The sequence below is a fragment of the Phocoena sinus genome, chromosome 4 (genome assembly GCF_008692025.1).
Source record: "Phocoena sinus isolate mPhoSin1 chromosome 4, mPhoSin1.pri, whole genome shotgun sequence".
NCBI lineage: Eukaryota > Metazoa > Chordata > Mammalia > Artiodactyla > Phocoenidae > Phocoena > Phocoena sinus.
The window spans coordinates 22,237,220-22,381,398 of record NC_045766.1 but is presented as its reverse complement, the minus strand read 5'-3'; the positions used below and the strand labels follow the sequence as shown (position 1 = coordinate 22,381,398).

At 37.6% G+C, this 144,179-nt stretch overlaps 1 protein-coding gene and 1 pseudogene across 1 annotated transcript; one reads left to right on the top strand and one right to left on the bottom strand.

Moving 5' to 3' along the window:
• Window positions 1-23,329: 23,329 nt before the first annotated feature.
• Window positions 23,330-142,544, bottom strand: RASA2 (RAS p21 protein activator 2). The gene is given in 26 exon segments (XM_032629677.1): window positions 23,330-25,531; window positions 27,916-28,105; window positions 28,818-28,921; window positions 29,573-29,781; window positions 30,436-30,518; window positions 46,030-46,136; window positions 46,692-46,765; window positions 50,108-50,180; window positions 50,617-50,702; window positions 55,867-55,973; window positions 58,272-58,395; window positions 58,842-58,916; window positions 59,345-59,459; window positions 60,076-60,224; window positions 60,633-60,789; window positions 70,484-70,505; window positions 70,508-70,546; window positions 70,549-70,583; window positions 72,407-72,483; window positions 75,789-75,861; window positions 77,533-77,616; window positions 94,558-94,634; window positions 104,291-104,385; window positions 113,892-113,995; window positions 118,309-118,426; window positions 142,341-142,544. Coding segments are annotated over 26 exon segments (2,664 nt in total). The 5' UTR covers window positions 142,486-142,544; the 3' UTR covers window positions 23,330-25,389.
• On the top strand, window positions 64,328-64,881 carry LOC116752783 (annotated as a pseudogene).
• Window positions 142,545-144,179: the final 1,635 nt, after the last annotated feature.

The following is a 144,179-nucleotide window of genomic DNA, read 5'->3' as shown; positions in this document are numbered from 1 at the left end:
AGAAAAGAAACTGGTATTGTCCTGAAGTGTCTCCAAGAGAGATATTAAACTAATTATGCTTATTTGGTCTATTATATTACATGGGAAATATTGTCAAGTAAAAGGTAACATTAAGCCTTCTCTTTTTCTTTTTGCAAATTTAAATTTTTTTATTTTTATTTTTTATTGAAGTATAGTTGATTTACAATGTTGTATTAGTTTCAAGAGTATAGTAAAGTGATTCAATTATACGCGCGTGTGTGTGTGTGTCTGTATTGTTTTACATATTTTCCCTTAGTGGTTATTACAAAATATTGAGTATAGTTCCCCGTGCTATACAGTAGGTCCTTGTTTATCTACTTTATATATAGTAGTATATATATGTTAATCCAAACTCTAATTTATCCCTCCCCACCTTTCCCCTTTGGTAACCATAAGTTTGTTTTCTATGTTTGTGGGTCTATTTCTGTTTTGTATACAATTTCATTTGTATCTATTTTTAGATTCCACATATAAGTGATATCATATGATATTTGTTTTTCTCTGTCTGGCTTACTTCACTTAGTATGAGAATCTCTAGGTCCATTCAAGTTGCTGCAAATGGCATTATTTTATTCTTTTTTATGGCTGAGGAATATACCATATCGTCTTTCTTCTTTATCCGTTGACATTTAGGTTGTTTCCATGTCTTGGCTATTGTAAATAGTGCCGCAGTAAATATTGGGGTGCATGTATCTTTTTTTTAAAAAAACATCTTTATTGGAGTATAATTGCTTTACAATGGTGTGTTAGTTTCTGCTGTATAACAAAGTGAATCAGCTATACATATACATACATCCCCATATCTCCTCCCTCTTGCATCTCCCTCCCACCCTCCCTATCCCACTCCTCTAGGTGGACACCAAGCACCGAGCTGATCTCCCTGTGCTATGTGGCTGCTTCCCACAAGCTATCTATTTTACATTTGGGAGTGTATATATATCCATGCCACTCTCTCACTTCATCCCAGCTTACCCTTCCCCCTCCGCATGTCCTCAACTCCATTCTCTATGTCTGCATCTTTATTCCTGTCCTGCCTCTAGGTTCTTCAGAACTTTTTTTTTTTTTTTAGATTCCATATACTTGTGTTAGCATATGGTATTTGTTTTTCTCTTTCGGACTTACTTCACTCTTATGACAGTCTCTAGGTCCATCCACCTCACTACAAATAACTCAATTTCGTTTTTTTTTATGGCTGAGTAATATTCCATTGTATACATGTGCCACATCTTCTTTATCCATTCATCTGTTGATGGACACTTAGGTTGCTTCCACGTCCTGGCTATTGTAAATAGAGCTGCAGTGAACATTGTGGTACATGACTCTTTTTGAATTATGGTTTTCTCAGGGTATATGCCCAGTAGTCGATTGCTGAGTCGTATGGTAGTTCTATTTTTAGTTTTTTTAAGGAACTTCCATACTGTTCTCCATAGTGGTTGTATCAATTTACTTTCCCATCAACAGTGCAAGAGGGTTCCGTTTTCTCCACATGCTCTCCAGCATTTATTGTTTGTAGATTTTTTGATGATGGCCATTCTGACCGGTGTGAAGTGATACCTCACTGTAGTTTTGATTTGCATTTCTCTAATGATTGGTGATGTTGACCATCCTTTCATGTGTTTGTTAGCAATCTGTATACCTTCTTTGGAGAAATGTCTATTCAGATCTGCCCATTTTTGGATTGGGTTTTTGTTTTTTTGATATTGAGCTGTATGAGCTGCCTGTATATTTTGGAGATTTCCTACGGCACGTAGGATCGTCCCGGATCGGGGCACGAACCTGTGTCCCCTGCATCAGCAGGCGGACTCTCAACCACTGCACCACCAGGGAAGCCCCATTTTGAGTTTATTTTTGTATACGGTGTTAGGGAGTGTTCAAATTTCATTCTTTTATGTGTAGCTGTCCAGTTTTCCCAGCACCACTTATTGAAGAGGCTGTCTTTTATCCACTCTATATTCTTGCCTCCTTTATCAAACATAAGGTGACCATATGTGTGTGGGTTTATCTCTGGGCTTTCTATCCTGTTCCATTGACCTATATTTCCATTTTTGTGCCAGTACCATACTGTCTTGATTACTGTAGCTTTGTAGTGTAGTCTGAAGTCAGGGAACCTGATTCCTCCAGCTCCATTTTTCTTTCTCTTCAGGGTCTTTGTGTTTCCATACAAATTGTGAAATTTTTTGCTCTAGTTCTGTGAAAAATGCCAGTGGTAGTTTGATAGGGATTGCATAGAATCTGCAGATTGCTTTGGGTAGTAGAGTCATTTTCACAATGTTGATTCTTCCAGTCCAAGAACATGATATATCTCTCCATCTATTTGTATCATCTTTAATTCCTTTCATCAGTGTCTTATAATTTTCTGCATACAGATCTTTTGTCTCCTTAGGTAGGTTTATTCCTAGATATTTTATTCTTTTTGTTGCAGTGGTAAATGGGAGTGTTTTCTTGATTTCACTTTCAGATTTTTCATCATTAGTGTATAAGAATGCAAGAGATTTCTGTACATTAATTTTGTATCCTGCTACTTTGCCAAATTCATTGATTAGCTCTAGTAGTTTTCTGGTATCATTTTTAGGATTCTCTATGTGACAGCTTTACTTCTTCTTTTCCAATTTGGATTCCTTTTATTTCTTTTTCTTCTTGGATTGCTGTGGCTAAAACTTCCAAAACTATGTTGAATAATAGTGGTGAGAGTGGGCAAACTTGTCTTGTTCCTGACCTTAGTGGTAATGGTTTCAATTTTTCACCATTGAGGGAGATGTTGGCTGTGGGTTTGTCATATATGGCCTTTATTATGTTGAGGAAACTTCCCCCTGTGTCTACTTTCTGAAGGGTTTTTATCATAAATGGGTGTTGAATTTTGTCAAAAGCTTTCTCTGCATCTATTGAGATGATCATATGGTTTTTCTCCTTCAGTTTGTTAATATGGTGTATCAAGTTGATTGATTTGTGTATATTGAAGAATCCTTGCATTCCTGGGATACACCCCGCTTGATCATAGTGTATGATCCTTTTAATGTGCTGTTGGATTCTGTTTGCTAGTATTTTGTTGAGGATTTTTGCATCTATGTTCATCAGTGATATTGGACTGTAGTTTTCTTTCTTTGTGACATCTTTGTCTGGTTTTGGTATCAGGGTGATGGTGGCCTCATAGAATGAGTTTGGGAGTGTTCCTCCTTCTGCTATATTTTGGAAGTTTGAGAAGGATAGGTGTTAGCTCTTCTCTAAATGTTTGATAGAATTCGCCTGTGAAGCCATCTGGTCCTGGGCTTTTGTTTGTTGGAAGATTTTTAATACATTTTCAATTTCAGTGCTTGTGATTGGTCTGTCATATTTTCTATTTCTACCTGTTTCAGTCTCAGAAGGTTGTGCATTTCTAAGAATTTGCCCATTTCTTCCAGGTTGTTCATTTTATTGGCATAGAGTTGCTTGTAGTAATCTCATGATCTTTTGTATTTCTGCAGTGTCAGTTGTTACTTCTCCTTTTTCATTTCTAATTCTATTGAGTTGAGTCTTCTCCATTTTGATCTTGATAAGTCTGGCTAATGGTTTATCCTTTTGTTTATCTTCTCAAAGAACCAACTTTTATTTTTATTGACCTTTGCTATCATTTCCTTCATTTCTTTTTCATTTACTTCTGATTTGATGTTTATGATTTCTTTCCTTCTGCTAACTTTAGGTTTTTTTGTTCTTCTTTCTCTACTTGCTTTAAGTGTAAGGTTAGGTTGTTTATTTGAGATGTGTCTTGTTTATTAAGGTAGGATTGTATTGCTATAAACTTCCCTCTTAGAACTGCTTTTGCTGCATCCCATAGGTTTTGGGTCGTTGTGTTTTCATTGTCAGTTGTTTCTAGGTATTTTTTGATTTCCTCTTTGATTTCTTCAGTGATCTCTTGGTTATTAAGTAGTGTGTTGTTTAGCCTCCATATGTTTGTATTTTTTTACAGATTTTTCCTGTAATTGATATCTAGTCTCATAATGTTGTGGTCAGAAAAGATACTTGATATGATTTCATAGTTCTTAAATTTACCAAGGGTTGATTTGTGACCCAACATATCATCTATCCTGGAGAATGTTCCATGAGCCCTTGAGAAGAATGTGTATTCTGTTGTTTTTGGATGGAATGTCCCATAAATATCAGTTAAGTCCATCTTGTTTAATGTATAATTTAAAGCTTGTGTTTCCTTATTTATTTTCATTTTGGATGATCTGTCCATTGGTGTAACTGGGGTGTTAAAGTCCCCTACTATGATTGTGTTACTGTCAATTTCCCCTTTTATGGCTGTTAGTATTTGCCGTATGTGTTGAGGTGCTGCTATGTTGGGTGCATAAATACTTACAATTGTTATATCTTATTTTTTGGATTGATCCCTTGATCATTATGTAGTTTCCGTCTTTGTCTCTTGTAATAGTCTTTGTTTTAAAGTCTATTTTGTGTGATATGAGAATTGCTGTTTCAGCTTTCTTTTGATTTGCATTTGCATGGAATATCTTTTTCCATCCCCTCACTTTCAGTCTGTATGTGTCCCTAGGTCTGAAGTGGGTCTCTTGTAGACAGCATATATACGGGTCTTATTTTTGTATCCATTCAGCCAGTCTGTGTCTTTTGGTTGGAGCATTTAATCCATTTAAATTTAAGGTAGTTATCAATATGCATGTTCCTATTACCATTGTCTTAATTGTTTTGTGTTTTTTATTGTAGGTCTTTTCTTTCTCTTGTGTTTCCTGCCTAGAGAAGTTCCTTTAGCATTTGTTGTAAAGCTGGATTGGTGGTGCTGAATTCTCTTAGCTTTTTCTCGTCTGTAAAGCTTTTAATTTCTCCATCAAATCTGAATGAGATCCTTGCTGGGTAGAGTAATCTTGGTTGTAGGTTTTACTCTTTCATCACTTTAAATATGTCCTGCCACTCCCTTCTGGCTTGCAGAGTTTCTACTGAAAGATCAGCTGTTAACCTTATGGGGATTCCCTTATGTGTTATTTGTTGTGTTTCCCTTGCTGCTTTTAATATTTGTTCTTTGTATTTAATTTTTGATAGTTTGACTAATATGTGCCTTGGCATGTTTCTCCTTGGATTTATCCTGTATGGGACTCTCTGTGTTTCCTGGACTTGATTAACTATTTCCTTTCCCGTATTAGGGAAATTTTCATCTATTATCTCTTCAAATATTTTCTCAGTCCCTTTCTTTTTCTCTTCTTCTTCTGGGACCCGTGTAATTCGAATGTTGTTGCGTTTAGTGTTGTCCCAGAGGTCTCTGAGACTGTCCTCAATTATTTTCATTCTTTTTTCTTTATTATGCTCTGCAGTAGTTATTTCCACTATTTTATCTTCCAGGTCACGTATGCATTCTTCTGCCTCAGTTACTGTGCTATTGATTCCTTCTAGAGAATTTTAAATTTCATTTATTGCGTTGATCTTCATTGTTTGTTTGCTCTTTAGATCTTCTGGGTGCTTGTTAAATGTTTCTTGTATTTTCTCCATTCTATTTCCAAGATTTTGAATCATCTTTATTATCATTATTCTGAATTCTTTTTCAGGTAGACTGCCTATTTCTTCTTCATTTGTTAAGTCTGGTGGGTTTTTACCTTGCTCCTTCAACTGCTGTGTTTCTCTGTCTTCTCATTTTGCTTCACTTACTGTGTTTGGAGTCTCCTTTTTGCAGGCTGCAGGTTCGTAGCTCTCCTTGTTTTTGGTGTCTGCCCCCAGTGGGTAAGGTTGGTTCAGTGGGTTGTATAGGCTTCCTGGTGGAGGGGACTAGTGCCTGTGTTCTGCTGGATGAGGCTGGATCTTGTCTTTCTGGTGGGCAGGTCCGAGTCCGGTGGTGTGTTTTGGGGTGTCTGTGACCTTATTATGATTTTAGGCAGCCTCTGTGCTAATGGGTGGGGTTGTGTTCCTGTCTTGCTAGTTGTTTGGCATAGGGTGTGCAGCACTGTGGCTTGCTGATCGTTGAGTGGAGCTGGGTCTTAGCATTGCGATTGAGATCTTTGTGAGAGCTTTCGCTGTTTGATATTACATGTGGCTGGGAGGTCTCTGGTGGACCAGTGTCCTAAACTTGGCTCTCCCATCTCAGAGGCTCAGGCCTGACACCCGGCTGGAGCACCAAGACTCTGTCAGCCCCGCAGCTGGTCTTCCTAAAGCCAGGCCACCTGCAGCAGCCTAACCAATGGGATATTCAAGTTGGAAATGTTGCCTTTGCACCAGGTGCTAGCGGAGATCTCCATCACTCAATACCACAAATGAAAAAGGATGGACAACTCCTTATATGTTGTAAAGACTTCTGACAATGGCAAAAAATCAGTTCAATGGGAGGAAGGAAAGTCTTTTCAACAAATACAGTAGAAATAATTGGTTACGCATATGGAGAATCTTGATCTTTACTTCTTATCCATGATGAAAAGTTAAATTCTTTTCCTCCAGGGAAAATTTCAGGGCACTGCCCCTGCCACCACCAGTAATAGAGATGGCTTGGGAAGCATTAGAACCACCTCTAAGCTGGGATTTTTATGAATCTGAAGTGGCTCCTCCACTGTCTCTTTCCCTTTCTGCCAAGTGAAGCAGAAGACTCTGAGGCTTTAGAACAGGGCAGTGCTCCTCAACATTGTCAAGGTCATCAAAAATGAGGAAAGTATGAGAAGTTGTCACAGCCAAGAGGAGCCTTGGCTTCCCGTGGCCGCCCGGGCCCACATCCCCAGCAAGAATTGGCTCCTGGGCCCGACGTTTCCAGGTACCCAGAGGGAGCGCATGTATCTTTTTGAATTATGGTTTTCTCTGGATATATACTCAGGAGTGGGATTGCAGGATCATTCAGTAGCTCTATTTTTTGTTTTTTAAGGAGCCTCCATACTGTTTTCCACAGTGGCTGCACCAATTACATTCCCATCAACAATGTAGGAGCGTTCCTTTTTCTACACACCCATTTACAAATGGTGCGACTGGCAAGGGGTTAATCTCCAAAATATACAAACAGCTCATGCAGCTCAATATCAAAAAAACAAACAACCCAATCAAAAAATGGGCAGAAGATCTCAATAGCCATTTCTCCAAAGAAGACACAGAGTTGCCCAAAGGCGCATGAAAAGATGCTCAACATCACTAAGCATTAGAGAAATGCAAATCAAAACTACAGTGAGGTATCACCTCACACCAGTCAGAATGGCCATCATAAAAAGGTCTACAAAAAAGCTTTCTTTATATTATGTCTAAAGTATGTATTATCAGTGTTCCAGAAGTTATATGAAATTCGTGGAAATTTTATACATCCTGACATAGAATGTTCTCTGTTATCAAAATTGAGGCTCATGCTAAAGGGACTGAACCCTAGTATTAGGGAAATGCCCTTTCATGCAAAGGCAACAACAGAATGTCAAGATTATAGCTCCTGCTGGTAAAGTCCATTCAGTGCCTACAAAAAAATTAACCCTCATTGACAGACTTTTGCCATCCTGATGCCCTTGTAACATGGCAATAGTCTGCTCCTAAATCAGAAATTAAGATGGGTAAGCAGTGTTGTTAATTAAACAGTCAGGGCTGTGGGAAACGCAAAACAGCCTCTTGGTTCTTCCTGGCTCCCTGGAAAACCCCATTATATTTGATGTGTTAAAGCCTTCTCTGGCTGCAAGGCTGATGCACTCATAATGATAAAGAAACTGTTAGAAAATGTGTTTTCCGCTTGGTATACTTTCTACAATCTCCAGTGAACAAGGCGGCACCCACTTCACTGGACAAATCATACAAGCCTTAACAAAAACCTCAACAACTTCTTAACTTTATCCTTAATCATCAGGCAAGGTCAGCAAAACTAATAGAAAAACTGGACTCAAGCAGAACAAAAGTTAATTACATGGGACTGAATGAACTGATAAATGTGATTATCATTTATATGACTTTTTGTCTGAACTATTACTGGCTTTTAAACTCTGTTTTCCAGCTAGAAGAAAACCTTTCCCTTTAAGCTAATTATGACTTATAGCAGTTTGGTAAAACATACGTTTGTAACCAGAATGGAAGCATTGATCTTTTCTCTCTACCTGATTCCCCCTGAATTTAGAATCTCTTCGGTTCCTAGTAGGTTTTCCAAGTGAAAAAGGAAGGCCACTTCCTGGCAGAAATAAGAACCTCAAGATGTTTTGGAACTTGAGAAGGGAGGAATGCACCTAAATCTGTAGGTATTGTAGGTAGAATCTAATGGCATGGCTTTCCTGGCCTTGAGAGGCCTTTTAAAACTTCAATTTGAGATCCCTTATGAAAAGTTCCAATAAAGGCCAATTTAACAGAGCCTATATGATCAATTACACTTATGTAAATAATCAGGCCAAGTGTATAGAAACCAGACTTAGTTTGCAAAAAACAAAAAATCTTAATTGACTATGGTCAAAATGAAGATAATTTAGAGAGAAAAATTGTTTCAGTAATACACCTTTGTGGTTATTGAGGTTTTATATATACTGAGGTGTTGTATTTACTACCTACATCCAAGAAGCCACTTTGTTGTTATGTCACATTATTGTAAAGTTTAATTGAATTATTAAAAGGATATTTGAAGCTCATTTCTGAATCTGATCGTAGTGATCTATCTTTGGATGAAGGTCAGGTGCTCCATGACCTGCACCTAGGAAACTGGAAAAGATATCATTTAAAGGACTGTCTCCAACCTAAAGGGAAGGATTCTTATCAGGTACTCTTAATTAGATCATACACAGTGAAACTGAAGGGAATGAACTCTTGAATTCATATTTCCCTCTTAAAAGGGGCCTCTGCATCAGACTGGTTTACAGAGGGGACTGCTAACATCAAACTCACCTTAAAACAACCATCAGGCCAGGTGGAGAAGCTGACGACAACAGTGGTCGACAGCTGACCCAAGTATCCAGGCTAGGCCTGTGAGACCCATCCTACCGGTCCAATAGAAGTTATTCAAATGTTTGTCTCCCTATCAAAATTGAAAGTTACCCTTTTACTTCTAGCTATACTTTTGCCCCAGTATTCAGGATGGGAAGAAAATTTTTTAGTAAAACTGTCACAAAGTGTATATACTGGGATAGGCCCTTCGTAATACAATATCTATCCCTGACTTTTCAGATGTTCCTCATGTTACCACTCACCCAGACCAACTTCCCTCTGACCTAATCTTTCATGTTTAAATTCTTCAACATATTAGTATGTCCATTCCTTATCTGATACTATCTTCAGTTCTTAGAGACTGAGCGCAACTTACCCTGAACCCCCTCCCTTTCTTCCTTACTTCATTGAAAAATGTTTTAATAGCTGACAAATAGAAGGTTTATGTTTATTAGAACAATATGCTACCCCATTGTCTATACATCAGGAAAGAGATGAACCTCCTTTCTCTCTTCTTTACAGAGTCAAGCAATCTGTGTTAGCAAGATAGCAAGACACCGGTGGCAAAATCTTTGTGGCATCTTGGTTCCTAATGCAGGAGTGTATGTACACAAAGAGATGATCAGAAATTTATCAGCCACCATCGGTCAAATAGCTGAAAAGATTGCACTACAGCACAACAGACATCCCTGAATTCCTTAGTCCAATTAGACTGAGATAATTGGGTTGCCTTAGATTTTCTAGTCCTCACACTTACGGGTTAAATTTTTTTTTATTAGAATGGAGATAATAGTAACCTGTGCAACCTTGTTATTACAATGATAATTCCTGAGATAATGGTCAGTAGAATGATAGTAAAAACAATAGGGTTTCTTAGTACTGAAAGGATACAAACCAACATTCTTGGGGTATGGGCCCAATAGCTTAGTTAGCTGACTTTACTCTAGAATGTAGTACAAACTGATAGCGTGAAGAATTTAAAATTAAGGGTAGGTTCAATTTCTATGATTCTAGAAATAAGAGGATTTAAACCTCTATTATTTACTCTGTCAAAGTAACTCTTTCTTCAGACATAATATGTTTGTGGTAGGATGCCTGATGTGATGACAGGTAGTGAAACTTCTTGTATACACAGGGCTAATGTTAGTGGTAAAATTTTTTCATAAGAGATATATATGCTGATCATATATACATGTGGCTGATTCACTTTGCTGTACAGCGGAAACTAACACAACATTGTAAAGCAGCTATAATCCAATAAAAAAATGTGTGGGTAGGATGCTTGAATTCATAGAAAGGAGACATCTAGGAGTGCTTTAAGGATGACATTGGCTGTATAGAATTCTGGCATGTGGGGGTTGTTAAATGCTCCTAAAAATAGGGTTGTTGTGAAAATATTTATTACAATGATATTGACATATTCTGCTAGGAAGAACAGGGTGAATGCACCTGCTCTGTTTTCTACATTGAACCTAAAGACAGGTTTTGATTCTACTTCTGCTCAAATGCAGCTCTGTTGGTTTCTGCTAGAGTAGAGATAAACATGCTGGCTAGTGGTCAGGATGGGAAATTTAGTCAAAGGCATTCTTGGGTAATAATTACTGTTGAAAGTGTAAATGATCCATTTATCAGTAGGACTGATAAGAGAATAATTGCTACTCTTACTTCTCTGAGATTGTCTGTGCTATTGCCTGTAGACCTCCGATGACTGTGTATTTTGAATCCGGAGCTCATCCAGACCAGAGGATAGTAGAAATGGCTAGGTTTGATATGGCTACTGTAAATAGCCCACCTAGGTTTATATTAACTAGCAGATAGGGCATGGGGAGAGGAATTCATATTGTGAGAGCCAGGGTTTAGAGCCATTATTGAGGATGTAATAATACATACATAAAATGATGAGATCGATGGTCATAGTGGTTCTTTAATAAATAATTTGACTGCATCAGCAAGGGGTTGTAATAATCCATAAGGGCTGATGATGTGTGGCCCCTTCTGGTTTTGTATATAGCCTAGGACTTTCTGTTCAATGAATATGACGAATGCTACAGTGAGTAAAAGTGGAATGCTGATTATACGTATTTTCTTAGGAAAAGGACTTGAACCTCTGCGGAAAAATGTTTTAGTTTTACGCAGTTTACTGGACTCTACCACCCTAACAAACCCCGCTCTATAGTGGGGTATGTATCAATTAATTGAATTGAAATTATATCATCAATTAATTTGAAGAACGTTTTATAAAGAAGGTCTTATTTCTCTTGTTCTTTCGTGCTGGGAGAAATCTAGAAGAGAAACTGACCGGGATGACTCTAGTCTGAACTCAGATCACATACATAGGACTTTAATCGTGGAACAAACAGATTATTAGCAGCAGTTACACCATTCAGATGTACTGATCCAGCATCAAGGTCACACACCCTATTGCCAATATGAGCTCTAGAATAGGATTGTACTGTTATGCCTAGGGTAACTTATTCCACTTATCAGTATTTTGGATTAATAATGATAAAGCATTTTGACTAGTTGGTCAAAATTTGAATCACTCAGAGGTTGTCTTATTCTCCAAGGTCACCCCAACCAAAATTGTTCATCCGTTAAAAGCTATGTTATCCTTTAAAGTTCAGTTATTGTTTATTTTTTTGGATTAAGTAATCAATTAAAGCTCCATAGGGTCTTCTCATCATATATTATTCCCACCTCTTCATGGGAAGGTCAACTTCACTGATTAAAAGAGACAGTAAAACCCTCGTGTGACCAATTATACGAGGCCTCATTTAGAGAAAAAAATGACTATGCTACCTTTTCCACACATAGGGTACTGTGACCGTTAAACAAGTGTCACTGGGCAGGCAGTGCCTCTAATACTAGAAGTGCTGGAGTTAATGTTTTTCATAAACAGGCAGGGTTTGTGATTGCCGAGTTCCTTTTGCTTTTTAAAAATCTTTCCTTAAATGCATGCCTGTGTTGGGTTAATAATGGTTTTAATAAATAATTAGGTAATGGTTTACGTTGATTTTACTGCTAGCTCTCAGTGGGTTATTCATTCTGATATAAGCTTATGCCAGGAGAAATATTTCTTGTTACTCGTATAGACAGTATTGCTTCTGTTAATTAATAGATTAGTCCCTTATTAATTTAGGGGTTGGCTTGTATACTCTTGGGATTATGATGAAATGTGGTTGACCTTGAATTCTTTCTTAATTAGTGGCTGGTTTTAAGCCAGCTATGGTATTGTTTATGCTTACTCTCTAGGGAACTTTGTCACTAAAAGCTGTACCTTTTTAGAATAACATTTAAAATTATGTTAAAAGTGATGTTTGTTTGTTTGTTTTTTTGCGGTGCACGGGCCTCTCACTGTTGTGGCCTCTCCCGTTGCGGAGCACGGGCTCCGGACGTGCAGGCCCAGCGGCCATGGCTCACGGGCCCAGCCGCTCCGCGGCATGTGGGATCCTCCCGGACCGGGGCACGAACCCGTGTCCCCTGCATCGGCAGGCGGACTTTCAACCACTGCGCCACCAGGGAAGCCCGATCTAACGTTTTTATGTCTGATAATTATGCTTATTACGGTATTGTTCTTACCAGGGTATCCTGAGTTTGGTAATATTTAGGGCTGGTGAGGTTCATCAGAGTTTATCAGTTATAGAATAGGCTCCTCTATCGGAGTATGAATCACTGCCAAGTCCTTTGAATTTTAAGCTAGTAGATGCTAGTCGTACTCTGATGCTAAGAATAGTGGCATAACTAATCCCAGTCTAGATCTTAGCTGTCCTGTAATCAGAAATGTTAAAGTCACTTTCATAGCTTATTTTTATTTTACCTATGGCTTTTTGCAGCTTAGCGAGGACATCATTTTATTTTGGGGGTAATCTTTAACATGCTTTACACTGGATTTCTACTAGCTTGGGTTAATCTTATGACCGAGGTGGCTGACATGAAATTTACCAACCCTAATTAGCTCATATAACTTACCCAGACTTCCATTTGGGGCTTAATTTTTATTGATGTCGATTCCTGTGGGGGCGTAGTTTAGCGAGTTGTTTTGAATCGCGTTTCAGTGTGCTTGATGCCTTTTAATCTCTTTTGATTTAGAGGCATTCTCACTGGGATGCAGATACTTGCATGTGTAATTTCATGTGAAATTAATGGAAAGGCTAGGATCAAAGCTATGTGTTCATGGAGTTAGTAAACTCACCCAGGCATTTACAGGGCCCTGCTCTAATTATTAAACTCCATCAACAAGTTGAGTAGGATTTGTACGTATCACATTTATGTACTTAATTGATGCATGGATATTCAGCGTACTAGTTTGGGCTGTGTTAAAATTAGTATTGAAATATTTATTTTTTTCTTGTGGAGATTATTAAAATGTAATTTTTATTTTAAATTTTATTCAAGGTAAATGGCAGATTGAGGGGGATGTCTGTATGTAAGCCTTATATATCTAAGTAATTCAATGGTAGAGTTAGGAGGCTAGTTTGTAGTTATACTAACTTTGGGCTGGTGAAGTGAAGGCAGTAGGTTTATTGAATGAGTTAGTTGAATCTTATATAGTTCTATGCTTTGACTTGTTTGGGGGGTTTGGCAGGGTGATAATTGTATATAAATTACGAGAATTAGCAGGGCTAGGGGTTTGATTAAGCTAGCTATTTACCTGATATGAGTGTGCATGTGTACAGAAGTGTGTAATTGCTCAATACCCTGTGACCACTGACTCAATAACATAAGATGTTAGGAGTCTCACGCTCTACCGACTGAGCTAGCTGGGCACGCAGTGGGAAGCAGCCGCATAGCACAGGGAGATCAGCTCAGTGCTTTGTGTCCACCTAGAGGGGTGGGATAGGGAGGGTGGGAGGGAGGGAGACTCAAGAGGGAGGAGGTATGGGGATATATGTATGCGTAGAGCTGATTCACTTTGTTATAAAGCAGAAACTAACACACCATTGTAAAGCAATTATACTCCAATAAAGAAGTAAAAACAAAAACAACAAAAAACATATGACGGTAGATGGTGTTGGAAAATAATATTCAGTTTCAGCTCAGCTACAAACTTCTTGACGGTGTGAAGGCTGCTATGGCCATAGCATGTCACAGAACCTCCCCACCCACACCAGTTCCAAATACCAAAAGCATGAAACCAGTTATGTGTGAGCCTGGGCTGATCAGTCATTAGTCCATCGAGGTATATTAATGAAGGCGAAAGAGTGGGTGATTTTAGGTGAGATGGTCCTGAAATAAGAACCAGATGCCGGATGTAGTTCGTTTATAGGAATCCCCATGGTTCATGAGCCTAGAATGAGGAGAGAGGCATATCTGTGGGTGGGTTGATGGTTTATCGTGGCTAGATGATTAAGCTCTGGTTACAGGTTATGATAAACATGTTGAGTGGAAATGATTTGATTTTATGTGGTATGTATGATAAACATAGGTCCTATATAATATCAGTCACTTCAATTACCCCCGTGAATATTTGTGGGGACTGGAATCTAATGTGAATTGAAATGTTTAATGCGTTATATAGTATCAGTAAGCTGATGTACATGCTTATACACATGCAGTAGATAATTCATGATTATACATATGTATTACATACGAGAAAGCATATGTACTTACATATGTGGAAGGGCACATAGTGCGCAAAGTACATAGGAATGTTAGTTTAATGTTAATGTCCCATAAGCAAGTTGTTCAGGGAATCGTTTAAGTAGAATTTCAGTTTTGGGTGCTGAGGGTGGAGCTGGAGCTTCTTGCTTGAGTCTTAGGGAGTTATGCTACTCTCCTTTTCTGGTTTAGAAGAACAAAATAATAAATATACTACAAAAACTCTTCATTTTAGGAGGTTATTTTCAATAATGCTTATTAGTGGCATAAGGACTATGCCACTATGACATAAGTCCTATGCCATAAGGACTATAATTCTAAGAAATTAGAATCCCCTTTGTCCGATGATAACAGAATGGTGATCAGTGGTTTGTCTTCCAATCTATGTTAATATTCATAGGTCCACTACAAGTACTCAGAATAAACATTGGCTAAGAGGTCATAATATTATACTTTGTTGCTTTGCTGTATGAAGTTTTGGGAAGATTGATAAAATGAGGGATGAGATGGCTAATGCTAGTACCTCTCCTACTTGTTGTGAATGGATCAAGAATTGCATAGGAAAATAAGAAGTATCATTCTCGTTTGATGTGAGGGGGAGTGTTGAGGATGTTAGGTGGAATATAATTGTCTGGGTCCCCTAGAAGGTCATGTGAGACTAGTAGTAGTATTAATAAGCTTTTAATTGGAACAAGGTAACCAAGATATCTTTAATTGTCTAGTATGGATGAAGTGGGATTTTGTCCATATAAGATGAGATCCCTCTTGGACTGTTAGAGCCTCTTTCAAGAAGGAATAATAGATGAAGAACTGTTAAAACTGCAATAACGAATGGAAGGATAAAGTGGAAGGTGATGAATAGGGTAAGGGTGGCTTTATCAACTGAGAATCCTCCTAAGATTCAGTTGACTGGGTTAATGCCAACGTAAGGGATTGTTGAAAGGACATTTGTAATGACCATTGCTCCTCAAAAGGCTATTTAGCGTCACGGTAAGACGTAACCTATGAATGCTGTGGCTATTACTTCAAATGGTACGATGATTCTGATGTCTCATATTTCTAGGAAGGTGTAAGATCCACAATACAGGCCCCTCCTTACATGGGTAAATAAGCAAACAAAGAATAGGAAATGTCGGTTTGCATATAAATCTCAGATGATTCATCCGTAGTTTACGTTTCAGTAGATATGCTTAACTGAAAAGAAGGCAGTTATTGTACCTGATGTATAATGTATTGCTAGGAATAACCGTGTTAAGATTTGTAAAATTAAATAAATATCAAGCAGGGAAGGAAAATTTCATCATGATGAGATCTGATGGGGCTGGTAGATCGATAAATGCATTGTTAACAATTTTGATTAATGGTGGGTTTTTTTTTTTTTTTTTTTTTTTTTGCGGTACGCGGGCCACTCACCGCTGTGGCCCCTCCCGCCGCGGAGCACAGGCTCCGGACGCACAGGCTCAGCGGCCATGACTCACGGGCCCACCAGCTCCGCGGCATGTGGGATCCTCCCGGACCGGGGCACGAACCCGCGTCCCCTGCATCAGCAGGCGGACCCCCAACCACTGCGCCACCAGGGACGCCCAATGGGTGGGATTTTTAAATGTTGGGCATTAGTGTTCCTATAGTTGAAATATAATGATGATTTTTCAAGTCATTGGCCATGGTTACATTCCATGTAAGAATAATGATGACAGGGACTTCCCTGGTGGCACAGTGGTTAAGAATCTGCCTGCCAGTGCAGGGGCACAGGTCCGAGCCCTGGTCCGGGAAGATCCCACATGTCACAGAGCAACTAAGCCCGTGCGTCACAACTACTGACCGTGCGTCACAACTACCGAGCTTACACTCTAGAGCCCGTGCGCCACAACTACGGAAGCCCTTGTGCCTAGAGCCTATGCTCTGCAACAAGAGAAGCCACCACAATGAGAAGCCCGCGCACCGCAACAAAGAGTAGCCCCCGCTCGCAGCAACTAGAGAAAGCCCGCGCGTAGCGACGAAGACCCAACACAGCCAAAAATAATTAAAAAAAAAAAGAATAATGATGACATAGATTGTATTTATTTTAAGCACTATTTTGGTAGTTAGTTTTGTAGGTTTTGCTTCAAAACCTTCACAGGTTTATGGTGGGCTTGGGTTAATTGTGAGTAGTGTGGTGTTGTAATGAATTGTGGTGGATCGTCTTTGTGCTTAATGGTTTTTAAAATTTACTTAAGGGGAACGTTAATAGTTTTTGGTAATGCAACAGCTATGTCTACTGAGCAGGATCCTGAGGTTTGAGATTCTAATAAAACCCTCTTAGGTATATTTCTTTCATGTCATGATGGAAATGCAAATTAAACTCACAATGTGAACATCCATTCACACACAATAAATGGTCATAATCAAGAACAAACAAAATGCCGGCAACAATGTAGAGAAATTGGAACCCTGACACATTGCTTATGGAAATGTAAAATGGTGCAGACAATATGTACAGTAGTGTGGCACTTCCTCAAAAAGATAAAAGTACAATTAGAGTTGGGTTCAAGAACTCTACTCCTAGAAATATGCCACAAAGAAGAGAAAGCAGGTGCACAAACAAAAACTTGTACACGAATATTCATAGCAGCCTTGTTGACATTGGCCCAATGGTAGAAACAATTCGAATATCCATCAGTGGATGAATGCATAAGCAAAAGAGGGTAGATCTATAAACTCCCATATTATTCTGCCATATACAGAAAGAGAGTAAGATGGTGCAGTGGATGTGGAAAACAGTATGGCGTTTTGTCAGACACTTAAGTTAACGTATGATCACATCAAAATCCAACCCACAGGCTCACGTCGGCTCTCATCAGCTGTTTCAAACCTAGGGAAACGTCTTTTTGCATTATGATCCTGTTTTCTTCTTTTGGAACCATGACTGATACATCTCATCAACTTCACAACCTTGATGGATTGAAAAGTGCACAGGATATGATCTGGTTTGCCTTTTCTGTATGGTAACAAGTATCAGTACTTCATTCATTTTTATTTCTTGTGATTAATTGTACATACCAATTACCATTTAAAACATTGTAAGTGCAAAATTCTATGGCGTTAACCACATTCACATTGTTGTACAAATAACCTCAGCATCCACGTTCAGAACGTCTCCATTTTCACGGTGAATCTCTGTAGTCATTTGACACTAATTCCCTTTAGCCCCTGGCAACCGCATTTTAAATATTTCCTTTGAATCTGACTTCTCTGGATAACTCCTATAAGTGGAATCATATCGTTTTTGTCCTTTCGTGACAGGGCTATTTCACTTCTCCTAATGGCTTCAAGATTCATATATATTGTAGCACATGTCAGAATTTTCTGAATTTTTAAGGCTGAATGACATTCCTTTGTGTGTACACCACGTTCAGTTTATCCATTGATCCATCAATGGATGGATACTTGGTTCACTTCCACCTTTTGTTACTATGGTTAATGCTGCTGGGAAGATGGCTGTACCCAATATCTGTTCCAGTCTTTGTTTTCAATATCTTGGGTGTATACCCTGATGTGGAATTAATGGATCGTACGTTAATTCTCTAATGAAGTTTTTGAGGAACTGCCATACTAGTTTCCACTGCACCATTTCTCTTGATCCCTTTTATGGCAGAATAATACGGCGATTTATGGACCAACTGCATTTTGTTTATCCATTTACCCATTGGTGGACATTTGCATTGTTTCTTCCTTTTGAATATTGTGAACAGCGCTGCTATCAATAGATGTGTACACCTGTGTTTACTACTTTCTGTTATTTATTCTAGGAGTGGAGTTGTTGTTCCATCTGGTAATTGTATATTCATATTGAAAACATAGGTTGCGCTCTTTTCCATGTCCACAATAATGATTAACGGTTCCAATGTCTCCGCATTTTTGCCAGTATTAGTTATTGTTAATTTTCTTGATTATAACTATTTTAGTGTATGTGAAGTAGTTTTTGCATTATGGATTTAATTTGCATTTCCATCCTATCTTTTCATCTGCTTGTTGACCATTTGCATGTCTTGTATAGAGGCGGATCTGCTTAAGTCTTTTTTTCGTATTTAAAACAGCTTGTTTGTTGATGAATTGTACAACAACAGTTCTTGATATATACTGGATAAAGACCCATCCGATATATAATGTGGAATTATTTTCTTCCATTCTGTGGGCTGTCTTTTCACTTTCTGGATTGGGTCTTTTGATGCACAGAAGTTTGATGTACAAAGTTTTCCATTCTGAGGAAATCCAATCGGTTTCTTTGTTGTTGCTTGTGCTTTGCTGTCAGATCTAAGAAACCATTGCTAAATCCAAGTATATGAAGGTTTATTCTCATGTTTTCTTGGAGATTTTACAGTCTTCCCTGGTATTAGTGGGGGATTGGTTCCAGGACTCCCAGAGCTTACCAAAATCCATGGATGTACATGTCATTTTTATAAAATGATATAGTATTCACAAATAACCTAGGCACATCTTCCTGTATACTTTAAATCATCCCTAGATTATAAGAACTAATACAATAGAAATGCTATATAAATATTAAAATACAATGTAAATTCTATGTAAATAGTTGTAGGCATTTGGAAATTCAAGTTTTTCCTTTTGAAAGTTTTTGGAATTTTTTCCCTAATATTTCTGATCTGGAGTTGGTTGAAAACATGGATGTAGAACACGTGAATACATGGGGCTGAGTGAAATTTTATTTTTTACATTTAAGCCTTTTATGTATTTTGAGATACTTTTCATATGTGGTGTAAAGGGTCCAGTTTCCTTCCTCTGCCTACGGATAGCCAATTGCCTAGCACCATTTGTTAAAAACATCATTTCCCCCCAATTTCATGCTGTTTACTCTCGTCTAAAATCAGTTCATCCTATACAGATGGCTTTATTTCTGGGATCTCCATTCAATTCCATTCATCTCTATGTATAGCTCATGCCAGTATCACAGTGTTTTATTTCCTGTTGCTGTGTACTAGCATTTGCAATTGGGAAGTGTGAGCCTCCAACTTTGATTTTCTTTGTCAAAATTGTTTTAGCTGTTTGGGGTCTATTGAAATTCCATAGTTTGGGGCGTCCGATTCTCCCCTTCGCATGTATGTACCCCAATTTCCTTATGCATTCATCTTCTGAAGAAACCCTGATTCCTGGAAGGTTTAGACGTTATGAGTAGAGCTTCTGTGCGTAATATTATCCTTTTTTCATTTGGATATAGTTTTTCAAAGCAGTTCTGTGAATACTGGAGGCATAAAGATGGATCTCGAGGGGTGAGACTTGTTTGGCTTTGGAAAATACTGCCAAACTATATCTCAAGCGGCCATATTTGTGTGCCATCAGCAATGAAGGAGAGTTGCTGTTTTGCCCCATCCTCCAGTAATTGGTGTTGTCCTTTTGGGAGGAGGTTAGCAGTTCTAATATGTGTGTAGTGCTGTCTTATAGTCTTCATGTGTAATTCCCTAATGGTATACGACGTGGATCACATTTTTGTCCACTTTGTAATCTTCTTTGGCCAGGTGTTTGTTCAGATCGTTACCCATTTTTAATGCAGCTGTTTATCGATTTTTGTATAATGTGGGTACAAGTTCTTTATCAGATATGTATTTTGCAAATATTTTTCTCCCTGTTTGTTGCTTGTCTTTTGGCTTTCTGAATAAGGCATTTTGCTGAGTAGAAATTTTTAATTTTATAGAACACGTATTATGAGTATTCTTACCCTTTTGTGTGTGGGCTTTACGTGTTGTGATAAAACTCGAAGCTCATGATCTACGTGACCAAATCCATGGCCATGTCAATTTTCTTATATGTTTTAGTCTATAATTTTTATAGTTTTATTTCTAAATGTGTCTGTGGACAATTTTGAGTGATTTGGGGTGTAAGGTGTAAAGTTTGTATCTACATTCATTTCATTGCATATGGTTTCTAACTGTTTTATAACTCTTTTTGAGAATTCATGGGACATTGCCTCCATCTATCTTTATTCCCAAACATTAGTGGATTCGGCAGGACTGCCAGCAGTGAACTCAGCCTCCACTAAACTGAGTGGGTGCGGCCTGCATTTCCTAGTTTGCCAGCAGAGGGCGACAAGCCCGTCTCTCTTACCAGTGCAGGGCCTGCCTGATCTGCCCACAGACCTGGCTCTGTGCACAGCTGACAGGAGCTAGGTCTCCTTAGGACGTACCAGGGATTTGGTTTCAGGACAATGCAAGTCTGCATCCACGTTGAGTGGATCTCTGTTTCTTTAGGACCTGCTGTAAGGTGCTGCCATGGGAAGAAAAGTGATGAAAAATTGAGAATCTTTTGTGCATGGCTGACTGCTGGGGGTCTGTCACCAGAGGACCCAGCAAAGGAAGGGCCTGATGTGAAGAACTGTGTATTTCAGTTAGCTTTGTGTGCGAAGGAGACGATGTCCAGTGTCCTTCTGCTTGTGATGTTCCATTTTCCAAGCAATTTATTGGGGAACATGTCCTTTGGCTACTGCATGTCCTTTGGATGGCAGCTTTGTCATAGATTAACTGACCACGTATTTGTGGGTTTATCCCTGGGCTCTCTATTCTATTCCTCTGGCCCATGTGCCTCTTTTGTTTACTCCAGCTGCTGGTCTCCTTTGTCAGGATCCCCTTGGCTGTTCGGGGGTCCTCTGTGGTTCCATACGAATCTCACACGAATAGGATGCTAGTCTACCCAATCCCCTGCTGCCACCTATGCCTGCGAGACTTTTCTCAACACAGCAGCCAGAGCACTCCAAGGAAGCCAAGTCCACCATGTTACTCCACTGCTCAAAATGGTCTCTCATCCCAGGCATCCCAGTTCCTCTCAATCACCTCGCTCTGGCCACACTAATCTCCTTTGCTGTTTTGAGCACACCACACGTTTTCTTTCTTCTGCCTGGGAGGACCTTTCCCCTCACATCCTTAAGACTCCCTTTCCTCGCCTTCTTCAGACCTTTGTTCAGATGTCACCTACCTTGTGAGGGCTTGCCTGACCACCTAATTTTAAATCGTATCCCAGCCCTCCCGGCCTCCCTTCCCCGCTTTACTTTGCTCCATAATACTTATCACCATCTGACATTTTACCTGTTTGTTTAATCTTCCGTCTCGTCCCAGAATACAAACTCCAAGCAGGCAGTGATTTTGGTTGTAGTTTTACTCTTGACAACTACTTCTGATGTACAGTTTAAGAGACTCGGGATCAGGATTTGGAATTTAGCCCATATTCCAGTGTTTCCCAAACTTTAAAAACAAATGTCCCACATGAACACAAACATCTCAGCCTCCATATTGCAAAGGGCCTTCAGGTGAGAATCATGGTCTCACCTATGCTATTTGTACCAGTCAATATTTTGTTGACTTTTCTGTTCTATGAATTACAAAAAGAGGTGTTTTTTTGCATTTTCAAGTATAAAAATTATACTGACTCATGCCTTCTCAAACTACACCTGAGCCCTCCATCTCCTCAGGGAGACTCTGATAGGCCTCTTGAGGGGTCACTTACCCCACACTGCATTGAGTCTGACTAAAATAATGGGTGCTTCTGTAACAGTGCAGTGTGGCCTTCTCAGTTCTGGGTGGAGTTGAGAAATATGTTAAATTTGGAAAACAATATTGTTCACTCCAGAGAGAATTTTCCTTGATGAGCAAAAACTTCGTGTTATCTAAGACCATGTCAAAAAGTAGATAAATGCAAAGAAAGCAAAGGCTTTGATAGTATGAAATAAAAAGGATTTAAAATACAAGGCAGAAAACTGAATGAATCTTAATAGGACTTTCAACAGGTTACCTTCTCTGCTGTTAATATAAAATCTAGATATAAGCTTAAAATATGACGGCAAATGGTTCACCAAACTGAGAAGTCACATGGCAAAACGACAAGCCAATGAATGAGACTTCCGGCCACAAAAGACTAAACCTCAGGTGAGGATACATGTGAGGAATGATGACCCAAGGTCTCTGGACATGGATCAGTTTATGTTTGAAGTACGTCATGTCTATCCAAGACAGGTATTCTCTGAAGGGCCACACTGGTCATTGAGACTTGGGGCAGTCGAGAAACCTACACCAGCGAATGGAACATAAAGGGACTCTGCTTGGCCTTAGGTGTCTCTTGTTTTGGAGTCATGAAACTTAAAGAGAAACCCAACAGAAGTATTGCCCCCTCTCTCTTTAAAGAACTGGTTTATGTCATAGAATAGAACCCACACAGAACCCTTTGATGTTTCTATTCTAAGGTCTATTCTTTTTTTTCTTTTGAAGGAACTAGTCTATAGATGTGCATTGTATCCAGTTGATTGATGTTGTTGAGTTCGACTATGTCCTTACTGATTTTTCTAAGGTCTGTTCTAATACATGGGCTAGTATGAGTGGGATTCTGGTATTTCAGTAAAAACAAGATGCTTAGAGATTCAGAACCCTATTCCTTCCTCTTTGTTAACCTTCAGTTCCTCTGGAGTTGCAGGGACTAGGTTTTATGGAGGTTTATTTGAGGATACTAAGAGGCTGCTGAGGCACTAATGGGGAAGATTCTGGCTTCTCTCGTTGGGGGTGCAAGTCAGCTCTAAACTATTATTTACTCAGAAAAGAGGGGACTATATTCCCACACAACAGATGTGCATGGCTCTCGGGAATGATGGGATCCTTCACAGCACCTGCACACCGTAGGTCTTCAAAACAATTCTGCTGAATGAACAAATAAGGACGTCAGTCCATCAAAAAATCAGTCTAGATAAATGCAGACGACTACTGCACCCTTTCCAGATGGTTTGTTCTTTGTTAGTTACTGAGGACTCCTCACTTCTGCTATTCCCTTCCTAATAGGTGAGGTACAATAATTTTAAATGAGAAGAAATTCTTACATCAGTGAGAAAGTAAGGTCACACAAAGAGTGGACAGGCTTCTTGTAATTTATTTGAGTTATTTCCAAGCGACAGCTACAAAAGTTCTTAAGTTTTATAATACTTTTGATAAGAAAATAAAATTTAAATAAAAATACATTCTCAACAATACAACATGGTTACACAAATTCACTACATTAAGTTTTGATAACTTATATTTTCAAACTGGACACTGTAAAAAACCAATATTTACTAGCAACATTAATTTCCAAAAGTTAATAAAAATGGAAGCAGATAATATCAAGACTGGCAATTTAACTCTAGAATGAGTCCTGTATTTTTCACATACTGTAAGGACACCTAAAAGGCTTTGTAGCATTTTGTCTTTACAGGATGTACCATTAGAACAAATTAAAGGTGCTTTTACTTAAAAAAACAAAAAAAACAAAAAAATCTGGCATGAATGAGCCTTTCTGATAAATGAATGAAATTAGGCTTCAGAAACAAAAACAAAAGCCACATCATTCGTCATCTTTTTTTGTACAATAAGGAAAGCCTTGTTTTGACACTTAACCACTACCTGTGATAAACATTATTTTTCTTTGGCAAAGAAAATAGTTCAATTTGATAAATTACATTCCTGGGAGTAAAAAAAATGTTGCTATTTCCCATTATATTAAATGAATATTAAAAAAAACAAAGCTAAATAGAGAACAAAACAAACGATAACAACAACAAAACAAGCAACATACCAGCATAATTTTAAATGATAGAAATGGATAAACTAAGAACCAGAATTGGCATTTATGGCAAGAGTTTCTCCATATCATCCTTTTCTTTCCTTCTTGGGGTTTTCGGGGTTTTAGGGTAAAGTGAGCTGCCATGTATTTTTTTCAAGTTTAGAAAAGGCAGAGAAAGCAGATCAGGTAGTAAAAATCAAAGTACTCATAAGTAACAGCAGAGGAATGAGGAGGCCCTTGGAAGCAAGTAAGTACCTTGGTTATTTTGGGGTCCCACTGACATGGTCTCTCATTTCAGAAGACTTTCAAAGAAAATTTCATGTCATATTACTTGTTTTTAGGCTATGCCAAGGTGGTTAATTCCAGTCAAACTGGCTGTTTAAAAAGTGTCATGTGAAGAAAATAACTAGTAACTGAACTCTTCAAATTCTGAGTCACGTACTCACACAGCCTTGGTCCCTTTGAGAATGCTGTGATCTTTAAAAACCGTCATAACGGAGGGCTTGACATTAGAAATATTAGAAGAATATAACTAAAGAAGCCACTAGAGAGTAATGAGTGGTACCTGGCAATGCTCACATGGCCTTTCCAGGCAGACATTCAGAGACCCTTAAAATGAAATTTCAATCTGAATGAAATTCAAAAGTGAGAAATTTATTAAATGGTAAAATTCTTTCACAATGATGAATCAATGTAGTTTATGGAATCTACAAGCTCATAAAATTTAAAAGACTTTTCAAACCTGTCTTTAAAATGGGCCAGCAATGACCTACCATAATGCAGACTAGGACTGATTCTTAAATAAAACCAACCGATTTTTACAAGTCCTTTAGAGACTTGTACATTAGAGACATTGCTCCATTACAATCATTTATGGAACAACTTTGATGACTGTGTGTGAATGGTCTTTAAAAATAATTACCTAGTAACATTACAATTTAAAAACAATTACCAATAACATAATTGGCAAAGTGTATCTTGAAATATAGCTTATGCTCAGGGAAACAAAGAAAGCACTACTAGCTAGATTTACATTAATAAGTAGTCACAGTTTTAAACAGAAACATGTAAAATACTCCAAGGTTCAAAGTACCACATTTAGAAAATGTTTTGAATTTAAAAAGACAAAATAAGAGTACCATGGTTTTTAATACTGATGAAGCAAAGTGCATACCGCTTACCTTCAAGGTGGCAACTTGCTTCGATTGCTTATTTACAGTTATGATTTTTAGGATAAAAGTAAATTAGGGAAAAATAGGATTCAAACAGTTGCTTGCCCAAATTCCATTTGGCTAGCAGGCAATAAGAAAACAGCAGTGAAATATAAACATTTTCAGGAAAGCACTATTTCTAGACTTAAACACTGATCATTCAACTGATCATAAAGATTAGATACCGCGGAGTATCTGAAGTATAATCTGGGGTGGCCCAGATGAGTAAAGTGCGCCGAGTGACTGTTCTTGAGTTAGATCTCAGCCTCACGCTGGGACGAGGGCGTCCTATGGTGGTGGCCCTTATAATAAATGAAGTAATGAGTGAAGTCGAGTGAGTTTACCACCACCTTTTCCCATTGTTTACTTTCTCTTCTTTTTCAAAAGTGAAGTCCTTAGAAGTCACATTAACCTGAACTCTCAAATCAAGAAAATGAGTACCTGATGTTTAAACAATGAAAAAAATTTAGTGGTCTCATTTTATTTCATCTGCCGTCACTCATCCCAAATGTAAACAAGATGCAGACAACAGTACATGTTCCCTGATTTCTCCTATCTGAGTTCTGTTTGCATCCTCTCTAAATAGACAAAAGATCTACCAGCTTTCAAGGATACTCTGGCAGTTTTCTAACATTTCTGTCGCTGTTCCAAAAGTAATCTGTAATGACCAATGGACCAAAGGAGATCTTTTTTTTTTTTTTTTTTTGAAGAGGGAGGGTCTAGATGAACTAAATGGAAAGCTCTGAATAGTCATGGATTGAAATATTCCAGTAAAACACAACGTTGGCAGTATAGAGCAGGCACTAATGGTAGTGAAAAGTCCACAGAACACAGAGTGTTAGAAGAAGAAATGGTTTCTTGCTATGGAGGAGTTCTCCTTTTGTTACAAAGCTTCTTTAGGAAGATTCTTTCTATTAAAAAGAAGTTGCAGAAACATGGCTTTCGACACGTAAGATATGAAGGGAATCTTGGGTTTTAAATTCTCTAGGAACACATCAATACCAGGATTCCCAAACAGTTAATTTCAATTATTAAATATTAAATACAAGGTGAATGCAGGTGACAGTAAAGCCAATGTTCATTCTTAAATACTATGAACAAAATATGTGATGAATTGAAAAACTCCAACAAAAATAATATTTTCCAGTTCTTCTGAGTCAATTGGTCAAACTCTAAAATGTTTTCCCAATAATTGGATTTTCCCTAGAGAAAAATAGAGGAAATAAGATGAACAAATAAAATATTTAGTACAAGAAAGACTGGAATTTTTTAACAGAGGAAAATACAGCTGGGCAAGGGGGTGTGGGTACAGGAGTGTGTGTGGCTACAGGGGGAGAACACTATTTAAGAAGGGTGGTCAAGCATTGACTAGGACCTCATATGGAAACCTTCCGGGGCTCCAAGAAAACTGGATTACTACCGTTGGGAGAGAACAAAGTATACTAACGTAGAAAAGACAGTATTAGGATGCTTACACTAATCTTCCTAATGTACTGAGCCTTCTATCTAGGGAGAACATAAATATTTATACCTGTCAAACTGATTTTTATTGTTTATAAAACATATATAATTATCAATCCACATAGGTAAAAAAAGTAAAAATGGTGGGGCCAAGATTCAAAGCCCCTCCTTAATCAGCTGTATGACCTTGTGCAAGACACTTAACTTCCCCGAGCCTCGGTTTCTCTAGCTGTGAAATGGGAATACAACCCTGTTGGGCTGATGTGAGGCTCAATGAGAGAGTGTGCATTGTGGCAAACACTTAGTTGCTGGTCCAAGAACCATCTCTCCCTATCTACCTCTGCGCAAACCGAAACCTGACTCTAGCGCTAGTACTGGGCAGCCCTGTGTTTCAGGGGAAGCTAGGGGTAACTTTGGACAAGGTTTCCTTCCTCTTGAGGAGGAAATAGCTTTGTCTGCCCCTGGCTGCTATTATTAAAAATGTGGGGCTCTGAACGATTGCAGCCCAGCTGTGACCATGAGGGGACAAGTTTGAGAACAGAAATCATCTTGTTGAAGATGGCTGAGCGGCTGGATTGTCCTTGATGACACTGCTGAGCTAACCAACTGTGCAAATCGGGACTTAATTTGTAAGGTTAAAAAATTTCCTATGATTTAAGCCACTTCAATTGGGATTTTCTGTTACTTGCTGCTAAAAACTATCTAACGGATGCAATGTAAAGTACTAGGTACAGTGCCCAGTGGTAAGGAGTAAGCTCCTTAATAAATATTAACTCTTGCTGCTGTTTCCACCAGTGTCCATCTGCATCTGAGCTGGATCCAAAGCATCAACTACAAGCTACTTCCAGCACTACGAAGCTGATTCTTTTTTTCTAGTACTTAGTGTGTATAAAGGTACTGTAAGAGATAAAGAAGGAAGAGGATCAGCAAAACAAAACAAAAACAGAAAACTACTAAGTATTCAGTTCAAAGATTACACTGAAATATAACATTAAAAAGTGATGACAAAGTACTGCACCAATATAATGAAATGATACCAGAACTGAAAAAGACAAAGATCCCTGTATGAGTGGCCAGGGAGATTCTTGCACAAGAGAAAGGTTCTGAGCCGGTTCTGAAAGACGAAGGTAAGCAGGAGGCCTGCACTTCAGGTGTGAGTACAGGGTAGCAGAGGCAATCTCAAACTGTGTTGGAAAATGTTGAAAGTATCTTTAAAAATACTTACTTGCTCCCATATTTTGCACTACTTGATCTTTTCTTCCTATACTTTTCATGAGGTTCATCTAGCTTCTCTACGACGCTTTTTATTTGTTGAATTGTCTTAAAGGTTGTTACAGAATCCTCGATTACAAAGTTAGAATAGTCATCAGGCTCTTTCTGTGGTCCTTGATAGACTGCTATAGTTCCACAAGCCTCTACAAGAAGCAATAAAATCTCTGATCAGACAACTAAATTCATTAAATGTAATTTGTATTGATAGCATAAATAAGAACTTTTCGGGCTTCCTTGGTTGCGCAGTGGTTAAGAATCCGCCTGCCAATGCAGGGGACATGGGTTCGAGCCCTGGTCCGGTAAGATCCCACATGCCGCGGAGCAACTAAGCCCGTGTGCCACAACTACTGAGCCTGTGCTCTAGAGCCTGCGAGCCACAACTACTGAGCCCGCGAGCCACAACTATTGAAGCCCGTGCGCCTAGAGCCCGTGCTCCGCAACAAGGGAAGCCACTGCAATGAGAAGCCTGCACACCACAACCAAGAGTAGCCCCCGCTCGCCACAACTAGAGAAAGCCTGCGCACAGCAACAAAGACACAATGCAGCCAAAAATAAAAATAAATACAATAATTTATTAAAAAAAAAAAAGAACTTTTCAAGGGGCTCAAGCTGGGAAGATCTCCCCTGGAAATGCATATATTTTATTATGATAATCACATATTTTCAAAAACAGTATTTTTACTTGATGAATATCTATGAAAAAGGCTCCCTTTGGGAGTTTGCCAACTTTCATATAAGTAACATTTTGGTAAATCTATGAGGTATCTTTGACTTTAAGAAAATGCCAAAGCAACACTTCAGGCATTGGTAATGAAGGATCATGGTTATATAAAAGTATTTTAATTGTATAGTTACCTTCCATTTTCTGCAGCTTAAGTAAACTGAGGGTAAAAAGGGAATAAATTCTTTCTGTTTCTCTGTCTTCATCAATATCTATCTGGATGTCTGCTGGGACACCTCTATGGTAAAAATGAAATCAAAGACATTGGAAAAATATCACTGTTAACATGCTAAAGACTTTTGATGGTTTGAGACTGAAAATAGAACCACAGAATTTTGCAGAAGGAACCTTAGGAATCTAATCTAATTTGATAATTAAATAAAATGGGGCCAAGAGAGGTTTGGTCATTATGTGACTAATCAAAAGGAAGGGAATTTTAAAGTGAAATCACTTTCATTACCTATGCTTCATCCCATTACTCTTTAAGTCTACAGGGCTAAGCCCTTCTTCCTCGGTATCTTGCTCAAGCTTGCACATCTATTTAAACACTGCCCTTTTTTATATTTTGACCTGTGCAACCATGATTTATTTGAGAACATTTTCATCGCCCCCAGAAGAAACCAGTATTCATTAGTACTCCCCATTCCTCCCTCCCACTGGCCCCTCACAACCACTAATCTACTTTCTGTCTCTATAAATTTACCTATTCTGGATACTTTATGTAAATGTTATCATATGGCCTTTGTGTCTGGCTTCTTTCACTCAGCATCTTTTCCAGGTTCATCTGTGCATGTATCAGGACTTCAATCCATTTTATGGCTGAATAATATTCCGTTGTATGAATGTAACACATTTAAAACATTGCTTCTTTAATCAAAAAGAAACTTACGCAGTACATGGCTTGCAGCCGAGAGCGTTTTCACTGGTCTCCAGACAGCAGAGCCAGTTTCCGTTTAGATATGCAGAGGGATGATAAGAGCTGAGCCTGTTCTGATTGCATCGGCTCACCCTGCAGAGTACATCTATCCATTCATTAGCTTCCACACAGTTATTTGCCTGGACATAGAGTGGTTTCTCTGTGTGTATCACTTGGAACATCTTCATAGGCAATTAAGACAAAAAGTTAGTGACAGGGTCTAAAAACCAAACAGTACAAAACACAAAAAGGTACATAAGAGAAATCTAGTTTGCTTGGCTAGGTAACTGCTGCTCAGGCATCTATCTTATAAACTATTATGTTTCAAGCAAGTTAGTCCCTGGGACTGAGTCACATGGTACTAAACGGTACAACAGAGTATAATTTTTAGAAATCACACAAATCCAAAGGAAGGAACTACCATATAATCAGGAATAAAGGGACAGAATTTCAGATGGAGGAAAAAAGTATGAGTAAAGACAAAGCAGTGGGAAAATAGAAACAAGGAAATCATCTTGGATGACTTGAGTGTATTGGTATGTACTGAAGGGTAGCAGAAGATAAGGTTGCACAGACTGGTTGTGACTATATTCTTAAAAACTTGAATGTCAAGCTGAGAAGTTTGAGAATATGCAAATATTGAGAAAAGTACCTTTAACTTAACAGGGGAGGCAGACTATATAAAGCATCAACAATAATGGACAATTTTAAGACAGATTTCTAGCTACCAATTAAAAGATATTAATGATTAATAACAAATACTAAAATAAACCTCTTTTTAAATTTCCAGCTAAGTAATATATGCAGTTTAAAAAGCTTTAAATTATGTAACTTACATTTTTCTTGTTGAAAGAGCTCTCTTCCAGTTTTTCCACAGCAAGAATGTTTTTCACTGGAATCGTGTAAATTGCATCTTTGCCTAAATTGTAAAAGAAGTAGGATAAAATTAAAATAATTTCCATCAGAATGATAGAGGTAAGAGGGTAACTCTATAAGATTTAAGATCATTCTCTTGATGGTAGGTGTATAACAAACTTACAGATTTCCAAATGGTGCATATATAAGAATCCTTTGTTTTATGGAACAAATGAATTTTGATTGTTTTCTATAATGTGACTCCCTCTTTATTTTTTTAAAAATAAAATTAAAACATTTTCAAGGAAAAATGAGGGAATAGATCTGATCTCCATGTAGAAAATAAAAATGTTATTATATTTGTAACATTAATTATGTGGGGACTGAAAATATACTTAGCAATAAAGGTCTACTCAAAACTTGTGGAGACATGGAATTTTCTTTCATGGAGTTATTAAATAAACAGTGAATCTGTATCTAAGTGGATTTTTCTGCTTTTCCAATCAAATATTTAATTAAGGAATTAACCCTCAAAACAATGATTTGAAATTGAAAAATTGTTCATTACTATCATATAATGGCTGGTCAGCTGACTAGAGCTACCAAATTTACTCTAAGAGAGACAGGAAATAAAAGTAAAATCTTATTTGGTAGAGTGAATCATTAACCTAATTTAAGAATTTGGGGACTTCCCTGGTGGTCCTGTGGTTAAGAATCCACCTTCCAATGCAGGGGATGTGGGTTCAATCCCTGGTCGGGGAACTATGATCCCACATGCCACGGGGCAACTAAACTCGAGCGCCACAACTACTGAGCCTGCATGCCACAACTGGAGATCCTGTGTGCTGCAACTAAGACCCAACGCAGCCAAAAATAATATTTTTTTAAAAAAGAATTTGGAAATGTGAGTTTTCTAAAAGAGCTTCATAATAAGGTGGCATGAGGATACGAAGCATTTCAACTTACAATTTACTTGAGAATAAACTACATTCATATAGTCATAGAAACTATAAGAAACTATAAGCAAATATAATTATGACTTTTTCTGGTCATTTTGTAATGTTGTTCTTAGAGAATCAAAGCTTTGCTTCCCCTTCCACCAAACTTTGCTTTAATGACATGTGGGTTGAAGTGCTGGAGGCTAAGACCTTTATATTTTCCATGGATTAATGTATAGCTTTTTGGTCAAAGACACTAATTTGATTAATAAAGGTTTTCTTTCTTGAACAGAGAGGTTAACAGAGTATTTGCTAAGCCTGGTTCCTGATGTAAAATCTAAAGTTCGTGTAATTCAAGAAGATGTGATATACGATTTTTTTTAAAAGATAAAGTCACTTAATTCAACTATCATACACTGAATGTTTACTATATACCAGACACTGTCCTGTAACCACTTGGGATACAGGAGTAAACAGAACGCATAAGGCCCCTAATGAAGTTTGCATTTAGGTCTGGAAAGACTGACGAAAGACAAACATTAGGTAGAGATGAATGCTATAATGACAACAATCCAAGGCGATATGATAGAAAGTGGTTGGGAAGTTACTTTAAATTGGGCAGGTAGGGAAAACTTTTCTGCGGAAATGACATTTAAATTCAACAAATACAAATTACATATACATGGGAAAATAAGAAAAGACTATCAGCAGTCTCCTGGGAGCTAGCTACAAGATCAAATTTATGAGGAGGTGTGGGGAGGTGGGAAGGGAGTAAACTGGAAGAAGCCACAGCCCAAACCACACGTAGGAAAAGACATCTGTAAAAGGAGGGCTGGTTTAGAAAAGCTTCAAGCCAGAGTCAATGGACATAGACAGTTGGCGGGGCGAGGGGGAACACACTCAGACATGTGTGATGACAGTCATATCACTGATTGGTATGCTGCATCTGGAACAGCTGGGTCAATTAGGTCCTCACCGCACCCCTCGCCCCGCCACCTTGTGCTAAGCAGCAGTCAACAGAGGCACAGCCCCAGGCTAAAGCAGTAAGGATGCGCACTGGGCTGTAAAGCAGGGCTGCCACAGGTTGTTGAAAGCATCCACGCCAGAAGACAAGCACGAGCACCCTTGCCCCTCAGCAGCTCGTCCTGGCCCTCCCTCGAAATCACTGGCTGTAAGCTACTGAACACTCAAGCAGGTGAATGGACTGTAACACAAAGATGAGCAAATCGCCAAAAAAAAAATCACCAAACAGATGAGGAAAATCAGCACTCTGGAGGAGACACACATACAACAAAGAGAATAACATCTGAGGAAATCAGGGGTATAATAAATGAGGGAGAAAGGAGACATGTCTTTCGGTACTAATCTACATGGGGCACCACAGAGATTCCAGAGAATTTAAAAATTTTGCAGGAAGTTTCTATCTTTAGATTTGTTGAATACACAAAAGCATGCCCATATCCTAGAATTGCTGTATTTGTTCATTTCTGGACAATACAGCATATGTAGAGAAAGTGCACTGCTCCAGGCACATATGATGTTATTAGAGTTAATTTCAGTCGATAATGTTAATTGGAATGAATTGCAAGGTGAATTAGTAAAATGGAAGATTTTACTGAGGACTCTCTAAAGTACAAAAGGATAAAGAAACAGGAAGTAAAAATGTTAAGAGCCATGATGGATGAACTTAGAAGTTCTGATATCTGTCTAAAAGCATTCCAGAAACAAACTAGAAAGAGCGTTCAGAGTAAAACCACCAATGAAAATGTCCCAGAGATAAAGGTATAAATCTTCAGATTGAAAGGATCCATCAAGTGCTGAGCAGGACGGAAGAAAGGTAATACTTAGACACTGGGCAGTAAAATATTAGAGCTTGAAGATTAAAGAAAAGTCCTAAGAGTTTCTAGGGAGAAGAATCAAGGCTAAGAATCAGAATGACATCAACATTCTCACTAGCAACAAAGGAAACTAGCAAACCATGGAGAAGTATCTTAAAAGTTCTGTGGGAAATGATTTTAAATCCGATCTAACTTATTCAAGTGTAAGGGTAGAACAGGCTTTTTTTTTTTATTGCAAGGACTCAGAAAATTTATCAGCCCTAATGCCTATCTGAGATAATTCCTTGAGGACATACTCTTGCAAAATAAGTAAGAATTCAGGAAAAAGACAAGTACATTATATAAAAAATAGTGCTGGGCAAAGAAATCAGAAAAAATGATAAGCATGGTTAGAAAAATCAGAACATAAAAAGGTTAAAGAAACAAGAGAACCTCTAATGATTAGTGATGTTGAGCATCCTTTCATGTGTTTGTTGGCAATCTGTATATCTTCTCTGGAGAAATGTCTATTTGGGTCTTCTGCCCATTTTTGGATTGGGTTGTTTGTTTTTTGATGTTGAGCTGCATAAGCTGCTTGTATATTCTGGAGATTAATCCTTTGTCAGTTGCTTCGTTTGCAAATATTTTCTCCCATTCTGAGGGTTGTCACCTCACACCGGTCAGAATGGCCATCATCAAAAAATCTACAAACAATAAATGCTGGAGAGGGTGTGGAGAAAAGGGAACCCTCTTGCACTGTTGGTGGGAATGTAAATTGATACAACCACTATGGAGAACAGTATGGAGGTTCCTTAAAAAACTAAAAATAGAACTACCATACGGCCCAGCAATCCCACTACTGGGCATATACCCTGAGAAAACCATAATTCAAAAACAGTCACGTACCACAATGTTCACTGCAGCTCTATTTACAATAGCCAGGACATGGAAGCAACCTAAATGTCCATCGACAGACAGATGAATGGATAAAGAAAAAGAAACGAAATTGAGTTATTTGTAGAGAGGTGGTTGGACCCTACAGTGCAGTGAGTCAGAAACAGAAAAACAAATACCATATGCTAACACATCTATACGGAATCTAAAAAAAAAAAAGGTTCTGAAGAACCTAGAGGCAGGATAGGAATAAAGACACAGACAGAGTGAATGGACTTGAGGACACAGGAAGGGGGAAGGGTAAGCTGGGATGAAGTGAGAGAGTGGCATGGACATATATACACTACCAAACGTAAAAACAGTGGGAAGCAGCCACACAGCACAGGGAGATCAGCTTGGTGCTTTGTGACTACCTAGAGGGGTGGGATAGGGAGGGTGGGAGGGAGATGCAAAAGGGAGGAGATATGGGGATATATGTATACGTATAACTGATTCACTTTGTTATACAGCAGAAGCTAACACACCATTGTAAAGCAATTATACTCCAATAAACATGTTAAAAAAAAAAAAAAAAGAAGAGAACCCAGTACTAAAATTTCAGACGACTTCATTAGGCAGACGCTATTGGGGAAAAATAAATGGAAAGCATGCTCATGTTCCTTCTCAGCTTGAACAGAGACTGTGATTAACTGCAGACAACAAGGTAAACATGTAAGTTTAAACCTGTCTGTTAACAATTTAAAGATAGAAATAGGATGCCCAAATTCTCTCAGTAGGTAGGACAGAATGAACATGAGTGGGACTGATTATTCCAATTAAAAAGGCAGGAGAAAAACCCTCAATAAACAGAAAAGCCTAATAAACAAAAAACATAAAACAAAGTAGCAATTACAGTAATCACAATAAATGTGAGTGTATTATATTTCCTTATTAAATAACTAAAATCCAATTTAGGTTCAAATCATCATTACCTCCTCAAAAAGTTAAACATAAAGTTAGTTACCATATGACTCACTGATTCCACTCCTAAGTACACAAGCAAGAGAACTGAAGACATATGTCCACACAAAAACACGTATGTGAATGTTCACAGCAGCACTTATAATAGTAAAAAAAAATGGATACAATCTAAATGTACATCAACTGATGAACTGATAAAATTTGGAATATATCCAAACAAAATATTATTCAGCCATAAAAGGAATAAAGTACTGATTCACGCCATATCATAGATGAACTTTGAAAACATTAGGCGAAGTGAAAGAACCCAGCCTTACAAGGTTACACACACATTGTTTAAGTCCATTTACATGAAATGTCCAGAACAGGCAAATCCATAGAGACAGAAAGCAGATTTGTGTTTGCCAGGGGCTGGGAGAAGGGAGGAGTGAGCAGTGACTGTTAATGGGTATAGGTTTTCTTTTTTGGAGGGATTAAAATGTTCTGCAACTAGTGGTGATTGCACAACTTTGTGAATATACTAAAAATGGATTGTACACTTTAAATGGGTGAATTTTATGGTTATGTGAATTATATCTCCATTAAAAAACCATTACCACCCCAAGAAAAACAGAATTCCAGCTATATATCGGTCCCAAGGAACACAGATGAAATAAAATAACTGTGAATCTATCTTTTGATAGTAGTGTAAGGAAGCTGAGTAATTCCATTCCTTAGAAAGTAAGTATAAAACTGGGCAAATTATTAAAAACAACCACTTCAGAGCACTGGAAAATAACCAAAAGCAAGTAAAAATCTGAGACGTGTTTACTCAACGAACAACTGCTACCGCATAGGATAAGAACCGTGCAGTTTACAGTCTTCCTCCCTGAGGGTGTTTCCAAATTGCCCAGATCAGTGAAAACTCACAACTTTACTGGCTGGAGGTTACAAATTCAGTTTAAGGGTGAGATTTTGGAAACAAGAGAGCTATAGAAAGGCTGAGATAATAAACCTGCCACATCCTCGGCTAACTGCTAAAGATGCATGTATGTGCCATCCCAGAGAGTCTGGCAAAAGTGGAAAGCCTGGGGAGACATGTGAATTTGCTGTGCCTTTGAATGTGTTCCGATTCACAAACAGCTCAGGTGATAAAGGGTGGAAGAATTACTGGCTTCAGGTATTTGAGCACTATGCTCAAATCGCTGGCTGACCACTAAACTAAGCAAGCTCAGGTGAGAGCCCTAGGGAGGGAGGTAGGATTAGGGACCAAAAAAAAATCTGAGCAAAGACAACAGCAGCTATACACTGACAGAGAGAAAGATAAAGAGAGACAGACAGACACACACACACGGAACAGACGTTGCAGTCTGAGTTCTTCAGAAGAACAAACAGAATTCAGACACACTATAATGTATTACCTACAAAGCCCAGTTTTTAACTAAAAAATGAGATGTGGAAAGAAACAGGAAAAGTGTGACCCATACTTGGGAAAGAAAGCAGCCAACTGAAACTGACTGAGTGGACTTAGACGTTGAATTTATTCTCTTAGTGAGCAAATCCACTATTATAAATATGTTCGAATAATTCAAGGAAAATATGCTAATAATGACTGAACAAATATGGACTCTAAACAGGAAAAGTGAAACTATAAAAAGAATCAAACAGAAATTTTACAGCTGAAAAGCACAATAAATGGAATGACAAATTCACTACATGAGCTGAAGAGAAGATTTGAGATGGTAAACAAATCAATGAACGTAAATAGAAACTATCCAATCTAAAGAACAAAGATAAAAGGGAAAGAAGACAAATAAACTAAGTCTCAGAGAGACCTGTGAGACAATATCAAGCATGCCTGAATAAGTATATTTGGAGTCCTAAGAAGGAGAGAAAATGGACAGAAAAAAAATATTTGAAGTAAACAATTTCCCAAATTTGGTGAAAAACATTAGCTTATGGTTTAAAGAAACTCAAATCCCAACAACCTCTTGAAAAATTTCAACTGCCAAGCAACACATTTTATGCCCATTATCATAACAAAAAAGAAAGAAAAAGGAGTGATGATATAAAGAGTGGGAAAATCTTACTTTAATGAAGTTCAGTGTATCTTAAAAAGATGTTTAGTGCATTTGATATCCTAAGAAATCCCTGCATACTCTACAGTTGCAAAGATACTCTCTTATGTTTTCACTGAGGCCTACGATCCTCTTATCTTGAATTAAATTTTGTGTGTAGTATGAGGTAAGGTGAAGTTCATTTTCTCTTCGTTTATCCAGTTGTTCCAGCACCATCTGTTGAAAAGACTTTCCTTTCCCAATTGAACTGTCTTGACACTTTTATCAAAACTGAATTGACCATATATATGTGTGTGTGTCTTTCTGGACTCTTGTCTGTTCACTGATCTCTCTAGCTCTTATGACAAAATTTCAGACTTGAATTACTTAGTAATTAGTAGTCTTAGTAAGTCTTAGTCCTCCAACTTTGTTCTACTTTTCAACATTGGCTCAGCCACGTTAAGTCCTTTGTTTTCCCATTGACATCAATTTCAGAATCAACTTGTCAATTTTTACCCAAAAAAACTTGGGATTTGGAGTGGGATTGTGTTAAAATCAAGATGAATTTGAGAAGTGACTTCTTGAAAAATATTGAACCTTAAAATCTACAAACATGATGTATGTCTCCATTTATTTGCATCTCCTTTATTTTATCTCAGCAATGTTTTATAATTTTCTTTAAAGTTTTATACTTATTTTTTTAAAAATGATCCTAAGTATTTCAGGTGGGTGTTTTCGAACGGGGGGCTGCTACTATAAATGGTATTATTTTTTAAATTTCATCTTCTAACATTTTTTTTTTTTTTTCCGGTACGCGGGCCTCTCACTGTTGTGGCCTCTCCCGTTGCGGAGCACAGGCTCCGGACGCGCAGGCTCAGTGGCCATAGCTCACGGGTCCAGCCGCTCCGCGGCATGTGGGATCTTCTCGGACCGGGGCACGAACCCGCGTCACCTGCATCGGCAGGCGGACTCTCAACCACTGCGCTACCAGGGGAGCCCCATTTTTTTTTTTTTTTTTTTTTTCCCCGGTACGCGGGCCTCTCACTGTTGCGGCCTCTCCCGTTACGGAGCACAGGCTCCGGATGCGCAGGTTCAGCGGCCATGGCTCACGGGCCCAGCTGCTCCGCGGCATGTGGGATCTTCCCGGACCGGGGCACGAACCCGTGTCCCCTGCATCGGCAGGCGGACTCTCAACCACTGTGCCACCAGGGAAGCCCCATCTTCTAACATTTTGATGCCAGTTTATACAAATACAACTGATCTGTATATACAAATCATGTATCCCAAGATCTTGCTAAATTCACTTATCAGTTCAAACAGTTGTTGTGAAGATTCCTTAGGAATTTTTACGTAACTCCATATGTCCTTTTCTTCTTTGGGGGGGAGGGGTCTTACTACATTGTTTACAACCTCCAATACAATGCTGAAGAGAACTGATTAAAGTGCATAATCCTTCCTTTGCTCCAGATCTTAGATATGATGTTACATTTATTCTAATTACGTGTTATATAGTTGGGCTTAACCTATCATTTTGCTATTTGTTTTCTATTTGTCCCATCCGATTTTTGCTCCTCTGTTCTTCCCCTCCTGCCAAATTTATTTTTTGTGCAGGGGAGAGATGGGTTATACTTTTTTCTTTAAAGTTTTCTTCTAGAGATTTATACAGCCTTAACTCATTACAATCTACTTAAAATTATTCTTGTGTCACTCCACATAAAATAATGACCCTTGCAATAATTTACTCCATCCCCTTCCTTTGTGCTACTATTGTCATATATTCTACATCTAAATTTGTTATAAACGCTGTAATTCAATGTTATAAATTCTGCATTAAACAGATGTTTTTAAAAAATTAAGACAGGGGCTTCCCTGGTGGCACAGGGGTTGAGAGTCTGCCTGCCGATGCAGGGGACACGGGTTCGTGCCCCAGTCTGGGAAGATCCCACGTGCCGCGGAGCGGCTGGGCCCGTGAGCCATGGCTGCTGAGCCTGTGCGTCTGGAGCCTGTGCTCCGCGACGGGAGAGGCCACAACAGTGAGAGGCCCATGTAACGCAAAAAAAAAAAAAAAATTAAGACAGACATTATTACATTTATGTACATATTTACCATTTTCAGTGCTCTTCATTCCTTCCTGTAGATCTAAGTTTCCATCTGGTGTTACGTCACTTCAGCCTGAAGAATTTCCTTTAGCATTTCATATAGTGCAAGTCTACTTAACAACTTATCTAAAGGATTATTTTCACTTTTTGAAGGAAATTTTCACTAGAGTTCTAAGTAGAGAGCTTTTTTCCTTCAGCACTTGAAAGACATCATTCCACTGTCTTTTGGCTTTGGTTGCTTTTTATAAGAAGTTAGCTGTCACTTGTATTGTTCTCCTGTATGTAATCTGTCTTTTGTTCCTCTGCTTTTGAGATTCTTCTCTTTATCTTTGGTTTGATTATTATATGTCTAAGTGTAGTTTTCTTTGTATTTACTATGCTTGGTGTTCACAGATCTTAGATCTGTAATAAAATGTTTTTCGCCAAATCTGGGAAATTTTAGGCCATTATTTTTTCTAGTATTTTTTTCTGCCTCTTTCTCTATTCTGCTTCTAGGATACCAATCATGCATATGTTAGACTGCCTGATACTGTCCCACAACTCGGTAGGTTGAAGGTTCTGTTCATTTTTCCCAATATTTTTTCTCTGTGTTGAGTGGATAATTCTCATTGATCTGTCTTCAAGTCCACTGAATCTTTCTTCTGACATCTCCAAACCATTGTTAAGCCCGTCCAATACACTTTTCATTTATGATGTTGTACTTTTCAATTCCGATTTCCATTTGATTCCTTTTTATAGTTTCTATTTTTTTCTTTTGCTGGAATTCCCCATCTTTTTAATCATGATGACTATCTTTTCCATTAAACCCTTGAAATATTTATAACAGCTTTAAAGTTCATATCTGCTAATTCCAACATGTAGACCATATAGGGGTCTGCGTCTGTTACGTGCTTTTTCTCTTGACTAGTGTTGTATTTTCCTGTTTCTTCTCAAACTTGTTAATATTTCACTGTATACTGGACACTAAGAATAATATATTGTAGAGACTCTGGATTCAGTTATCTTCCCTCAAAAAGTTACATCATTAGCTGATCACTCTGAGGCTTGCTTTATACTTTGTTTATGTGATACTTTGTTTATTTAAATCTCCTTAATCCTAGGGCATAGTCTTTACTTCTGAACCACCACCTTCTAAAATTCCAAACTCTGTCTCTGAGGAGGAAAGAAGCTGAGATCTCTTCTCAGCTTTTTTAATCTTTCGGTTACCGCTTTTCACTAGCCTCTCTGAAGTTCCCCCTAGCATGAGCAGTTTGAGTCAGCTAAGGATTTCAGGGGAGTTCAAAGCAGATTGGAAGGCTCCTCCTTTTAATCTCCTCAATTTCTGCCTTCTCTGGCAGCCTTGAACTCTGTCCTTTGCCATTTCAAGGCAATAAAACTGTGACTTTCTGGGAATTCTCTGGTGGTCCAGTGGTTAGGATTCCATGCTTCCACTGCAGGGGGCATGGGTTCGATCCCTGGTTGGGGAACTAGGATCCCACATGCCATGTGGTGCGGCCAAAAAAAAAAAAGCAAACTATGACTTTCTGTTTGAATTCTACCACCTCATACTGCACAGATTGGGAGTGCTCTCAGGGGGGAAAGCCAAATAAACATAAATCTCACCCAGCATAGTTCTCATCTTCCAAGGGTCAAATTCTTCAGAGAGTTGTTTTATATATTCTGGCCAAAGTTTTTAGTTGTTATCTATGAGACAGTTAGTCTAGTACAAGCTTCTTTACTATTACCAGAACTCCCATGTCTATTTTTAAAAAGGCAACTTCATCAGTCTACTTGTGTAAGCTCAAATCCCTGGAGTTATCCTTGACTTGCTCTTACTCTTGATATCTGACCCTATAGCAAATCTTGTGAATACTATCTTTAAAATAGATCCAAGATGTGATCTATTTTTACAACCTCCGTTGCTACTAACAGGTCTAAGTCATTATCTTGTCTCCCCTGAATTAGTGCAGTAGCTTCTTACTTGGTCTCCTTGCCCCCTTCAGTCTAATCTCCACACAGCACTCCACATGGCAAGGGAGATCAATCCTATCAAAACATAATTCAAATGATATCATTCCTTTGCTTAACACTCTTCAGTGCCCTGCCATGTTATTCAAACTCCTTCAATGATCCACAAGCCCTATATCTAGCTCCTCCATGGTCTTTTTGATCTCAGTTCCTGTGATTACCCCCTTATTCATTTTTTTTTTCTAGTCACAAAAGCGTTCTCTTGTCTCTTGAATACTCCAGGTGTACTTCTGTTTCAGGGCCTCTGTACCAGCTGCTGTTAGCTATGTCTGCGTCACTACTACCTCAAATTTATCCACATAGCTCACTCCCTCACCCTCCTTAGGTCTGTGCTCAAATGTCACTTTCTCAGTGAAGCCTTCCCTGACTAGACTTTTTAATATTGCAACTCTCCTGAGTTCTCTATTCCCCTTCCCTGTTTTACTTTTGTCCATCTCATTTATAATCATCCCATATAGTATAAAATTCTTTTGTTTGTTTGTTTACTGTCAATCACTACTAAACTATAAGATCCATGGGGGTAAGGATTTTGGTATGTTTTGTTCACTACTGTTTTCTCCAGAGCTTGGAACAACATCTGGCACACAGCAGGCACCCAATAAAATATCTGTTGAATATAATGCACAGACAAATCAATGGTGTTCTTTAGTTATTAAAGAAAAAAAATACTGCAGAGCCCTGTGTATGAAAATATGAGCAGGTAAAAACCAAGTCAACCTAAATGTATTGAGATGCATGTTTAAAACATCATGGAGACTTCTTTTATATTGTCCATAGGTTATATGAGCTAGAACACTGATATCATATGGAAGTTGTGTAGGCTGTATGTACGTATCTGTGTATAACAGGTCATCCAAAAGTAGACAATATCTGATCAAGTTTGGAGAACACAAATGGAATTTCAGAGATGAATTTGTTAATAAATTATTATTTAAAAAAATAACCTATTAGTAGTAAGCTTGGCAGAAATTTTAGAAACCCAGAGCAGTGGTTCTTAATGTATTCAGATAACAGCATATCTGGAAAACATGGTGTCCTCTGAAGAAAACCATTTATTAAAAATTAATAAATGCCTTAACGAAGGTAGTAAAAACATGGTCCTTACCACTGAGGATCTTAAAAAACCAGGGCAAGAGATAGATAAAAGTAATGACTACACAGTGTGACATAAGTTATCACTAATGTGCTAAAGAAACATAGTAAGAGAATACTCAACTGAGGTGGCCAGAAGCTTTATGAAAACGACTTCCATAAAGAGCTGACACTTGTTCTGAGGGTTAAAGGACAACAGATTACACAGGTAAAGAAGGAAAGAAAGGGATTTCTAGATAGAGCAAATACAAAAGCATGAATGTAAAAGAGCACAACTCAAAGGAGCTTCAAGAGTTAGTCTGGCAAAGTGACATATGGAGAAGGCAAAAGATGAGGCTGGATGAGATAGGAAAAGGCTGGAACATCAATAACTCATTTGATTCCAGCATACAACTAGGAGAACTTTTACTTGTAGAAGATGACCGCGTTATAGTGTATCAATATAAAATCATAATCACACTCAGATCCATAAGAAACTGTCAAGGTAATCATGACTGATAGCTGACTGAATGCCCTACGATATTCATTTGCCACATGTTAATTTAGTGATATTGAAGATTAATTGCTTACTATTACGAAGTGGGCATCAAAATTTAATAACTTATTTGAGAAAAACCCTTAAAAATTGAGAAAATTCTATTAATTACTTTTCCAGTAAACTGGAAAACTATTATTTGATTCTAAGTGGTAGAAATACTTGATTCAGAATACTAGTGTTCAGTAGGAGGAAAGAGTGAAAGACTCAATGATTTAAAGCTATGTTACAGAATATCTGGGAGGCGCTCTTTCAGACACCAAAGTCGTAAAGTGTAATAAGAGACTAATTACCTAGCAGTCCTAGCTATGCAAAAAACTGCAAGGAAACAGGAAGTAAGCAAAACATTTGCTGAACAACCAAAGAGAGAATCCAAAGCCTATGGATTTTATTCACAGAGGAAAGTCCTGAAATCGTCAATCAAGGCCTTTTAATCTTATGTATAATTTTAACAAACACAGTACCTACATCTTCACTCATAGTATATTAGCAGTAAAAAATGGAAGTAGGGGATAAGAGGTGGGAGTGAGATGCTACATTATTGTTCACTGACAGCACAAGAAATTTAAGGTGACAGCCTGAACACAGAAGGGATAATGAAAAACTGTATAAAGCAAACACAGGAACACAAAAAAGCACAGCAGTCCAAGGCATGTAGCTGGGAAGTAAACAGCTGCACACACCCATAAGCAGCCCAGAAAACATCACTAAATCAGAGTACTATATAATAATTAATATTATCAATGATAGCCCCAAGCCATCTAGAAAATGTTAACTTACGTTCAATGAACTCTTTTTTAGAAGGCAGGGAAGCATGTAATATATTTTGGAAAAATCCAACAAAATAGTTAAAAAAAAAAGCATGGATGCTTAAAACTGTAGGCTTTGGTAAATAATCTTGAAACTTCATATAATAGAGCTCATTCCTCCAATGCCATTCCAACATGTTAAATTTCTTAAGGCCTGAAAATAATGTAACTTCTAATGTGTCTATTTTATACCTTAGAGCAGTCTAATCATTCTAGAGAATTTTATCCTCATAAGATCACTGGATAGAACAGAAGTTCTTGAGAACTGTGCATGGACTCTGGGACTATGAACTCCCTGAAATTATATGCAAGGTTTTGTGTCTATATTTGTTCATGAATTTTTCTAGAGGAAAAAGGTCCAAAGCTATCATCTGATTTCTAAAGTCTTAAGCCAAAGAAGACTTTAGAATGTTGGTTTAGATTAGAAAATACTTTGAATGAGGAGAAAATAGCCAACTTATTCACAGAGGATAACTAACTTACCTTAAATTTTATTTCAGTGTACTGCTGATGTAAACGTAATTAGCACATTATGCCAGCTATTTTAAAAATGGTGCTATATATGTGAGAGCATTTATATAGTATTCAACATAAACCGTAACTTCTAAAACATTAAAAATATGCTTAGCTTAAAGAATGCTGTCTGGAAGGGCAAGTATGTAGCTGATTGATCCTTAGTCATTGGAATATTTATATTCCACAACAAATTATCTAGGTGCCTAAAAATATAGTGCATTTGTCCTCTTATGTCTTACTAATATATTTGGACATATGTAGTCATTCTGGCTAAGCATCCTCAGGAATTATGAAACAAAAAAATTTCTTTTCACTTCACTCTTCTAGAGTCTCCACTGAAGCACTCAGCTTAACTGAGTCTACATTCTCTTGAAAGTATCTTACGTCTGGTGTTTGTTTTTATCATTTCAGAATTTATACCAGAAGTTCTCTTAACAGATCTTTACCTAACAGATTTGTCAGATTAGCCAAGACTCTCCATTTCCTCTGTAGAACTTACTGAATGATGCTCATGGGAGGCTGAATGCTTGTGGCTGCTAGGGTACTAACTATTAAGCTTGTACCCTTCTGTTTCCATTGGTTAGGCTGTTTTGATTACCAAGTCCATTGTGTTTGTTCCCAGACCTATTTATGCCATTTTTCCATGGTGTAATTATAATTTACTTAAACATTATGTAAAGTGACAAAGTAAGTGCCGCCTACCAAGAGGCATATATTTATTTGGAAATCAGGCAAACACTCTGAAAAGCCTTTCAAATAAGGAGACCAACACCCACACAAATAAAGTTGATTTATATGGGGGTGAGACAGCTGCAAAAACTTAGGGTGACTATCATGACACACTAAAAGGATTCTATAATTTGACTACTTTTCAAGTATTTAAGTTCTAGCTTCACTTTAGAGAAATCAACCTGAAAACTGATGCATTAGGGTTATGTTTGCACAAGAAAGACAGAGGGGAAATCTAATCTATAGATCCATATTCAAAGAAAAGATCTTGGCTATCGTAAGACTGCTAAACAAACATATAAATATTTAAGGTATGAATGCATCTTTTTGTTTGTTTTTAAGTGATTCTTGCTTTAACTGATCTTTCTGGTTAAGTGAACAGCTTTGGATCCTGATCACTCTGAACAGAAGGAATTTTACTGTATGTGACCTATGATCTAGATACTAAATTCTTGCTAAGGTATCAGAAACTAGTGGCCTTCTGTGGATAATGCTTTACCCACAAAGGAATAAACTTAAAAGGTAGAGATTTTAAGCATTATGTCAGTCCACTGAGGGACAAACTTTGCCTCTCCGAAGCCCTCAAATCACACTGTAGGAAGATGGCTCTCTATACCCAAACAGCCAATTTGTGCCTTTTCAGGGGGCAAATTACTAGAATTTTCATCTTGGAGTTAGCTTGGCAATAGTCTAGAATGAATCTTTTAACTGAATAGAAATCACAGCCTATGGTATGACTGTAGGAACTTTTGGCAAACCACTGAAACACTCTCACTTAAAAGAAACTGATTCTTACCAATTTGACTCTGGAAGTTAAAATTCTGAGTTTTAAAATATCTAACTGTTGTTCCTTATAGATTGATTACAAAAACAGGGATTTACCAGGGATTTTTAGAAAACAGAGCATACTGTAGGAACACCACTTTTAGTAACACAAGACATTCAAAGGGAGAGAAAAAGTGTAATTTACATGGTGTTACTCGTCAAATATTTATTATATTTTTAGTGTGTGTACATCACTGTGAGAAACCATGAACTACAGTAACATTAGTAAAAAGGTTCGCTAGTCACATTAAGCAGCAGAAAAAGAAATCTTCAGTGGGAATCAGGAAAAGCCCCACAATAGAGCATAAACACAACTACCTGGCTGCTTGTGGTAGGTGAGCTCTCTGCTTGTTAAGCAGAACCACCGTTTCTTGAAATTCTTTTTTCCAATCCGAGTTCTTCCCTGAGCTCTTTTATACATCTCACTGCCAAAACAACAGATGTAAACATTTAGCTACAAATATTAAAATAATTAATCCAAAACAAAGAATTATCCTTTAATTTTAAATGACATGAAGAGCTGTCAAAGACTATATTAAGTTTATGAAAATGTCTTTGCCATCTATAACTAACTCCTGTATTTATTTTGGCCATACTAAGGGAATAAAGTCCTTAAATAATTTGATATTTACAACTGTACTATCCAGAACTAAAAAGGCCAAGTGAGTAATTTTCCCCTTTAACTTCCAATGAAAACACTACTTTAAGACTGAATAATGCTGTTACTTTTTTCAGTACTACTCTACCACCCGTAATCTCATTATATTTGCAAAACAACTATAGCACTGTATGGACAAGAAGTCATGCCCATCTGGCATAAAGTTTATAGGACAGTGAGGGTGACTTACCTGATTGATGTTACTTAGGCAGTTTTAGCACAGAATAAAGCCCAGATTTCCTCACTCCTGGACCCATGCTCTTTGTACTTACTTAATGTCTATACTGAAATATGACTTTAAAATCTGATTTCATTAAATTACCCTTCTTTCAGGTGCACAGGCTCACTGGTACCACTGGACACTTTAGTTTCAGTAGATGAAATTTCATCCAAGAACTAAATGGGGAAAGGGGCAAATATTATAACTTTGTGACAAGGTACATCATAAATTCAGTTTATCAATGTCGCTGATAGATAATATCGTTAAGTTCTTCATTATTAAGGAATAAAGCAAAATACATACTTAATTGTAGAGGAAGTCCCTAATTTACATATGACAGGTATTCTAAAAGTTTATCGTTAAGTTACTTAAAAACCCAGGATGTATGTCCCTGTAGAAATAATTCAACCCACAATTCCTTAACTGCAACTCTGAAATCTAAAAAGCTCTGAGTACAAAGTTTTTTGGTTTGCTTTTGATTTACAGTAAACTCATTTACGGTAACTTAACCTGAACTGGTGAAAGGCTACTTATAGCCTGTATTTATCCTACTTAGTGTGAATATTCACTAATGTGCTACACAAACATTACCGTGAGGCACACTGGGGGTATTTTATTATATAATATATAGCACATACCTATTATCTTTCAAAACTTTGAAAAACTGAATTCTGAAATACTTCCGTTCCCAAAGATTTCAGATACAGGATTGTGAACCTATACTGTGTGGGTCAGGAATTGTCAAACTATAGCTCAGCAGGCCAAATTCAACCCGTTTTTCTAAGGCCCACAAGAACAGTTTTTAAATTTTTAAAGGGTTGTAAAAACAAAGAAAAATATGTGACAGTCCCCTTATGCAGCCATCAAAGCCTGAAGTATTTACTCACTGGCCCTTTACAGAAGAGTCTGCTGACTTTCATCATATATAACTGACTTTGGCCCTGAGAGCTAGTATTTCAGTTATGACTAAAGTGTAACTGGGTTCTTTGGAATAGCCTGAAAATCTAATAACCATTTAGAAACTTCCCATGGAAAATGTGGGAATGTGGTGGCTCAAGAAAATTTGAAGTACCCAAATCTAGCAATGGCAAACTACCCAATGAAAAGCAATTAAGCTTCAAGAATATGCTACCTCAACTGGTCAAGAGATTCCTGACATGTGGCCTTCTCTTCATGGGAGAGAGAAATTAGTAGTTCAGGAACAAGTCCTGTTCTTAGAGAGGAATCCTATTTTGCTCCATAAAGGAACTATTTATTCGTTTAGTTCTTGTTTTTTCCTTTATACTTTTCTATGTTGTCCCGCTTAGGGTTTAAAACAAAAACAAAGTACATTCCAATAAGGATGACATTGAGGCACCAGTGAATAATCTAAAGTAGAGTTTGTGGGCACAGTCATTTTCTCCTAAGACTGGCTGTAGATTGCCCACCAGAACCTCCACTTGTGGGATTTTCCAGTGGAATGTTTACTTCTAGTTTGCTGGAAGAAATCTTGGTAACTGAAAGAACAAGAACAGAGTTTCTTTTAAATTATATATGGGTGACACAGAACAAGTATCCAAGGAAACTAAAGAAATGTCCTATTACATCTTCAGTTCTCACAGATCAACCATCCACTAAGGGAGCGTGAAAAGAGTTATTTAAATATTTTCATTTCTTAATATTTGCCTGCGGGCACTAATTTTCTTATTTGATAAATATTTATTTTATTTATTTATGGTAATTATTAAATTTATTATTTATTTGTCATATTGTTAAGGAATATGAGGTAAATCCACTTATATAAGGTGAAAGAAAACATAATAATTAAGATGGACTACAGGCAGGGTAAATATAGGCCTCAATTTGCTCAGGGCCATCCTTGTCTACAACTTTGGTCCCCTCATAATCAAAGTACTCCTTTTCACCCTTGAAAACTTTGTGGTTTTGGACACTGAATTATATGGTCAGCCTGTTTACAGACCTATTCAGGTTATTTTTCCTAAACTTTGTGGAAATTGTATAGGATTCAGAATTATAACCTATTTTCTTCTGGAGCAGTGATCAATGTCACTAGTGAGAACACCACTAATTGAGAAACTGGGTTTCATAAGCTTTTGTACTTTCTAGCACTGCACATATCTAGACTAGTAAATAATAAAGAAAATTCATATATTAGGGCAAAATATCCTATGTAAATGTGAGACAGGAGAGGTACTACAGTGATAGTGCATGAGAATGTGAGTGGGTGATTCAGAGCAGATCAGGAACAGACTAAACTCCTGGCACCCTTAAATACTTTCTCCACTGACATTACCAACTCTACACATTCCGATTGTATCAGGAAAAAGAAATCAGATGCTGCCACAGCCTAGGTCGTAAAAAAATGGGGAAAACAACCCCAAAACAAAAGACAGAACATCATAATCTTGCCAACAAAAGTCTGCCTACACTGTCCCACAAACTGTTTCAACAATGTCCTGAGAATAAAAGGGCAGCTTTTCTTTGCCTATTCCTTTGAGAGACTTTCTCCTCAAAACATTCAATGGTTGCTTAAAAAAATTTTTTTTTGGTTGAACTTGCGCTATTATTCAAGACAAAAAAAAAAATCCAACTGGTCACCTGTGAATCATGCTACAGAAATTGAATGCAATCTTTAAAATCTAGCCATGCTAATTTAGATTCATTAAGTTAGAATTGTGATAAATAAGATACAGTAATTTCTTCAAGCTAAGTTTTAGATGTACTTCAAATAAGTTTTCTTTACAAATTTTCAGGGTTTTATAACAATGCTACATTTTGTTTGGGGTGATTCAGAACTAACGACTCTAGAAATTAAAAACCTTCCCAAAACATTCTCAACTTCTAAGTATAGCAACTTTTGTTTGCTGCAGCTCTTTTGTTATGACCTTATATACTATAGACTTCTGTACATTTAAATTAAAGTAACTTTCCTCAGGTTACTAACCACAAGCTTATATTGTTTATAAGATATTCAATAATTCATATATTTTCTCCAATGGCAGTTAAGTGCCTACTATACATCAGGTACCATTAAGTCTTTCCCCCTAGACCAGAGGTTCTTAATCAGAGGCAATTTTGTTCCTCAGGGGACCTTTGGCAATGTTCAGAGACAGTTTTAGTTGTAAAAACTGGAACATGCTTCTGGCATCTAATAGTAGAGGCCAGGGCTGCTGTACATTTTACAATGGACAAAAATGTCCCTTATAGTCAAGAACTGCCCAACCAAATTGTCAACAGTGCTGCTGTTAAGAAATATCAACTCTAGATATTTGTAATTTGTGTTACTAAGACACTGGCAATAGTAGCTGTTGCTAAAACTCATTTAGGTATTTCACAGCTGAAAAACCCATAGTTCTGTATGGGAGGAGAAATATAGTAAAAGACAGCCTTTTCGTGTTTGATGGACAGGTTAAACATTTTTTTTAAACTGGGGATTGATTCCTAGGAACAATATAAAATTGTTATTTGCCTAATGCTGTATGATAAGAAGTTAATATTTCAGAGTAAAACAATCATACCTTTTTAACTGCCATAATATATCCTTCTTCTTGAAACATTTTGAAAAATTCACACATGAATGTTTCTTTGAAACTTGACTAAGAAAAAAACACATGGAATTTATATATGTTAAGTAGAGAACTAAGAATATAACTGACTGTATTTTTAAACTTAGGATTATGGCCTAAAGGGGATTCAATCGTATATTTCAAGAGAGTTATGGGGCTTGGAGCTGAAGATTTCTCTCAACAGCTGCTGGATGATTATGGCACAAAAAGATAAACAAAAGGCTTTTGCATCTGTTACTAGACTCTCTCTCCCATCTTAGACACATTAGTTTAAATGAAACTGTCTTCTGTAAGGGTGACTAAGACACAACATCTAAAAGACAACTATCGCCATCTATACATATATGTTTTTGGTTCTGCTTTGTTTTTAATTTGAAAGGGAGTAAAGTGAGGAAGAAGGGATCACAGGGTACAACAACATTTAGAAGTGTGAGTACAGAGCAAAAGATGTAAAGACTTACCTTGCTTTTGGAACAGACCTCCCCCAGCTTCCCAAAGTTTGAATGGTTTTTGAGATGAGAGTTAATGTTCTAACTGTCTGTGGATCCTAAAGAATGTAGAAAAAGACACAAAAAGTCTTGTTAGGTTTTCAAGAAATAGAATTTGTGTAAAGAGTAGAACAGAGTGAACGGGCTACTTTGCTCTAAAACAGTGACTCAAAAATGTTCATTCAAACCAGCTAAAATCTAGCTAAGGATTGGCACAATTCACTGAACTAAGGAATTAAGAGGACTAAAGAAGCCACATGTAATTGACAGTTCCTCACAAAGTAATTATATCTAATGACATGTTATACTTTCTTCTGAAAGCCATAATTTAATCAATATTAATTTGTACTGGGGTACAGTATGGCAGATGGGATTACCTAAAAAACTGTATTCACTTTTGGAATGTCAATGGCATCTACTTTTTTCTACCATATGACTTAAAATGGCAGTTTCCATATTTCTGTATTCAACCCACTTGTAAGCATATTCAATACTTTTATGGCTTCTGCAATCAATTCTTTTCACCATGGAAGCAAAGACCTAAATTCAACTTAGGAAATGAGAAGTCACTTAGTTCATGTAGGATCTTAGCAGAAGGTAACTATTTGAGTCTATTATCCAGGCCTATCTACCAGAAAGAAGTAAATATAAATAAAGTTGACTAAACAGTGCTCCCTAATGAATCCTTGCTGCTTCCTTTTTTTTTTTAAATTGAGGTATAATTTACATACATAAAATGAACAGATTTTAAATGTATATAGTCTGATGAGTTTCCACCAATCCATCCATTTGTATAACCAATTCCCTTATCACTAAATAAAACATCTTTTTGTTTTGGAGATTCAAATACCCATAATCTGCCATCAAAAGATATGTTCAAGGGGCTTCCCTGGTGGCGCAGTGGTTGAGAGTCCGCCTGCCGATGCAGGGGACGCGGGTTTGTGCCCCGGTCCGGGAAGATCCCACATGCCGCGGAGTGGCTAGGCCCGTGAGCATGGCCGCTTGGCCTGCGCGTCCGGAGCCTGTGCTCCGCAACGGGAGAGGCCACAACAGTGAGAGGCCCGCATACCGCAAAAAAAAAAAAAAAAAAAAAAGATACGTTCAAGGGTTTCCCTGGTGGTGCAGTGGTTAAGAATCCGCCTGCCAATGCAGGAGACACGGGTTCGAGCCCTGGTCCGGGAAGATCTCATATGCCACGGAACAACTAAGTCCGTGCGCCTCAACTACTGAGCCTGTGCTCTAGAGCCCATGTGCCACAACTACTGAAGCCCGCGTGCCTAGAGCCCGTGCTCCGCAACAGGAGAAGCCACCGCAATGAGAAGCCTGCACACTGCAGCGAAAAGTAGCCCCCGATCGCCACAACTAGAGAAAGTCCGCGCGCAGCAATGAAGACCCAATGCAGCCCAAAATAAATAAATAAATAAATGTTTTTTTTAAAAAAGAGATTAAAAAGAAGCAAAATAAAGTTAAATTAAAATTAAAAAAGAAAAAGACATGTTCAAGAAAATTTAGATACAGAAATGCTTTAGTTTAGTGTTTGGTTGACATTCCTTAATATTTTAGTATCCCCACACTGAAAATAGGCAGTGACCTGTGAAGGTGAAGAGATGACCAGGATGTAAGGCAATTCTGGAAAAGAAGGAATATCTGAGATATGATCATTACGATATACTCGTGAAACAGTTACACACCTTAATTAAGGTTATTCAGAAATATTTTAGCTACAACATCCAGAAAATATTTTAGCTACAATACCTATAAAAGGTCCCTCCAATTCTCTGCCTTTGAAGAATATAAAATTCTTAACAATGTGCTAACAACCTGAATTTGAACTGAATTTCATCAAGACTTCCCTGTTCAAATTTGGTTTTGAAATCAATGTTTTAGCTCATTATTTTCCTGAACTGAAAAAAAGTGAGCAAACCATATTTTACATAATTTCTGCATGTCAGAGGTTTGTTTACACCAATATGGCCCTCACTACTATTTGACAATCGTATCATTTAGCTACTGCTGATTCCCTAGTGTACTCTACAAAGAAGCTGTTCTAAATTTTCACCCTGCTAACTATCTGCCGTCATAATTTTTCAGAGATGCCCAGGACCTTAGTCATCTGGCACCTAGTACACAGACTAGCACTAGCATATAGTAGATGCTGTACTACATTTATTAAACTGAACTGAAACGTTGACTCTGTCACCCCAAAACAACATATCCTATCCTTTTTTCCTTATATTAAGTTGAACCATGTGAAATTGCTGTTGACTATTTTTGATCTACAAAAAAAAAACAAAAACAGAACAATTTCATAGGATTCACCATAATACTTCAAAGGAGAACTGTTCTTTCCCCGGCAAGTTTATCCTATCACTTTTTCTTTTAAAGACACTCTTTCCTGAATCATCCAGTACACTGATATATTAGTAACGCCCCTTCTGTCTTTAATTTCTCCCTTTCTGTTGGTCTCTTCTCCTCTATTTAAACCATACATAGCTTTTCCCATTTTTGGAAAAGACATCATTTGATGAGCTCTCTCTCTGAGCTACCATCTTTCACCTATCAAACATTTACTGAGGGCTTCCCTGGTGGCGCAGTGGTTGAGAGTCCGCCTGCCGATGCAAGGGACGCGGGTTCGTGCCCCGGTCTGGGAAAGATCCCACATGCCACGGAGCGGCTGGGCCCGTGAGCCATGGCCGCTGAGCCTGTGCGTCCGGAGCTGTGCTCCACAATGGGAGAGGCCCCAACAGTGAGAGGCCCGCGTACCGCAAAAAAAAAAAAAAAAAAAAAAATTTACTGAGCACCTACTTGTTCTAGAAATTGTGCCATGTGCTTGGGGATACACAAATTTGAAAAAGATTCCGCCCTTGCTGTTCAGGTATTGACAGTCCACATGCAGAGACAATAACAAGATGATTATAGAACAGTATGACAAGTCCATGACAGAGGAAGCCCCAGGGTGTTACAGGCACATATAAGAGAGGAGCCTAACCCAGACTGAAGGGGTTAGAGAAGTCTGTCCTTGGCTGAGTCTTGGAAGGAGCTATCAGTGAGAGACTAGGGGACAGGATGAGAGGAAAGTTCAATCTTTCTTCTTTACTATGAAACTTCTCAAAAGAATGGTCTACCATGTCAATGTTACTATAAACCCATATTTTAAAATCAGTGTTTTTCAAAGAAGTATTTATTCATGTGTATATGTACACACACATGTACATACTTGAATTTTGCCCATGTCTTTTAGCAGCAGGGCGAGCTCACTTTTGAATATATTTCCTAGGTAAAACTGCATTCACCTACTTATTCCTTAATCTTCTGTAATTTGGATTTTTCTTCTTTCTACTCTACTAATAGTCCTCAAATCCAAAGAACTTATAATGTAAAATCTAACAACCTTTAATTGGTTTCTCCTCCTCAACCACTCTGTAACTTTCAATAATAGTCTTGACAATGTCATCGCCCTCAGTCACTGGACTCATTCCTTGCTCTCAATTTCTATAGTATAGATTGTCTATACTCCTTACTTGGTACTAATCAGGTGCTAGTTTTAGATTTATGTAGTAGTTTTAGATTATGTGTCTTATAGATTTGCCTTATTTCCCCAATTAGAATGAAAGGCTCCACTTAAAAGCAAACAGTAAAGTTATATACAGTTTGAAGCAATCCTTCTGACATACTGATTGGAAAGGTGACTTCAAATACAGAGGTCTGTGGTTAGAAGGACTTTACTGTAACATCTGTTACAGGGATATCCAAATTCAAGTCTGAATATAAGGCAGGGGTCACAAGCTCAGAGGTGGGAGTTCTGTTTATGTCCAGAATGTCATCAAGCTTTTGCTGCCCCACAGTTCTGTACGCTTCAGTAATACAGCCACAGAGAGGACAGCCCTGTGAACAAAAGGCACTGGCCCAACCCTCCACTGTAGCTACTCAGAGACCATTTGTTCTTTGACAAGAAAGTGTGTGTTGCTGCCACAGCCAGCATGGTTTTACTCATTTCTCAAAGTTAAGTAAGTGGCCAATGTGTAGCTGTCAAGAGAAGCAGTGGCTGCAGAGCCCAGTTAACTCCAAAACCTGTGGTTTTCCTACACTGTATTAGCGAGTTTCCTAAGTGCCGGGAGTGTCTCTTCCTCATCACTGCATCTCCGGTGCTGAGCACAGCATCTGATACACTGTAGGAGCTCAAACACCCCACTGGCCTAAGAGGCAGGAAGAACAGGAGGTAAGCTTACAGCCTGCTGGGAAGACTGAGTGGGTCAGTCAGTGAACTTTCTTAATCCAGTTCAAATTGAGTGAGATCAAATCATAATTTATTAGTTGTGTGACCTTGGAGAAGTTCTTGAATTGTGGTTTTCTTATCTATAAATAAAGATGAGAACAGAATTTACCTCACAGGGTTACTGGGAGGACTAAGTAAGTTAGAACATATAAAGTACTTAGAAGAAGGCCTAGTACAAAGCAAGGACTAAATAAATGTTGGCTTTTATTACTATTATTTGTTATAAAAATCAGCAACAAAAACAATTAGGTAAGATTATAAAATGTTTGGAACATAAAAGGTTAAAGAATTAGCAATAATACACTGTAGGAGAAGGAAAAAGAAACAGCAAAAATAAGGAATTTTAAAATGTTAAGAAACATGTAAATCTATGCAGTGCAGATTCAGATTTAAGTAACTAAATACAACTTCAGAACAGAAAGATTATATGCCTTAAGATTTAAATCTCATATATTTATATCATCATCTCAGGTGAATAAAAAGTAAAAATATGGAGATACCAAACAAATTACATTCCAATGAAAGTTTCTACACCTTTCAGAAATGAGCCTCTTCAAATTTCTGTGAGATTTAAAGATATCTGCAAGATCCAACTAAACCTATAACTAATGAAAGAAAAAAAAGACATCCCCGTATTATGGAAATTTACAAACACACAGAATAGCAGAGGGAAAAGATGATGAATCTTCTTTGTACCCATCACCAAGCTGCAGCTATTACCAACACAGCATTATTATTCATGTGCATATCTTCTAACAACAATAACAAAGAAATAGAATTTTCCACCTTCTCTGAAAGAACCAAATGGCTGAGAAAAATGCCCAGTAAATTTAAGTATCCGTTATAAGAAAACATAGCCAAGTGAAATTTGCCTGTTATTTTATCTTTTCTTATTTTAATAAAAATAAATTAAAATGGAATAAAGCTTTGAGAAGAACAACACTTACTGGATGATGAAGTCGCAAATGAAAAGTATGAGGTGATACTACCGCTACAGCAAAGAAACGAAGAAACACAAAGCTGCTCACTGCAGAATACTGAACATGAGGGTCATCTGCAGGAAAAAAAATGGTGAAATGTCATGCACAAAAACACTGAATTAAAAAACAAAGATGACCAGGTAAAAAATATTGGAAAAACATGTAAATTAAATAGGAGATAAATATAATTTGTATAGTAAGAACTGAGTTGATGAAATGATAGTAATGGTTATGAGTAAATTAAAGGAAAAAAATCCTATGACTAAAAAAAAATCTGAAAGAAATAATAAAGAAAGTGAAAAACAAAGCTGCTAGGTTGTCAGAAATATTTTAATTTGGAAAAATACCTCTTTCCTCATCTGCAAGAAGAGACTCCTGAAATTACAACAACAAAATAAAAGTAGTATCTAGCACTACCTAGTGGTAATACTGAATCCCCTAAGACTAAGATAGGCGATTGTCTTCAGTTTTAGGATACTGTTTCAATTTTCCCTCAAAAATCTTGACAATATCAAAGGTTACGTAATATAAACAATTAGACAGAAATCTTTACTTTAAAAAAGCTACCAATATTCCCTATAAAAATGCAGATGAACTGAAGACAACTTGTGGCTTTGATCATTCAGCTACAGCTTTTGTTGCTGACTGGAGCCAACACAATGCAACAATCAATCAGATGGTAAAGAAGCAGGTGAGGGAAACAATGTCTGCATTTGGTGTGAGTTTTAACTCTTCTAAGTCACTCAGCAGGTGATCACCCACAAGTCATTTAATGTGTAGTTCTTTAATAATACTTGCTTCCCGTGACTGCCTCCCCACTCCCCACCCATCTTCCCAGGGCAGTAAGAACAAATGAGAAAATAATGAAAATACTTTTTGAGAATAGAACTATCACTACTGGAGTCTACTGAGAATATCGAAGGCCAACAAAAAGATAGTTAAGGAAATATGTTTGCAGTTTTAAAAAAACCATAGGATGTGTTTTAGATTATTCACATAAACAAGAATTAAACAGTTAATGCATACTGAAGGCCAAATCCACTGGGTAGGGTAGAGTACGCTGATTAGTAGCATGCTTTGGAGTGGGCCGGGCCCAGGTGTGAGACCCTGCTTGCCTGCTGGCCATGTCACGGACCTCGGGCAAATTACCTGACTTCCCTAAACCTCAGTTTCATTAACTACTGAAGGGGAGCAGTACCTATCTCATGTGGTGTTGTGTAGGTGAGAGAGTGGAGATAATTCAGGCTAGCACTGTGCCTGTTCACTAAGTCCTCCTCAATGTGGTTATTATGATCTAACACACTATTTAAAAATATAATTTCAGCCAGCATTTCATCTTTCGATACTTTAATGTCTCTGCTCCCCTTATTTTCATTACAAAGTCTAGATTTAGTATGCTTATTTCAAGTTAACTGTTTATATTTTTACTATAATTAGCAAAGACATCTAGGGCTGAACTTATCTACATGTTAGTTGGACGACTCAAGCCCACTTTAGCTTTGGGTAATTTAGTGGGGCAGCAGATAACTGCACACACCTGTGTGCACATAACACACTTAAAAATATGATAAAATAGCAAAATCTCTTCAGATGGTTACAGAAATAAACTTACAGTTTCACACGGCTGGATAAGACTGATAATTTAAGCAGCTGCCTTACCTCCTTACCCTCCCCCCCATTACAGGCAGATCTGGAAAGACAGCCATGGTAAGTTTATTTACTTATCAGAGATGCATATAATTAGAATTCCAAGTGTTGACAATCAGAGATAGCAACTGTTAATTTAATTGAAATGTTTTTAAGGAAAGCCTTGACACAGGTGTTCTTGCAAAATTAAAGCATGCCAGATATTGATATGTTACCTCAAAATTCTATGTATATTGCAACAGAGATGTTTCTAATGTCTAAAACCATTTTTGCAAAAACCTCTCATCATTAAGACCTTAGCATTCTCAAACTGTCAAATCTAGTCAGTTGTACAGAACTTAAAAATTCTCACTATTTTGAATGCATACAAATGGAAAAGGTAGTTGGTACAAATAACAAAGCTGTTTTTGTTTATCATATCTAACAGTCTTGTAAGCAGCTGGTATAAATACTTATATACTGTTATGGTTCTAAATTTCTGCCTTTCTTAAAATTAGTGTGGATTTTGATTTGCTTGTATAAAGTTGCTATTATATTGAAATAAGCAAGAGTAAGAAAATTAAATCAGATGTTTCATTAAACTGCTAGAACTATTTTGAAAAATGAAAGAAGACTATATACTTAACAAACCATAAACACATTCACATAAACTAAATAGATAATAAATCTACAGAAAAATCAAGTATAGAAAAAAAAGGAGTATTTTAGTAAAACAAGGCACTTACTAGGAAATCTTTGAGTGGCCATTTGCCTTAGAGAATAAAAGATATCACACATTACAGTGGGGCAACTCATACTTGATTTTACAATTGTACTGAATAACTTGTCTACATAGTAGCGCAGATTCTCCTGTAGGATTTAAAAAGGTAAACGTTAAGATTTTGACTTTTATACATCTTCAACAGCCTTTATGGAAAAAAATGCAGCGAAAATGAGACATATTAGGCAGTCACCATCTAGTATGCTAAAGCTTTGCTTCCCTTCTCTAAACACACTCAGCTAAAGGACAATTGCATCCTGAACTCATTTAATGAATTAGATTTAGACTGGTTAGATATAAGAGGTGAATGTACGGAATAAAATTCATAAGAAGCATTAGAGAATAAAATGATCCAAAGAGAAATGAGGGAAATAACATTCTAAAAACTAGACATAGGATATGCTGCTAATAGTATAGGCATTATGCAAATAAAAAGCACTGCTTCCCTCCAAATAACATTACTACAACATAAGTGGGAGATAGGTATACCGTTAAGACCAATTTTAATGCAGTTATAAAGACAGAGAAGACTTACCTTATTATTTTCTACATTATCTCCCTCTTTCAATTTAATAGGATCAATTTCACAGGATTTTGAGGATTCACATATCTGGAAAATAGATTAATTTTTCATCTAATGCTCTTTTCTAAATAATTTGGCAAAATGAAAATTACTATTATTTTTCTGATCATACAATTATAAAAATTAAAACTGTAACAAAGTTTAAAACCCCCATCCAGAGATAATGTATACAATATGCCTAAAGAACTGTATCAAAAAACATTTCTCATATATTTGAAACTCCAGCTAAAATAAACCCTATAACAAAGAAATAATTATGTAGAGTATACTACAATGTGCCCTTCAAGTAAAAATCCATTGATGGAAAAGTAAATCATTTATTTTACTTCGAAAGTGTTCACCTGTGTTCTTTCAGTAATGTGTGAATGGATATATCATCCCCATCAGTAGATAACTTGATGAAAGAGATGCTATAATAAGGACAAACTATTAGTATCAGAGGTTATATTCTGTACCTCATCTAGAATAGGTTTTAATGTTACTTTCAGGTAGTGCCTTCCCACTATTTTCATCATCTCATCCAGACATCGGGTAGCCAAGGAATTTCCTCTAAAAATTGTGTTTGCATCTCTGAAATACAAATAGAAATAAGGTGAAACCAAGTGTAATAAACAAAGGCTGTAAAATCAATAATGAGGTATTTGACTTTGGTTATATATACAATTTTAGTAATTTTTACCAACCTGCTACAATTAGGATTTTCAAACTTACCAAAAACATAAAAAAATAAGTTAGCAAAAAAAAGTAACCTATATTTGAACTACAAAAGTAGTGTGTGTCTAAAACAAGTGTTAGACTATGACAGGAACAGGAAGCCATCTGATTGCTTTTAATGTCACACATGGGCATATAAGGGTGCTACATAATGGATAAGGAGGAAAAAACCCTTCTGTCCTGGTGTTTTATTTGTGACATGTGACTCATTACAATAAAGAAGCAAAGATTAGTAACAGGAAATTTTAACAATGAGTGAAAAAAATCTTTTAATTGTTAACTTTACTGTTGGTGGATACTGCTTGCTAACTTAAAGAACTGCCTTTTATTACTTGCTAAGCAGTTCTTTTAAGACCTCTATACAGAAAGAGGCTGGTCAATACAAAAGAACTGAGATTACAAAAACAATCTGGCAAATTAAGGTCCAATTTCAACAGTACATAATTAACATTTAATAAAATATAACTCTTACTGTGTATCTTTCAAGTCTAATTCAGCTACTGCAGTGGCAAAAGGAACAAGTTTATCATGGTGGAGCAGCAGTCGTACAAGGGGCAAAACAGCATCATTTTTATCTCGACATATTTCACCCAAAATGTAAGCAGATGAGGCAGATATCGGCTAGAATATAGAAAGGTAGAAAACAAGCACAAAATCAAAGAAGCATGATTAGATATTCAATCATTAGCCTTTAAAAAGTAATTCAAATATGTTCATTAATGATAACTGTTGTGTAGAATAATATTTAATTTTCTAGATTTTTATCAGAGATGAAATTTGGAGCAGATATTGGTATACAGTACTCTGGTTCAGAATATATATATATTTTATATATATATATATATATACACATACATACAGAGTGTGTGTGTGTGTGTGTGTGTGTGTATATATATATATATATATACACACACACACACATATATATATAGTTTTAATAAAACTTGATACTCTGAAATCTTTTCCTCATAATTTACAGAATTATTCTAGCCTTTCCATATTAAGTAACACACAAGATTTTTAAGGTACCTGAACATCTGGTGATTTTAGCAGCAAAGTTTTCAAAGGACCATAGTACTCTGAAGGAAGCACATAGTCTTCTGTATAACATATATTTAATCGAAGGGATCCCAGGTCATCAGTTTTAGATGACTTGTTTCCATTGTCTCTTGGTTGTAGCAAGTACCTAAAGTAAAAATAGAATCAATTCTATGCAATGGTAATGGGCCTCAAAGTTGGTGAGGTAAACAAACAGCTAAGCTATCAAAAAACTAAATCCAAAAAGTCAACTTAATATATAATGTTAGGATAATTCATTAAATAGCACAGTATTAATTTTCAGAGGCTTAATAGTGGCTGTCTATTGAACTAGAAAGCTAAAAATAGATTTTAATCCAGGAAAAAAATGTATAGATAATACAAAAATCAAGATCTCAAAAGGACTGAATAAGAGTCTGATTAGCTTGCAGGTTAGGAAAAAAATAATGAAAAATGAAACACAAAATCCAACATATTATCAAAAATAGCTTTTTACCAACTAAATTTAAGAAAGACACATTTGGTTGAAATAGATAAGACATACTACAAGAAGGTATAAATGATCTCATTTTAAAGTAAATCCTACATTGTAAAAATTTGAACTTATTTTTTAAAAGTTAGTGATTGAAGGTTTATAAATGATTTTTATATTATTAAAGAATTAACAGTGCAAATATATTGAAAATGTTTTTATTTGCAAAAATCAGATTTACATGAATTTTTCCAGGTAAGTAAAGGCAAAAAATATATATGTAAAAAATAGAGGCAGCTTTAAATATTCCAAGGAAAGAGAAGTGTTTAAAAATCAAGAGAAGTTTGTAGGACCAAAACCAGAAATCTAAGTTATTTTTAAAGACTTTCTGTCATGGAAATTTAAAAATACATACAAAAGTAAAAAGAGTAGCATACTGAACTCCCATGTACCATCACCTAACTTCAATAATTATCAACTCAAGGTTATTCTTGTTTTAGCCGTCTCTCTACTCACTCCTCCCATCCCACTCCTGCATTAGTTTAAAACAATTTCCAGGTGTTTTATAATTTCATCTATAAATATTTAAGTATATATAACAATAAATATATTATATAAACTTTTAAAAATCATTACTATCCAGTCAGTATGCAAATTCTCCCAAACTTAAACAGTTTTCTATGTTCTATTCAAATCCAAGTTTTACAGATTGTAATTGGTTGATAGCTTAAGTTTCTTTTAACCTATAGATACCCTCTAACCACTAAGAAATCAGGTAATTTATCTATACAATTTTCCAGACTTGGGACTGTGTTAACTCTATCTCCATGATGTCATTTAACATGTTCTTTTGTCTCCTCTGTATTTCCTGTAGTATTGTAGATAGATCTAGGGGCTTGGTTAGATTCAGATTTCATATTCTGGCAAGAACATTTCATTTAGAGTGTTGTGTAGTCCCACCAAGAGGCACTAATGTCTGACTGTTTTCTCTTTTTGTGATATTAGCAATCACTGATGGCCACCGCCGAGAGTCATTAATCTGCACAGGTTGCAAAATGATACCTACGATTCTATCATTCCCTCCTTCACTCATTAGCTAGAATGCTTTTTATAAAGGAGTCAGTAGTTTTGATATTTACTTTTGATGTCTTCCCCTAACAGACTAACTTGTTTAAAAATAGAAGAGAGGGGGTTTTAATAGAATTCTAGCTTTCAGAAAGATATGATAAAGATATAAAAGAGAACTAGAGAATTAACCAAGAAAAATTTTAAAGATGAAGGAATGGTAATGTAAGGAGAAGAAATTATACAGAAATTATATCACTACCCACAAAACAGGAATTCTTGTCTCAGAAGACCAACCTTCAGAACTTCTAGTCTCTGATTTGAGAAATAATGATTTAAAGAATTTGCCTATGGAAATAATTGGAAATAAGCCTATTAGCAAAAATGACTCTGAAGTGCCTCTAAGGGAAGTCTAGCTGGCTGATCCCCAAGCATCCTGACGTGGGCATCACTTCGGTCAATTTTCAACAATGCAGTATATGTTCTGTAGCTTTGCAGACTCAGATACCTAGTTGTAACGGCACATCTCAAAGTGAACCTGGATTGCAATGACTGAGCACAGAGACTAATATATTTAAAACAGAAGGCCAATTACTAAATTTATGAAAAGAAATACTGTTGACCCTTGAACAACATGGGTTTGAACTTCATGGTTCCTGGAAGTAATCCCCCATGGATACCGAGGAAAGACTGTACAACAGTCAAATGGCAAAGAGACCCACACTTTTTTGTGACTAATACATTTTATTATGGAAATGTTAATTCACAAAAGTAGGGAGAAGAGTGAATATTAGTAAGCAACACCCTCACCATCACCCCCATGCACTTATCACTTGGCTTCAACAATTATCACTATTTCCCATAGTGTTTCATCTACATTTCCTACTTCAACTAATACCTTTTTTTACCTGTTAATACAATTGTTTATGTTTGATCAATACATTTTTTTACCTATTGGTAAGCTATTTGGAAAGCCAAATTATTTATCAGAAGGTGCTGTGGTGAGTACTGAGACACAACACAGAGATCTAAGGAAATCTTAAGAATCTCTCAGCTAAGACAATTTTGCCAAGGAAAGAACAATACTTCTAGGACAGAATCCCCTTACCGTTTGACTGTGCTTGAATGGGCAGCAGCCACCCATGTTGGCCTCTTTGGGATACATTTTTATTCTGCCCCTTCTATTTTAACTCATGTTTTCCATATATGGAAGGATAAAATTACTTGTGTTACAGTTAAAACCCAGCCTCCCAGGGACGGTGCCTACCCATCCTAAACAGTGTCCTCATACTCTAGTCAGGTTACAGACTCTGTTTTGGTTTGTTCTATAGAAATTATACTCAGAGGGCATCTCTAATTCCCTTATCTCCGAATTACTGGGGGAAGGAATATGCTTTATCCCTCTGGTACTCTCAGAAAACTACAAAATACCCGCAAAATAGGTCTATAGTCCTAACATGGCACATTCTTTGCAGAGGGATTAGGGCAGCGTTATGCCAGTTATTCGTTTTTATGCATACACTGTTCTAGGATGCTCAGGAACTCCAGAAGGGCTTGCTCCTGCCACTCTTTTTAAACCTGTCTCCTTAGGTTTCTTTGGCGATAAGAAATTCCTATGGACAAAATACTTCACCCATGTCTACTTGAACAAAATACAGAATTTCAAAATTGCCCTACCCATTCCTTGAAAAGATCATTTTTTTAAATGAGAAGGGACCGCTCACTCAATTTTCTTTTTAATAATATTTTATAAGCAAGGGACACTCAAATCTTTGCTGACAGCTTAAAACAGAGAATATTTTTGAGTTTTAAACATATTCAAAAATATTTATGCCAAAGTACAAATTTATTATTTTACATTGGTTAAAAGCAAAAACTTTGGAGTCAAAGAGTTTGGTCCAAATCACAGCTGTATGACCTTGGTAAAACTGCTCAATCTCTCTGTGCTTGTTTCCTCACCTCTTAAATAAGGGGTAATAATAGTATCTAACTGATTTAATCCCTAAGGAGGTTATGTAAGTAAAGCACTTAAAATAGTGCCTTGTACACAGTAAATGTTATTTATAAAACATTTATATACATATAACTGTTACCACCTAAAATATATTAAATAGCTTTTCCGGTAAACGGCCTGAGGTAACCTCTAAAAATGGTTCGTTATTCACTTGACCCAGAAAACCACAAAAAATCAGGCAAATCAAGAGGTTCAAATCTTCGTGTTCACTTTAAGAACACTCGTGAAACTGCCCAGGCCATTAAGTGTATGCATATCCGAAAAGCCACCAAGTATCTGAAGGATGTCACTTTACAGAAGCAATGTGTGCCACTCCATCGTTAACAATGGTGGAGTTCGTAGGTGTGCCCCAGGCCAAACAGTGGTGCTGGACACAGGGTCGGAGGCCCAAAAAGAGTGCTGAATTTTTACTGCACATGCTCAAAAATGCAGAGAATAATACTGAACTTAAGGGCTTAGATGTAGATTCTCTGGTCATTGAGCACATCCAGGTGAACAAAGCCCCCAAGATACGGCACAGGACTTACAGAGCTCATGGTCGGATCAACCCATACATGAGCTCTCCCTGCCACACTGAGATAATCCTCACAGAAGAAGAACAGATTGTTCCTAAACCAGAAGAGGTTGCCCAGAAGAAAAAGATATCCCAGAAGAAACTGAAGAAACAAAAACTTATGGCCCAGGAATAAATGCTGCAAAAAAGTAAATGCAAGTGAAAGTTAAAAAACATATATATGTAAAATAACTATACATAATGTCATTATTTATATAATTATGTACATGTAATTTATTATTTTAAAACATTGTTACAAAAATCTCAATTTAAACAATCTAAAGGAGCCCTGGTGAATTAAGCAATCTTGTATGAATTAGAGCTAAAAAGAAAAACCTCAACGTTTGTTAAGTAGAGGATATCTGGTGTGTCTGAGGTCTAGGGATACAAAAAACAAACAAACAAACAAAAACCTCAAGTATATTTTCTTCAGTTTTTGAATGAAGTGTTTCAGTTTGAAAGAATAAGGAACAGGAAACAAAGAGAAGTTATCAACTGAAAGTGGCACTCAGTTGCTCACATGTATTTTTTTCATTCATAGTTAGACAAAAAAGCAATCCTAATGTTCTCAAGAGTCAGCAGTTTTGACAGCCCCTTAACAGAAGAAAAATCAGCATTTGAAAAATGTTAAAATAAAAAAAAAAAAAAAAAAATGTTAACAAGGTCTGTATAACTAAAATTGAGGCAGGCAGGCAAAAACTACCATTATTTGTGTATAATGCTGCCTAATCTGGAAAATAACTGTTCAGAGGCACCTTTACTAATACTTAAATGTTATTTCTGGTTCCAGAAAGATAATCATTATCAACAGATTTTAACTAAAGATAGGAGATTAAAGATAGGTGCCAAAATTAGCAAACTACAAAACCAACTCATCTTAAAGTAAATATTAATCTAGTTTTAAATTTGTATAAAGTGCTTATATTGAAAAAAACTCCAACCATGTGTTTTATTTACTTCTTGAATCTTACTTTCAAAATTTTACATTATAACATGAAAGGATGTTTGCATCTATTTTCTTAATGTTCATTTTGGATCATTGAGGAGGAAATTACTGTGCCAATGTGTACGATCACACAAGGGCTTTGCACATGTTAAGTTCTCTAATACTGATGTAACTGGTGGAGACTGAACTAGATGATCACTAAGGTTCTCTTTATTTATACCATTACAAAACAGTGGAATACTGGTACCAAAAAAGAAAAAGATGCAGAAATTCTATATGTACTGATGTGGAATAATGGCGATGACAGCAGCAATAACTATAATGATGAGAGCCTGAGTTATACCCACGGTATACCCACTTGTAACTTACTTTACATGAAACCAATTCATCCTCTAACAACTTTGGGAGGCAGGTACTGTTTGTACTATCCCCATTTGATAGCCAAAGAAAGAAAAGGCATGCAGGTGGAACAACTTGTCCAAGGTCACCCAGGTAGTTAATGACAGAGTTGGGATTTCAACCAAGGCAATTTCGTTCTGGAGTCCATACTCTTAACCACTATAAAAAGTCAACAAATACTTACTGAAGTTCTACTAAATTGAAAGTGAAAAAAAGTAAGGTACAGAATATGATACAGTATGTGTCCATTAAGGACCTAATTAAACTCAAAAACTTTTGCACAGCAGAGGAAACCATAAACAAAATGAAAAGACAACCCACAGAATGGGAGAAAGTATTTGCAAACGATGAGACTGACAAAGGATTAGTCTCCGAAATGTACAAACAGCGCATGCAGCTCAATATCAAAAAAAAATAACCCAATCAAAAAATGGGCAGAAGACCTAACCAGACATTTCTCCAAAGAAGACATATGGATGGCCAAGAGGCACATGAAAAGATGCTCAACATCACCAATTCTTAGAGAATTCCAAATCGAAACTACAAGTTATCACCTCACACCAGTGAGAATGGCCATCATCAAAAAACCTACAAACAATAAATGCTGGAGAGGGTGGAGAAAAGGGAACCCTCCTACACTGTTGGTGGGAATGTAAACTGGTACAGCCACTATGGAGAATAGTACGGAGGTTCCTTAGAAAACTAAAAATAGAGCTACCAGATCATCCAGCAATCCTACTCCTGGACATATATCCGGAGAAAAACATGGTTCAAAAGGATATGTGCACCCCAATGTTCATTGCAACACTGTTTACAATAGTCAAGACATGGAAGCAACCTAAATGTCCACCGACAGATGAATGGATAAAGAAGATGTGGTACATATATACAATGGAATAGTACTCAGCCATTAAAAAAGAATGAAATAATGCCATTTGCAGCAACACAGATGGACCTGGAGATTATCATACTAAGTGAAGTTAAGTCAGACAGAGAAAGACAAATATCATATGATATCGCTTATATGCGGAATCTTAAAAAAAAAAAAAGACACGAACTCATTTACAAAACAGAAACAGACTCACAGACTTAGAGAATGAACCTATGGTTACCAGGGGGAAGCGTGGGGGGGAGGGAGCGTTAGGGAGTTTGGGATTGACAAGTACACACAGTGCTATATTTAAAACAGATAACCAACAAGGACCTACTATATAGCACAGGGAACTCCGCTCAATATTCTGTAATAACCTAAATGGGAAAAGAATTTGAAAAAGAATAGATACATGTATATGTATAACTGAATCACTTTGCTGTACACCTGAAACTAACACAACATTGTTAATCAACTATACTCCAACATAAAATAAAAATTTTTTTTAAATGTGTACATTTGTGTAACGAATGGGAAAGAAGGATATATCCATGTTTGCCTATACTTACATAAAATATTTCCACAATCTCAAACTAGTGGCTGCCTCAGAAGAGGGAAAATGGTTAGCCCGGGGACAGGGGCAGGAGATAGACTTTTACCTTTTGAACTGTGAACCATGTGAGTATACTACCTATTCAAAAAGTCTAATCAAATTCTGTGATCTACATATGATAAAGTTAAAACTAGATATTATCAACACTAATGAGCTAGAATATTAAGATTAGAAAGAATATGCCTGGGCTTCCCCGGTGGCGCAGTGGTTGAGAATCTGTCTGCCAATGCAGGGGACACGGGTTCGAGCCATGGTCTGGGAAGATCCCACATGCCGCGGAGCAAGTAGGCCCATGAGCCACAACTACTGAGCCTGCGCTCTAGAGCCCGTGAGCCACAACTACGGAGGCTGCACGTCTGGGGCCTGTGCTCCGCAACAAGAGAGGCCGCGACAGTGAGAGGCCCGCGCACCGCGATGAAGAGTGGCCCCTGCTCACAACTAGAGAAAGCGCTCGCACAGAAACGAAGACCCAACACAGCCAAAATAAATAAATTAATTAATTAATTAAAAAAAAAAAAAGAAAGAAAGAAAGAATATGCCTGAAATCCTGAAGGTAAATAAAGCTTTTCCTGAGTTTTCATGTAGTTACCATCAACCCCACAAGGGGATGCTGCAGCTCTACAATTGACAAAGGAGGCTGAGTTTTAATTTGACTTAAAAGAAAACTGCATTCACATTTTTATATTTCCTTACATGCAGAGAAGTATAAATGAATTAGCAGATGTTTCTATTTCATGTTGTATAAATTTTAATACATACTTTTGGGCAGGTTACTTTTAAAATATTATTAGCAAAAAAAAAATCTATGGGAATAAAATTAATTTGTTTGTTAGTGCCTAGGTAGTTCTACAAATTTTGCCAAATTTGGAGGGCCTCCAAATTTGGAGACCTCTTACTTAAAATAAGGCTATAATGGCACATTTCAAGTTCACTTTGAGGGGCCTTGGGAGGCACAATGACTCACATTTTATTTTGTACCAAGTAGCATGGCATATCATTTTAGAGACTTAATGAACTGAGTTCAGAAATTTTCATTTAAAAATGTATGCTAGGGACTTCCCTGGTGGTCCAGTGGTTAAGAATCCACCTTCCAATGCAGCGGATGTGGGTTCGATCCCTAGTCGGGGAACTAAGATCCCACATGCAGCGGGGCAACTAAGCCAACGCACCACAACTGGAGAGCCCACGTGCCGCAACTACTGAGCCCGCGTGCTCTGGAGCCCACACACCACAACTAGAAAGAAGCCTGTGCAGTGCAATGAAGAGCCCGCACACCGCAACGAAGATCCTGCGTGCCACAACTAAGACCCGGTGCAGCCAAATAAATAAATGAATAAATATTTTTTAAACAGTATGCTAATTTTATAGAAGGTGGAAGAAGATCGGCAGGGGCGAATGACAAGCCTCAAATGTTCATCAGTTTTTCATAGTGACCAAGTTTCCATCTATGGATACATTTTGGAAATTACAGCATATAAAACGCCATCATAAAGACTAATAAATCTTAGATCTGCATTAGCAAGAGGTAAAAATAAAATAAAATTTTTGAGACTCTAAATATCAGTCTAGGGGCTTCCCTGGTGGTCCAGAGGCTAAGACTCTGTGCTCCCAATGCAGGGGCCCCGGGTTCGATCCCTGGTCAGGGGAACTAGATCCCACATGTTGCAACTAAAGATTCCGCATGCCACAACTAAAAGATTCTTCATGCCACAATTAAAGGTCCCATATGCTGCAACTAAGACTTAGGACGAATGGATGGAAGGATGGACGGATGGACGGATGGATAGATCGATGGATGGTTGGATGGATGGATAGATGGATAGAAAGAAAGAAAGAAAGAAAGAAAGAAAGAAAGAAAGAAAGAAAGAAAGAAAGAAAGAAAGAAAGAAAGAAAGAAAGAAAGAAAGAATATCAGTCTACTAGGGAGAACTGTTTAAGGACAACAGAGTCCAAAGTGAAGAATGCCTGACGGCACTCAGGAGAACCAAAATCCTAAAGGCAAATGAGACTGCTGTCCACAGTAAGAAACATCTGAACACTGTCTCAACTCCTCTTCCAGGCAACTGAAACTGAGCCCTAAAAAGGGGGCCTTAAGAGGCAAATGAGAAAGGCATGCTGTTTATACTCAGTTGAAACCCAAGTCTGGCATGAGGGCTACTGGGCAACCTACTGGAAGGGAAAGGATATACACGCTTTTAAGTGCTGTAGACAGAAAAAAAAAACAATAGTTTCACACTGATTCTACTAAGGAAACTAACATCAGTTTAATGTCCGAGCATTAACATGAGTTTAATGTCACTATTAGAAGTCACAAAAAGGTAATATTGTAGCCAATATTGAGCCACTAGAGCTCCTGAAAAGTGTGTTAACTGGATCAGCTCAACAACATCTAGATCCTAGGCATTTAGAAAATAACATCAGAGCCATCCATGGTGCATTTCAATGGGATTTGGGGTAGGAAAATCACCGGTGAGATCCCCTAAACAGCTGAATCCCTACAACAAACCTTTTGCTTTCAAACATCCACAGTTCCCATGCCCATTAATAAAGCTTCTGAACTACAGATGCTGATTTGTGATCAAGCATCTTCTCACATGGGCAACTCTTACGTAACATTTGAAATGTTTTATATTTTTTCTTTAGAGTTAAGATTAAGTTTTTGAACAGGAAAATATTCCTAGGCAATTCAGTTCTTTTATCTCAGTACCAGAGGACAAGTCATAAAACTAATATAATTGTACTTATATTTCTGCAACGATAAATTAATGGCCAAATCAGTTAATGTTAATAACTTTGGGCTTATCCATTTAAAAACTTAAAATATGCTCAAAGTAAGCATTTATTTGCATATACAGTGCATGAAAGGGGATGACCTACTATGTAGTTCACTACAATGTTTGTCTTCTTACCAGGCTTGATGAGAAGCATCATTCTTAACACGTTCACAGGAACCTTAATCTCACCGAGGAAACATCTTGGACCAGGTTTCCATTGTTCCACAAGTCGATCCTGAAATTTAAAAACTGGCTTTATATTTTGCAAACAATGTGTAAGAGAACGCACATGACCAAAAAGCTTCAAATTACTATGATCGTATTCCAGCACTAATTTACGGTTCTGGGTACTTCTGCCATAAGCATCTTTGCCACAGACATCTCTGCCTTCAAGCACTTTTTGCCGCAAACATTTTCAACCACGTAACTAATTGGTCAAAGGCAATTTTGTGATAAAGACAAAATAAAATAAGACATTAAAAAAGACACAAACATAAACAAATAAACAACAAAATTAAAAAGACTTTATTGCAAAATACAAAATTTATTTGAACACATTCAAAATGTGTGTAAATTCATGGCAATGCTGTGCAAATACTGACTCTCTTTTGTGGGCTGTACCTAAACGCTTATCTTCCAAGTCTTCGTTCACAGTATTTCACACGTTGTTTTTGTTTTTGCTTCTTGATTTGTCTCCTCATTCAGCATTGCACTTTTTTCCTAAAATTTCTTCCTTCGTTAAGACAGGTATGCGTTTCCAGACACTAGGATGCATATTGGTTTCTGAGTTTTTGTACTGAAGCCCTCCACACTCTTGTTTGTTCTTGCCATAGGTCACATGTCTGCTGATGGATGCTTCGGAAGTGTCTATGCGAAATGTGGCTTTGCCTCTGTGCCTTTCAGGCCCTCAGCCTCTTTCTCCTACAATGTGTGTGTTTCCAAATAAGAAACCAACTCTTTGGGGCAAATCACCGTCACTTGTCTGCTCAATGAAGCTATCAATTAACGTCGATAACCAGGAGAAATACTAACACATTTCAACCAGTTGAAACCAACTGTCAACTAGTTATTTTATTTTCACAGCAAAGCTGACTTATGGCCAATTAGTCATGTGGCGAAAATGTCTGCGGCAAAAATGCCTACGGCAAAGATGCTTATGGCGAAAGTACCAGACATAATTTTACATGCTTAAAAACAAGAGATGTTAGCATTGTCTTATACCTCACTATCTAAACTAAGAAAGCAGAATACTGCAGTAGCTTTACTTAAAAGCATAGAAAGTGACTATCTTAGATAATCTAAAAGAAAGCACTTAAGTTTCTTAGTTTCAAAGTCTACGCTTTATTTTAACCTGTAAAAATAAGGACTACAGAGTTCCTTTTTTGTTTTTGAGAAAAGAAACCAACACAAGACTACAGTTTCTTTCTCAATTAAAACCAGTTAATATGTAAAGATAGGTGATTTAGAAAAATACATTACCTGATCATTCCAAACATGTGATTAATACACCCTTTAGATGAACACACTGTTAACACCACACCTATACATGCATTTACAAAACTTTCCCCTCCCAAACAGCATAGATATTTAAGACCTAGGAAATAGCACAAACTTCAAACACATGCACCTGTTGAATCATCTTACAAGACTTCTTACCTCACTGAAATTTCTGTTAGACAGCAGATATGTTAAGAAGAATAAAAAATTATTTCTAAATTGGCTAATATATAATTATTTTTCTATATATTCTTTGCATCCATTATGCTATGATTTAGAAATTTACGGAGCAATTAAATTTGGGAAAAACTAAAAATATAATAAAATAGGTGAAAATTAGCTCATTTTATTTTTAAAATAAATACACCTTAACTATTAGTACAAAGAAATCGGATTTTGAAAAGATTATTTGGATTTAAATTAGATGCACATTCCTCTAAGTTTCATCGATTAAGTTGCTAAAGAGAATTCTGTTAAGCTTGAGTCACCTTTTACAGTTAAATTTAGGATTTTCTTTTAGCACAGAACATAGCAATTCTGTAAAACCCCAAGACAACATACCTAATTTCCAGCTTTTCAATGTCCTCCTCTTCTACCTGAAACTGGGACTTTCTGGTGTAACTACTGGATCTGGTTACCTATAAACAAAATATTTTAGTAAAAAAAATTTTTTAATATCTTTTTCTTACATGAACTTTAAAAAACTATCATCCCTAAAATGTTCGACTGTGTATATTATAAACAGAGAAAAATGCCTAAGTAATATTTTACCCAAAAGATAAATACAAAAACAGCTATGGAAGTAGCAGAGTGACAAGAATAAGGTGGCAAAAAAAATATCAAAATCAACCTTACCTCCATACCCTTCCTTATCAACTCAATCTATGGCAACACTGGGTTCTCTGGCTCATACGTAATCTCTTGGTGACTCAGAGTAAAAGTGTTCTATTTCAGGGAAGCTGCATAGGTTAGGAACTGTCTGAAGACCTTCCCACATTTCTCAAGATACCAATGGCACCCGTACACTTCCTTCTCACAATTTTACCAAAAACATCAAGGCCGTTGGCAGGAACTTCCTCAACTACTGTCCACCTGAACATGTCCGTTCCCACACAGGCCTGTTTACTCAATGAGTGTTCTCATCCTCTTCCAAACAAGACGATGAGATGATCCTCCTCTTTTCTAAGACTGCTCCGTCCCCACACAGTATGCAGTAATAAGCACGCAGTAAACATGCAGCAAGCATTCGATCTATTTTAATTACAGCTTTCTTGACCAGACTGTTCACCTCATTCAAGTCTAAGAAAAATTCTCCCCTTAAATTATGGTCTTCCTATCTCTTTCCTTTCACAGACAAATATCTCAAAACTGTCACCCATCCTTACAGCCTCCACTTCCTCACCACCCACTCACTAGTTACTCACTACAGTAACTCCTTATAATCCGGCTTCCTCACAGATCACCCTCCCCAAACCCCTCTCTTAATCATCAAGTCTGATGATGAAATTCTTAGCTCTCACCTTCCTTGACCCCTTTATCTGGACAAGTGACCATACAACCATACTCCCTTTTCCCAGAGCTACTCTGGTCTTTTGAGTTTACCCAGCACTATCCTGGCTACCTTCTGCTCTCTTTGCTTCTTCCTCTGGTACTTCTTCCTCAGAACCTATAAATATGGGTTTTCTCCAGGGTTTTATATTTTATTTTGCTCTACATACGTACTGCATAGTGCTGTACAAAGTGCTTTCACATCCATTATCTCTTTTATTCATCAGAACACTGCCCTGAAGCAAGCAGGGCTAGATTTATTATCCTCATCTTGAAAATGAGGAAGCTGAAGTACAGAAATTAAGAGACATACTCAAAGTCGAATACATAATATGTGGCAGAACTAACCTTCTTCACTTTTTTCCTTTATTGTATACCTCTACTCCTTTGGCTTTCTTTCCTGACTTGCTGTAAGCAATTCCTGATTCTTTATCTACAGCCATCACCCATCACAGTCATGAACTTCCTATGGGAGGATTTTACATATCTGAGTCCAAGCTCATTATGCCCCAAACTGAACCACTTATGTTTTCCTTCTTAACTTTTCTACTTTTCCAGATTTGAAATCATGAAGACAACATTTGACTCCTCATTTTCTCTCTTCTTCTATAACCAATTTGTTATCTCGCCATCTGCAGTTTCTTTCTCATCCATCTCTTCCTCTTATTTCCATATTACTTCTCTTGAATCAGAGCCCCCCCTTTCTGCTTTTTCCTTTTTTAAAAAAACACCTAAGCTACAACAGTCTCTTGATCTCTGTTCTCTCTCTCAGCCATCTGGCCCACAGATCATGGTTAATTCTTCCCAAAACAGTGCATTACTCATTACTTCCAGGTTCAAAAACATTCAATGGCTAACACAGCACTTCAGCCTGGCTCTCAAGGCCTTTCATTAGTTGGTCCTACTCTTATCTTTTTAAGCTTAGTTCCCATTATTCCCTTTTAGTCAAATCACTACTCGCTACTCTTTGGACATAACTTTCTGCTTTTCTGTCTCTATGTCTCTGCTCAAAATGTTCCTTCTCTAACACTCTTTCCTCTGGCTTAACTCACCTAGAGCAGAGATACCCAGTATCTACTACTGCATTTTACTGCTGAGTGTATGCACACACATGTACGCTTTGGGTCTCCTGCTCTCACTAGAGCACAGAGATTGGACTTTTATCTTTATAATCAACTCAACAAAGGGCCCTTTGAATGAATGGTTCAAGGCCTAATATGCATGCTTGCATATAGCAAAGAGGTCAGGTCTTGACTGTCAAAGGACCATCTGCTTGCTGCTGCAAGTCGCCCCTTCTTGGTTTTCTCCAGGCTAGATGTAACAGCCATTTGTAAGTACAGAACAACTGAACTGAGCAAGTCCTGAGCCGGGAAATGGGGCGTCTCACACTGGCGCACTTTCTTTTGTTTTCTTTCTTCCTTGTCTCCACCCCCCACAATTCCTCCTACTTCAATCTTGGCATTTCTTCAACTGTGTTCCCTTATCAAAGTACAGTAAGCAGGCATGGCTAGATGTGCCCTCACTCTTTTCACTTTGAAACATCAAGAAAAACACACACAAAAAGAAGGAAAAGCACAAAATATGACTCTTTTTTTCAAATCTTCCCTGCATGGTAATCTCAACTGCAACATATTCTATGGGTAGAACACAGTCTTTTAGAATACAGTTTGATTATTTTTGGTTTTTTCCTATAGTTTCTAATAATATGAAAAAGGATTTATTTAACAAATGCTCCACAGTAGAGAACTCCAAAGCACTGTATTTTGGGCAACTTCAAGGCAGCTGAAGTTCTCTAAGAAAATAAGCATGTGTCCATAGAGTGATTTAGCTAAAAAGAACTTAATAATAAGGCCTTAATCATATAATACTTTATAGTCTCGAAGCATTTTCACATTTGAACCTCCTAAAAACGCTGAGTTAGGTAGGGATGCTACTGTTTTCTCTTACAAAATTATCCTTTCACAAGATAAGAAATTTGAGTCTCCCATGTAGTGATTTGTTCAAACTCAACTGGGACCAGAACCCAGATCTACCAAGTGATATTGTACTTATTTAACTAGTGGTTTTCAAATAATATTCTGCAGAAGAGTCCTGGGGCCACTGCATGTTAGGTCAGGGGCTGGATAAGGTAGGGTTCTGTGTGAAGGGGGTTGTGATATTGAGGATGACTGAAGAGTAGGTGTGGTCCTAGACTTCCCCATCCTCAAATCAATCACAGCTCTGCCGTTATTTGTTTTATGCACTGGGCCTCTACTGTGTTACACTGTGGTTCTACTGCTTAGAAATGCTTAGTTGCATTAGTTAATAAAATTATGACTATGGCCAGAATTTGAAAAAAAGAAGTAAATCAGCATTCAATGTTCAATGTTAACATTTAAATAAAACAAAATGTTACCTCAAAATAAAAGATTTCATTAAACTGCGGATTGCTTGTTTTCTTCTTTACTTTTGTCTTCTTTTGGTCATTCCTGTTCCAATGTGGTAGAGTTTTACCTTGTAGAACTTAATAGTACACAATTATAAAACATGCTATTTCCAACCAGGGAGCCTGACCTCTTTCTGTTTAACTGTTAAGATGACTCGGGGAAGGCAGGAGCTTTAAATATTACTTGGGGGAAAAAAACTGAGGTGTCTCTAAAACTTCAAATCAAAGAATACACAAATTTTGTATATCTGATATATGCCAAGATTTTATTATTCTATGGCTATACTAGATTGACTGCCAAGCTTACTTCAGGGGTTTTTAATAACACATTCGGTTATACAAGCAACTCGAAATAAATGGTAGAAGGAAGACAGTGAGATTCAGAGTACCTTTATCTAGGCTGAAAAATACCAGAGGAACACGAAAAGCATTCTTAGTTTACTTCTTGGGCTTCAGCCACAATGTGGCTTTTTAAAAAAACTTTTAATTTTGAAATAATTACAGATTGAGAGGAGGTTGCAAAGAAACGTACAGGGAAGTCCCATGTAACCTTTCCCCAGCCTCCGCCAATGGTAAGAACATCCTCCAAATGACAGTACAATATCAAAACCAACAGTGACTTTTTACAACAAATTCACAAGCCAAATAATTTCTATCTGTACATTACTAAGCAATTACACTAAAGAACCTCTCAGGTATTGATTATAAACAAAAACCAAAACCAAAACCAGCTCGACTAGATTAAACATTTTTAACACACAAAACTCAATCCCTCTGATAGTATGAATGTTATAGGATTGAGTATCTGCTTTTAGCAAACAGGTCAGGTTTATATTTTTAAATATAAAACCATCTATAATAATAATAGGATACTATTGTTTGAGAACCCAAAAAGTACCAGGCATGGTGCTTTACATACATAGGGACAAATACATTTTTCAAAGTGACTTACTGGTGATTTTCTAAAAAATAAGAATACATAGCTTGGGGTTGGGAAGAAGAAGTGCATGTCTATGTGTATATACATGTGCTTGTGTAGAGGGAATAGTATGCTCTTTTGTTTCCTGACTCTAAACCTTCAAGTTGTAGACAAATTTCAGACTAGTCAGGCTCTGAAAGAAACCATAATGAAATTATAAAACAGAAAATACTACAAAGTGTGATAGATTTTCCATAAATCATCATAAGTAATTAAAATCAATGATACAGTGCACTTCACCATGTTCTGGTGCTTCAGCAGTTTGTCTACAGCTTGGAATTCTCTCTGTACAGCACAGATGCCATGAGAAAAAAGGTATTTTTAGTCCTGAGTTGTTTTCCAGATAAAAATATAGAAATTCCTTTGCTATTTTGAGCTAGCATTTATTAAAACAGGATTCTACCTGCAATAAGATCTAAGACATTTGAAACTAGGAAGGCTGATGCTGAATGAAGGTCAGGTTTATGTTTTAAAGTACATTTTAACTACTATAAAACACAGGTTGCTCCCCATAGCCTAAGAGTCTGGCAGATTTGAAATGGCACTCATTTTCTTTTATAAAAATAGGAGTTGGTCGTTTGCAAGTGAATAATAGAACTAACTGAAGATTTTTCTTTCAAAGCATTCGTTACTTTGTGTCATAAATAGCTATTTAGCAAGTTCTCTTAGAACTTTAATTTTGTAATTGTTAAACTTTAAAACTTAAAAATCTAATACTAATTCAATAAGCATTACCTAGAAGGGCCCACAAGAGAAACTGTTGCATAAGGGTCACAGCTTTGTCCATTTATGAGAGGCAACCCATGGCATGCCTTGACACTAAGGAAGAATAAAGAAAAATTAACGTTATTATATTCAAGTTAAACAACATAAAACATTTATATTCAAGTTAAACAACCTAAAACATTATCTTTAAATACGAATTAATACATTCAAAGGGTTAAAATTGTTTTCCACATGTCTGAGGTTGTATGCCTATATACCACCTACCCAAACATATGTACATATGCATTTATTTGCTCTTGCTGTATTTCCAAATAGGACTAAACCACCACAGTCAGTACTGAGACTACCAAATAATATTTGGATATACACAAGGTCTATCCAACAAGGTACACGCTGTGGTTTGATAATAACATTAAAACTACTGTGGCTTCTGAAAAGGAAAAGAAAGCTGTGTGAACCTTAAAGGAGACACTACAAACCAAGTCAAATCTGTGGCATCATATCCTCTGCTAAAGCATGAATGAGAAACAAGGAAACAACTGTGGTTTCCACTTAAAATCTGATCCATAAATAAAGGGCAAGCCACATACAGTTCTGCAGCCTCTTATTCTGACTCTCAGTAACAGCTCCTGCATCATTCTGTAGAAAAAGTTTTAGACCATAAAAACCAAGGTCATCTCATCCACTCCGTGACAACAGTCATTGGTATGTACAGAGAACACAGAATCTGACTTAATGACCTGCTCCTCCAATTTTCTCTTTATTGAGTTCACGAATTTAGTTTAGCATCTAAGGGTGTGCATTTCCCAGTGCCTACAAGAAACTCACGAGTGTTAGTGAAAAGTATTCTTTGTTGAAAGATATGGGCTATTCCACGACCCACAGATCATATACGTGGGTGAGGTGCAAATGGTGTGCTGCCGAGTAAAGAAAGAAATGATAATATGACTCATTTCTATTAAATTGGGTATTAAAGGGCTTCCCTGGTGGCGTAGTGGTTGAGAGTCTGCCTGCCGATGCAGGGGACACGGGTTCGTGCCCCGGACCAGGAAGATCCCACATGCCGTGGAGCAGCTGGGCCCGTGAGCCATGGCCGCTGAGCCTGCACGTCCAGAGCCTGTGCTCTGCGACAGGAGAGGCCACAACAGTGAGAGGCCCGCATACCGCAAAAAAAAAAAAAAAAAAAAAAAAAAAAAATTGGGTATTAAAAATCAAATTTAAAAAATTTCTGAAACTAACCGAAGAAAGTACAGGCCAAGATAACAATTCTGATTATTGATGTCAGGCCTGGGTACAGTCAAATTTTCCCACTGTACATACGGTTTGAAATTTACACTTCTCAGGCTAAACCTCAAAATGATGCCCATTTTGATACAGTGTGTGCCATTTACTATTTATTTTCACAAAATGCATCAAACTCTCACAACTGCCTTGAAGAAGGGTATCATCATGCATTTTTAAAGAAGAAAGTAAGGCTCAAAAAGCTTACGTGAGACAGTAACAAAATAAGGCTAAAGAGGTAATACAACTCGTAAGAAGTGGGCCGAGACTCAACTTCTACTTTCCTAACCCCATTTCTAAAATTTAAGTCCTCCTACAGTCCCTCTGTGCCCGAATATAGTGTATTACTTTCCTTCTAACACCAAATTTATCTCATGTAAACACTAATTATGTAAAATCTTAATCATAAAAATTCACTGCAATTTTATGAGGTATAAAAACACTGAGAGGACTTCCCTGGTTGCACAGTGGTTAAAAATCTGCCTGCCAGCGCCGGGGACACGGGATCGAGCCCTGGTCCGGGAAGATGCCGCAGAGCAACTAAGCCTGTGTGCCACAACTACTGAGCCTGCACTCTAGAGCCCACGAACCACAACTACTGAGCCCGCGTGCCACAACTACTCAAGCCCGCGTGCCACAACTGCTTAAGCCTGCGCACCTAGAGCCCGTGCTCCGCAACAAGAGAAGCCAACGCAATGAGAAGCCCGTGCACTGCAACAAAGACACAACACAGCCAAAAACAAACAAACAAATAAATATATGTTTTAAAATAAAATTTTTAAAAAGTGAGAATAATGGGGACTTCCCTGGTGGCGCAGTGGTTAAGAACCTGCCTGCCAATGCAGGGGACACGGGTGTGAGCCCTGGTCCGGGAAGATCCCACGTGCCACGGAGCAACTAAGCCCGCGGGCCACAACTACTGAGCCTGCGTGCTGCAACTACTGAAGCCCACGTGCCTAGAGCCCATGCTCTTCAACAAGAGAAGCCACTGCAATGAGAGGCCCACTCACCGCAATGAAGAGTAGCCCCCGCTCGCTGCAACTAGAGAAAGCCCATGAACAGCAATGAAGACCCAACGCAGCGAAAAATAATGAATAAATTAAATAAATAAATTTATTTAAAAAAAGAGAAAAATGCTGTTCAGTATACAAACACTTCTATAAGAATACCCACAAACCAAAAAAACAATACCCATAGTCCAAAAGTGTGAGTCTATAAAAAAAATCAGAAATACTCTTAATTTTTAAATCTAAGTATAAAAATTGGGTTTTCTAACACACAAGTAGTATTATTAAATACATATTATTTTATTTGCTACATATGTTATGAAATAATTTTCCTAATTACCTAGGATACAACTATTCTTCTAGTTGGTAAATCAAGAAATTTCACATCATAAACCACAGATAAGCAGAAAACAAATGTTAAAATAACCTTAGTATGCTAAATTATCTTGTATTTTATTTATATGTGACACATAATGTATTTGATATTGACACATTTTTTAGGAATTACAAAGGAAAATAAGTTTAGTCCAAACTTGTTTATAATACAAAATGATCTGATTGTTTTCCTTGGTTTTTTTTTTTTTTTTTAACTAAAAGACAAACATTAAGTTCTACATACAGGAGTATATAGTACAGGGAGTAACAGGGAACAGATTTATCCTCCCACCTCAAACACTTAAAAAAAAAACAAAAGGGGTCGTATCAGCAGCTCAGGACAGTGATCTCTGATGGGGGGAATAAACAAAGTGAGCCCTCTAACTGTCCCAGCCTACTGTTAGATGGTCTCCCTGAGAAGAAAGAAAGGGCTGTCAGCTGGGGAAGGCCAAAGTGACTAGAGTTCCCAGGGCAGAGTACTGGAGGAAAGAAAGCTGCACAGAGAGAAAGAAACCTCCAGAGAGCTACAGAAGAACTGGCCCCCCGACCCACCCATACCCGGAGTCTCCAGCTGAGTGCTGATAAACATATACATGTGAGGAAACTATCTGAGGCTGGGGAAAGAACCATTAGAAAAGAGCAGAGGGCTTCCCTGGTGGCGCAGTGGTTGAGAGTCCGCCTGCCGATGCAGGGGACACGGGTTCGTGCCCCGGTCCGGGAAGATCCCACATGCCGCGGAGCGGCTGGGCCCGTGAGCCACGGCCGCTGAACCTGTGCGTCCGGAGCCTGTGCTCCGCAACGGGCAAGGCCACGGCAGTGAGAGGCCCACGTACCGCAAAAAAAAAAAAAAAAAAAAAAAAAAAGAAAAGAGCAGAGAGAACAATTCCAGAAGCCCACAAATGACTAGCAGGTGATCCCACGGGCCACAGTAAAAAGCTGGTAATTATGGGTGCTGCCTCAGTAGTGGGAAAATATTAGCCCCAGACTAAAGGCCACTCTTGTTCCATCTAACAAAGCTTATAAGCAAACCACAAATGAACCAAACTATTTCCAAGTAACTGAGTCTTCAAGTATATTCATAGGAATACAAAAATATCCAGCAACTTCACAATATCTAGCATCCAATAGAAAATAACCAGGAACACAAAGAATCAAGAAAATACAACCCATGATCAAAAAGAAAAACAAATCAATAGTAACAGGTCCAGAAATGACACAGTTGATAGAATTAGTAGACAAGGACATGAAAAAAGTTATTATATTTCATATGTTTGGTAGAGACACAGAAGACATTAAATTTTGAAAGTCTACAAGGTTTGACATGAAAAACACACTGAGTGGCATTAACAGAAGATTAGATACGGCAGAAGAAAAGATTAGTAAACATGAAGACAGAGTAACAGAGGCATTACATAGATATGTAAATGGCCTAAGCATGCCAATTAAAAAGGAGAGATTTTCAGATTGGACAAAAAAAATTATACACTGACTTTAAGACTCCTTTAAATATAAGATAAAATTAAGTTAAAAGTAAAGAAAGTGGAAAAATATAAACCATACTAATACTAATTAAAAGAAAGCTGATTTAATGGGTAATGACAAACCAAATGTCCATTAGCAAGGGTCTAGCTGAATGAATTATAGTATCTATAGGATGGAATTCTATGTAGCTGTCAAAAAGAATGAGGTAAATCTCTATTCCCTAACTACTCTGATATGGAATGATCTTCAGGATATATTCTTAACTGAAAAAAAGAGGAAGTTACAGTACTCTGTGTAAGAATGGAGTGAGAAACATGAATATATTCTAAATTTTATTTATACATGTGCATATATTTATTTGCTTATACTTGTAAAAATACTGGAAAGAAAGGCCAAAGCTTTTAAATATAGGAATTAGTAGGGTAGAGGACTGGGAATGGACTTGTTCGAAGATACCTTTATATAGTTTTGAGTTTGGCAACATAGACAACTTTTACATTTCAAAAGTGAGATTAAACTTAAGAAATAACCCTTAAAAAGTAAACAAAAACAAACCTGAGAAACGACTAAAAAAAAAAAGGGAATTAGTTCAAAGGACTAGAGCACAGTATTTGATTCTATATCCTTAGTGATAATTCTATATTCTTAGAACAAACAGCAGTAAGACCTCTAAAACTTCATTCAGTAACCTAATTATCAGTGGTAATACTGGTATTATTATTTTGAATCTATTGTCTATATCTTCGAAGATAATGTAAATAAATAATTTTGTTGTTAAGTATTTATGTAAAGTTAGGGATTAAGATTTTCAATGTTAGAGGAAAGAGATACCAGTGTAAAATCAAAGTTAGATTAAAAATCTTGTAATATTAAATTAAGAAACATGAAAAAAAGGAAGAAGGCAAGTAAACCAGCCAGCCAGGCAGCCAGAGTGGCTATATTAATATCAAAGCAGATTTTGCAACAAAGAATATTACCAATATTAGAATAAAGAGGGTTATTTTATAATAATGAGTTCAATTTATCAAGCAGACATAAAAATCCTAAATGTTAAGTTCCTATTATAGCTGTAAAACAAATGAAGCAAAAACTGATAGAACTGCAGGGAGAAACTGACAAATCCACAAATAGGTGGCGATTTCAACACCCAATAAAGCAATTAAGAATGAAAGTTTAAACAATACTGTCAACCAACCTAACATAATTAACATTTATAAAAAACAGTGTATCTACCAAAAGCAGAAAACACTCTTCAAATGCACACAAAACATGTACCAATATAAACTATATTTTGGGGACAAAAAATAAGTTTTGGTAAACTTTAAAGTATTCAGATCATACAAAATATGTTGACAACAGTGGAATTAAATGAGAAATCAGCAACAAAAAGGTATCTGGAAAATCCTCAAATATTTGGAAACAAAATTAACTTACCTCTAAATAATCCCATGGGTCAAAAAATAAAAGAAAAATTATAAAGTATTTTTAAATGAGTGAAAATGAAAACTCAGTATATCAAAATTTGTGGGATCCAGCTAAAGTAGTACTTAGATGAAAATGGATAGCACTAAGGAAAGAAAGATTTCCAATCACTGACCTCAGCTTCAATCAAAAGAAACTTTAAAAAGAAGAGCAAGTTAAACCCAAAATAAATAGAAATAATAAAAGTGAAAATCAATAAAAGAGAAAACAGAAAATATATAAAAACAATAAAATCAAAAGCCATTTCTTTAAGAAGGTCATTAAAATTGATAAACTTCTAGCTACACTGATAAGGAAAAAAAGAGTGAAGACACAAATTACCAACATTAGGATATCACCATGAAGTCTACACATATTAAAGCGATAAAAAGGAATAACTGAACAACTTTATACAAAGAATTGTACAACTCAGATTGAATGGTCAAATTCCCTGAAAGATACAAACTACCAAAATTACTAAAAAAAAAATTTTTTTGAATAATTATGTATCTATTAAAGAAATTGAATTCCTGGTTAAAAACCTTTCCAACAAAAACATTCCAGGCCCAGATGGCTTCACTTGTGAATTCAAATATTAATCATATAAAAAATAAATTACATCAATTCTATAGAAACTCAGAAAATCGAAGAGGAGAAAATACTTCCTAATTCATTCAAAGAAACCATTAATATCCTGATTCCAAAACCAGACAAAGACATTACAAGAAAAGAAAAGTACAGACCAATATCCTTCATGAACAGAGATGCAAAAATCCTTAACAAAATTTCAGCAAATCAAAGCCAGCAATACATGACAATATTAACACAACATGACCAAGTGGACGCTGGCTTAACATTCAAAAATCAATCAACAAGATTCACCACATTAACAGATGAAAACAAAAAAAGCCTAAGATCGTTTGAATATCCATCCCTGATAAAAATTCTCAGCAAACTAGGAACAAAAGGGAACTTTCTCAACCTGATGAAGGATGGCTAACATTGTACTTACTGGTAAAAAACTGAAGGTTTTCCCCCTAAGATAAGGAATAAGACAAGGATGTCTGCTCTCACAACTTCTATTCAACATCGTACTGGAGGTTCTGGCCAGTACAATAAGGTAAGAAGCAGAAATAAAAGGTATCCAGACTGAAAAGGAAGAAGTAAAACTCTATTCATAGAGGACACAATTGTCTATGTACAAATTCAATGGAATCTATTTTTAAAAAGCTAGTAGGACTAATAAGTGAATGTAAGAAGGTTACAGGATACAAAACAATCTTTTAAATTTCCATATAGTAGCAACAACCATATATTCAATTTGTCTCAAGTTTCTCTCCTCAGGTTCTTTCCCTCAGCCTGTTTCTCTAATATAAAGATCATTGCCTGGACTTCAAGTCACTCTGTACCTATCTAAATTTTTCTGTTTTTCTCTCCAAATTTCTTGACCTCCCCACTCACTCCTCACCCTACTGAAACCCAGTTTTTTCTGCATTTGTCATTCTATGGACAGTCTCCTCATTAAGGTCCCCTGAGTGTCAAATGCTATCCATATTTTTCAGGGCTCCTCTCACTGGACTTCTTAGCTGCGCTGATCACTCTCTCCTTGAAATGCTCTTCTTTCTTGGTTTCCTTGACCCTCACTCTCCTAACTTCCCTCATGTCACCTATCTGTCTCCTTCATGTTTTCCTCACGTTTTTCTACGTCTACTGCTGGATTTGCTCTCAGTCAACTGCTCTCTTTATGCTACATAACCTCCCTTAAGCCTACTTCTATCACATCTATTCTTATGGCCACAACTACCATCTACCATACATTTCTATATGAGATCTCACCACAGAGTTAAAGATTTTTATATCTAAATGCCTGATGGAAATCCCTACCTAGATGTTCAAGAGCAGCTAAAAGTCAACTCATTACCATCTCTTGTTAAAGCAGCTTCTCTTCCCGTATTTTCTCTTCATTGTGTATACCACCACCACCAAGCAACACAATCTAGAAATCTACAGCGACACTTAAATTCTCCTTCCTCCTCACTTTCTATATCTAATCAATCAGTAAGTTTCAGTGATCCTACTCTTTAAATATTACTTCATCTGGCCTCTTTTCTCACATCTGCAACTGTTGCTCTGGCACAGAAGCCATCACCTCTGACTTGGATCACCCTAACACCCTTCAAATTCACCTTTCTATACTTACTGCTGTCACAAATCTGATCTTTCTAAAATGCAAATCTGTCCATACTCTATTGTCTACAATCTTCCAATAGTTCCATAAGCTCATGTAAGTTTTATACGGTCAGATGGTACATAAGCGGCTCTTAAGATCTAGCTCCAGCCTATTTACCAATTTCTGACCAATCTTTGACTCAAGGTTCATATATTACGCAACATCAAACTGCTTTTAATTATACACACACACACAACACCATGCTGTTTCTTGCCTCCATATTTTTGCCTATACTATTCTTTCCTTCTGGGGGGGAAAAAAAACGCTCACTTTTTCTAGGCAAGCTACCTTCTCTTCATCCTTTAAGAAGACAGTGTTACCTTTCGTCATTTAATTGTTTGAAAATTTATTTAGTGCCTATTAAGTGCCAGATGCTGGGGCCATGAGGTGAATAAGACAAACATGGCCCCTGCACTCCTGGAGCACAGAGTCTACCTAAAGAAAGAGATAACAATCAATAAATCAAAAATAATAATAATTAGAAATACTGGCAAGTGCTATGGAAGAAAAAGAACAGGGTACCCTATTTTAGAGTAAGTGATATTTAAGTTGAAACTTAAAGGACAAGAATGAACCAGTTAGAAGAAGAATGGGCATAACGGCATTCCAGGCAAAAGGAAAGGCAAATGTACATCTCTGAGCTGGAAGAGTAATGTCACATTTGAAGAAGTGAGAGAAGGCCAGCAAGCATATGAAGAGGAAGCACGCCACAAAATGAAATCAAAGAGGCAGGCCGGGTCACTGGTTCTTATGGGCCACAGTAAGGAGATTGGATTTTATTCTAAAAGCACTGCAAAAATCACTAAGTGCTTAAGCAGGGGACTGCCATGATCTAGTTTATGTTTCAGAAGACTGCTCTGGGCTGCTTATAAAGAGAATGGATTGCAGACTGGAAGACCAGCTAAAAGATTATTGAAATAGTCAAGGTAAGAAATGATTGGTGGTTTGAAATAAGGAGAGGTCAGTAAGTATTATGAAAAATTAGAAAATTCAAGAAAAATTTTTATAGAATCACTAAGAAATAGATCCAATCTTGGAGGAGAGAGAGGAGAAAAGATTTTAAGTGACTCCCATATTTCTGGCTTGAGCTATGGGGAGGAGCTGGATAGATACAAGAATCAATACTGCAGCTTTAAATGTGTTAAATTTGCAATGCTGTGAGACATCGAAGGTAGGCTGACATGTAAGTCTGGAGTTAGAAAAAAGATCTGGGTTGAATGCATAAGGTGTACACAATTTTTAAAAAACTTTTTATTTTGAAATAATTTCTGACTTCCAAAAAGTTGTTAAATAATATGCAGAGTTCCTGTCTACCCATCACCCAATGTTAACATTTTGTGTAATCAGAGTAGAATTATAGAAGCAGGAAACTAACATTGATACGATGTTAGTTAATAATAAATAACAAGTTGTATTTAGCTGTCATGTCTCCTTAGTCCCCTCCATCCTAAAACAGTTCCTTACTTTTCCTGCTTTGTCCCATGATCTTGCCAGTACTGGCCAGTTATTTTGTAGAATATTCCTTAAATTGAACTTGTCTGATGTCTGTTCATGATTACATTGAGGTTATGTGTCTTGATATCCTTCTCAATGCAAATTAACAGGAGGTACTGAATGTCTCATTATCAGTGACATTAACTTTGATCACTCAGTTAAGATGGTACTTATCAGACATCTTATAGGGTTATTCTTTGAGGCTATGCATATATGCTGTTTGTCATTACACTTATGCTCACTTACTTAGCATCTCTAGATGATTCGTCCCTGCACTAATTATTATTGTAGTGTTTGCTAATAGTGATGTTTCTATTTCCATCACTTGTCCTATATTCATCAATAAGGAAAAGCAGTCCTTTCTCTCCTATGTATTTACTTAATTGTTACATCAGCATTGGCTCATGGATATTTATTTTATTCTACAGGTTTTAATCCACTATTATCATTATTTATTCTGATGATCAAATTGTCCCAGATGTGGTTATCTGGAGCTCTTTCAAGTTGATTTCAACATCCTTTCCACATGCCCTCATTATTTTTTGAGCAATTCCTTGCTTTCTGATTCCACAGATGCTGTGGGCTCATCTTGTATTTTTCTCTGCCGAAACCCAGAAACTAGTCACTGCTAAAAAGACAAAACAAAACAAAACTCCTCCACATTCTTTTTATTGGAGCAGTTCTAATACTGTAGCCATTGGCCACATTTAGCTATTTAAATTATAATTAATTAAAATTAGACAAAATTTAAAATTTAGCTCTTTAGTTGCACTAGTCATATTTCAAGTTTTCAATAAGCCACACAAAGCTAGTGGCCACCATATTGGACAGTTAAGACATAAACATTTTCATCATCACAAAAAGATCTAGTGCCTAGTGCTGACTAGAGAATGGTATTTAGAAATCAAGATATGGGTGCTAAGTATGCTCATTGCTACTGGGATGACACTGTTTGCAGGCCTTCTCAGTGAACACTCAGAGCTAGTGTATACACACACACACACACACACACACACACACACCCATATCTATTAGACAATCTTACTTTGAGAAGTCTGCATTCAAAGGAGAACAGAGAAATGGGGATGGTAGCTGGGAGAGGGGGCTGGAGATGAGGTCTGGGAAGGCATGTCTTTTAGAATGGAAGATCCTAGAACATGTTTACATGCTGGTGAGAACAATCCGAAAGAGCAAGTAAAGCTGATGAAACAGAAGAAGGGATAACTGAAGGAGTAAAGTCCTTTGTAGGGGAAAGAGAAAGAATCCAGAGTTCAGATGGAAGAATTCACTCCCAACAAGAAAAGGAGCACCTCATCGACTAAAACATAAGGACAAAAAGATGGAGGCCAATACAGGTTTGCAGATTTGGATTCAGGAAGATGTGACCAATTTGCAGTCTGTAGTGATGGAGAATCTCATAGGTGTATTAGAGAAGCAGAGTAAAACTCCGTGATAATTGTAAGTATCCAAGTGAGGTTTGTGATCATGAATTTAAAGTAAAATTAGTCTTTCTGTGTGATTTTCTCCAGCAATATTCAGGTGCAGACTGAACACAGAAGAAGTTGAGTTCATTCATATAAAAGGGATATAAATATAAAAGGAAGAGAAGCTCAGGGGAGTTCAGGGAAACTATAAGAAAATGACTATGGCGACAGATCATAGGAAAAGACCTAGAAGAAAGTAAAAATAGGAGCAGGTAAGAATGTGGTAGAGATTAGCGGATGGAGGTCTTACTGAAGTTCAGGAAATGCTACAGTGGGGAGCTTCCAGGTCTGGAGAATAACAGCAACTGCTGGGATATGAACCTTTCCACACACTGCTCCCCAAAACTGTAGTTCAGCAAGGAGCACAAAGAAAACAATACATAAAACCACGCCTTGAGCATTACTGAAAAAACAAAAATACCACAAACTTCAAATACCTCTAAAGTTGAGAAATCAGCAATAAGTTCCACAAAACTACTACTGGAGTTCTGTTGCTGTATGGACAGTGAATATGGACAGTGGAGGCTTAAGTGAAAAAGAGAAGCAAGAAAAGAATGCAGATCAGCATATGCCCACATACAGACCTGTTTGTGAACATTTACAGCAGTTTTCTTTATAATAGCCTCAAATGGGAAACAATTCAAATATCCATCAACTGGTGAATAGGTAAACAAATTCCATACAAAGGAACACTATTTGTAAGTAAACAGAAATGGACTGGTTTCCAGTTCTAGGACAAGATGGAGTACATGCATACCTCCTTCTTCCCATTAAGCATTGCTAAAAACCCTAGATGTTAAACAAACATAAGAAACTGAAAGGTGAAGAGAAGAAGGCAAGCCAATTAGAGATCTGGGGACCCAAGGAAATTGGAACCCATCAGTGAATTCCCTGGGCTTTCTTACACTTTATATATCCCAGACTGAGTGCTAGAGAAGCTACCAACCCAGAAACACCCAACAATGGGAGCAGACAACAAAATGCCCTAAGAAAAGCCAGCTTTCTCTAGCCAAAGGACCAGGAACTGGGCAGTTTAGCAAGATAGAAACCATTTTTAGGCAATAACCATCTACTCCAATCAAACACCACTGAGAAACACTGTGGATCCACCCTCACCCCCATCAACAGAGGCCAGAAGTTGAGGGGAGAGCCTAGACTTCTACCTCTGACAGGTTGTAATGAGCCCCTTCTTCCCATGGAGTCAGTAGAGACCACATGAGGAGCCTGGATTTCCATCACCAGCCAGCACCAACGAGGCACTCCTCTCCCTCCACGCCAGGGTGGTGTCAGAGAATGCTGAGTGGGAAGGTAAGACTTTCACCGCTTTCTAAGGGTAACTAACTCCTCCCGACCAGGGTGTCAGTGGAGGCCACGTGGAGCAGCAGTAAAGTACTCCTCCCTATCCCCCCAAAGTGGTAACAGGAAGGAATTAAGGGGAGCGTGAACCATGACTTTCGTTCAGCAGTAACAAGGAACACTTCTCATTCTTCCCCCAGGGTTATCAGGAGCGGTTGAGTCAGGAACCTGGACTTCTACCTCTGCCTGACAGTAATGAAACTGGGACTCCTCTTCCCCCACCAGCAGAGGGTCAGAGGAGCCTGGCTAAAAGAGAAGATTTAAACAAGACCTGGAGTCTCATTACATAATACCCAAAATGTCCAGGATAGAACTGAAAACCATTCAACATATGAAAAACCAGACAATCTCCAACTTAAATGAGAAAAGACAACTGGCAGATGACAAGGCTGAGATAACATGGACGTTGGACTTATCTGACAAAAAGGTGAAAGCAGCCACCATAAAAATGATTCAATGAGCAATTATGAACATGTTTGAAATAAATGAAAAAATAGAAAGTTTCAGCAAAAAAACAGTAAGTCTCACCAAGGAAATAAAAATATAAAGAAGAACCAAATGGAAATTTTAGGACTTAAAAATACAATAACCAACATAAAAATAATTCAATAGTTGAGTTTAACAGAATAGAGAGGACAGAGGAAAAAACCAGTGAGCTTTTAAAGACAGAACAACAGAAATAACCCAATATGAACAACGGAGGTTAAATAGACCAGAAAAAAAAGGGCAGAGCCTCAGGGATGTGTGGGACAATAACAGATCTAACATTCATGCCACTGGAGTCTCAAAAGGAAAGGAGAGAAAGCTGGCAGGGCTGATAAATTTAACAAGAAATAATGGCTAAAAGTTTCCCAATATGGCAAAAGACATAAGCATATAGATTCAAGCTGAGCCAAAATCAAACACGATAAACCCAAACAAATCTGTAGTCAAACTAAAACTTAGAAAACTAAAGACAAAGGAAAAAATCCTGAAAGCATCCAGAGAGAAACATAGGAAAACCTGCATAGGAAAAACACTTTGAATGATAGTGGATTTCTCATCAAAAATCATGGAGGCTTGGGCTTCCCTGGTGGCACAGTGGTTGAGAGTCCGCCTGCCGATGCAGGGGACACGGGTTCGTGCCCCAGTCCGGGAAGATCCCACACGCTGCGGAGTGGCTAGGCCCATGAGCCATGGCTGCTAAGCCTGCGCGTCCAGGGCCTGTGCTCCGCAATGGGAGAGGCCCCAACAGTGAGAGGCCCGCGTACCGCCAAAAAAAAAAAAGAAAAAAATCATGGAGGCCAGAGGAAGTGGTACATTTTTCATGTGCTGAAAAAAAAAAGATCAACCAAGAATTCTATATCCAGTGAAAATATCCTTCAGGAATCAAGAAAAAAATCAAGACATTTTCAGATGAAGAAAAACTAAAAGAATGTGTCACCAGTAGGCCTATCCTAAAAAAAATGGTAAGAGGAAATTCTCTAAACATAAAGACAGTGATAAAAGAAGGGATCCTGAAATGACAGGAAGGAAAGAATATGGAAAGAGCAAAAATATGAGTAAATACAATAGACCTAGAATTCTCTTGTAAATTGTGTTAATAACTGAAAGAAAAATTATAACACTTTGATGTGGTTTTCACTGTTGCACAGGAAATACTTAATACAATTATATTACAAATGGTGGAGGATTAAAAGGTAAGGTTTCTACATTTTATTCTAACCGCTAAAATGTCAACACCAGTAGACTATAAGTTACACATGTACAATGTAATACCTAAAGCAACCACTAAAAACACTATACAAAGAGATACACTATAGATTAAAAAAACACTACAGGGCTTCCCTGGTGGCGCAGTGGTTGAGAGTCCGCCTGCCGATGCAGGGGACACGGGTTCGTGCCCCGGTCTGGGAGGATCCCACATGCCGCGGAGCGGCTGGGCCCGTGAGCCATGGCCGCTGAGCCTGCGCGTCCGGAGCCTGTCCTCCGCAACGGGAGAGGCCACAGCAGTGAGAGGCCCGCGTAACGCATAAAAAAAAAAAAAAAAAAAAAAAAAAAAACACTACAGATAAATCAAAATGTAATTCTAAACAATGTTCAAGTAACTCACAGGAAAAAGAAAATAGAGGGGACAGAAAACAAAAAATAAAATGGCGGATTTAAGCCTAACATATCCATAATTATAAGTAAATGTATAAATTCACTAAATAAAAGACAGAAATTGGCAAAATAGATTTTAAAAAGTGACGCAACTATATTCAATCTTTAAGAAACTTGTGCACAACTGGCTGGATCTGAGTGGAAAGAAGCCAATCTCAGAAAGTCACAAACTATTAAGAGCCCATTTACATACGATTTTTGAAATGACAAAATTTTAGATACGGAGACCGATTAGAGGTTGCAAAAGATTAGGGATGGGGGTGGGGAAGGAGTGGGTGTGACTATAAAGGGGTAGCATGAGGGAAATATTTACAGTGATAAAATAGTTTTGTATCTTGATTGTGGTGGTGGTTACACAAATCTACACATGTGATAAAATGATACCCTGTCACTATACAATGTCAATTTTCTGGTTTTTATACTGTATTTATAGTATGTAAGATGTAACCACTGAAGGAAACTAAGTGAAGAGTACACAGGACCTCTCTGCACTTTGCAATTTCTTGCAAATGTATGATTATCTCAAAATTAAAAAAAAAAAAAAATGAAACTGCCAGAGTTCAAATCCAGGCTCTACTCTCCCTGTATGAACCTGGGCTTATTTAACGAATCTGTGCATCGTTTTGTCATCTGTAAAACGAGGACAACAGTACCTACCACGTTATGGCAAGAAAGAAAAAAATAATACCTAAAAAAGGATGAACTCCTGATACATAATGTGGATGAATCTCAAAAGCATGCTAAGTAAAAGACACGAGATTATATAGATCGGTTCATATGACATTTTGGAAAAGACAAAAACTATAAGGAGAGAAATCAGATCATGGTTGCCTAGAGCTGGATATAAAGAGAGGGGACTGAACACATCTCTGAGTAATGCCTTTTGGTATAGTTTTGACTTCTGAAGTCATCCTGATATTCTACATATTCAGTAAAATAAAAGTAAACCAACAAGGATGGGGGAAAACAACATTAAACTAAATGCAAACCAAATCAATCCAATTAACTGTATTTCAAATGTACAACATAACTGAACTGAGCAGGGCAGAGAGTAATCCAAATACTTTCACTATATGCTCTCAGTCTAGGGGGAAAAACTGTAAACAAATCCTGTTTTTAGTAGGTAAATCCAAAACTGAGGAACATGTGAAAAAACAACTGGCCTGTATTCTTCAAAAATCTCACCTCCCTGTCACAGGGCGAGAGAGAGTCATGGACATATACACACTAACAAATGTAAGGTAGATAGCTAGTGGGAAGCAGCCACATGGCACAGCGATATTGGCTCGGTGCTTTGTGACAGCCTGGATGGGTGGGATAGGGAGGGTGGGAGGGAGGGAGACGCAAGAGGGAAGAGATATGGGAACATATGTATATGTATAACTGATTCACTTTGTTATAAAGCAGAAACTAACACACCATTGTAAAGCAATTATACCCCAATAAAGATGTTAAAAAAATAAAATAAAATAAAAACATATTGCAAATTCAAAAAAAAAAAATCTCACCTCCATGAAAGACAAAGAACAGCTAAAAGTACAGGTTAAGGAGATTAGAGACATGACAACTGAATGTAATACATAATCTTGAACTGTATCCCTTCTTGGAGAGAAAAAATGTGTCTTAAAGGACATTATTGGAACAGTTGACGAAAGTGAAATATTGTAACTGTAGATTAAAGTACTGAAATATAAAAACTACAGATTATACTTTTATTGTAACAATGTTAAATTTCCTGAATTTGATAACTGTACTAAAGTACATTTAAATATTATATTTAAGAGAATATCCCCTTTCTTAGGAAATACACACGGATATATTAAGGATTATAATATGTGCAACCTTCTTTAAAAGAGTTCAGAAAAAATTAACTGAGTAATATTATATATAGTATTTTATGTATATATAAGTACATAAATATCAATATGTATAGTTATATATAGAGAGAATACCTCAAAGGATCTGGGGTGTTCATAATTAGGAGAATAAATCATAGTCTGGAGCAGCAGTAGGAGAGTAATATTGACCCTACTCCCTGGCTCTAAGGTATATGGGTATGGTGGAATACATAGCCTCAGATTGAGAAGGCAGTAGAGGAAACAACTTCAGGGGATATCCACGTATCAGTTAAGACAGAGAGAAAACATTCAGAAGTCAGGGATATCCCATTGTTTGTTGACAACACAGAGGAAGGGTTTGGGTGAGAGGGAAAAGGTGGAGGATTGGGCTGAAACAGATTTCCAGAACAGTTAGAAGATTAGAATCGGGGTGATAAAAATAAGTTGAGAGAAAAGAGGAAAAAAGGAATTCAAAGTACGTGAGAATCAATACTGGTAATCTCAAGGTACACATTTAGTTTAGCCCCAAGGTCCCTAATGCTCTGCTGTGTTATATCTAGAGTTTCTAGAGGCCCTCTACTGGGAAGCTTTTCCAACTCATCGCTGCTAGGTGGTTAGACACGTTTATCTGTGATCCTATATCTATCATGTAACACACATTAAACAAATACTGGTTGAATGAATTAATGACTCATCATATGTAATCTGAGTAGACTAGATGTGAGAAAATAAAGTGGAAAACAAATTAATAAAGGAATGGCATAGCAGAGTTCATTTCTGAAAAAAGTTTCTAAAGTATTTAAAATAAGGAGTTGGCTTAAAATTCAAAGAATACAAAATGGAGAATTACATCTAGCTGACTTTGGTAAAAGAAATATGCTTACTGTACAACAAGCTGCTGGCACACAGTTCCATTTTCCGTTATCAGTTCATTCAGTTTTAATTCAAGGTGAACTTTACCCTATAATGAAAAAAAAATTACAAACTGAGAAGTCTATTTTACAGATAAAATATTAATGAAAGGTATGTACTTTTTCAAATGGTAGCCATAATATTTAGTTATTCACTAACTAAATACTAGTGATCCTTAGCACATGGCTTTGTCTCCATTAAGTACTTGTTAAATGACTAATAACCAACAATGTAGATCAAAATCTGAAAAATAAGCAGTCAAATGCTTATAGCACACGTGGTATTAAATTTAAGAATTTTATGCCCAGTTCAACAAATATTTATCTCAATTATCATGAATCAAAAAGAAAGACAAAACTTACGTTTTAGGAAATTTTGAATTTAGCAAATTACAAGATGTAGAATGCTTTTTCCAGAGAAGATAATAAGTATAGAGACAGTATCATTAAAAGACAGAGAAATCATACAATTCTAAAACTAAGTTAAAGCTAGTAAGATTCAATTTGCCAACACTTACTTTTCTCAAATAATTAAGATTTATGGAACATCTACTACATTTTAGGAGGCACTGTGGGAGTGGGTAGGAATCCAAAGAAGTATAAAACAAAGTCACTGCTTATAAGAACTCACAATCTAGTTGGGCAGACAATAAATAAAAGATAACAATATACAGCCAAGAGCACTGATGAAAAACTGGGACACTGAAAATGAAAATAAAGGACTACTTTCTTAAACAGCCATTAATAAATGGATTTTTAAAAAATTCAGTAGTATAAGTTTAAAGCAAACTATCAACTTCTCAAGAAACCAAGGGTTAGGAACAATATAATCTAGAGCTTGGTATTTCTACCCTGCCACTGGTGATGAGCAATTCTAAACTGGCTATGAGTAATTCTGAACTGGTTAAGAATCAGTGTTGGATTACCTCCACCCAGCTGACAAGACAAACTGCCACATTGCCAACTGGAGATTTCAGGGGTGTGATATCCAGGGACTACTGATATAAGTTATTTCATCAGAGATAGGAAAGTTTATTATCTAGTCACTGTTCCTCTTTGGAACAACCCCTTTCAGACATACACAGAAATCTAACCTGAATCAGCCTATTTTTTTTTTTTTTTTTTTTTGCGGTACGTGGGCCTCTCACTGTTGTGGCCTCTCCCGTCGCGGAGCACAGGCTCTGGACGCGCAGGCTCAGCGGCCATGGCTCACGGGCCCAGCCGCTCCACGGTATGTGGAATCTTCCCGGACCGGGACATGAACCCGTGTCCCCTGTATCAGCAGGCGGACTCTCAACCACTGTGCCACCAAGGAAGCCCAATCAGCCTCTTTTTAATCGGCATATTTTATACAAGAGTGAGTCTGAGGTCCACTAACTACAAATCTCAGCGTTAGACAGATGAGCAATAAACACTGATGGATCTCAACACAAAAGTCTGCATGAGAAAGCTAAGCTCTAAAAAACAAAGGCAATAGCTGTCATAAAATTAGCAGTTAGGTGGAATTGGAACTATATCTAGCCAACCTTCCACTAAAAATCTAGACACAAATATTTATAAAACCATACATAATTTATAAAATAGGTCTTTCATTAGTCCAGCATTTAATAATCACAACCCCTACTATTCAAGAGTGACCTCAAGAAGGTTCATGATAGGTAGTAATTTATAGTATTACTCAACCAGAATTTTGAATCATATTTGCTGTCACACCAGCATCTGTGTCACTTGACAAATGAGTGAGCCTAGCCAACTGCACCAACATTTACATCTCAAAGCAGTTGTACCATTTTAACATGTATGTATTTTTTGGTAGAAACTGTATACTAACAAGGCACTCCCAACTGTTTCTCAGGAAATGTCTAGGATCTAATCTATTTTTAAAACAATACAAACTTAATATAGAGTAGGAAAAAAGTATAATAATTTCATTCACAACTAAAAATCACAGCACTGTATCAACTCAAGACTAGAAATCAGAAGATATTTAATGGGGTTCTCCCAGGAATCATTATCAGAGTCAGAGCCTACCTAATATGTTCATTACTCCCGCTGGCTGTTAAACAGAACATTCCTTTGGCATTAGTCAACAATAACGTAATTACCTATTAACCTGGTCAAGAAAAGAGTGGGGAGAGAACAAGCGGACACAAGACACATACTATAAGGGTGGAACACTAAAATTAAAAAGCATTACGAGTTAAATTAAGGAAATTATAATTTCTAAACTATAAAACACTACCTCATTATATACTTTAACATGGAAATATATACATGATATTTAGTAGAAGGAACAAGTCACAAGAGGGTGTATAATACAATATTAATTTATAAAAATAAAACATACTATATATATTACTATATAAAATTACTACAACGCTATCTACCAAAACATTGATAGAACTTATCTTTGGTTGGTAGGATTTCAAATTGTTTTCTTTTTGTTCATCTAGATTTTGTAAGTTTCTACTACCATTGTGTTTTGCTTTCTAATAAAGTAAAATGAACAAGAAATTTTAAAAATTATTTGAAGCTACTTTTTAGTGTTAGAAACCCAAATTTGAAAACATTTAAGAAAAATTTAGTATTCCTTACTATGTTCACATGACAGTTCAGTTTTACTTGCATTTGTCACCATCTTATAGATTTAGATTGTAGCAAAACTAGTTTATTTGTGGGGTAGGGAGGAGAGTTCAGCAAAACATTTCCTAGTTTCCCTTGAAGCCAGGGATAGTGGCTAAGGATAGCCATAAGATACAGTTCTGGCCAATGAGATATAAACAGAAGTTGCCGGTACAGCATCCAAAGAAGCTTATTGAAAAGGACTCCCTAACTTCAGCAGTGGCTTGAGAGGCTGGAAAGCTTACTCAAAACTTTCCACAATCTCACACTGGGCATGATAAAAATGGGAGCCCAGGGCCCACCAAGATAGAGTGGCTCTCATAAACACCCAGGCTTTCTGTTGGAACCTTTGAAGGCCTATGCTTGAGTACAAAGGGTGAACAACATAGATCAGCCTTTACAAAGAGTAAAACCTAGCCTGGAATCAGCCAAATCCCTAACTGGATTAAAGTGATCGGTTTCCAGCCTAATCACATGCCAAAGGCTAAAGTAAATCTTTCCTGGAGGAAGAAAAAAATATCATCCAGAGTTTCAAGTTATCTCTAAAATAGCTCATATTTCAATGTCCAGCATTCCATCAAAAATTACAAAGCATGCCCTAAGACCACACACCAACCCACCCCCCGCAAACACAAAAACCAAAAAGTCAAAAACTGACAAAGAGCAGATTCACAGGAGACACAGATGTTGGAGTTAACGGACAGATTTTTCTTTTTTTGAAATAGAAAACAAAATGAAAAACTCAGCAAATACCTGTAAAGTATAAAATATGTCAAATGAAAAATTTAGAATTAAACAATAAAATAACCAAAATGAACATGTATTTAACAGATTAGCCACAGATGAAAAGAGGATTGGTGAAATAGGAGACAGGTTAGTCAGAGAGGGAGAGAGTATAAGAGACATATGAGACATAGTAAAATGGTCTATTATTCATGTAACTGAAGTCCCAGAAGAGAGGAGAAAGAACGAACAGGGGAAAAAAAAAAGCTGAAGAGATAATTGCCTGGAATTTTCCTAAACTGAAGAAAGACATCAAGGCACAGTAATCAAGAGCCCCTAGGAACACCCAAGTAGGATAAAAAGAAAATCACACATAGGTGCAGCATAGTAAAACTGATGAAAACAAAATATAAAGAGAAAATCCTAAGGTAACTAAAAAAAAAACAGGGACATTACTTACAAAGAGGTAACTGTAAGATGCTGACAAGGAACTATATTTGGTGATAAACATGCAATGTGATTGGTCCACAACAGCTTTCTTATTATCCAACCTCCTAGGGGAGGTTCAGTGACAAAATAGTGACAAAATTTAAAAATAAATCAAATACTTAAAGGGTATTATTCTATATATATTTCATACCACTAATTATATTAGGTTGATATAAGCAATTATATCACATTAATTTGTATTAGGCAGCATATTTAGGAACTTATTACTGTCTGAAGGTGTATATTCTAACTTTATTTCAGTTACTGCTACAAAAATTTCATATAGAAAAATCTGTGATTATTTTAATTTTATAGTAATGTATAGTCTTGGTACCATTTAGAAGATATTATGTGAATTTCTGCATACAATTTGGGAAATTCAAATGAATATAGTTATTTGGGCAAAACACAATGCATGCACTTAAAAACTTCCTGAGTCTAGGGCTTCCCTGGTGGCACAGTGGTTGAGAGTCTGCCTGCCGATGCAGGGGACACGGGTTCGTGTCCCAGTCCGGGAAGATCCCACATGCCACGGAGCGGCTGGGCCCATGAGCCATGGCCGCTGAGCCTGCGCGTCCGGAGCCTGTGCTCCACAATGGGAGAGGCCATGACAGTGAGAGGCCCGCGTACCGCAAAAAAAAAAAAAAAAAAAAAAAAAAAAAAAACTTCCTGAGTCTAAACATTTTTTTGTTTTATCAACATTAATAAATTAATTTAAACGACGATTAAATTAAATTTTAACAACCATTCCACAGAACTCAAGTACATTTCAACTGATGAAAATTTTTCTTCATATGAAGGAAACTTCTAGATTTCTGATGGATGCTTTTATATATAGTAATTAATTCTAGAAATCATTTTGGACACGACTGCCTATCTGATGAAAAAATAAAGGTTTTACTTAATACCTTCTGTTTATGGATGGATTTATTTTTTCTTTAAAGAAGTATTTATTATGATCTAGAATGGCTCATTCCTTTATTATTTCATGTTTATAAATTTATAAATGAAGTTTTTAAGATACCTTTATACTCATTATGTCTTAATTGAGCATGTAAAAAAACCCCTTGATTTATGCATTATTAGCTATAATCTTTGGATTTTTTTAAAATGCTTGCTTGTTTTAAACAAGGGCAGAGGCCATATTACCACCCCACACACACCAAAAAAACACAACCTATAAAACAATCAATAACTTATGGCAGGATCCAGAAATTCAAGATAAGCCTGTTGGTAAAAAGACTTATTAACTAAGTAATTACATCAAAAGGATGTGATTGATATTGCATCTGGATTCACTGCTTGTACAAGTTGTGTGAGACAAACACCCTTAATTAATGAGAGCACCAACTTCTCCATATGACAGATTTGGTTTAATCAGTCTTATATAAAGGCATACTTTTTATCATAGTACCTAAAAAATAAAGAAAGGAAAAATACTTAGTTATTGTGAGCTCCAGGACCAAATAGCTAAAAGCATGGCTGCAGATGACCTAAGCCAAAAGAAGATTTATAGGAAGGGGCACCGATACAACTCATATTAACTTCGTTTATGTGGCAAAGAACACAGAGAAAGAACACCAAGTGAAATAGGATGATAACCAGGACCACAAACTTAAGGAAGAAAATGCTTTGAAAAAGAGGGAGCAGTCAACAGTATCAAAAGTTGCTGAAAGACCATGTAAGAGGAGGACTAAAAAATGTCCACTAGACTTAACACAGTGTCATGCGTAACATTACTGAGAGCTGTCTACACTCTCCCTCCAACCCACTGTGGGGTTTGAAGGCAGATTAGAGTGGGTTGAGAAAAGAATAGTTCAAGCCACAGGGGGACGCTGCAAAACAAAACAAAAAGAAAAGGAAAAAAAAGTGTAGCAAAACACACTCATGAAATATTATTGTCTTGAATGTTTGAAAAGAAAACTGAAAACAATTAACATTAACAGCAATAATAAAGCATCTGGGAAACAATTCAAGGTAAGAGGTTAGTGTTCTTAGCAATTTTTGAACTGTTTTGGTATAAAATCCATCTTACTACTATGGAACCCTTTCATCTGAGGGCTAAATTATGTTTCTACATGTTACTTCCCTAGAACTTTAGAACTGAAGGGAATCCTATATACTGAAGTTCTCATGTCACAGTTGAAGATCCTCAGACAACAATAATGTAGCAACTCTTTTGGGTACAAATGCCAATTAGAGCTAGGAAATCAAACATCTCCTCTGAAGTAGAGATACCAATCATTTCCTCTACCTAAATCCCTTTCTTAGGGGACAACGCCCCAAAACTTTAATCCCCAATCATATCAAATTAGACTGCAGTGGGCATCTGACCCAAGTCTGCCAAATTTTCTCTCTAAATTGTGGCAGAGAACTGAGTCAGACCTTAAGAGGGTGAGGGGGCCGTATGCTCAAGTAGGCTCAAAGATGGATGTGGCATTTTTTAGCTGTCAACAAGAAATTAGAGTGGATTTATAGAGAGAAGCAGAAGGGAGAGACATGTTGGTCTCATAAGACATACGAAAAGAATACCATGGAATCTCATCATTAAACAACGTTTTCTTTCTTTCCCCTTCATTTTGCAAAGTGAATAGTTATTAAAATTAGAGCAGGGGCTTCCCTGGTGGCACAGTGGCTGGGAGTCTGCCTGTCAATGCAGGGGACACGGGTTCGGGCCCTGGTCTGGGAAGATCCCACATGCCTCGGAGCAGCTGGGCCCCTGGGCCACAACTACTGAGTCTGCGCTCTAGAGCCCACGAGCCACAACTACTGAGTCCGTGTGCCACAACTACTGAAGCCCACGTGCCTAGAACCTGTGCTCTGCAACGAGAGGCCCCCGCAATGAGAGGCCTGCACATCGCAGCGAGGAGTGGCCCCTGCTCCCACAACCAGAGAGGAGTCTGCGCCCAGCAACGAGAACCCAACACAGCCAAAAGAAAAAAAAATTAGAGCGAAAAATAGAGAGAAAACATTAACTACTCACTTTACAAAATAAAAGGGAAAGAAGAAAAAGACTATTTAAACAGTGAGCACTTATACTCAAGAAGCACAATGAGCACAGGAGTAGGGAGAAAGGAATCAGTGGGTCTCAATCCTATGTGCCTACTGCTGTGTTGAGAAGTCTACACTTTAAAGATACAGCTATTTTATGTGGTGGTCAACCAAAAACAAACAAACCACCCATTATTTTAGTTTACTTTATGAGAAATTAAAGTCTTTTCAAAAATAATTCTAGGAGAACTGTATCTAGTCTATTATAGTAAGAAACCTGATCTCCACTTAGCATGCAGCTCCTACGTAAATGCCTGACAACTTTCTAGCTCTCGCTGGCCATACTGAAATTCTTGTAATTATACTCCAAGGAGCTTCCCAGGAACTTTCTAATGTCCCTCCCTTTTTCTGTGAGCTAATTTGGGTAAGCTTCTGTGCCTTATACCCAGATTTTCCTAAGTGATTCTCTTAATAATCTATGTTGAAGCCTTTTTAGGACCAACAGCACAGAATAGTGAAAGGCAGTAAAGCACCGTGGTTAGGAGTTTTAGAATCAGACATGCTCTTTATGGGAATGATGGTTCCATCACTTAATAGTTTTGTGACTTTGCAGATGTCATTTAACCTCTATGAATCCATTTTCCACATCTACAAAATAGAGGTAATGCTACCTACACCTCATAATGCTACTCTGAAGATTAAGTCAGATAAAATATATTAAATCCTTAGTACTGTGCTAGATATATGCTGTTCTAATTACTAATAGTGATTATTAAATTCCTGCTGAACTCAATCTGTCTCACAGCTTTCTCCTATGGCTCCATCAACTGCTCTTATTTCCATGATATTTTTATGAAATTTTATAAAACTTATGCAAGTGAACAAATTCATTAACAAAATAGGATCTGTATGAATCAGGCTGCTTTTCTAACTTTTTTAGACTCACGAGGTTGATTTAATATTCCTAGATCAGCTTTGGAGCGAAACAATATTCCCAATGTACCAGATTAATGTGATAAGTGTCATGCACCCCCTCCCATCCCCTAAAGTACTCTTCCTTCTAAAATTTATTTTAAATAGTGAGTAGATCTTACAAATCAACTATCATTTAAGACAAAAGAACTGTAAAGGTTAAAAACTCACGGTTATGAAAATAATTCGTAGCAAATAAAAAATGTCATGATATCTAACGGTTAAATGCTGTTTGCAGATTTTCGTGTTTCAGCCATGAGTTTTATACATACAATCAAATAAAAAGCCTGTTACCCAGTACTGATCTCTAATACCATCTCCAATAATTATATAAAGAGTATTCTATAGAAATTTCTAACTTTGGAGAGCTGGGTCCCTTAAATCCTTTAGCAAGTAACACTGGCCACAAGAAAAAGAATGGACTTTAATAAACTACATCTTAAAATAATCCTCAAACTTCATTTTAGACCAAATTCTCAAAGCCTTTTCTTATCTTTCTTTTTTGTTAAAACTATTAAAAAGAAAAACTAGCACTTCAAAACTTTCATGTCTGCCTTTTGGTAAAGGCGTATTAGGGAAATGGACACCTGACTGACTGGTGGTAAACAGACATTTTACATTTGTATAACTATTAACAGCTTTCAAAATACTCTTAAAGGTATTTCATTTAATTCTCACAATCGTATGAGTCAACATGGCAACTTTCATTCCCATTTTATAGAAATAAAATTCAAGGTCAGTAAAATAACCACATATGAAAATTAGGACCTCAATTTTTAGACTTCTACTTTAAAACCCTTTCCACTTCATCACATTGCCTCTCACCTGGATCATTTACCATACAGTATAACTGGGATAAGAATAAAAGTTATTGTCAAATGGAAAGAAAAGAACATTAAAATGGGGTAGGGTGGAAAAACAGGAGAAGTTTCAATTATATTTTATACTTAAGAAGGGGTCTTAGCAAACAAATACTTAATTTTTTGAGAATTTAATCAAACAGAATGCTTGAGCGGTTATGAGGAAACAGACACAGGCACTTTATTTGCAAATACCTGTGGCGGTGTGTGCAGTACTTTTTTCTTACCTAAAACTTCTGTTTGAGTCATAGTGGAAAATTATAACTTCTTTTAGAGAAGAAGAATTCTGCTTGCAGTTATGCCCTTGGGAAATGGTTTCACAATCCTTATCATATTTTATAAATAAATAGGGTTACAGAAAAAGGATTCCCTTTAGATAGAAATAATTTCTAAGAGTAACTCAGACTTTTGAGAAACAAACACAAAAGTTAAGCTACATGGCTAAACATACATCTTTATTCTTTAAGATCTCTTACTTTGGCAAGAGGAAAGAAGAGCTTTAAAATAAGTAATGATACCCTTTCAAATAAAAAGAAAGATGAACAAAAGGAAGGGTAGGTATGGGAATGAAAGCTCTGCATGGTGGGCTCAGGCATGGTTTGAATGAATAACATTTTCCCAAGTCTAGTGTATTAGAGAGTAAAGAGAGCATCCTGGTCAGAACAGATGAAATAAATCACAGACTTCTAAGGATTCTCCTCAGAATTAATAAAATATATCTTTTCCATTAAAACTGTTTCCCCATCTAAAAAAGTAAGTAATTTGCTACTGTGACCCAAATAAAAGAACTATGGAAGGAAAAAAAAAGTCCTCCTAACATAACCCCCCCCAAACACATACACGTGCACATACACGTACATCATTCTTGATTTCATGTGGCGAGGCATTTCCTTCCAGTTATATGTTACTCAGAGGTCTATAATATTTGGTGCCAGAATTTAAAATAAGGTATGATAAGCTCTCTCTAAATGAACTAGTATAATTAGTTCGTTTTACACTTATTTTCTGTGTGTGACAATCTCTTCCATCACTTAATCCTTAATATTTACCTGAACCTCTGAATTGGAATCAATAGGCTGTAGTGAAAACCAAGTTTCTCTGCCACTGTGGTTACACAAGTCTTCTTTTTTGATGGCTACTTTTCCTGTAAGAAATAAGTAAAACAATGAGGAAACATATTATATATAATCATTAGCAGTTACATATAATACTTTGTAGAAAACATTTAAAGATAATTTGTATCTGTTGATATCAAAAAATCCATTTTTATAAAGCGTTTTTCTATATCCTAAAAAATGAAAATGTGCCTCATTTCCCTCTACCCATTGGCAGACCCTTCTCTGGGCCATTGTGAATTAGGGGTTTAGACCAAAACTCAGTTGTATTTATATGCAACTGCGTTTTCAACGTACAATGATAGTGCAAACTAATCCTCTCAACTCCTTAACACTATGAATAAACCACATGTTCTGGCTGAGCAGACATATCTGCATTTAATGAGAGTTTATAAGCTCCAATTAAGAGAACAGAAAAACAGTATCATATGGTCACTAATAATTTTGAAAACTGACTTGAAATTATGGGATTAAAACAATTTTATTAAAAATTTGCTTTATCAAAACACTGTAAACACTGCTTATGCTGCTTCAATGCATACACACACACAAAAAAAAAATCAAAGCAGTTCCCTAAAGAGTTTCTACATCTCAGAGACAGATACAGTACAATGAACAAAGTAGTATGAGAGGAAGAAACAGAAATGTTCTTATTATAATGAAGTATTTGCCATGTTGGTACAAAGCATTTCCTTCCTCAATTCAAGTTTTAAGAAGTAGACATAGTTTTGCATATGACCGACAATTTGTTCCAATATTCAACACAAAAGCTTCAACAAAGGATATATGCTAAAGTAAAAAATAGTTCACTTTATTTTATCAAACAAGAATTTCCATTTTAAGTACCCTAATTATACTTCATACCCTTTTCACTTATGACCACCTTGATCTTTTAGTTCAACATTTGAAAACTTTGAGAAAACAGTAAAAAAAATTTCTGTCAAGATATATCAATTTTTGTGTATCAAGTGGAAAGAAAAGGCGTAACAGGAAAACAAACACAGAAAAACTGTCTTTAAAATTTTATTCTAGAATTAGACAGTGGTAATGGTTGCACAACTCTGTGAATATACTTAAAACCATTGCATTGCACACTTTAAAAGGGTAGGTTTTATGGCATGTACATAACACATCAATAAAGCTATTATTTAAAAATTTAATATCATAAGACCCTTATTCTACAATTTCCAGGATTTTTAGTTTTATACATAATTTATGAATGTGTATGTAGATGTACATACATGTGTATGTATAATGCATACAAACATCACTAAAGCAAGCACCCAACTTAAAAAAAGGGTTTTTAAAAAAGTTTATTCAGAAGTTTTCTGGTTTGATTCATTTACTGATTCAACAAATAATCACAATGGCTTTGTATTTTAAATGGTGAGTTGATTTCCAGACTTCCTTAACCAAAGTCTATTTAACCAATAATGCTTCTAAAAACTAGAGTAGGAATCTACCTGTTCTATTTATAACTCACAACTCAGATCACTGGAAACACATCTTCTTTGTCACAAGTGCCTTCCCAAGAGAGAATCCTCTCTTAGTTCACAGGTTAAAAAAAAAAAAATCCTAGGGCAAGGACCCTCTTCCTCCTATTTCATGTCTCATGTATCCATGGTACTCACTGTCACAAAAGAATTGAATGGTTCTTGTCTTCTGAGGGGGAAACTCTTTTCTGACTAGCCGTATAAATAAGCTGTTTGTAACCTGAGAAAAACCTGCAATTTTATTGCCAGCTCTTATTCTTATCAAGTTCCTTTTAAGATGTCAGTTTCTAAAATGTAAACATTTAGTCAGCCTGAAGAAGCAGGGAAGAACACATGATCTCAAGAAGTCAGAGAAACTGACAAAGAACAACAGAGAAAAATAAAGAAAAATATTTGAAGTCATCAGGTATTAGGATACCTGCAACCTGTTCAGCACTTCAATAGGCAATATAACATATGAAAAAGAAATATATGTCATCAGCCCTAGGGAATCAAACAGGGTAGAGAAGGGTTAGGAGGGGAGGGAGGGAGGGAAAATGAATAAAAGAATGAATGAGAAAGGTGGGAAGGTAAAGGGGAAAGGCATTTGGAGAAGGAAGAGAGGAACAGGGAGGGGAGGAACAAGTGTCTGAAATACAAATAAGACCAAAAACATTGTTCATCATTCTTATTCGTTGTGAGTTATCCTTAGTTTAACAGGTTAGATGACAGCTTTTAAATATTAAAGGTAGGCAGTCTGATACAGTGGAAAGAGCACTGAACTGAAAGAAAAGCCAGCATTTACTGAACAGCTACCAGGTAGTAAATATTCTTACACATTTTGTTTAATCTTCATAACAATCTTGGGGGAAGAGCATATATTACAGATGAGGAAAGCTGAATGATATCAAAAACCTGCCCACTAATAAGTGCTAAAGCCAGCTTTCAAAACCAAGGTATGCCTGCCTGTTCATGTTCCTTCCAACACAGACACTAACTCTGTGGTGTCTACACTACAGACACTACAGACACTAATTCTGTTACTTATTAAGCTGTGTGATCTTGGGCAATTTATTTAAATTCTACATCTCATTTACCTCCTCTGTATTTGAAACAACTTTCAGCTCTAATGAAACCTATTCCATGCCTCCAACAGTCTCCAAAGTGTTTTAGTTTAATGTTTACTATTTTAAACAAAGTTAACTCATTATTTCACTAGCTGTGAGATCACCAACATTGAAAATAAACAAATATATAAATAATCAACCAACCACCCCAGGAACCAAATACCCAACACATTATTTAAAGGTACCATTTCATTTCCCCACTGTACTGACAAACCCATAGACAGAAAGAGCTTAGACCACATATATACACACATATATACCAGATGCTATATTAGTTCCTTAAAATCAGACAAGGAGAAGAAACACAAAAAGAAATGAAGGAACTGTGGACACAGAAACCATTTCTGTTGGTCTCTAAGTAAAAAAAGTATTCTTAGCTTTCCATTAGCACTTCTAAGAAGCATTTTCTTACCATCTGTAAATATCATGTTATACTAGGCCCCCATTTTTAAGCACAACATATTCTTAGAAATTTCATCCTGATACAGATCACCAACTGGCAAAATCTTGATGGCCTTGTTCCAACTTGGCTACTAGTAGAAATGGCTGAAAGGGCAGATAAAAGTAGCGATAAGTGTGACTGCCTATACAAGATGAAAAAGAACCAGAGGACTGAACAAATTCTGGCAGTATCAGTAACAGCAACTCAATCGATGGCAACACTTAGATGCCTTCGTGTACAGGGTTTAGATTGATACCTTTGGGTCTCTGTGGTAGACTGGTACATTAATGGCTTCCAATAAATCATACTTCCTTGTTCTGTGCCACTGTATGGTCCCCTCCAGCACTGACTCTGGGTTTGGCCATGCCACTTACTTTTGCCAATGGGACATCAGCAAATGTAATGCAAGTAGTCTTAATAAGCACCTGCAGTAGGGCTTACCCTCTTGCAACCTCAATACCGTGTGGAGTGGAAGGCCCAGATAATGGACAGCACCAGCCATCAGACATATGGGTCAGATCATTCAGCCCAGTCAATTTTTCAGGTAACCGCACATTAGTGACCCCAGGTGAGACCACCAGAAGAACCACCCAGATGAGCTTGGCCCAAATTGACAACCTGCAGAATCATGAGCAAATATATGATTGCTAAATTAAGCCACTGAGTACTGGGGTGTGATTTGTTATGTAGCAATAGATAACTGATACAGTCCCTACGCAAGCAGACACAAAAGTGTAGTCATAAGCAATTTTTAAACAGTAGGTTTGACTTAAGAGCTAAATGCCAGGAGAAATTACAATTCAAAGGGTTTAAGAAATACCTTCGCTATCTTAAACCCAACCTTATTTCATAGGTGAACAAGGCCTAAGAAGGTAGAGTGACTTATTTAAGGTCACAAAGGCAGTTAGTGATAGAGTCATGAAAGGAATTCAGGTCTCTAATATCCTACTGAAATTCTCTTATAACATTCTAAACCATGGGGAAAGAAAAACAAGTTAACCAGTCTACTAAGATAACCATGGTTTAACTGCTTAAGCCTAGATCCCTCTGAAAACTAAAATAACTAGAAAATACACATTAGAAGGTTAAATATATATGTTTTAATATTATTAGGATCCTCACTGGAAATGGAATTTTATTCTTACATGAAGTTTTTCTCTTCTCTTTTTCTCCTTTTTTAAGGGAAGAAGACACTGTAACTTAGGACAATAAATCACACAGTAAAAGACTTTTAAAGCCGTAATTTTACAATTTTCTACCTTCTTGCAGCTTGGTTCCTATGTTTCAAGTTTTCAATTAATCTATAATCAAGTTTTCATACTAACTGTTCCTGGCATATAAGGATTCCTAATATGAAAAACTATGCCCCATATTAATAACAGTTATTACTTCCAGGAAGGGGACTGGGAGGGGAGTCAGTGGCCAAAATTAATTGTCTGTAATACTATAATTAAAATTTTTTTTACAAAAAGGAAAATATCCATATACTATTATACAATTAAAAATAAAAAACAAACAGGCTGGGCTTCCCTGGTGGCGCAGTGGTTGAGAATCTGCCTGCCAATGCAGGGGACACAGGTTCGAGCCCTGGTCTGGGAGGATCCCACATGCCGCAGAGCAACTAGGCCCGTGAGCCACAACTGCTGAGCCTGCGCGTTTGGAGCCTGTGCTCCGCAACAAGAGAGGCCGCAATAGTGAGAGGCCCGCGCACCGCGATGAAGAGTGGCCCCGGCTCGCCGCAACTAGAGAAAGCCCTCGCACAGAAACGAAGACCCAACACAGCCAAAAATAAATAAATAAAGCAGCTTTCATTTAAAAAAAAAAAAACAACAAAAATAAAACAGGCTTTTAAAGCTATTCAACAAGTACACATTCTTAGATCTTCTTAAGTTTTAAAGGTGGCTCTCTCAACCCTAGCTCAAATTTCATTCCCAGAAAATGCTATGGCACTGTTTAGCCTACAACTGGGCAACTCAGTTATAAAATAATTGAGGGAACTCAATTTCCAGTAGCTCAAAATTTAAAAAAACAGTGTCGCGTAACTTTATGAGTTAATGACAAAAGAAAAATACGTTAAAGTTAAAAAAAATGTAAAAATTTATAAGTGAAAATATCAAGATTATTTTCCAACTTTAAATTAAAGGCTATGTACGAACTGTGTTTACTTTAATAATAATAATTCCTATCTGTAAAAGGAAAAACAATTTCTACTAAATGTAGAAATTTTATTTCTTAATAAGAATAAACTTTTTTTTTTAACAGTTCCCACACCAAGTTATGGCCTTCTGATACCACTTCTCAAAGGACTGATGTTTACTTTAAAAACAAATAAAAAAACAAAACAAGGGCAACTTTTGGAAATCATAATTATAAACCTCAACTAAAGGCCTTTCCAAGAAATACTATATAATGACTACTTGTAAATAGGTAATGAAAATTACAAAACACTTTCTTAAAATGTTTAGTCAATCAAAGATACACACTCTCTCAAGGGTCATTAATAATCACCAACAGCCTCTATCCAATCTTTATCCTACTCTACCTCTCTCTAGTCTTGCCATTAAAAGATCTCCTTGCCTTCTGAGATATTCATCTCTTCTCTCTCTCTTCCAACTTCCTGATACATTTAATCAATCTTCACTAAAGCCACATTTTCCCTGCTACCCTCCTTAAATGCTCCCAGGGCAATTTCATTCATTCCAGTGGAGGCTTCAAGTATCACTCAGTGCTAATGACTCTCAAATCCATACCTCCACATCAAATCCAGATTTCTTCTCTGAGATCCAGATCTGTATTTCCAACAGTCAACCAACATGTCCACCAAGATACTCCCCAGGTAATGCAAGTTTAACTTGTTTGAAATCAAAGTCATCATCTCCCTTTCCCATCCTGAATGCTCCGTATCTCAGTTAATGACAACCATAGAAACAAGACCATTTTTAACTTTTTCCCTTCTTATATCCTCTTTATCTTCTTAGTACCTAAATCCTATTTAAAGCTACTCCTGTGAAGTACATTCCCTCATTTGCATTTCCACTGCCACTACCCTACTCATCTCATTTGATAATAGCCTCCTTGATGGCCTCCCTGCCTTTAACCTCTCTCCGTTCTAAAGCATAAACTATAGATCAGGGGTCCCCAACCCCCAGGCCACGGACCCATACTGTTAGGAACCGGGCCGCACAGCAGGAGGTAAGTGGCAGGCAAGCGAGCAAAGCTTCATCTGTATTTACAGCCGCTCCCCATCGCTTACATTACTGCCTGAGCTCCACCTCCTGTCAGATTAGTGGCATTAGATTCTCATAGGAGCACGAACCCTACTGTGAACTACACAAGCGACAGATGTAGGTTGCACGCTCCTTATGAGAATCTAATGCCTGATGATCTGAGGTGGAGCTGAGGCGGTGATGCTAGCGCTGGGGAGCGGCTGCAAATACAGACTATCATTAGAGAGAGGTTTGACTGCACAGAGACCATAATAAATCAACTGCTTGCAGACTCATATCGAAACCCTGTCGGTGAGTGGCAAGTGAAAACAAGCTCAGGGCTCCCACTGATTCTGCATTATGGTGAGTTGTATAATTATTTCATTACATATTACAACGTAATAATAATAGAAATAAAGTGCACAATAGATGTAATGCGCTTGAATCATCCCGAAACCATCCCCTCCCCAGGTCCACGGAAAAACTGTCTTCCATGAAACTGGTCCCTGGTGCCAAAAAGATTGGGGACCGCTGCTACAGATGACATGTTTAAAGTAGATGTTCATATACTTTAAAAATATGTGTATATATAGTTATATATATGTATACACACTTTAAATACGTAACCTATAGACTCTGAGTTTGTAGTTTGAAAGTTATTGTTTACACCACAGGAAGTTGTTAAACTACAAAACTATATTCATATATGCAGTTATATATGATTTTTAAAAGGTTCCTCATTCTTAAAAGGCTCAACACTACTGTCCACAGGATAAAGTCCAAATTCCTTAACACAGCTTTGAGGGTCCACCACAACTTGGTCCAATTCACATTCCCAGATTCATCTTCTACCACCCTTGGCCTAAGTGATTTACATTTTCCAGCAGATACACCACAAACATGATCCACTTTTTCTTCTCTGCTTCTGCTAATCCCTATTATCTTGAAACTTCTTCCTTTTCCTACCTAGGTAGTCTCTGTTAATCCTCCACCAAACATAATTAACTCTTCTTTACTCTGTGCTCCCAAGTACTTTGTTCCTACCTCCAGCACAGACCCTATTAAATATATTAAGATTACAGTATAAATCAGCCTGAAAACCTGGGAGCAACTTGAATCTTATTCACCTTAATATCCCCATCTTTTGTATGCCACATAGACAAGTGTTTGTAAATGTTTGTTTAATTGAATTAAGGATGGAGCCTCAGGGGTGATCCATAATTAAGGGTTTGCTACATAGAGAAAAGTCTACATATAAGTAAAGAAGTCAGAAGGAAGACAACTAGGAAAATACAATGTCATTAAATTGCCTTTTCCTTGGCTTTCAACAAGTTGAATAAGCAATCCAAAGAGTCTAATGTGACACAGAGGCAGACGAGGATTGAAAACTATGAAAATGCTTTTTGTGACAAAGTATTTGTTATGTATATAGCTGACAGAAGTTAACATATTTATCAAATATGGATGCATAAGAATAAATAAAAGATAAAATTCCATCCAAAAGAAAAATAAGCAAAAGAATTAACAACTAATTCATAGAAGAAAAATGTAAAAGACCAATAAACACATGAAAAAATTCCTCAAGTTCACTAATAATCAGAAAATACAAGTTAAAATGAAATATTTCTTTTACCTATCAAACTGGAAAAAAAATTTTTTCAATGATACTATCCAAGAATGACCAGGGTATGGTGAAATGATTATGCCCATGTCATGTTTGGGGGAATGTAAATTAGTACAATATTTCCGGGAGCCAATGGAAAAATATATATAGAAAAAAACCTTAAAAATATTCAAACGCTTTGGCTCAGTATTTTCACCTCTAGGAATTTATCCTAGAAAAAAAGACATGCAAAAATTTATGCAGAAGGATGTTCATAGCAACACCATTTAGAGTAACAAAAATTTGGAAACATAAATCTCTACCACGAAAAGAGTAGTTAAGATAATACATTCCTATAGAAAGGATATTTTAAAAATTACTTGTGAAAAATATTTAATGACATGGGAAAAGGATCATTAGATGATATTAAATGAAAAAGGAAAAAAACTTGAATAAATAGTACAATGTAATAATATAAATGTGTGAAATAAAGAATGGGAAGAAATACACAAATTATTAACTATAACTGTTCTTATGCAGTCATTACCAATCCCTTAGAACATGTAATAATTTTACAATTAAGAGAAAGTATTATTGTTTTTAAAAGGTTATTTTATCTGCTCTAAAATGATTTTTGGCAAACTTCAAAAACAAGTTTGTCAGAAAAATGCAGTCAGATTACAGCGATTTAAAAAGAAAGAAGTAGGAAGCAGAAGGATATAGACCATTTGTTAAGGAATTCAATAGCAAAAGCAGAAACAATTTAGACGGTAGTTAAGAGGTCAAAGCCAAATAAAGCGTAATCATTTGAACTGTAGGACATGAGCATGTTTCAAATGGGAAAGGAGAGATGGAGATGATGAAATTCAGGACACTAAAAAGGGAGAGTAACGCATGTAAATTACACACCTCTACCTGTTATTCAAAGATAGTAGTGCAAAGACCATGAACGTGACAATATGTGGCCAGTTAGTTTTGTCCTAGTCGATGCCTACAGATCATACCTCAGACAATTACTTAAGAAACAGTTACAGGTCACCAATATAGCCAGAGAGAAGAATATGACTAGATTAAACCGAATTATTACTTCTATTAGAAAAACTTCAAAAACAGATGGTCTTTGGTGGGGATCAAATACTGTGATCTTTGTAAAAAACATTCTTTGAACCATTCAACAATATTTACAGAGCATTTACTAAATATAAGGCACTCGGGCAGTGACAGTCTCTGCCTTCATAAATATCATATATATTCAACTAGAGCACCTAGACATTAAACAACAAACTGATTTGTCAAATCAGATTCATATAAATCAGAGTTCTACCCAGGATCAAGCTTTACTAATAACATAAAAGAAGTAGACAAATAGACTCTGATACACCTGAAAAACAAACAAACTGATGAACAACTATAATGAATACTACAGAAAGGGACCCACCAGGTACTATGGAAACATATGGTACCATGGCTAGTGGGAGATTGGTTATGTCACTTCCCTGAGGAAGTGTCACCCAAGCTGAGCATTCAAATTAAAAATCAGATCCACAAATGAACATGAAGTCTACAGGAAAGGATTAGAAAGTTGAGAATATATTATTCTGTTGTTTTCAACACTTTATACTTAGAGAAAGAATGAATATAAACATGAATGTTGTGATTAAAAGACAATTATGAATAGTACATACCTATACGAAGGTCTCTTTGTAAAACATTCTTATCATAAACATAGAAAGACAAATACTGGAAAGTTCTTGGAATCTCAAAGTAAAATTCTTCACTGAAAAACGGGCTAAAGAGAAAAGGGGGAAAGCTCATTAAATTTAAATTCAACAGTGTCCTCCTATAATATTTTCAATAAAATAAATTAAAATTGCAGATTAAACACCATAAAGAAAAGCTTCAAGGGTTCCAAAATAATTCTCTATGCTAAGTTTCAGCTAAACCCTGTACAAACCAAGCTGAACTCTGAAAGGACCTCGATTGCCAGGCTGGGCTCTGAACAAACAGATTTTCTGGAGTCCTGTGGACAGAAGATCCAGTAACTGCCTGGGGTCATGCTCACCTAAAGTGGACGCAAATGAGAGCTGAGGACAGTGTCATTCATACCATCATCATCTCAAAAATATGTAAGTCACAGTAATACATAACACCTAAAATGAATAATGCTACGTAAAATGTTATTTTAAAACATACTTTAAAAAATTAAAATAGGTTATTTTTAATCAACTTTACTGAGGTATAAACTACATAAAATAAAATCTAATTTAAAGTACAGAGGTTAATGACTTGATTAATTTATAAACCTGTAGAGTGTCCATCCCAATCAAGATATAGTAACATTGCAACTCCCCACGAAGTTCCCTCTTGTTTCTCTGCAGTTACTCCATCATACCTGTCACAGGCAACCAGTGATCTGATTTCTAGCACTAAAGATCTGGTGTAGGATTTCATATAAATGGAATCAAATAGTATGTACACTTGTGTCCAGCTTCTTTCACTCAGCTTAATGTCTATGATATCTGTTCCATCTTGCTGTGTACATCATTAGTTCATTTGTTTTAAGTGCTGGGTAATATTCCATTTATGAATATTCCACAATCCATGCTCCTAGTGATGGCATTTGAGTTGTTTCCAGTTTGGGCTATTAAAAATAAGGCAGCTATGAATATTTTTATACAAAGCTCTTTTATGTGTTCAGTTCTTTTGGACAGGTAACTAAAAATAGAATTGCTGAGTTAAAAGGTAGGTGAACTTTTAATTTATGGGAAGCTGTCAAACTGTCTCCAGTGCGGCTGTGCTATCCTGCACGCCTACGAGCAAGGGATAAGAGCTCCAGCGGCTCCACGTCATTGTTAACTTTTGCTACTGAAAGCCTTTTTAAAATTAGCTACTCTACAACATTATAAATCAACTATACTTCAATAAAAAGTTATTTTGGAAAAAAATAGCTGTTCTAGTGAATGTGACATGATAAATGTATATACCCGTGTAATCTCTACCCCTATCAAGATAAAGAACAAAGTTCCCCTGTGCAATGACTCACTCCATACTGTCACGGGAACCAGTGATCTGATATCTATCGTGACACATTATGTTCAAGAATGTGTAGTGACAGAAGGGGTTTTAAACTGCATTTCCCTGATGACTAACGATGCTGAATATCTTCTCCTGTGCTTGTTGCCCATTTGTATATCTTATTTTAGGAACGATTTGTTTGAGTTTCCTCCACATATTTTAAAAGGTTTGTCTGTCTTCTTACTGGGTTTTTGGTCTGTTTGTTTGCTTGCTTTAATAAATTCTGGATGCAAGTCCTTTGTCAGAATATTTTCTCCTAGGTGTGGCTTGCCATTTCATTTTCTTGACAGTGTCAAAGAGCAGAAGGCTCTGATTTTGATAAAATCCAGTTTATCAGTTTTCCTCTTTTATGATTGGTGCTTTTGGCATCCTAAGTAAAGAAATCTTTGTCTACCCCCAAGTTGCTAAGAGTTTCTCCTACGAAACAGCTTATTTTTCTAAGTTCATTTTAAGAATGCTCTTTTGATATTTAAATTCTCCTATGAAGACATGAATTTCTGAAATTCTAGTTAACATCTTTTGTCAAGAGTACCTCTTTCCTGAGAATGTTTAAAGAACAAAAGGTACTTTAAAAATGTCACCATAAAATGCAATCTCTTCAGGATGTCACAACTTAAAGAGAAGCTAAAATGCAAAGTAAATGACTCTTAAAGAAGTCATTTCTGACTCTGTCCAGAAAACAGTTGACTTAGCTTTTTAGTTGTTTTAATACCCGGGCAACTTTTGTCAATATATTTTTCACTTCAAACGTAACCAAAATAAACTTAAAAGGTGGTCTGTCAAAATAGTCTTTCTAATTAGTCTCAATATAGCAATCAACACAAAAACAACTATTAGGCAAAGACAGGTTTAGGTATTTCTCTCCTTTGCATCATTTTATATACAATTGAGAATTTCCTTTATATATTACACATCCACACTCAAATATTATTTTTAAAACACATTCTAAAGCCAAATAAGAACAAGATGAGAATTATTCACTAAGTCATCTATATCACTGTATCATCACAATCTCAACAATCTAATCCCCACATCTGGGCGCCCACATCTTTATTTTATAAATTAATTAATTAATCCATTTGAAAAAAAGTTTTCAACAACGTTGGTTAGAAGCAATAACTAGACATACAGTTTTTATAAAGCAATACTCTACTGTTATCACTGACCTATAATCCTGCATATCACTCCTAAGGAGATTCCTGGTGTGGGGAAGAGAAGCACTAGGTACAAGAAGTGTTGCTACTCAATTTGTTTATAGACCACCTACTTCTTAAAAGGATTTGAGGTAGAGATTTAGGAGCTATGGATTCCATATGTGACTCCTACCTACCTACCATGAAAAATTCTATATCCAGACTACCTATAAAAACTATAATATTCAGAACCCATAAAAGATCTAAATGATATCTACTGACTTCTGACTTAACAGCTTATCACAACATTCACTAGGGTAGAAAACACTGAAATGAAAGCAAGGTGAGCAAGGGTTTATACTACAAATTCTTTCACCCTATTCCACAAGGAAGAACGCTAGGAGGCACCTAGAATCCAAGAAACATGTAGTTTAATTATACTGAAATGACCTAAGGTAACCACTGCTAGCCTTAAAATATCTTCCAAGTTGCTATGCATCTAGCATAATAATTTAAGATGGATAAAAATACTTGGTTTTATCATTTTCCCCACACAAATATCTGGAAAGGCAGGCAAGAGTTCTGGAAAAATAGTAAGCTTATTTTAGTTATTCATTTACAAAGCTATATTACGTACTAGAAACTACCACAAATATTCAATTTATTGAAAATCACTAGTTTTGTATATAACTGATTTTTGTTTGATACGGAATCAACATACATTAAATAACAAATTGAGATTTAAATAGTTTCAGGTCCCTATCCCAGTTTTGCCTCTAACTTCCTTTATTACATGCACAAATTATTCAGGCTTTTGGTGACTCAGTTTCATCATTTATATAAATAAAAACAAATTCTAATACAACAGGGATAGGTGATTTACGATTTAAAGATGTGAAGTATACTACTTCAACTCCCCTTGGATTACTAAATATTTCATCCACCATACGTTCATTCCAACAACTCTTCATTCCCTTATTTTAAGTCTTGTCTCTGAACAAGACTGCAGCCTTCCAGTACAGCTCTGCACTAGAATTATATCCACAAACACTGTTACAGGGAAGAGGTGGCACATCTCAATTTTATGAATTATAATTTACTATGATACTCTCGCAGTGCTATTACATTTCCAAAAAATGACAAATCTACGTAAGAGTTCATTCCCTTACAATGCCCTACTTAGTTAAGTGACTTTTATAAACGTTAAGGGGCAATTTATTCTCAAGAGAAATAAAATAATGATGTACTTTGAGAAAAGTTCAAATGAGTGGGCAAAATTTAGCCTAGAGAAAAAACTGAGGTATATTGGTAGTTGTTTTCAAAAACTTGAAAGAGTGTCACGTGAATGATGGATTAAACTTGTTCTCCAGAAATCCAAGGGACACAATTAGGAACAATTAAGAGGAAGATATATTTTGAGGCAACAAAAAGCCACATGAAAGCAAGCACTGTGGCTATCTTGTTCTTGTGGATGTATGAATAAATAGCACCCAGCAAGTTCTTGGCATATGGGAGGTTCTCCTTTTGCCAGACATTAATCAATTAAGTGTAAGAGCTTTTCAAGAGTCAGAATAGTTCTAAGACCTAACAGGCTGCTTTTAGGAGGCAGTGAACTCCTTGGTCACTGGAACATTATTAAGCAAATGCCATATGACTACTTGTCAAAAATAATTGTCGGGAGGAACTAAGCGTAAGGCATTTAGTCCAGCTCAAGGAACATTAAGGTTCCTTCAAACTCTGAGATTCTGTAACTCTAAAAATGAACTCAGAATCTATAAGGAAAATAAAAGTTTCAGATGAAGAAAGTCTTCTTGATGATTACAGTCAGGAAAATGTGAAAAATTTTTATTCAATATATATCATATGAATGATAATTTACCAATCTTTTACAAACCTTAAAGATTTTTCAACAACTTGGGTACGATAAACTTCTTCCTGGTCCAAATTTATGGTGCAGAAACAATCTCTCATTTTGTTGGGTCCAAGATATGGCAATAAATTTTTCGCTTCACCTGTTGGCACAAAAATTAAAACTGGTGTTAAAGATCACCAGCTGCCTCATGCTAAGTCTTATATGGGACACATTAAATCCAAAAGAACATATAAGATATAGCACAGAAGAAAAAATTAGTAATTAAGAAAGATAATCAACTTGATCTAAAGGAATGTGGTGAGACAGAAGGGAGGAGCTGTGTGTAAAGGGGCATGTGAGGCCATGTTATACCACCGTATCCCTGATCCTAGAAAAGAGCAATGTCCCCACTTATGTCCTCATCCCATCCCACCAGCACCACCCTAAAGACATCTCCACAATTAATCCCCCTTTCCTGTATCATTAATTTTCCTCTCTACTGGATCATTCCTGTAAACTCATAAACAAACTCTGATATTTCCCAATTTTTAAAAAAGCACAAAAAGAAAAAAAAAAAAACTCCCTTGACTCCGTCTCTTCCCTCATGATATCATTCCATTTCTAGACTCCCTTTCACAGCAAAACTTCTCAAAAACAATCATCTCTAGCCATTGTCTCTAATTCCTCACCTTCCAATCATTCTTTGACCCTCTCCAATCAGCTTTTAACCCCATGACAACAGTGAAACTGCTCTATCTAGGGTCACCGATGCCTTCCATATTGCCAAACCCAATGGCATTTCTCTGTCCTCATCATACCTGATCTGACAGCACTATTTATTTAATATAAGTGAATGCTAACATCCCTCCTTAAAACTCATTCTCTTCTTGGCTTCCACAACACAGTAGTTTTGGCTTTCCTCCTGCCTCATGGACCTCTGCTGACTTCTTTCCCTCCTCACGTCTCTAAATGTTGCAATGCTTCAGGGCTCAGTTCTGGACCACCTTCTCTTCTTTCCCTATGCAAATTCCTTCAGTATATGGTGTTCATGCTGATGACTCCCAGATACACTGCCTCCCAGTGTTTCCAGGCCTGATTTCTCCTCCTCAACATTAGATATGAATACTCAACTGCCTCCCTGGATATCCAGTAGGCTTCTCAAATTTAACAAGTCCCAGAAAAACCATCTGATTTCCTCCCCTAAAACCCACTCTCCCCCCAGTCTACCACCATCTTCCTCTCGTTTTCTCACCATGCTCCCCAAACCTCCCACCCCCACGTCCAGTCCATCAGTAAATCCAGCAGAACTCCAAAATAAATCCCAAATGCAACCACTTCTCCTTGCCTTCATTAGTATCACCCTACAATCCACTCTCCATCAAGGAGTATGATCTTTTAAACATACTTTTCAAGTCAATTACCCCCCTACTCCAATGCCATTCCATTTCAGTTAGAATACAATTCCATTTTTAAATGCCCATTTTCATGGTCTACACAGCCCTACTGAACTGTCCTCTCCTCTCTGACCTCTTCTCCTCCCACTCTCCGCAGTGTTCACCTTCTTTCCATTCATCAACCATGTCAAGCTTGTTCAAGCTTAGGGCATCTGCCTGAAATGCTCTAACCCTACATCTTCATATGGCTGCCTTTTCCTATCATTCAAGTCTCAGCTCAAATGTCACTTCCTCAGAAACCTTTCCTGACTATTTATCTAAAGTAAATAATCCTGCTACCATATTCCATGTCTCTGTTTTCTTCAGAGCCTTTACAACTATCTGGAACTCTTAATTTTTACCTAAATGTTTATTTCTGGTTCCCTCATTCTTTGGGAGTTCTTGGTTTCCTCCTTCAATGCATGAGAACTTACTGAGCCCCAAGATCTAAAATAGTGACTATTAAATACTGAGAAATATTTGCCGAATGAATATTAAAGAATCAAGTAAGTCTAGTTTCGAAGTTCTTGTGACATGCTCATTGGCTAAAAGGACATACAAAACTGTGGGTGCTGAAATCAGACACCAGTGTACTAAATTAGGAAAGCAATGTAGTTGGCATAAGGGAAAGAGCATTTCCATGAGAATCATGAAACCAATGTTCCTGTATTACCTCTGCTACTAAGTAGACAAATGACTTCAGACAAATCTCTGAAGAACAGTTTTCCTAACGAAAGCCTGGGCTAGATAAACTCAAGTCTCTTTCTGCTTACCAACTTTACAACTAAAGGCCAGGGACTTCCCTGGTGGCCCAGTGGTTAAGACTCCGTGCTCCCAATGCAGGGGGCCCGGGTTAGATCCCGCATGTCGCAACTAAAGATCCCGCATGCTGCAACTATAGAACCCACATGCCACAACTAAGACTCGGCACAGCCAAATAAATAAATATTTAAAAAATAATAAATAAAACTAAAGACCATTTAAAACAATATCTTTTAAAGAAGTCTAGCAGAAACTTAAGAAGCACCTATGAAAAACTCAATAAACAAATGATTTTTTTTTAATTAAAATTAGAAAAATCAGGGAACCGTCCCTCAGAGCAATCTGAGAGGCTGTCTCTCAGGCTTAGGTCCTGAGTAAGTCCACCGAATAAAACAGAATTCTCAAAAACTAGAAGTAGAATAAAATAAAATTAGAAAAATCAATGGAAAGGCACCAGTTAGATACTCACTGTTATTAAGTTTGTCACTGAGAGATTAGGGGAAAGAAATCAAGTTACCACATCATAGAATAAGCATCTCAAGTCAAAATAAAGGAATCTAATCTTTTAAATGACCCCCAACTTGCCTAATATGGGTTGGCCTTTACAAATTCACATTTCCTAACAGGAAAAATAATATATATTTGAATTTGTATCCATCCATCTTCTCTTCCTCAAAAGACTACAATGTCCCTACCTATTATCTACAGCTCATCCATCTACCTGTGCTCTCTCTACCCCATGCCCTCCCTCTCACTCCAGGACACTGCCCAGCAATTCTGTTTTCATTACTTTCAACCTTCTCCTTTAAGTCTCTCCTTCTTTGCCGTCTCCCCTCTGTGTAATCCAGAGGGCTTGTGTTGTTTTGGTTTTTTTTTAACTAACAATCCACCTAGGTCACCATATAGGGCCTGGAATATAAACAAATTTGGAATTAAATCATAATAAACATGCTCCATATCTAATGAGGGAATCTTAAATACTAAATCACTGCCCTTGAACATGTTGCTGTCTCATTCACACTAGTGCAATCTGAGAAAACTACACTATATAAATGTACACATATTCCACCACCCACCTTTCTAAGAGGGAGACAGTGGGGGTTATTTTGCAGAATCCAATAACTTATCAGATATTTACTCAGAATAATTAAAATTCAAGTTCTACGTAATATATAAAATGGACTCGACATCACTTCCTAGGAAAGCAGTTGTCATAATCTTTGAATATCTGTCACTAATGTTCAAAATAAACTACACTGAAAAGTAAATTCATCTAATCAATGCCAGATCACCAATCAATCATGCTACTATATGTTGATTAAGTCAGCTATCAAGACTTTAAACTGTGATTCCAAAATACAGTGGTAATTAACTGGCACTTTATAAAAAACATAAATCAAAGTAATTAACTGTCACTTTATTCTAAAAAATCAAAAGTAACTAATGGTTGGAGAATTAACAAAAATAACGTTGTACTCAATATATCTCTAAGCAGAAAGATTAATTTAATAGCACACACTTTATATTAAGCTACACAAAGAAGTGAGGAACTTTAGAAGATTATACCTGTCCTGTGGGTGATATTTTCATAGGGCCTCACCAGTTCTAGTTGATTATTGTATATAAATAAGCAAGTGCATTGGACAAAAACCAAACAAACAATAAACTACTGCTCCTTAAAAGGCAAGCTTCCAGATAACTTATTCTATAATCTCTGCTTCAATCCTTCCCCTCCTACTCACAGCCTAAACCTACAATTTGGCTTCTGACCCTATTTCTTTACTAGAACTTTCAAGGACACTAATAATATTAAGTGCTACCAAATCAAGCGACTGTTCTTCTGGTCCCACCTTATTTAATCACACTTCAGTGTTTGATAACACTGACCTTTCCTCAGCTTAGGTAACCCATTCTAATTTTTTTTTTTGAACTCCCTCTTTCAGGCTTTTCATCCACTACACTTTAAATGTCAGGTAACTCTGGGCATCCACAGACCACTAAATTCATCATATAGGTGGAGAACCAATTTCAGGCATTTTTTTTTAATATGTCATTATAAAACAATTTTAAAAACATACTAAAATACAAATACTTGTAAGCTTCTCAACATTATTTGATGGTATTATGTGCCATCTTTCTCAATTTATCTATAGCGCATTTGACGATGGCTAGCCTTCAGGAGAATCAGGGTCTATATCTGTGGCAGATATGGTGGGTCAGTGTTCATCATCTGTTACAATGTCCTTTGGCATATGATTTCCTGTACTGCAGAGACTAGAAAGCTAAAAACTACATTTCCCAGCCTATTTTGTAGTTAGGGTTGTGGATGTGATTTAAATTCCGTTAATTAGATGCACTCGCTGGAAATTTGGAGGACAAAAGAGAAGGGAGGTTGCATTTATGTTGCTTCTACTAGCAAGTACTGTCATGGAGATGTCCAAGTTTCCCACAGTAGCTCTGGCTGCAGTCCTTGTATCCATTAACAGGTTTCATAGATATCAAGAAGAAGGAAAAAAAAAAAAAAAAAAGAAGAAGGGTACAAGGCATCCATTCTGTCACAGAGGTTGTGGCCAGTGTGCCTTAGCTCTAGGGCCAGCAGCAGCAGGGGAATTCCCTGGCAGTCCAGTGGTTAGGACTCCATGCTTGCAGTGCAGGGGGCACAGGTTCGATCCCTGTCGGGGAACTAAGATCCCACAAGCTGCACGGTGTGGCCAAAAAGTAATAATAAAACCTACTTCTAGAGCTAGCAGCAGTGACAACAGTTTACCGATGAAGATGGTTGCTTGTCGTTGGCTGCTTCCTAATAGTGGAAGATTCCTGATCATGGTAGAGGTGGCAAGGTTCTACAGCTAAAAGGTACAACTTCCTAATTTTGCAGGCACCTTTCTGATCCAAAAAGAGGTAGTAAATCGCTTCGTGGCCCAGATGCAATGTGGCTTTTGAATGTCATTCTTGAAAGTTGGACTAGAGTCTATTTCTTCAGTCTTTCTAACAATTCTGTAAGCCACTTACAATCTTTTATTTAAAAAAAAATCTTTTATTAAATCTCTTTCTGCTTACACTAGCTAGAGTTGATTCTGTAACCTAATCCTGACTAGCTTCTTTTCTTATCGTTTCCACCTTTTCTAACAAATTTGAAAGTCCCATCTCACATTACTGGTCATCAGAGTTTGGTAAGTCTTTCAACTAGATGTGGCTATCTGGATCAAATAGGGACTCAGAAATTATAAAGCAGTATCTCATTGACAACCACTTTTACTGTTCCATTAGACAATTGAGTTGAATAGCAGAGCACACTCAAAAGGTGAATGCTTCAACTTGGGAAATGGAGACAAATGCATCCTAACTCTCTGCATGGTTGTATCTGCCTTTGGAAAACATTTCTTCATTTCCTACTGCAGCATTTGGATGTGGTTTTGAAAACATGCTCAATAATACAATATCATGTTTCCATGAATCTGGGAATGCCAAATTCTCAACATCCAAACCATGTGCACCATTTGAGTACCTCCATCTTACCCTTAAATTTACACATCCTATTTTGACTCTAAAGTAAAAAGATTAAAATGTGTTCAAGACATTCAATATATTGCTAAGATATGACACTTGAGCAAGACAGCTGAAATAATGCAAACAGTTTTTACTTGCATTTGAATGAAAGTAGAAAATGTTTTTAGCTTATTCTTGATTTTTAAAATTCTGTGCATGCCAGGGTACTTCAATATGCAAAGGTAGATACTTCTACAAAGACACATGTATTATTGGCCCTACAGCAAATAGTATAGCTCTAACTACATTTACAACTGTTGCTATTTCCTTCAACAATGAATCAAGAGCAGGAGGCATATTATTGACAAAACAACCGTTCCTCTATGAAGAAAGGAGGCTGGCCTTCAAGCACAACATCTTTTACTCTATAACAACACCATTTCTTGTTGAACTCATAACTGGTACTCTTTAAGAACTTTTCAGTTCTACATGACTTACAACATAATTGTTAACCAAATTTTAAAAAAAAATCTCCTCTCCTAAAGTATGGATTTTTAGAGATGAACCAATCCTCTACCGGGCATTTCTTCTCCCTCACAGATGTACTGCAAGTAGGCCAAGAACACCTTCACACTACACATCACTGGTTTTGTCAACCATAAAATGAAACAGCCGCCTGCCCATTCACGTGACAGTAATTGTTTCTCTGCATCATACATATCTTGCAACTTCATATACAGAGTATATAACAAAATGCTGTATTTAGCTTTGATCCCCTTCCTTCACACTGTTGCCTGTTACCTTTTTAATACGTAAACATATATATCACTCCTTGCTCAAAAATCTTCAATGGCTCCTCCATATCTACCACTGCCCACCTTGCAGGATAAAACCTAAAATTCCTTCATCTGGCATAAAAACCCTTCATAACCTGGCACCATCTACTACTTAATCTTTATCCCCACAAATTATGCTCTAGCAGTACTGTACTTTTAGTCCTTTGAAAACACTGCGCTCTCTCATGCCCCCTGTACCTTCTCAACACTATCCTCGTTGCCTGGGATGCTCTCACCTGATTTTTTTTCTCCTGAAAGCTCTGCTTAAGACCATCTTTGTAAAGTCTTCCCTCAACTCCCAGGTAGGCATGTCACCCTTTCCTCTATGCCCTACTACATCTTATATGCACTTTTACTCGAAGGATTGTATTGGATTGCACTTGTATTTCATTCAACAAATATTTATTAAGTGCCTACGGCATGCCAGACACCTTTCTAAATGCTGTGAATATAACAATGAACAAAACTAGGTCTCTGCCCACGTGGAACTTTTATACAATTGAGACAGTGGGGACAAGCATCATAAACTCTTAAACAAGTAAGTATATAATATTCATTGCCATGGAAGAAAATAAAGTAAGGTAAGACAGTGAGGGAGTGCCAGGCCCAGAGGGTAGAAAGGGAGGAGAGCAATGTTATTTTATACAGGGAATCAAGGAAGGCCTTTCTGTGAAGATATCTGAGGAGATACTTGAAGGAGGTCAATGAGGGAGTGAGTCACGCAGATACCTGGGGAAAGAGATGGATTAGCAGAAACTAAAATATGCAAAGGCTCTGAGACAGGACAGTTTGGCACACTGAAGGAACAGCAAGGAGGCCAGTATGGCTGTAAAACAGTAAGCAAAGTAGGAAGAGTGAGGAAACAGTAAGAGATGAGGTAGGATTGGGGGAGGAAACAGGTTAAACAGGGTCTTGCAGGCCAATGGAAAGTCTTAGGCTTTTCTGAATGAGATGGGAAGCTATTGAAGGATTATGGGCAGAAGAATGGCATGATCTAACTTTTGTTCTAAAGAATCACTGCAGAAGGAAAAGGGTGGAAGCAGGAAACTAGATAGGAGGCTATTGTAATCATTTTGATTAGAGATAACTGAGACTAGGGGGGCAGTCCTGGCATGGAAAGAAGTGGTCAGCTGGGCATATATTTTGAAGATAGAGCCAACAGGATTTTTGATAGTTTGCATGTGGATGTGAGAGGAAAAGGGGTCAAGGATCGCTTCTTAAAGGGTTTCAGCCAGAGCAGCTGGATGAACAGAGATGCCACTTCCAGAGGAAAGAGTCTCTTGTTGGGAAAGAGGGAGCAAGAGTTCGTACTGAGTATGTTAAGTCTGAGATGCCTATTAGATATCCAAGTGCAAATGCAAGTGGGCAAAGAAGTGCTGGCTAGAGATAAAATTTGAGAATCATTAGCAAGTACATAATATATCTCAAACCTTAAGACTATACAGGATCACAAGGAAGGTAAATGTGGAGAAAAGAAAAGAGATTTGAAGACTGAGCCTCAGAGCTCTCCATCATCATTTTGCATTAGTAGAGTTAAGAAGGAACCAACAAAGGAGACTGCTACATGTCTCTTCGCTGAATATAAACTTAAGGGACAGGACCAGTGCTTAGCATCATGCTTAGCTTATAATAGTTAATGAAATATCTACTGAATAAGTATAAGTATGTGTATGTTTATAACTTTAGCATGGGCAAAAAAAGGGGTTCTAATATCACATCACGAATTATAAAATTGCATATAAACTTCTTTTTATAAGTTTGATATAAGTTTATCCATGTCAACTGTTCCAAAGTTTTAAAAAGAAAATATCTCCTGTGTACAGTTACCAAAAGCACTAAATTTCAGAATTTTAATAGTGTTAATACAGAGATATCATATTGAGAGCAAACAAACCAGTCCTGAAATGCACACATTCAAACATTTACTGAGTGCCTACTCAGATGCCGGGGATACATTAATGAGAAGAACAGAGAAAACTGTGTCCTCATTGAACTAACACAGATGGACAGATAATAAATAAGATAAATAAATTAAAATGGTATGTTAGTATTAAGCAGGAATGGGCACCACAGGAAATGGCAGAGGGAGGGGAGCCAAGGAAGGCTCCACCTAGAAGGTAACCTCTGCATAAATACCTGAAGAAAGAGGGGAGACTAGTAACTATTTTATAGAAAATAGCTTTTAGTCATTGGCAAAAAGTAAACAATTTAAACCAAGAAGATAAACACCATTGGGAATCAAAACCAATAACCTAGATTAACAGAAATAGAAGGACAGTCAACTCTCTGTGTACAAGATCAATGATTCTGTACAAAGGTCACAGGTCCAGAGCCTACCATATAAATTTTACCTAGGACTAGAATCCCAAATATCAGGGTATTGGGTAGAGATTCCAGGGTTACGCTTCTGGGCATGGATGTGAGTATGCATATATGTGTTTATGTGTATGTTTTGGGGGGACTGTGTGCATGCATTTATATCTATAGGTTTGTATGCATGTTTTTGTGTGTCCGAGAGGGGAACACTACTGGGATAAGTAAGAAAAGAAGATAAATATTTATCAAGCAGTTGCATGCTCCGAGACAGTGCTAAATATTTTCTCAAATACCTCATTTGGTTGGTACAACAACCTTGTGACATAAGCATTACTGTTCTCTTTTATAAACTAAAAAAAAAAAATTCACAGTTACACAGCTGGCACAGTGGAATGACAGAAATCAAATTCCACAGCCTTGTCTTTCCATTCCTATTTATGTCTTTCTGGACACAGCAGTGTTGAGAGGAACAGACAGCTATGCCTTTCTGAAACTATCCTAAGAGATCTTGTAGAATCTCCAATCTATTTCAAAGGATACCTTAAGCACAGAAATAAAAGCCAATACAGACCCGCCAGCGTGATTAACTCCCAAGAGAAACTGCAAAGGGCCAGGGTCCTGGACAAGATGATCCGAAGATAAAGATTATTTGGAGTGGGAGGAAATCTAAATCATAATAGTTCACTACATTCATTTATCAAATAAATAATACATTACACATAGATTTTTTTAGGGACTTCATATATATTATTTCACTTAATCTTCACGGTAACTTCTTCCAAGTAATTTTTTTAAATACAGAAACTAGGAATGGAGGGATAACATTCCAGGAGTAAGGCAGGCACAACGTGAACAAGTTCGGGAGGTGGAAACAGGAGGAGCACCTTCAAGGAGGCAGTGAATAGTACAAATTGGCTAAAGCGTAAAGAGAGATGAAAGGGTTATAAGAAAGGATGAGACTATAAAGGAAAGGTGGCATCAAACAGAACCTGGAATGCCAAGCTAAGGAGTTTTAACTTTATTCAGGAAGCAACAAGGGTCACTAAAAGTTTCTGTGTGATCAAAACTATGCTTCAGGAAAATTACTAACAGTTACCGGGCCTAAACTAAGGGAATAAAGGGAAGAGGCGAGGAAAAGAAAAATGGAAGAGGTACTACAGAGAGAAAATCCACAGAATTTGGCCTAAGTGACTCAGGATATGATGTTCTAATAACTGGAATAGCAACCTAAACAGAGGATTAGACCTTTAGATGGGGGGCAAGATATAAAACTATGCAAACATTATCATTTACACACACAACAAAAAAATGGAGTGAAGGAGAATGAATCAAACATACGCTTAAAAATATAACAGTTTCAGTGTTGACAAGCTTAGAATAAAAGTAAAATGCTGTTATGCCATCTAATTATAGACAAAAAGACAATCCTATATGTGTTCTTTTTTTTTTGGCTGCATTGCGAGGCATGCGGGATCTTAGTTCCCCGACCAGAACTCAAACCCGTGCCCCCTGCAGTGAAAGTGTCGAGTCTTAACCACTGGACCGCCAGGGGAGTCCCAAGACAATCCTATGTAATGTTAACATATAAGGTCTTTCAAATTTTCGTATAATTTTTAATTTTTGCAGTAAGATGAAAGTTGCACAAAATTCTGAAAACAGGGACTTCCCTGGTGGCGCAGTGGTTGGGAGTCCGCCTGCCGATGCAGGGGACGCGGGTTCGTGCCCCGGTCCGGGAGGATCCCACATGCCGCGGAGCGGTTGGGCCCGTGAGCCATGGCCGCTGGGCCTGCGTGTCCTGAGCCTGTGCTCCACGGCGGGAGAGGCCACAGCAGTGAGAGGCCTGAGTACCGCAAAAAATAAATAAATAAATAAATAAAAAAAATTCTGAAAACATATGCAGTACTGGTGCAAGTTAAACAAATTCATTTTGGAGACACATATGAGTTTCAACGTGAGTTTTGTACTTAATGATCTGCATGTCCCTAGTCTCAACCTCCTGCATAAAAAGAGGTAATTATAATGCTTCAAGGACTACTGTGACCATTAGCTGAGGTCAAGCACTTACCACGATGCCTAGAACAGAGTAATCACTCAGTAAATAGTAACTAGTAGTGCCCTTCCTTGGCTAGAGATTCCTAAAAATTAGCATCTGTACACAATTCCCTTCACTCAAGCCATTAGGTTCTGACCAAAGATAATCTGTAATTTAACAACTTGATACACCAGAGAAGCTCACTTTTTTTTAATGAGACTTTTATTAAAGAAATAATACATTTCCACTAGAGGAAATAGATGCACAAACACCTGACCTTGCTATACCTCGGGCTGCACATCTCTAAAATGAGGGGTTTGAAATGTTTCAAATGGGGGGGCACAATTTGGGGTTCAGCTAACCAGAGATTAGGAAAAATGTAGCCAACATCTAGAAACTGGGAGAGTTAATAATAAATAAATCCATATTTCTGGTTTCTCTTTAATAATCAGAGACCTGGCAATGTGGTTCTGAGTAGAAACTGTAGAGGGACAGCCTCTTTCGAAATCCTAACAATCCCCACCTGGCTTTAACTTCACTATGCCTGGTCTCTGTAGACTGGAGTTTGCAACGCCTTAACTAGTTAATCTTCTAGGCTCCCGTAGCTTTAAGATCCTGAGAGGTAACACCTGAAATGTTTTAAAATGCACGTGGCAACACTGATTTCAAACGTTTTTAGATATTGCTACTGTGGCCAGTTTAATCTCATAAACACTACAAGAACTAGATATACATTTATATTAAATAGCTGTTCATCAAGAAAACTATGAATATTTACTTTACTGATTATCACTACTGTTTACGTTACAACGTGCCAGGCACTATAGCAAGTCATCCAATCTTCCCACAACCACTCTGTAAGATTAGAATAACTACCATTACGAATTTATACAAAAGGAAGCTGAGGCTCAGAGAGGTTAGGTGATTACTAGAAAAGTAGCAGAAAATCATGTTTTCAAAATGCTACATTTTCATTCAATTTCTAGATACCTAATAAATATTTCCTACAAAGAAATCTTACAGAAGAGCTCTCTCTCGTTCATTTTTTACAGTTCTCAATGGAGAAAGGAAGAGAAAAACTGCCGTAATCACACATGACCTTCCAAAAGGTTTCCTATTCACCCTCTTCAGAGTATGTCGGATTGCCCCAGGTGTACAGTAACAAAAAAGGGGGGGGGGTACCTAAGAACCACTGAAGATAAGAAAGTTACATAGCTGTTATTCCGCTGTCTAGTTGTCATCTCGAAAGCACCACTGGGAAGTTATACGTTTATATTTGTGATACTACTGAGGCAGAGAATGAGACACCAATAGGCATATGGTGACTGCTGGAATATCTACTACTAAGTAGGGTTTTCCAATGCATAAATTAACATAATCAGATAACTAGATTGTCAAGCAACTTTTCTTACTCCCAATAAATGATAAATTACCTTTAAAAATATAATCTGAGATTCTATAATCCCACTCAACTGGTCATCTTAAAAAAAATATCAACACATTACATAATTCCTAGCAGAAATCTGGTTCTATGGAAGAACAGGCACTATGATATCAACCTGGGACCTGGAGGTTAAAGAAACAGGGAATAATAAAGTTTCACTAACACTGCACTCCTACTCCATCACGGAAATAAGGTACCGTGCAATCACCAGTAAAACATAAACGAGGTAATAGCACTGAGTGAGCACTTGAGTGGGCAAAGGACTCCAGGAATCTAGTATAGTTTAGGTGGTTAGCCTAAACTCAGTGAGCAAAGAACTGTCTTGTGGTTATAAAACCTGAACAACATAAAGTACAACTCTTGACAAGGCATAAAGTCAAGGTTAAAGCATGAATTCCATGGCAACTCCTCAAAAATGCCCTACTAGGTAAGATGCAGCTCCTCAGTGTGAAAGTCTACAGAACATAGTTAGGGGCCAATTGTTTTACACAAGTCATGTGCATAATAATTATCATACAGTTATCTATATTGCTATCATATTAATCACCTCCGACTGAAGCTTAGGCCAGAGCAAGAAGTTAGGAAACTACTGTACATGAAAAGGCAAGTTTCGCAAGGTATTGCCAGGAAACCTCCATGGGTTATAGAGAGACGTCACCAAGTTGCAGGCAGGATCTTCCTGTGGTTTGCCTTGCCCACTTCTGGTTTCAGTTTTGAACGTGTGCTGATCCCTAAGCTCCCTACAGCCCCCTTCTCAAGTAGCAAACCAAACTCTGAAGCACATATGGCAGAAATCTCTCCTAGGATAGGCCAATGGTCCCTACAGCTACAAGAAACTTAAAGGCTCCTAAGCTGACCAAGAGAGACTAGTATGGCAAGCAAATGAAAGGCCCAAAGCCAGGTGATGACAGAACTAAGGGCTACATGGACAGGCCATATATGGGATAAGGCTACTATTTCTGATAACAGCATCCAGGAAACCAAAATGGGACTCAGTCATGATACAGTTTTTCAAAAAAAAAAAAAAAAAATGGCACCTAGATATAAAGAAGTAGCACCCACACAGGTGCATGTATATGGGGTGTGTGTGTGTGCAAGGGTGTGTTTTCTAAGAGAACCGTTAACATGCACAAACCCACATGAGCACAGCCAAGTAGACAGAAGAATAACATTTTTTGTGAAACCCGAAAACAGTACTAAAGATAAATTTTTATAGCATTCCAACATTCTAATTTTATTGACATTAGACCATAACCAATTTAGGGATCATTATTAACTTCTTGACAACAGAAATGTACTCATCAGTTCTTCCCAATATACCAACTCACAGGCAACTTGGTAGAGAAAAGGACATGGACCTTGGCATCTTAAAGACCTTCTGAATACCTGCCCCTGCCCCTTTGAACCCTGAGCAAATAACCTTTCCATCTGCTTCTTTGCTAAAATAGGAATTAATAACAAACTTCCTCATGAAATTGGATTAAATGAAATAATTTACAAAGTATCCTAACAGAGTACCTGGAAAAGAGTAAATACTCAATAAATGTTAGTTCACTTTCCCCATCTACCAAGAACATTTTTTTATAAAATAAAACTGTCTAGGGACTTCCCTGGTGGCACAGTGGTTAAGACTTCGAGCTCCCAATGCAGGGGGCCTGGGTTCGACTCCTGGTCAGGGAACGAGATCCCACATGCATGCGGCAACTAAGAGTTGGCATGCCACAACTAAGAAGGCCACGTGCCGCAATTAAGGAGCCCGTGAGCCACACCTAAGTTCCAGCACAACCAAATAAATAAACATTTAATAAAATAAAAAAATAAAACTGCCCAAATTCAAAACGAATAGGTTCCGTACCACTCACACAAATGTTAACAATATTTTAAGGGATCAAAATTATTCTTTTTACTATATTCCTCTGAAACAAAATACTGAATTTTTTTAAAGTCAACTTTCTGAATACAAACAATTGGTGAAAACAGGCAGAGCATATGAGAATCCACCGTATTACTCTTACAGTTTTGTGTGTGTGAAGTTATATCAAAATTAAAAGTTACCCAAAAAATTGACAGAAAAATTGACTTTATTTCTATGTGCACTCAAAATGTTACCCAACCTAACATTTGGTTGCCCTTATTTTTGCAGATAGGATAGTCTTCAACAGTTAGAGAAAGAGAGGCTCTCACAGAGTAAGACAAATATTGTATCAAATTCACTTATACAAATAGTCATTTTTTGATAACATACCTCATACATAAATACACTCTCCAGAAAAGTAAACCTTTATAAGGCCAATTCCCTTTGTCCACCACTGACATAACCAATGTTGTTTATCTTTTCAAACATCTTTCTGTGCATTTTTCCATATACATATACAGAAGTCACATGTAACTATACATACCACCCTAACAACTGGCTTCTTTCTTATTCAACGATACCTCTTGAAGTTCTTTCCTTTCATACTATAGATATATCTCATTCTTTTTAGCCATATATGGGATAAGGCTACTATTTCTGATAACAGCATCCAGGAAGCCAAAATGGGACTCAATCATGATCCAGAGTTTTTTAAAAAATTTTTTTAAAAAGTGGCACCTAGATATAAAGAAGTGGCACCCACACAGGTGCATGTAAATGGAGTGTGTGTGTGTGTGTGTGTGTTATAAAATATGTTTATGAACATACTACTTAGCCATCATCCTACTGATGGACACTTAAATTGCCTCTGTATTGTTTTACCAACAAGGTAATATTAAACATGTTTGTATATACCTCTTCTGCAACCGTGTGTTTCTGTAGGGCAGATATGTAGAAGTAGAAATGCACAGGGTATACACACTTAAATTTTTAACAGATATTGCCAAAATGCTCTCCAACACTGCTTTCCAGTTTAAAATTCAAGCAACAGTGAAGAAAGTACCTGTTTCCCTAAACCCTCACCAAATACTGAAAGCAATGAGTTCTTCTTTTTTCACAAACTGATGACTTTTTAAAATCTGTATTTCCCTGATTAATTTTTGTTAAACCTTTCCAGTATTTTCTTATGTTTACTGGCCTTTTGTATCTTCTTTTCTGTGGAATGCCTATTCATATCCTTTATTTTTCTAATGGCCTTTTCCTTTTTAAAATTTGGATGAACTTTTTATATACTCTGGACACTAACAAATAAGGAGTATAGATAGCAGGTTAAGAGTAACAGAGCCAGTCTGCCCATGGCTCTCTCACTGTCTCATCTTGACAAGTTACTTAGTTTAGCCTCAGTTAAACTAAGGCTCAGTTACACTAAGACCTCCGCACCTCAGTTTCCTCATCTGTAAAAATGTGAATAATAACTGTACTTATAGAGTCACCATGAGGATTAGGTTAGTTAATATACTTAAAGTGCTTTATCTTTTTTTTTTTTCAAACATCTTTATTGGACTTAACGTGCTTTAAAACAGTGCCTGGCACAGTATAAGTGTTATATAAGTGTTTTCTTTTTCCTCTAGAATTTGCTGCAAGTATCTTCTCCCAATCTATTGTTTATCTTTTAGCTCCTGTTTATAGTTAAGTCTTCATTTACTTTTCCTCAAACAATTCTTTTTCCATCTCTATTCTAATATCAGAAATTATATACGTAGATGAAACAAAGACTGCCCTCACTGGATCTCATAACCAAATTCTCCTCAAGAATAAACAGAGACATCAGCCAAAGAATCTAAATTTAAAAAAATCTTTCCGCTAAAAAGATAGCTAACTTCCTTACTGCATAAAGCATTCCCACAAATCAGTAAGATGACTGATAATCCAGCAGGGAAAAAGGCAAACCAAATAAACACCAAAAAATGGGGGAAAAAATGGCTCTTAAAAATATGAAGAAAGGGGCTTCCCTGGTGGTGCAATGGTTAAGAATCCGCCTGCCAATGCAGGGTACAGTGTTCGAGCCCTGGTCCAGGAAGATCCCACATGCCGCGGAGCAACTAAGCCCCTGCGCCACAACTAAGCCTGCGCTCTAGAGCCCGTGAGCCACAACTACTGAAGCCCATGTGCCTAGAGCCCGTGCTCCGCAACAAGAGAAGCCACCACAATAAGCAGCCCGCACACCGCAACAAAGAGGAGCCCCCGCTCACCGCAACTAGAGAAAGCCCGCGCGCAGCAACAAAGACCCAACACAGCCAAAAATAAAAATAAATAAATGTGTTTAAAAAATTATGAAGAAATCCTCAACCTCATTTAGAAGTGCAAATTAAAACTAAATATTAGGTGTTCCTTTTCATCTTACAGACCAGTAAAGATCAAGAAGTTTTAAAATACACACTATGGGGGTGTAAAGAAACAGGCATTCATATATTGCTGCTGGGAGCACAAACTGTTATAGTTTCTATGAAAAGCAATTTGCCACTGTCCTTTGAGCATAAAAATGCACATACCACTCAATTCATCAATTTAACATCTAGGAATTTATTCTACAGACACATGCATTCATATGAAAAATAAAATACCTACAAAATTATTTATTGCAGTAATGTTTGTAATAGCAAAAACTGGAAATAATCTAAATGTCCAGTCCAGGGGACTGGCTAAATAAATTGTGGTATATAGAGATGATGAAATTTGATGCAGCTGTTAAAAAAATGAGGCAGTTCCCCCTCCCTCCCTCCCTCCCCCCCATATATACACACATATATTTATGAAAAATCGTCAAGCTACTATTAAGTGTAAAAAGGCAAGATGCAAACGTGTATATTTTGTTATGATATGTATATTGGTGAGACAGAGATGTTAATACTCACACATTTAAGTATAAATGCTTAAATAATCTCTGTATGCATACGAAAGAAATTAATTGGTAATGCTTGCTTCTGAAGAGGGAATGGCTAGGGGAATAAAAGAAGTGAGAAAAATTAACTTTTTAATGTATACCCTTATGTACCTTTTGAATTTTGTACCAAGTGTTTGTACTATCTAATCAAATGAACAAATAAACCTTTAAAAATAATCAACTGAAAACCTCCCTGTGATCACACCAAACTTTCTACTGGTACCCTTTATTCTTTTTTTGGTTTTTGTTTTTGCCATGCCACGCGGCATGCAGGATCTTCTCCGATCAGGGATTGAACCCGTGCCCCCTACATTGGGAGCGCAGAGTCTTAACCACTGGACCACCAGGGAAGTCGCTGGTACCCTTTAAATGGTCACGCACAGCAGGTTACTAACATTCAGGTAGTTGGTGGCTAGTCTGTTCAATGGGCAAAAGCAGAGGCTCACCATCCTAGCTGCCCATTAACAAACCCTGTGGAATGTTTTAAACCTACAGGTGCCCAGGTACCACCCCAGAAATTCTGATTTAGTAGGTCTGGAGTAAAGCCTGGGCATCAGAACTTTTTAAGTTCACAGGTAACACCGATGGGCAGTCAGGTCTGAAAACAGCTGAGTTAGAGCATAACAAAAAAAGGTAAACACCCAGGCTCAGTCTCCACCTAGATTACAACCACAGTTTCATCACTAACCCTAACTACTTCACAAAGTTCTTAAAGAGGAACAGATGATAGGATGTAGCTGGCACAGTGAAAATCTATTACTACTTCTGGATATTATCATTAAGATAGGCAGTGTAATCTTCATATATTAAACACAGTACTTTTGCAACACTCACACTAATGAGTTCATCCTATGTAGCATTTTAGTAAAAACTTTGATAGTAGTGGACTAGTGCCCAACAGGCCATTAAGTGTGTGACAGTGGAGTCTCTGAGTGTCAACTTCTTCATTTGCAAAATGAGGGGGCTGAACAAGATATGTTCTCTACCTTCCAGCTCTAAACTTTTATAATTCTCTAAGAATACAGGTGTCTAAAAGCAACTATTGCTTTAGGATAAACTAGTAAGAACCTTTTCCATCTCATTCACTGCTTAGGCCCATTTCACAGTCCAGTGTGGTGCCCTAACACACACTCAGATATGTATTGTGTACTGCTGAATAAAGTAATGGTCACAAAAAAAAACTTGTTAGGATTCAAACAATATTATCTAATAAATCTTAGTGCATATTACACACAATAAGTATACTAAACACATTTAAGCATTAAAATAAAAGCATCCAATGTACTGTCTTAAAGTATTAATAAATGTTTCAAGTTAAAAGGCAACAATCAAAGACTCAGGGCTGGACGGGATGTTAAAGACCACAACCAAACCCTTCATTTTACAAGTAAGAAAACAGAAGCTCAGCAAAGTTAAAGAATTTGCCCAAAGTCATTCTGTCACTAATGATATTCTTAGAACTAAGCTCACTGTAACAAATTTGTCAAGTACTGTTCATTCATGTTTGCATGTCTACTGGTATAGCCTTATAAAGTATATTATTTTAGCTAGGGATTTTGGTGAAAATAATGACATACAAAACTAAATATGTATTGTAGAAATTTCTTAATATACATAAAAAGTTTCTTAATTTACATTAATTGATTACTATATAACAAAACCGATAGCAGCACTCAAAAGCAAACAGAATTTCATTAGTAGATAAAACATAATCTGCTATTATTGTCAAATAATTTCACAAAGCACATTAGCAAGAAATAGGATTAGTTATCTGTGATTAAACGATAAAACGATAGTTTTATTTCAGCTACGTTAGTTCCACAGTCTCTTAAGAGTCTATTCAAAGAGTTCTAAGTTAAAAAAGAAAAATTCTATGAACTCATTGAGGTTTACCTCCTGTCTTCCTCAGAGCAAATGATTAGCGGACTGCTCTGTGAACTTTTACAAAGAACCCTTTTCTCTCATTTCCATCCATCTAAAAGATGGATTCTTCCTCCATCTTAAATAACTCATCATCTCATTTCAAATTTCTGACAATAATGAGTTCTTAGCATGAACAAACCCTTTTTAAATCTCTATTAATTTATTAAATAACATCTCATTTCAAATGTCTGATTATAATGAATTCTCAGCATGAATAAACTCTTTTTAATTTCTCCCTCTCAATTCGATCGCATTGGTCAATAAAATGTTTTGATTTATATTTTATTACCAAAAAATTGAAACCTCCCATGACAAATAAAAATATTTAATGTGTAAGGTGGGATTATTAGATTTTTCTCTTACAGGCTCAGGACCAATTAGTAACAATATTCATGGAATATAGTCAGGTAATAATATTCAATCCCCTAATAATAAGCAATCAGAGCATTTAGATAAATTTAATCCTTTTCCTAATAAGGCAACTTTGGCATCAATTCAAACCTAAGCTCAGTTGGAACTGTGATTTTGAAAGGGATGAACTTCCTGCCACGGACCCATGTAGTTTGTCTTTAATAATACTATCATCTTCTAGTTTGTTTAGCTGTAAAATTTACAGAACACTTTCACATATAGTACATATCTCAAATCCTCCTCAGGATAACACAGTGAGAGGTAAGACATTTTCTAAAGGCCTATTTTGTTCTAGGCACCATGCTGACAACTGGACATTAAAAACAAACAAACAAACAAACAAACAAAAGAATGAATTCTACCTTGGAAGAACTCACAGTCTAATGGGGGAAAGAAATGATTTCTATACAATGTTACAAGGAAATCAACAACAACTTGTGATTCCCCAGCAGTACAAAGGCCTACCCCATTCTCTCCAGGAATGAGGGTAGCAGTGTCCCGCACACACAGCTTTGGTCAGGAGATCACATGGAGCAGGCTTCTGAAGGATGAGTAGGAGTTCCCTGGCATAAATATGGGGTGGAAGAAAGGAGAAGACACGGCCAAGCAGAGGGAACAACATGTACAAAATGGCTAGTGATGAGGCATTATTCCCATTTTAAAGGTGAGGAAGACAAGCTCAAAGGTAAGTGAGCTGCCTAAAGTCACATGAATAATAATTAACAACGTATGAAACAGAATTCAAGTCTCCTGATTTTAATCAGCTTTGTACACCAGGAAATGCCAGCACATGTTGGACCAGAACATAAAGTTTTTAGCTACTACTTTATTACTCCTTCCTAAGAGATGGCCCATATCTGATTCAGTTCCTGGGGGGATGAAGAGAATGATCGGGGAGGGATTTATTTAATCCTCAAATCAAGCCTGTGAGATAGAGGTGTTTTAACTACCCCCACTTTACCCACAAGAACAGAGAGACACACAGAGGTTAACAAAAGTCAGAAATTAAGTGAAGAATCAAACCCAGGTGACTAACCTGACCAAGCCTCTAAACTCAAGCACTTAACCACATCCCACGGATCCTACACAGGGAGACCACGTGAGTTCTGGGACATATCGTGGTCCCACAGATCTTGTACTGTACCACACATCTCAACGTTCACACAAATCCTCATTGGCTCCCTTATCAATCTGGTCTCCCTTGAGCAGGTCAACCCATGCATAAGGTGGTCTGGGCTCTCTGAGCAACATTTTTACAACATGATTTAACTGGATAAGAGCAAACTTAACAAAAAGCAGTAACCAAAAAGGAGGACATGACAAAATAACAGCATGAAGCCTGAAAGTATAAAGGAGAAAGCCCCAACCCCCATCTTTCACTTGTGTATGGGATTTTTAGGGGGATGGGGCCAATGTCAAAGTGCTTCAAGAGGACTAACATACCGGCCACTCACTGCACAGGAGTTCAGACCAAAGGATGGAGTCTGGAGTACAACCTTGCTTTCCTTGATCAAAGGTTCATACAACTCTAAGACATCCAACAACTAAACCTGGCTCTTGAATATTAATATTTGGAGCTGCCATGGTTTCCTACTGCACTAATATGACTTCAAGGAATTAAGGGTCCACACATAAGCTCAAATACTGTAGCAACACTGCATTAGCTAAAGTCAGTTGATTGTTTGAAAGTGACCACAGAATGTCATTTCACCTTGTGAAGTATACGGGGAATATATGGGATATATGGAAATATATGGGAAATTTAATAAATACTGGAGTGATATGCCTAAAGAAGGTTGTGGACTACTATGCTAGAACTTGAGAGAGATACAAATCCAACCCTCCCACTATCTGCTGGAATAATCTGGAGATGAAGGGTCCTACCCAAGTCCAGGAGAAAGAACATTTCCTTTCAGGCTCACTTTCAGACCTAAGAACCTACAATTCCCCAAGTCAAAGGCTCTCAATCAGCAGTTGGAATCTGCCAGCACAGCTCCAGGCTCTGGGCACATCAAGCTTTCCTCCGAGGTCTCTCTCCCAGCATGGTGAAAAAGAAAGCTGACACAGTTACCCACACTCCCAAGCTGCTTAATATCTGCACAGTCAGAACCGCTATCATCCCATTTCTGTGACTTTAGCACCTGCTAATAATGACACTTCCAGCCCCCCAGCCCCCAACCTGCAAAACCCACATGTCAGTTTCAGGGAAACAGAAAACAGCATCTCTTCACAGGGTTCTGAAGGTCAACCAACTCTAGATTACACCAGCTAAAAGGAGGGCACAGAGGGCTTCCCTGGTGGCACAGGGGTTGAGAGTCTGCCTGCCGATGCAGGGGACACGGGTTCGTGCCCCAGTCTGGGGGGATCCCGCGTGCCGCGGAGCGGCTGGGCCCGTGGGCCATGGCTGCTGAGCCTGTGCGTCTGGAGCCTGTGCTCCGCGACGGGAGAGGCCACAACAGTGAGAGGCCCATGTAACGCAAAAAAAAAAAAAAAAAAAAAAAAAAAAGGAGGGCACAGAAACAGAGAGGGAGATGGGGGGAAGCTTCGTATGTAAGTTTCCTAATAGGTTTTTTCTATGAAACAGACACTCCATGACCTGAGCTATAAGCTGAGCAATTCAAAAAGCAAGAAGCTGACTGCGATAACAGATGTAGTACTTCGACTATGGTTAAAGAGGTAATATCACTCCCAGCAGCTGGATGTTCAATCTCCAAGTCTAGGTAGTGGGGTTGCTCTCCCATAAAAACAAAGTTGAGTTTTCTTATTTGTAGGCCCAAGTTGCACTCACAGTGATATCACTTACTGTGCTATCTTTGCCATGGAGCAGGTGAAAGTGCAGGGCAGCTAAGTCCTTCTGGAAACAGCCCAACCCTAACTCTCGGTTCCAAGATATGTGTATATGTAGTTCCATGGTACAACCCACAGCTATGTAAATCAGCGAGGCTCCAATAGACACTGCCTAGCATCAAGTGACACTAAAATGTAAAGCAGTGAAAATGTGAAAAATCCGATCAGTGGGGGGTGCTCTGGCCCATTCATTTATAGTTTTCCCAAATATTAAATTAGATATATGCAAATATTAAGCATAAGACTTAACTTGAATACTGAAAAGATTTTATACCCTAGTAGGTTGTGCTGGGATCTTAGACATAGACAAGATCTCCTTCTCTGGTGTCATTTTTCCAGGTTTTAAGAACTGTACTCTCTTAAGAACCCCAGCACTACTTCTGAAAATAAAAAGGTGAGAGAATTTAACATGTCTGCTTCTGAGGTTTAATAAAATCCCAAATACTTGAAAGGGGGATCAACTTAAAAAGGCAAGTGGGGAAATCCAACCTCACTTAATAATATCACTATTCAGGAAGAGGAAAATTTTACATCCTGTGCAAGAAAGAGCATTGTTAACCATTTTACTGCAATTCGATTTTCTTCATACAAAGTAAAAAGTACTCCTAATGACTAAGGGCTATTTACAGGAAACATGAAGCATGGAGCATGTTTCCAATCTGAGGATACTGAATCAAGAAAGCAAAGCTAATTTTCGACCAGAGCAAAAATAAACTGTATTGACATATCTTATCTTACAAATAGCCAAAAAAAAAAAAAAAGTGTTTCCTCTGAATAAACTACAGTACTGTGAAAAAATTGGCAATCTGACGCCAAAGGGTCATTTTTTAAAAAAATAAATGTCCAAATGACTGAATTCAAATGGTCTGTCTACAGTAATGCTCAGGGCCTCTGAGCAAAAATGTGAAGGCAAGTAGGATGGCTCACTCACGAAAGTAACAATTAAAGGCATAAGAAAGCAAGGAATTAAGTGGGTTAAGTGCGGGCTGGATGACTGTTTTGAGACCTGCTCACAGGAAGCCACTACATCCTGCCTTAAGTCCCTGTCAGTCACGCTGTCTCTCGATTCAAGTCCCCGCCGCAGCGAGGTGGGGCAAGTACAGGTGTCCGGCCCCAGCCCCTCCCGGAGCGCTCACTCGCGAGCACACGTACGGCGGCCACTCGAGTCCCAGAGCGGCCCGTTTCCCCAGCCCTGGGCGCCTTTTCCACCCTCGCCCCGGCTCGTGAACCCAGAAAACAAGCAGCCCCCTCCCCTCGGGCCAGCCCCAGTTCCCCGCCCTCCTCCTCCTCCGGCCGCGCCTCCCGGTAATTACCGCCCGGCTCCCACCGCCGGGCCGCTCCCGACGCCAGCAGCCGCCCGCAGGCCTGCGTAGGAGGGCAGCCGGAAGCTCCTCACGCCCCCAGCTCACGCCCCCAGCCGCAGCCCGGGCCGGGGCGTCCCAGCGTCCAGGCCGCGCCCCAAAGCCGAGCCCCTCACGCCGGCGCTGCCCCCGCAAACCACCACCCACCTCCCCGGTCTCCGGCAAATTCCCGGCTCTCCACTCGCTCCAGACTGGGGCAGCCTCAGCCCACGCCGCCCCGTCCGGGAGACGCCTCCCCCAACACACCCCCCTTCCAGCCTCCCCGGGCCGGTCCTCCCCGCGCGCCTCGCCCGGCCCCCGCCCAGGCCCCTCTCGGCCCCGGGGTCCCAGCGCGGCTCGGCGCCGCCACCCCCACGCGCCCGCCGCCCCTTCAGTCCCGCGGCCGCCGGCGGCGCCGCCGCCGCCGGCTGGGCTCCCTCACCCCGGCCCAGCTTACAGATCTTGCCCCGCAGGCTCTGCAGCACTCGGACCTCGCGACTGTCCTCGTCTCCGGCCTCCGGCTCTGCCGTCGCAGTCGCCGCATCGGAAGAAGCCGCAGCAGCAGGCGCCGCCGCCGCCGCCGCCATGGTGCCGCCCGGCCTGTACCGCAGCCTCGCCGCCTGCGTAGCGGGGCGAGGCGGAGCCCAGCCGCGGCCTCCGCGAGGGCGAGCCGCGCGCCTGGCCCCGCCCCCCGGGCCGCGGCCGGTCTCGCCCCGCCCCGCCCCGCTCCGCCCTGCCCCCGCCCCACCAGGGGCCCCGCAGTCGCCGCCCCCGCTCCCCCGAACCCGGGCAGCCAGGCGCGAACCCACCTCTTGGCTTTCCTCTTCTTGGCCCCGTCAAAGCCCAGGCTCTAGCCAAGTGTGGCTCTGAGTCGTGGCTTTGAGCAGCCTCAAAACCCCACTGAGAAAACACCAGCCCTCCCGAGATTCCCCAAATCTTCCTGGGAATTACTCCCCCCTCCCGCCGTCCGCGGATTTCCACATCTAACGCTCAAGGGAACTCCCTGTGGGAAGAAAAGAGAATGGAATTTGACAGTTGCGTGGACCTCCAAACTACCTTATTCAGAAGGAGCCGAGGTGCCTTAGAGACTCCCCCAGTAATGTCCACATGCCCTCACCCTCGAGCCAGACGCCACACACACACACACACACACACAGATTCTTACTTTTAAGTCAGAACGCTGTTCGTTCCGCAAAAGCTAGTTTAAAAAAAGTTCCCTCCCCCCCAATCTCAACCTGAGTGCAGTGCCGGAGACCCTCCCATAGAGAAATGTTGACGCCTCTACCACCGCTTGGGTACTTGGGAAACAAAGAGCAAAGAAGGGTCGGGTCGCATCTCCCATCCCCCCGCCCATAAGTGAGCTTGTTGAAAAGTTGATTGACACTAGGAAATTCGTAAATCTTTGACTAGTTTGTTAGCTTTTTTTCCAAGGGAACTTTTTGCAGTGAGTAAACTGCATGAATAATACCCTGGTATGTAAGGAGGAGGAAGATGATTTCCTAGTCTTGAGGTTAACTGCAATGCCCTAAGAAGGAAGAAACTGTGACTTAATAGGGCAGGGTAGTTGTTTTCTAGGGCAACAATAGGAATCAGTCTGTCAACAAATATTTTTTGAGGGTCAGACTTAACAAATGATAGCTTCAGAGACTGCACAACGTCAAGGGGAAGACAGCCCCAGCTCTCCAGCAGCTCAGTCTGGGAGGAGACACAGAGAAGGGCAGAGGCACTGGGAGAAAAGAACTAAGATGATTAAACTGGGGAGTCATGGGAGACCTTCCTGGGAAATGTACTGCAGGATAAACTGAAGACAAAGGGGCAGAGGTGGAAAGGGGCCAAGGAGCAGAAGCCGCTTGGGCAAAGGCTGGACAGCCAGAGAGAATGGCCTTGGTATGTGTCTATGGCCGAGGAGTGACACTACCAATTCTGCGTGTGTTGCCAGTGACCACTATGTGATTTTTACACATGTTGGAGAAAGTGAACCTACTCCTCCTATATGAATGTTTTGCTGTCGTTTCAAAAATAGGTCCAAAGCTTAATTCCCTACCTTCATTTCCAAATCTGAGTTCACAGCCATATTCTGTTATCAGGGCTAGAAACTTTGACTCTTTTTTGAATCCCTTGTCCCCATACAGTTTTCAGTTGCCACATCCTTCTGACTCTGCCAAAATCTCTCCTCTCTCTTCCTTCCTTTCCATTCCCTGTCATTGTCCTTATTAAAACCATCCTCATTTGAGTAGTGTCAACATGTCATAGTATTTTGTGTGTGTTTTGTTTTCAAAAA